This window comes from Carex rostrata, chromosome 5 (genome assembly GCF_964058835.1).
Source record: "Carex rostrata chromosome 5, lpCarRost1.2, whole genome shotgun sequence".
In the NCBI taxonomy this organism is placed as follows: Eukaryota; Viridiplantae; Streptophyta; class Magnoliopsida; order Poales; family Cyperaceae; genus Carex; species Carex rostrata.
Window position 1 is genome coordinate 4835912 of NC_135922.1, and position 109120 is coordinate 4945031.

Here is a 109120-nt window from a genome sequence, read left to right on the forward strand (position 1 = left end):
GTTAATTTCTTTCTTTTGTTCTTTAGTTTAATTATCAAAATTTTGCAAAACAGATATAAATGAGTGTGAATTGGATTATCTATGCTACGGCGATTGTGTAAACACGATCGGGAGCTACATCTGTACTTGTCGACAGGGGACTGAAGGCGATGCCCTTATGAAGAATGGTTGTCACAAAAAGGACAATTTCACATTAGTACTTAAAATAATTACTGGTAAGCTCTTTTAGTTTTATTCACTGACTTAATCTTAGAAATAATTTAGACGAAATGTTTTTACCAAATTACTTTCCATTACGACTAGTGATGTATCAGTACATGGTTTCACATTTGGTACATGATTTCACTTTCTGTCATATATGACCCCCATTACAATCTGTATATCTGCATAAATTTATTATCATGGATGCAATCTATATAAATTCAGCTAGTTGTGAATATGAATTTTCTTTCAATGGGGTACAACAAGATTAAAAAAAGAGGCAAAGTTTGTATTGAAACTGACGGACCTTATGCTGAAAATTTGCAGGTGCAAGTGTTGGTGTTTTCTTAGTTGGATTTGCCAGTTTCTGGCTGTATCTAGGAATGAAAAAGAGGAGGCTCATCAGGACAAGACAACAGTTTTTTGAGCAGAATGGAGGCGTTCTACTACGACAGCAGATGAGTTATTTCAAAACCACCACATTTAAAATTTATACAAAAGAAGAGCTTGAGAAGGCAACCAACAAGTTCTCAGAAGAACGGGTGCTGGGACGTGGGGGCCATGGAATTGTCTACAAAGGCATTTTGGATGACGGCACTGTTGCGGCAATAAAAAAGTCAAAATTAACGGAAGAACAGGAGACCAAAGAGTTTGCAAAAGAGATGCTGATCCTGGCACAAATCAACCACAAAAATGTGGTGAAGCTCTTGGGTTGTTGTTTGGAGGTTGAAGTCCCGATCCTCGTTTATGAATACATATCTAATGGAACTCTTTATCACTACATCCACAAAAATAATATCAATGCTCCTATACCTTTGCATGAACGACTCAGAATTGCCGCTGAGTCAGCAGATGCGCTTGCGTACATGCACTCCTCTGCTTCACCCCCTATTCTTCACGGCGACGTGAAAACTGCTAATATTTTGCTCGATGATAATTTTGTAGCAAAAGTTTCTGATTTTGGCTCATCAAAACTTGCGCCTAATGACGAAGCCGAAATTGCTACCTTGGTGCAGGGGACCTGTGGTTACTTGGATCCTGAATATTTGTTAACTTGTCAGCTGACTGACAAAAGTGATGTCTATAGCTTTGCGGTTATTATATTAGAGCTTCTTACAAGAAAGAAAGCTCTTTATTTTGAAGGACCAGAGGAGAATAGGAGTTTGGCATCAAGTTTTCGTGTGGCCAAGAAGGAGGGGAGGTTCATTGAAATTTTGGATGGTCAAGTAAGAGATGAAATGAAACAAGAGGTGCTTGAAGAAATTGGAGATTTAGTCGTGCATTGTTTGAACATGAACAGGGAAGAAAGACCTACAATGAGAGAAGTTGCTGACACTTTAGAAAAGGCGAGAAGATTACAAAAGCAATCATCAAATGAAGAGAACCATATAGAGGAGACTGAGAGTTTGCTTGTCGACGAGCTACCTTTGATATGGAATCAGGGAGGCGACAACTTTAATTAGTTCCGGTAATTAATTATTAGAATGAAGACTAATTTCTAATTCTTCGATTTGTTTCATATAGGTTATTTATATTTGAATGCTGCCTCTGTACTCAATTTTATAATTCTATTAATCTCTGGTAATCTATAAATGATACAACTTTACTACATATGAAGGGCTACCAGGTTTTCTGGTATGTTATGTTGGCAATACTAGATTTATAGAATAATTTTGATTGTTCATCTTGATTTCAAAATAATGGAGTTGGAAAAAAAAAAAATACTGTTTCTGCCTAGTATCATTTGAAGTCAAATTTTATATGGCTTTTATATTGCACATTTTCACTCTCTTTTTTTAAACTCTTGTAGTCTGATTTTAGTATTGAACTTATACAGAATTTATGTACCCTCGTTTAATTAGCATACGAATCCCATTTACTCTGATTTTAATGGAGAAAAGGAGAGAGACTTTAATTTGTTTTATAAGATATACTTTAGATTTGTGTGTTATATATATAGTAGGGTCTATATTTACTTTTTAGTAAACTTGTGCTGTTGTCTATGAGGAATTTAGATGGCCACCTTATCCGACAAATAAAACCCATTCCATAGGTAGTATTAAGTGAAGTTAATGTAATACTAAGAAATTTATTTTAAGCACCAATAAGTGTTGCCTGTATAATTGAATTAGAGAAGCTTATTTATAGTGTCATGTTATTTGTTATTAATTATAGTAAATAATAAGGATTTTTAAACTAGTACATTAATTTTATAAGTTTCTAAAAAAAAAAAGAATTTTCAAATTCGTGGTACTTTTATAACTTTCAATACTTTTCATAATTGAATTAAATGTATTTTGTTGAATTAAAAATTACAGGAAAAAAGTAAAATAAATTTATTTTAATCATAACTTAAATAACAAATTCTAACTTAAGCAATTACTTCAAAACGAAAACTAAATTTTCCGTATATACCCTATCTCCTGCCTATTCATTTTCGCAGACCAAATTTAAAATTGTGGTTGCAAAAATAGGAAAGAATATAAAAATAGTACAATGAAGCCTTGCCATAATTAATACAACTCAATTTAGGAGAGAAAAACGGAAATTAGAAAATAAATTCCGCTCTAAATATAAATAAGAAGGTCAGAGATTTTTAGGACAGAAAAAAATTCCGCTGAGTCTCTGCACAGCATCTCTGTTGACTGCTAGCTGCTGCTTCTTGTTGGACTGCGGTAGGTTAGAAACCCTAACTTATTTGTTTTGTGGTTTCCAAAATTACAAATTAGGAATTAGAACGTTAGATTGAAAGTTAGATCTTAGCACGCTAATTGATTGGTAGATTATATATGTGTTTGTTAGATCTGAATTTTTAGGTGTTCGAACTCTAATTGATTGGTAGATTGAATTTTTTTTCGTCTTAGAATCCTAATTGATTGAGAATTCAATTAGGCAATTCAGATTAAATCCATTATATCTGATTGCACATAAATACTTTAATTATGATTAATTAGTTCCTTCAATCCTTCAATTAGGATATACAAATTAAGAATATGAGAATGAATATGATATTTTTTTTATTAGGTAAAAAAAATATTTTTTTGTAAAATTATGTTTGATTTACAATCATTAGCTAATGAGTTTTGAATCTGATTAGCAATTTGAATCCGTTTTGTTATTTTTTTTCCCGGAAATCCTGGATCCGCCCTAGATCTCTCCGTTATTATCCTATATGTATTTTCTGACAAAATATCTTATTTTCTACTTTGGTACGTAAATGGTAATTAAAGTTAGTGTATACATGATAACTAATGTATGTCGTCCTTTTAATTGGAACAAAATTATATTACGGGCATTTTTTTTTCTTATTTGGGAATTCTAGTTGACAAAGTTGGGAAGTTGGATCGCGGTTGTACTTTTAATACTTAGGATATGTAACTTCTTTTTATAATTCTGATAGATTCATCTTAATTCTTGAAATTTGATAAACAATTAACTCTCCGTACGTGTTTGAATAACTGATTTTGTGTGAAGGTGAAAGATCGATGATGAATATGAAGGCACATGGTAGTGAGGACAATGACAACATTGGTAGGATCTCTAATTTGCCTGATGATGTTCTCATACATATCCTATCTTTTCTTAGTACAAGAAATGCTGTGCAGAGATGCATCTTGTCAAAAGGATGGTTAAACATGTGGACTTCTCTGCCGGATCTAAAATTTGACATTAAAGAGTTTGGATTTCCTGAGATTATTGATGATGAAGTGGATGTAGAATTATTTGTGACCAAATTCAAACTACTTGTGAAAAGTGTGTTGGAGAAACGACAGACATCCCGTGTTAACAGATTCGAACTTTATTTGGATTCTGTGATTTTTTGGCCTTGCAAAGCTGTTGCCGATTATATTGGTGATGTGATGATGTTGGCGCCTCGAGAGTGCTCAATTAAATTGCGTTCAAGGGAAAAGTTGAATTTAAACACCGATCTCATTTTCACTTGTGCATCACTAATATATCTCGAGCTATGTCTCTCCATAAAAGTATTGAATTTTGTAGCTATAAAACTCAATTCAGTAAACCTACCTTGCCTTAAAACCCTTCAACTTCATGGTATTTCAATGAGAGATGACTCTTTAAAGAAGCTTTTGTTAGGGTGTTCTGTGCTTGAAGAATTAGTGTTAGAAAATTTTAACATCGGCATCGTTGAAATATGTTCCAATACTTTGAAGAATTTGGTGATTGGTAGTTATTGTTACGTAATGAGATTGCATATTTCCACACCAAATCTCCTATATTTGCATATTAATGTCATTTCTATGAGGGGAAATGTGTTGCTAAATATGCCATCACTAGTTGATGCTTCCATTCATATTCCTGGTTGGCATGATAAGAATAAGTATGTTACTAGGGGACTCAAGCTTATTCACGGCCTTTCAAATGTCAAAAGCTTACATCTTTATTTGAGTTGCTCTGAGGGAAAGGTACTTTCTCTTTGCAATTAATTTGAAACAAAAATCTCCAATGCTTCATTTTTTTGCAAATACTCTTTGTTCTGATTTTTGATACTTCAGAATTAAACAAAACTTCACTTTATCAACTCCAACCATCGAATTTATAAGAATTTAAATCCTACTTTGTTATATGCACTCCAATGTTTATCCAAGCTTGCATGGTAACCTAATTGTTTATTAGGGAATTTATTACCAACTTGCGAGGGCTTTTTACATGCAAAATAATAGCATTGTTTCAAATTGATTGGTTCTAAAGTTGTATGCCATAAATACACAATGATTAATGTTTTCAATTGTGATATTCAGATATTCAGAATCCAAAATTCTCATTTATAATTAGCTTTTGTGATTTTCCTTTTTTCCTTTTCTCTACAACATAGTTTTAATTTTACTTTTATGGAAAATAGGTAAAGAAGAAGGATTTTACTAGTTGCCCAGTCTTCCACCACTTAAAGTACTTGGAAATTGTGAGTTGGGGTTTGTATATTGGCTTTGATCTTGCATCATTTTTCCTCCATTCACCTAAACTACAGGTGCTTACCTTCACCAACATTCATGTAATCTCTCTCTCTCTCTCTCTTTCTCTGTCTTGGTAGTGCTACTAGTACATACTATATTTCCGTGCCTCAATTAAGAGATGCACACAAAAGGTAATTAATGATATGTTAAAAAAAATCAAAATTTATCGAAAAAAACAAGCTTCGAGTATTTATGGTCAATAGATAATTTTTTTTTTTGAAGTTTAGTGGGAAGTCAATAGATAATTATATAAATGGACTAGATTAGGAAGTTAACAATATAACAAAGAACGGTTAATATCAGGTGTTATTCATAGTAATATCCTCAATTAAGCCCTTCTTGAAGGATATATGATCAATGCAACATATATAACTTGTTTTATTATATATTACAGAAAGAACGTGCCACGGAAATTTTAGATGAGGAGACAACTCTTGAGGGAGCAAGAGATGTATTAGTCCAGCGGGAGTTCCTGCAAACAGTTAGACTTGTAGGATTTAAAAATGATAATGGATTTGTTGATCTCCTAATCGACAAGTTGTTTGCTAATGTTAAGGTCATTGGTGGTATTTTTATTGAAGATCTAGAAGGTGGTTATTATTAATGGTAACTTGGGGGAGATTTCATATATGAGTCAGTTGTATTAATATCATCTAATATGTAATATGTAATATTGCCACGATCCATAAATTTTGTGGATCCAATTTAGTTTTGTAATTCTTGGAAGAGCTACCATATTTTAGTCAAAGTAAAATGTAGAAGGCCCTTAGTAAATTTTGTGGATGACAAGAATCTTTAGGAAATCCATTATTCTTCTTCTCTCCAGCACGAACCGTTAATAATGCTTATTTATAAAATTATAAATAAAATTAAATAAAATTAAATAAGGAATCACTAATAATATTAATGGTTCGTGAATATAAACTAACCACTAATTGTATTAGATATTCATACTGAATATTGATTTGGGCCATACTATTTGTACAATATTTCAAAGCGATTGTTAGCAGGCTTTTTAATATTAATTGTTAGGCGCCTATATATGGAAACAATGATGAAATTTTGGGTCCTTAATGGGCATCGCTTGTGAGAATAAAGCCCGGCCCAGCTGTATTTTTTTTCTTTTTTCTGCACATAGAAATAAAAAACACCAAAAGTTAAAAATAATAATTACAATAATAATTATTTTTTCTAAGTATAAGACTTTGGAAAATTAAATATTCAGGTTAGTTATCAGTTATTGCCAATATTTATGGGCTCCATTTTGGTGCTGGGCCCAAGGCATATTTATGGGCTCCAATATAGAGAGCTGTACTTAATTTTGGGCTTTTATAGTTAAAGGTGACTACATGGCCCAGTTAAACTGTAAAACATCTGTTAATTAATATGTTACATACAGGCAATCAAGCATTCATTCGTTTTTCTTTCTTTTTTTTAATTTTAAAAAAAGACATAGCCGCTAGGCCCGTTTCATTGATAGAAACTTTTTTTAAATTACAAGTTTCAAACCACCAGATCAATGTATGAGTTAAACTATCTAGTTCGAGCAACAAAACAGAACAAGTTTTAAGAGTGACAAACATCCAGACAAACAAAAGCACTAAAATATGCTATAATTGAACATCTTAGCATATATATGGCACATAGTCAAGTAGTTCTAACGTTTTCTGCACAAAACCTTGCCTACATGATCCAAACTGAAAATTTTAATGTCAAAATGTTCTCACTATGATGTACATAATCATTACCGAATTAATATATCTAACCAGCCCAGTCCAGCCCAACTCAAGTAGTGTGTGTATAATAAAAACAACTTGAGGAAATCTTTTTTATTACATATAAACTCAAAGGACCTTTTTTTATCGTTATTATTTGAATTATAGTTTAAACCATTTAATATTGTCCGAAATTTATTAAATTTGAAGTACAATTTAAGTCTGTAGTTGATAATTTATATCGGATTGTTAGTATCTGTACAGATACACCGGGTACAAAAAATTTTCGCCGAGTAAAGAGATCAAAATTAATTGTTTTGCTTAAATTTATTTAGCTTCTCAATTTTTTTACACAATTGTATTTTTTTTTTGTACTTAACACATAAAAATGAGGACAATTGAGTAGATACGATGGATATCAAATTTACTTTTAGTTTTAATGGGTTTTAAGATTGTTGGATATTTTTCAAAATCCATACGATCAAATATTAGAGCTGAGAGCATGGATATTAAAACAGATCAGAAGGTCCTGAAGCCTATCAAACTTAAAGTAAGCATGATAAGCATTAGACTTTGTGATTCATGCCAAGTTAAAAATAATGGTCCAGATCTAATATTTTTAAAAGATTCTCTATTACGGTACCGGAAAAAATATGAATTCCCTAGCAATTGGATAGTGAAATATACACCTAACAAAACACAGTATTTATGAGAACATATCTACAATAGTTAATCTTAAAACCTACTAACAATCGCTCGACCTGAAATTAATCTTGTATAATTAGTTTCATTAATTTAGTGATTAGATAATATTAACGAACCGTTAATATTATTATCAATTCGTTAACTTATTTATTCTCCACATGGCACACTTTCGACAGCCCATGACTCATTATTTTTAAAATAACATTATTAACAGTTCATGCTGTCGATATTTTTTTTCTGGTGAGAAAATTTATTTTTTGAATCTTGATTATTGTGTATAATCAATACAGATTCAAAACTCGAGATTAGCTGAAATTTATGGATCAAGAACCCCAAATTTTTCCTTTACTAAAAATGGAAAAATAATAATATATTGTATCTGTTTTGTTATTAATTTTGATATTTTTTCTGGTGCACCAACTGATCTTGAAACTTTTGTAGTTATCACTCTAAACTTTTCAAAATCTGATCTTATTACCCTCTTGTTTGGAAATTCAGATTTTGACACGTTCGCAGACCAGGTCTATGATCCAAATTTTTTTTGTTATGTGCAGAAAGAGAACATAATAGGAAAAAAAAAACATCAAAGTGGTGTGCATACTAGGTATGTGCACACATCAAAATTGATGCGCAGACTCAATCTACGCACGTTTTAAGTTTTGAAAATTTCCTAAGTATGCACACAAATCAAAATTGATGCGCAAACTCAGTCTACGCATGTGTTAAGTTTTGAATTTTTCCTCAAAAGGTGGTAAGATATGAATTTTTAAAGCTTAGGGTGGTAACTAAAAAAAATTGGGCAACTGATCTAATATATGTCATTGTCGCCAATTGGGCTGAAATCTTATAAATTCTTAACAGGCCCAATTCGTACAAGGGACTAGTCGTACAGCTGTCTTGAACAGTACACTTTAATTATTTGAACAGGCCTAATACTTTCCACGACAATCATGCACTGAACAGTACACTCTAATTATTTGAACAGGATAAAAATCTTAAATTAAAGATTATACAGCTGTGTTGCAGAGAGAAAATAGTTTCGATCGTGATTGCATTTGTGACCGACAAAAAAATGAATGGAGGAAAATGAGGAAAGGTGGCACAGACAGGAATCGAAATTATTTTGTCATTAAATCCTGTATTTTTCTAAGTCGTGTATTTCATTCATGTTCTCCATAAAATGAAAATTATATTATATATTAACATGCATTTGTGTCATCACCTTATAAATTTTAACTCGAAAATTGTCTGGATGATATCATTGGATTAAAAAGATTAATTATACCGTAATATATACACAAAAGGTCTCATAATATAACCTCCAACCTTTATTCAAAACAAAAGATCTCGTGATATTAAATTGATTTTTTCACAATGAATTATGTTTTCTTTATATCTTTCAAAATATTAATGTTAATAATATTTCTTTGTTTACAAAAATATAATTTTTCTAATGAAACTGAGTATAATTTCATTAAAGAAATCATAATTTTCAGAAGACAGATATCTTACTTAAAAAATTGCATGTATTTGCTACATATCAAATACACAAGAATTTATAGAAAAAAAACTTGTTATAAAAGTTCTAACTCAGTCTGCTACTCTATAGCTGATTTTTGTCCCCTCTGAAACTTTGTAATTTGTAAAATATATCAGCAGAACAATTATCTAACTTCAAACATTAATTATTAGTTTCATAATTTGACAGAAAAAAACATGTCAGGTAGCATTTGTCCTTTTCCAGCAACAAGGTATCTGTATGCATGTCTTGTGAAGGGTAGATCTGCACCTATTGATGCCAAGTTCCCAACTACAAGAATAGTAGTTAAGATAGAAATGGTCGACCGTAATTATGTTACATCAAGCTATTTTGAATTCAGATCCGGTGCAATACAAGTAGAATGAGATCTGAGTCGTCAGTTTTAAATTGCACGAATCTCAAAATGGAGTCTCTATATCTACATAGGCACCGAATTCCAATCGTTCAGTTGGGAGTTCATTGGAGCTTATCAATTGTATTATACTACTTTTACCTTATCAATTATGCTTATCAATTATATATGCTGAGAGTGAGCAATTAATAATGATATTGACAGTGTTGTTTGGTTTTCATTCAGCGTACAAGTTATATATTTTTTTTTTTCATTTTCTACGGAAATATGATTCAGATTATTTGTATTTGTACGGAAATATAAGTGCTTTTACTATATTGTAATTATGTATTAAAAATTATGTCTATCAGAAATTGAATTAAAACTTGAATTTGATGCACTAGTACAAAAAACCCCTTCACCGACCCTTAATCACTGATTGTTTTAAGCAAAGCATCAGTGTTGCTTATACTACACTGACTCTTTTATTAAATAACAGTCAGTGTTGCAGTTCAACACTGACGCTCAAAAAACAGTCAGTGTTGAACACTAACACTAACGGTTTTTTAAAAAACAGTCAGTGTTGAACACCAACACGGACGGTTTTTCAAGCGTCAATGTTAAGTACCAACACTGACGCTTGAAAAACCGTCGGTGTTGGTGTTCAACACTGACGGTTTTTCAAAACCGTCGGTGTTGGTGTTCAACACTGACGGTTTTTCAAAACCGTCGGTGTTGGTGTTCAACACTGACGGTTTTTCAAAACCGTCAGTATTGGTCTTCAACTCTGACTGTTTTTGCAAAACCGTCGGTGTTGATAGTAACACTGACTCTTTCTGTACAACCGTCGGTGATTTTCAATCAGCGCCACTATGATTTTTATTTCCCGGGTTTGAAACTCAAAATTTCGATCTGCTGCAAAGCATTTCCCTTCAAATTTTGATTTCCATTCTAAAAACTGCGAAGCATATCTCCTTCTAAACCCTCCTCTCACCTCCCTAAACCGCTAAGTCCCAAATTTTCTCTGCCGCTAGCTCTCCTCCGCACCGCTCACGCACCCTGCCGCTAGCTATCTCCTCCGTGCCGCTAGGGTTCCGTACTGCTGGCTCTCTCCTCCGAGCCGCTAGGGTTCCCTGCCGCGCCACTAGCTTCCTCCGCCGCGCATGGAGCAACTGGAGAGCATCTGACGCCGAACCGTTGGGACAGATCAGCGCATTCTGGAGATTTGGCTGCTGAATTGATTTGCAAGATTTTGGTAACCATTTTGAATGATTCTTGTTTCTCTAGTTTCATCAGCATATATGGAATCGATGTATGTATTCAATTTAGTCAATTAATAGGTAATTTTGTTGTTTCACCGAAACAATCTCATGACTCATCCCCATTTTATTTTTTTGTGTTCTTCTTTTGGTGTTTGACAGGATTGAAACTGGTAAATTCTGCAGAAATACTTATAATGTGACTGGTATATGCAATAGGAGCTCATGCCCTCTTGCAAATAGGAGCTCATACCTGACTTGTAAATTTATGATACAAATTTATGATTTTGACTTTATAATTTTACTATTTTTCAGGGGTTTAGAATATGGCCAATGTTGCTAGTGCACAAAATTAAGCAAAGGCTAAGCAAAGTTGCTAGTCAGGTATGGAAAATTTTCCTTTCTCCTATATTACTTGATATTTTCATTATAATTTATTATCAAATTTTTGTGTAATTATCATTCATACTATCTACTTTTTTTATTTTCCCCTGCTAGATAGAGGGTAAAACTGTAAAATTAACACGAGACATGTAGTATACATAACTTTGAATGATACTATAAGTGATCCTATAGGAGGTATTATATCAGTAAATTTTAAATTTTTTTCATTTTGCAGTGTTTATATATTTGACATTTTACTTATTTATGATAGCATACCAGAATCATGTGGCATACTAGCTAGTTGTTTCTACCGTTTTAACACATTCGGCTTTCATCGATTGAAGGTACTGTTTGGTTCTTTAAAATTAGTTTTAATAGATTAGGTAAATTTAAAATTAGTTTTAATAGAAAAGTTAATAGATTGGGTAAATTTGTGTGTTTCTGAACTTTAGAAGGGTAAATATGATATTATGAATTTTAGAGGGGGAAATACGTAATTTCAAAGTTGTTATGAATCTTGGAGGTGCATATGTAGATTTTTTTTAGGGGTATGCCTGGATATTTTTTTTTTGGTTTGCTTACTTTCGTTAGTATTATATAGGTGGTACTGAAGGAAATGATTCTTATGCAGGTACTTGAGCTGTTCCCTTCATCTAGGGGCTTAGAGCTCATCTGGTCATTAGTGGTAAAAATTGGCCAATCTCTTTACCGTGAGGCTCCTGGAACTGACCCATTTAGAAGTATCCAACTTTTTTACAACTTTTTTATATTACAACTAATTTTAAGAAGTATCCAACTTTTTTACTTTTCTATTACAACTAATTTTATAGTTTCATATGATCTTATAATGACTTTTGGTCAATTTAGATTATGAAGTTTGTTATTCATACCTTCTCTAATTGTAGGGACACAATTTAATTGATCACTAGAGGAGATAGAGGCAAGCAAAGTCCGACCACCGCTTTGATACCGATCGACTCTTGTCAAGCGATAATTGGAGCAATTTTGGGTAATTAGACTTCTCGTGTCCTTGCTCAGTCCAGTCAACTATAAGAATTGTATATTTTTCTTGGACAACTTCTAACCTATTTACAAGAAATACAATGTTGTTAATTTTATGGGTTATGTAAATTTTGCTATAGTGTGGTTTTTTGTGAATGAATATGTTATGTTGTTAAATTGTCTTGCCTTTTATTTATGCTGTCTACATTATTTGCATGATATTCTATTTAATGTCAATGAATGTCGAATAGTTATATGGCTAACAAAATATGGAGGTTAGCCTCGATACAAGCGGAACCATACCAAAATTTTTATCCCAACACCGACTGTTTTTAGGACCTACACTGACGCTTTTTTAAGCGTCACTGTTGAACATCAACACTGACGCTTAAAAAAGCGTCAGTGTTGAACACCAACACCGACGCTTAAAAAAGCGTCAGTGTTGAACACCAACACCGACGCTTAAAAAAGCGTCAGTGTTGAACACCAACACCGACGCTTTTTTAAGCGTCGGTAAAAGGTAACCTTCACTGGCGCCGGCTTTACTGACGTCGCTATAACAGTCGGTGTAGGGGTATTTTAACAGTCGGTGAAGGGGCTTTTTGTACTAGTGACGGATATTGTGTGACTAAAATATATGCTTGCAGACTTAAAATAAATTAAATTGGCTTGTTTTATTAAGTTGAATAAAATATACATTCTAGAGTTGAAAAACTGATCACCACAAAAAATTTAATATTTACAAGTTGGAAAACGTGACAAGGCTATTTTTTTAAATAAAAAGAAAGATAAGCACTTGTACGGAAAAAAATAAGATACAAAGAAAAATACGACTAACGAATTATTTCTCATTAAATTTGTTAGGCCTCAAACTTAATAAAAATTGACTAATTCAATGATTAATGGGTACATTTAGACCATCCACCTTTCCAAACTAACAGGAGTACAAAACAAAACAACTAAACATAACCGTTTAATTTTCCCATGGATCCTCTTCTCTTCTCCATTGGAATCATAGGTTACATCTCTCTCTGTCTCTCTCTTTTGTAGGTCACTATTATACAAGTAAATAACCTCTTTTCTCTATCTATATAATGCAGGAAATGTTATCTCAGTTCTTATGTTTGCCTCACCTATGTAAGCTAAACTCAAACTGTATTCTGTCTGATAATATATCATATTGTATATGATTTTCTTTTTGTTTAAAGAAGAAAGCAAAATAATATATATAGCATCATTAGAGCTTCTGTAGTAAGTAATATGATATATATCAAAATTATGTGGCAGTAAAACCTTTTGGAGGATTACTACGAGCAAATCAACCGAAGATTTCGAGCCGACGCCATATGCCGTGACCCTTTTGAGTTCATTGCTTTGGGTCTACTATGGTGTTACAAAACCCGATGCTTATCTCGTTGCAACGGTTAATGGTGTAGGTGTTGTGCTAGAGGCTATTTATGTGGTTCTGTTTCTTGTATTCGCCAAACCTTCTCAAAGAGTAAGCTAATTATTTCTAGTTATATAGTACCTTTTTTGCTATTTCAATATATGCCTTTTGCTGATGTTTCTTTTACTATATATGCTTTATTGGAGCGCAATATATATAGATATTTACAAATAACAATCTTGTCGAAACTATGTAATGTCCTATATAGTTTGAACTTTCTTATAGAAAACAGAGATATATTGAAGTCTCTACCTATAATTTCCCCCTATTTTTATAGTACATCCACATAAATATCACTAATTAATTAATACTTCACATATATATTTTAAATCTGTTCTCTCTTTTTGTTGGTGTTTCACTTTGTTGTGTATCAAAACGCTTCCCTTTTCCTTTTTTTTTTTTTGATATAAAATTTTAAAATTCAGGTAAGGACGGCTCTTTTGGTGTTGATATTAGATGTGGGAGTGTTTGGAGCAGTTTTCTTGGTCACAAGGTTTGCTATTGAAGATGAAAGCTTGAAGATAGTTGCAATTGGAACAATAGGTGCATTCCTTAATGTAATCATGTATGGCTCCCCTCTTGCTGTTGTGGTACGTTTCTCTGCCTATTTTTTTTTTTTAATTTGATAATTTAGTCTTTTATATTATATCTAAGCTATTAATTAATTATTTAATGTTTGTTTACATCCAATATATATATATTTATTGATTTGATCATATATTTTCCTTAATTAATGGGTACCCACTATCTTTGTTGAATTGGCTATAGCATCTTTAATTTGATAGACAAAGTTTTTATATAGTCTTTCATATCCTAGCTAGCTATTAATTATTTGGTGTTGTTAATTTGTATATCCACTATATATCCACTTCAAAATCAACATTGAAAACCGAAATTAATTAATGCAAATTAAGATAAACACAATATATGATATTAATTCAATGTCTAGCTGTGCGTGAGTGCACATACATTTGTATGGCTGTGCTTCTTCAACGTATTGCAACTACCCAACTGTCAATTTATTCCCCACGTGATTTGGCTTCTAAATAATCGCCTTAATTTATTAATTAAAAAATAAGTACATAATTAGCAAAAGAGTTTCCTTGATTGTAAATATAGTGGGCTTGATTAATTAATTATATATGGTTTATTAAGAGGCACTGAATTCTAAAAGAATTTTCTCATTCAAAGATTATTACAAGAAGTAATCATGCATTTACGCAAGAGAGAACAAGATATCTGGCAATCCAACTTGGAAAACTAGCTACCCATGGATTACTTGGTCAAAGTAAATAATGTTGCCAAGTTATCATGAAATTAATGCCAAGACGAGTGTTCCAATAACTCATCATACTTCAATTTTATATCTTTATTTTCAAAGTTCAAGCTGTCGATCGGAACAACTTAAAATGATATTCATATTAAAACATTATTGGAGATGAAATTTGATAATTTTTTTGAGATTTTTTACTATTTTTTAATATAAATACAAAATCATTGTTTCTGGACCGTTAAAAAAACAGTGATTTTCTACCAATCTGAAAAAATAGTAAAAAATTTCTAAAAATTATAAAATTTCAACCCCAACCTATTTTAGTATGGGTATTATGTTGAGCAGTATGGATCAACAGTTTGAATTTTTAAAATAAAAATATAAAATATGAGATATGATGAGATATAAAAAGTATGAGATATTAGAACTCTCATTTATCCCAATATGAAATTAATTACTTTTATAGTCTTAAAATTAACTGAGACTCTAGGCATCTATATATTGGTAGATAATGCATGTCCATATTCTACAATTAGGGAGAAAATAATAATAAAAAACTTTAAGATAGTTACAATTAGTACAACAGGTACGCATGCCTTAATTTAATCATGTATAATTATATCCATGTATGTTTCTTTGCAAGCGGCAGTATGTTTATTTTATTTTATTTGAATTTGATGAAGTCTTTCTTATAACTATATCCAAGTTAATAATTATTTAGTATTTTTTAATTAGGTTATAGCATACTTTGCTGACTTAATGGGTATCCACTATGTACATATTTTGTTTAATTTGACATACAAAATATTTGATTTTATAACCTATATATGCACAGTTGAAAAACCAAATTCAACTTTTTTATGTAATTAATTAAACTATACATACTTTATTCAACAGTGATATGAAAGAACATGACTAAATTAAACTATATATCCAATAAAGAAAACAAGCCCAGAACAGAACATAAATTAAATTAATTATGCTCTTTGAAATAAGAAGAAGAAAAAAAATGAAATGAGACTGTTTTTGAGTTTCATCATGGTATGCAACCAAGTTTTTTTTAAAAGAAAAAAAAAAACAATGCTACGGTGTTCAAAATCAAATTTAAAACCGAAATTAATTAATACAAGAAAAACACAATATATTAATATATGATATTAATTCAATGACTAGCTGTGTGTGTGTGCACACACATTTGTAAGGCTGTGCTTCTTCGTTGTGCAACTACCTAACTGTTTCTTTATTCCCCACGTGATTTGAATGTACGCCCCTTTAAATATTGAAGGGGTGCAATAATAAACGGACGATCCGGATTAATTTCAGCTGATCAAAATCAATCTGGTGCTTATAAATTATAGGTGGTATGTTTTGAGATTCGTATCATATTAAAAGAACGCTTCGAATCTATTTATTGCACCTCACCATGTGATTTGGCTCCATATAATTGAATTATTTAAACAAACGCCTTAATTGATTAAAAAATAGCAGAGAATTAGCAAAACAGTTTCAAGTTTGTCCGTTCTAGTGTTATGAAAACCAGATCGGACCGGTCAGTCGAACTGAAAAAAACCGGATCCAAAATATAATTCGTTTAGACTTTAAAATATTATTTCGCCTGCTGAACCGGTTTTTATAAATAACTTTTTTTTTATACAAAAAATTGTCAACTCGTTTTTGTAGAAAAAACGGTTTTTAAACTAATTGGTTAAGTTTTCTGTGGAGTGCACTTTTTGTGCATTAAATAAGATTGTGATAGCATGATAGGGATTGGCTAACCAGGTGACCACAAATCAATAAACAGATAAATATACAGTTCAAGTTATGTTGTCTTATGATTTTTTTTTTAAATTTGTATTACGAAATTTACACATAAGACCTAAAATATATAAATATTTTAAAAATATAATTATACATAATATCAATAATTGTGTTCAAATTTTCTAAATAAAACAAATTTATAATTATTGAAGAATATTCTCTTGATAGTTATGAAATAAAACAAATAAAATTAGTTGTTATATTTTTCTGCCATAAAAAATATTAAGACAAAAATATACAATTCTTTAATAAAATAAGTATTTTCATTTTATTTTGATGTTAAATTTCAAAATATAACTATAAGTTTTGTCTTATATTGCATTATTAAATATGTGTGCAAATTTTTATGATATGATGTTATATAAATTTCACAAATGATTTATAAAAAAAATATGATTAATGTATAACAATACTCAAATTCAAAGGTTTAAATAACATTTATCGCGTCATAGATGAACAATAGAAAAAATGACGTTATTGCCATATTGCAATTGACCTTATTTTAATAAATTAGCAATTGAACGGTTTGATCCGGCGATCCAATCAGTAAATTGTTAACCTTACACTTTATTGAGTTAATGTCTGGTTCAGTTCTAATAACATTATTTCATTCAAAAAAATTTATTTTTCCCTGATTGTAAATGTAACTTTCAGGAAGTATTGATCGATGGACTTAATTAACTATGGTTAATTAAGAGGCACTAAATGCTAAAAGAATATTCTCAATTCATGATTATATATCATAGAAAATAATCATTTACGCAAGAGGGAACAACTAGAGGTGCTACTTTTACCCGATTACCCGGATCCGATCCGGAACCGAACCGGATCCGACCCGGAACCGACCCAAATCCGATTAATTTGGATAGGGTATGGTTTAAAAAATATAACTGATTAAATTATGAGTATCGGTACAAAATTAATAATTTAATATCTGACCCGGATCCGAACCGGAACCGATACTGTAATGGGTAGGATATGGGTATCATTTAATTATCCGACCCATAACCGAACCCGACCCGATACCCGTATAAATACTCGATAAAATATATATTAATAACTCTGCATCAAGTTTTTGTGTTAGATAATATATTTCAGCTGAGCTATAGTTTGATAAAACTTAACCAAATTTATGCTACTATTTTATACTACCCTTTAATTACAGCCTTAACTAGCCCTTTAATTAAGCCCTTTATTTTCTGTGCTATATTATACACATGTGACACATGACACATGAATGTCAAATTTATTCTTTCATAACCAGCTTATTTTGTACCTTTTTTTCTTCTATTACATTCAATTCATAGATTTTTTTTTAATTATAGAAAAGGAAATCGTCATCTCTAATATTTTACTTTCTAAAAATTATATCTCTTCTTCAATATTTTTATTTTCAAAAGTTATTTCTCTCCATCCTCCTGAATTCAAAAGCTATTAACAAAAAACTGAATTCAATATTTTTTGTTACACCATGAGTACTCCAAACAACCAACAATCAAATTCTGAAAATACTATCCAAATTTCACAAAATATTATTGAAGACTCTAATGAGAAAAAAAGAAAAAAAATATGTAGTATGGAAGGAGTTTATTATTTTTATTTTGCTATATAGCATGATATATTTTATTATTTATGAAATGATCAATAGTATTATTTTTATTTTGCAGTAGTTCTTAATTTATATTGTAATGATTTATTATATGAGATGTTTAAGAAATTATAATTATATTTAAATGTAAATAATTTCTCGAATGATTTGGAGTTGTGACCTATACCCGCTCTGGATCTGGAACCGCCCCGTATCCGAACCGGACCCAATAATCCACAAACAAGTTACGGGTATCTATCTACCCGGAATCGAAAAACTGGACCCGAAATATCTACGGGTAGATAGGTATCCGGATCCGGACCCGACCCGATTTGAAACAAATAAGTATAGGGATCGAAATTTGGACCTTAACACTTTTAGGATACAAGTCCAAATATAATAGTACCCGGACCCGACCCGACCCAATAGCACCTCTAGGAACAACACACATCTGGCAAACCAACTTGGAAAGCTACCCATGGATTACTTGGTCAAAGTAGTTAATGTTGCCAAGTTTTCATAAAATTTATGTTCCCAAATATGAAATATACCAAATTAATAAGAAATTACTTCTTATATTCCAATTATGGAAAAAATAATAAACTAAAATTAAAAACAAAATTGGTTGCTTTGAACATAGTCACAAAAATATATGATCATTTGATTGTTATTTTTAAAAGTGTTGAACAATTTATTTTAAGAAAAATACTATTATTGCAAATACTGAACTGGATCTTTTTAATATTTTCTATTTCTTTTAAACATCATTGCACTTCCATACCATCGGTAAACATGTTTTAAGAATTTTGTGTGTGTGTGTATAAGTGATCAACAAAACAAAAAAAATATTAAAAAAATAGCCAAGTATTTACAAGAACAATATTTTTATGTGGAGTGCGTATAATTAATTTCATATTAAAAACGCACAATCATCTAATCATTTTTCATTATTATATATTAAAAGCAACTAAATTACTGTTAAAAGACAACTAGTTAATTAAGTATTTAATTATATGTGCATTATATATGTTAAAATAATCTAGGTATTAAATTGAAATTTGACAATATATACACGTTGACAATGACTAGCGCCTATGCTGAAAATGAATCTTGTTATGTAAATATGATTGCTTGTACGCAAGCTGATCCAAATTTCAACGGTATAAGCTAAGGATAAACATATTTAAGATAGAGGTTACAGAATAGAAAATTAAAATTCAATGGCCGTTTATTACTTATTAGAACTTATAAGCAACAGATGGATAGTATTTCTTTAGTCGTTGCGTATGCATCTATCTTTCTTTATTATATATACTTAATTGGTTACAAGGAAATATATATCTTTGTTGCGTCCGTACTATCCTTAATTCCCTATCAAGGCTTCTATTTAAAATTTGTGCATATTTTTAAATATAGAAAATTCTATCTTCTATTTAACTTATATAGGAAATTCTACCTTTTATTTACTTATATAGAAAATTTTAGCTTCTATTTAACTTATATAGAAAATTCTAGCTTCTATGCAGCCGTGCTTTTCATTAACCAACTATAATAGAGCATAATTGACAGATTTGATTGTCGCTTATTCCTTCATATATATAACAGAGTTGGGAAGTAAATAAGTTGTTTTACTTTTCACTCTTATCCCTATTTATAAAGTTCAAATAGTTAATATATATGAACTTCACAGCATGATCGATCTTCATATTGATATGTGCTTGGAAACCATATTTTCCATTTGTTTGGAAAAAGTTTACTATTTCTTAAAAATGTCGAAAATCATTGTTTTGATGATTTTTATTTTTTATTTAATGAAAAAAATTCACAAAAACAATCATTTTCAAATATTCTAAGAAATTAATTATCAAAAAAATTTCAAAAAATGTAAAATTTGGTCTCAAACAATACGTTAATATGAATATAAAAGGTTCGAATCAACAATTTGAATTTTGAAAATAAAGATATGAACGGAAAGTAAAATAGCATCTTTAATTTCCAAAACATGATAACCCAACTCTATATGTATTTGAAATTTTTTATTGTTGAGTTTAATTCCCTTTTCATAGATGACAAATAAACTTCTAAAATTGATTCAAATTTGAGGCAAATCCTGTCAAAATGATAAATAACACATTTATAATTGTATGAATAGTATTTTTAAGATATCACATTGATGTGCAACAAAAAAATTTAATTTATGTTAGAATTATTCTTTAAATATAACTTAGCATATTCCTCTGTACATCATTATCTTTCGACAAATTAAAAAGAAATTCATAATTCATTCCCTTAAATGAATTAGATATTATTGAATAACAATTTAGTGACTAGCAATCAGGTAATTAATCAACTGTTTATTCTGGTTTTAATTATCTTCAAAACCAACAATTTAATTGTAACAAAATGCTTTATGATAAAAAGAAATACTTAATTTATTGGATTACATATCTAGTAATGAACCATCATCAGTTAATTACCTCACTTTTATAATGTATTAGAGTAATTATATAGTGCTAAACCAATACTAATTATGATGATTTATGTACCATTTGATTAAATTTGCAGAGAACAGTGATAAGGACAAACAGTGTGGAGTTCATGCCCTTCCTTCTCTCTTTATTTCTCTTCTTGAATGGTGGCATTTGGACTGCATATGCTATTCTTGCCAGAGATGTTTTCCTTGGTGTAAGTACTAACATCTTTTGGCATTAAATCCTGCTGATATGATTAAACTATAAACAAGATAAATTACATTAATTTACATCCAACAATTATTATAATTGTGGCCAACCATGTTAGAATTGAACAGTATATTTTGGTTCCAGAATTCATTAATTAGTAATGTCCATAGCAAGTTTAAAACTATATGCTATATATATAGAGTTATATATAGTTGATGTATAGTATTTCTGATCAGGTTGCACCAGCTTTATATCAGTCCTATCTAAATGACCTAACAAAATTTTAAGTTTACTTTTCCATAGTAAGGGGCTATATTTGATACACTTAATTCAAAATTGTATATTTTCATTCCTAATTAAACTAACAATAAATTTTATGACTGTAGATTCCAAACGGAATAGGCTTCTTCTTAGGATTCTTTCAACTGGTGATTTACATGATGTACATGAATAGTACAGCATCTAGAAATTTGGACGAGATAATTCAAGAAAATCAACAGTATTTAATTCAGGCCAATTATGAAAGTGAAGAAATAGAAGCATCTAACAAAGTTTGATAAGAGGAAAAGATTCAGTTGCAATGTATATATACATGCAATCATGTATTTATTTAATTGTAGAGTCGTTTCATTAATTATTTTGTTCATGATTGAGCTTAATTTTTCTTTTAATTCACATATGATGTAAACATTGATCAGTATCAATATGAGATGGAATAAAATATGCACTTGTTCTTTTTTTCTTATTCTAATGGATTTATAGAAAGAATGAATTTTATTTTATAAGAGTGTAAGAAGGGGCGGACACATGATTTTTGTTAGGTGGGGGGGGGGGGGGGGGGGAGAGATATTGTAACTTACGCTTTTCAATACTCTGACTTGGAATATAATTCCCTAAACTATAATTCTAATTACCAATCATAATTCAAGAAATATATTTCCATTTTAACTCTAAATTTAATCCGAATTACAAATCAAACATCGGGAGGGGGGGGGGGGGATTTTAGGGGACAACAAAAACACAATTGGTTTTAAATAATATCACAAACTCTATTACAGACGTACAAGCTTTTAGAAGTTCTAAAAACCACCTAAGTACTTATTTTGTAATAAAGGAATTTAATACATTAAAAGTCAGTACATTTAGAAACCATTAAAAATTCTATAAAATGATGAAATATTCGCATAAAACCAAGCTAAAAAAAATTGAATTCCAGCAGCAGTAATGACAACATTGGATGGGTTTAATTGGGTTATTTCGAATGATGCCATAATTAATTCAAACCCCTGGATTTGGGCTTGGGCTATATTAACTTATTATTAGTACCTCCATTTACTTTTTGTTTGGGCTATAACCTATTATTATTTCCTCCATTTACAATTGATCACATTTGGGCTTGGGCTATATTAACCCCCGACCCAGTCAGATATACTATGAGGTAACAAAAATATTTGAGTTTAGATCCGGACGTCCGATCAGAATCCGTTCAAGGTGGAATGCACAGGGTCCTTTCAATATTTGTTCGAAAGAAGATCGAACGGTCCGGATCTAAACTCAAAATTTATGTTACCTTAGGTGATATGAACTCCACCCACCACCAAACAAGTATGATTTCGTGTATTGTAATGTGAGTCCCACAAATTTACAGCTCAAATTACTTCTAATGGGACCTAACTAGATTTCCCTTCAAGATTCTTCTCGGGTTAAAAAAATAATTTGAATACACTAATTAATATTTTTTTTTACGGTACAGAATGAGATCCGAATTCCCTCGAATTCACATCCTCTGAGATATCTCATATTTTGCGTGACTTTTTGGAAAATCTCAACCGGTCAAAGACGTTCTACAGGAATCTCAAAACTCAAACAATACTGGGCCCCCGCGCTATCCCCGAATAGACACCGGACACGTAGGTCACGCAAAATATGAGATATCTCAGGGGATGAGCACTCAATTCCCTCTCCCCTGCCTCCTGAATTCAGATCCCCTAAAGTAACTCAAAATTTTGAATTTGGATCCATACCGTCCAATATGTTTTTGCCCGAATTTTAAAGGTGTCTTTTGCATGTCACCTCTAGCCCGATTAATTCAAATTTTGATCAGACGGTCCGGATGCAAACTCAATATCATCGTAGGTTGTATAGGTATCGGATTTACTTTTGATTTCAATGAGCTCTAACATGGTTTGATTTGCATTAAAATTTATGTCCACGTTTGTCAACTGTTAGTTATATGAAGAGTTAGTGTTGAATAGATGAACACCAACTGTTTACTATATTGAACAGATAGTGATATTCTAAATATAATATAAGGTGCTCCTTAGTTTTGTTCTCCTAGTTGTCTTTCTATGTATATGAATTACAATTGTTTCTCTCTTTTAAAATGACCATTAAATAGAGACCTCCATTAATAATCAAGACAACACATTACCTATCAGACGAATAAAATTTACGCAAGTACAAATTAGATTATATATGCATGTACTACAAATAATGTGAAAAAAATTCAAAAAAATACATTCAATTTTTTTATATTTTCTATGGCCAAATCATATCTATAATTGTCAATTTTATATAATTTCATCATTATTTGTCCCTTTTGGATTTGCTCCCCATTTAGATTTGCAGTCCAAGAGGATATAACTGATTTTACAATCATAGTTGCATAATTTGATGTTGATGTGACATATCCATATGTCAATATCAATGAATTTTTTTTTTTTTTGACATTAATATGAATGTACGAATTGTTCCTAGATCACGGATTAGATGACACGTAACACGTTCCATTATTACATTGAAGGGTCAACGATGGTCATTGGTCAACACTACTGCAAAAAACACATTTACTATGCCGGATGTCCTTTGGCACAGGTGGTATTTGTAATCAGGGGAAGCACTGTAATTATTTGGAACTTTTTATCAACTGTTGGGTCTAACTAACCGATGGCGTTGATAGCCCCCCTCCTTTGTCATCGGTTCATTTTGTCCAACAGTTGATAAAGGCATACACAACACCATCGGTTGAGATAACCAACAGATGGTGTTGATGGGTCCACATTTGCCAACTGTTGGTTATATGAGCAGTTAGTGTTGAATAGATCAACACCAACTGTTTACTATATTGAACAGATGGTGATGTTCTAAATATAATATAAGGTGCTCCTTAGTTTTGTTCTCCTAGCTGCCTTTCTATGTATGTGAATTACAATTGCTTCTCTGTTCTAAAATGACCATTAAATGGAGACCTCCTTTAATAATCAAGACAATACATCACTTATCAAACAACTAAAATTTACATAAGTACAAATTAGATTATGCATGTACTATAAATAATATGAAAAAACTTCAAAAAAATACATTCAATTTTTGTATATTTTCTATGGCCAAATCATACCTATAATTGTCAATTTTATATAATTTCATCATTATTTGCCCCTTCAACGTGTGTCAATATTTGTGAACCGTTAATTTTGACATGAGCAATTGACTGTCGGTCTGCGATAAAATGATTCAAAATTTGTTTTAAAATGATCATAGAAAAACATTGAACATAACCAACATAAAATTTCTAAGGTTTGATTTGTCTGAGTTTTTATCCAACGTGAAATGTTTATAACCCTTCGATGTTTCAATATTCCATCAACTGGATGGATAGTTAAATGAATATAAAATTTGATCAAACTTTGTTTCAATAAAATGAATGTGGTGCTCTTTGATTTGAACGGTTCAGATTGACCAACGGATAACATATTTATGTGAGTCTTCATTAACTCACACAACTAGAGTTCATGTTGCATGTTAATGCATATAGACATAGTGACAAATGAATAGTTCAGGTTCGGTTCGGCGAGGTCAAAAATTCGTAATTCGGGTATAATTCAGATATAATTTGGGAATGATTCAGTACAAGTATATAACCAGGAAGTAAAAAAAAAGCACCCAAATTTAAATTGCTATACAAAATTTATGTAATTGCTAGCCACAAAAGATCTTGATATCCTCTCAAATATTTCTGACAAGGCCACGTGAGGAGAGAAGCTTGATGTCCATGCGTTTTTTCCCACACGGTTCTGCCAGGCCATGTGAGGAGAAGTTTTTTGAGTAAAAAATAGCTTCGGTTGAGATGAATTTTTACGGAAAAAAACGCGAATAATTCGTAAAATTCGCGTTTTATTCAGTCAAAGGTTCGATCAACGTTTAATACAGTGTTCGGTTTGGTAATCTCAGAAAAACGAATTATTCGCGAATTAAACGCGAATAAAACGCGTACCTTGTCACTATGCAATAGATATGAGTTCTAAACTCTAGTTTTGTGATTTAATGAAGGCGCATAGAAATATATGGTCCATCGGTCGAAACTGTTTTCACTTACGACTTTAAATTTAAGGACGATGATAACAGTCCCCGCACCCTCCACCCCGCAAAAAACCCCGCAGAAAAGGACAAAAATAACATGGGGGAACCGTCCAATCATTAATGAGCGTTTAAAAAACTGCGGGTATTTAACTTGAAGCATTAAAGTATTTACCTTGAATTTGTCAGGTATTAAACCCTATGCAATAATCTCTATTTATGAAAGAATAAATCAATCCATTAATTGTCCCCGCACAAAATTTCCTTTTTTTTTTAATCATCCCCGCACAGTTGGGGACCATTAAACATGGGGGGACCACTCAATCATTAATGAACGTTTAAAAAACTGTTAGTATTTAACTTTAAGCATCGAAGTATTTAACTTGAATTTGTCAGGTATTAAACCCTATGCAATGATCTCTATTTATGAAAGAATAAATCAATCCATTAATTGTCCCCGCACAAAATTTTCTTTTTTTTTGAATCGTCCCCGCACAACTGGAGACCATTAAATAAACAATCCCCTCACCCAATGATAAATACTCTGAAACATAATGATAAATATTTTATGTTACATGTGTAAATACTTGACATTATATGGATAAATACTTTATGTTACATGGATAAATATTTCTCAGGCATACTTTCAACTTTCAGTAAAACATCAATCGTAAATACTCTCATGCATAATGATAAATACTTTATGTTACATGGATAAATATTTTGTATTGCATAGATAAATACTTCTTAGACATAATTGCAACTTACAGTAAAACATCAATGATAAATACTTTCAGACATAATGATAAATACTCTATGTTACATGGATAAATACTCTATGTTACAAGAGTAAATACTTCTCAGAAATAATGATAAATACTTTTTTGAACATCAATTAACAGATAAACATTTATTAACAGTGATTGTTATTAGATAACAGTATAATTAATGCGCAGATTGTTTTTAAAGCAATAATTAACGCGGGAATTGTTATTAGAGGAATGCATAATTAATGCGGGGATGGGAGTGGGGGGTTCTTATAATTAGTGGGGGGATAAAAGGAAACTTTTAGGAAAATTAGTGGGGGGATATATGGCATTTAAGGAAGAGAGAGAGTGCGGGGAAAATGGGGGGATGGGAGTGGGGGGTTTGTTATAATTATTCTAAATTTAATTGGAGGAAGAGTAAGTGTTTTATCCGACAACATATGTCCGTATTACATCTATATATACTAGTATGATCATGATGCACAGTGCAATTTAATTCCAGATTTGAAACTAAAATATTCTATTTTTTCTTACCAGTTTTAATTGTTTTGAACAGTATAGCTTCTTTCCATTTGAAAAACAACTTAATTGTTGTTTGGAAACCAAGGTTCTAACCTGTAACTTGTTAGTGCATATAAACAAAAAATATTCAAAGATGAATTCAATTTGTTGATTGTCAGCCAACATCTAATTCAATTTGTCAAGTAGTTTCATGGGATGGGAAGTATATATACTCAGTTATTGCTAAAGCTGTATCAATTCTAGATGCCTGATTCTTACTATGTTAGTAAGAATTATATTTCAGATCCTCAACATATAACCAATTTCTAAAGTGCACAAAAAAAAACAAAAACTGTTAAAATTAACTAATAAACACTGGTCCTTAAAATTTAAGTTTGTTTGATACAGATTATTAAACACTCCGTAGGTACTGAACCTGAACTCAAAACATTTAATGAAGTAAATAGGAGTTATCTGTTTAGTTTTTTTTTTTTTTTGTATATAGAATGATTTATTATTTTTGAAGGTTTTGCAGTCTCTCATTGCTTATTGATTCCTCCAGTGCTTTTGATTGGGATTTGGGATCTTTAGTGGCATAGGACTTGGAGGTTTTGTGTATTGGGTGGAGTTTGGTTAATGACCTTTGGTCAGTGTTTGAGGTATTCCTCGCTCGAGGGTCCAATTCACGTGAAATCGATTCTCACAGATTTGTAGCAGCAAGCTCTGCGGTTTTCGTATGGCATGCGCCGCTCGGTTCGAGATACAGCGTAATTTATGATCGAATTTATAAACTGGTCGATCTTTTTTTAAACTTAATTTACACTACATTTGATTTATGTACCTCGTTGAAATGTAGTTAACATATTTGCAATTTCAAGTTTATTTTTACTTTAAGCGTGTTATCATTATCCTCAAATATGCGGGTTAATGACTTTCATAGAAATATAATATTGTCTCGTATAATAAAAGTTAAAAGAACAAATTCCATTAATAAGTTGGTTGGGATTGTGAAATTGTAGGATTTTTTTTTTCATTGGTTGAGAGTAATATATATTGATTTTTTGTTGTAATTCTATGAGACCAATTGAATGTGAAAATCTGTACAAGCCTTCGTCTAAAGAATACATTTAGAATATGTTGGAGTATCAAGACAATAAATTCCAATTTGTAGGACTTGATTATAATTTTGTTCCCATGAAATAAAGAAAACATAAAAAACACTTGAATGATAAAAAATAAGTTACATTTATTCAACTCATGGTTTTTCCTAGATGTAATGTTCTTGGATATCGCTAACAAAAGGTATAGCTTATTAATTTTCCAGTTAAACAATTAAAAATAACTGGTTCATTAATTGAACGTGACAAAATCAAATACTTTCAAAATTTGCTCCATATTTGCTTAAGATCGAATTTAGATAAACAAATTTGGATAATTTATGTATCCAAATTCGGATATTTTTTAAATAAGAATAAAAAATTTGAATTTGGATACCTTTGCGGATCCGTGAAAGGATTTTTTGTGGATGAGAGAGGAAGAAAGAAGGAGAAGGGAAAACAGATGGGGGGGGCAGTTTCTTTCTCAGGAAGGAAGGGAGAAAAGAAAGAAATAAAAGAGGTGGAAAGAAAAATAGAATAGAAAATGATTTAAGTGTAGGATGGGGCCATCGATCTGTCATAGAATTAGAAAGAGAGGTGGAAAGGGTAAAGCTGGGGTTGTGTGGCCATCTGTGTGTTGGGTATTTTTATTCTGTATAACAATTTCATTTCTTTATAAATGAAAAGTTTCAATTCCAATTGAACTTTATGCCATACATTTTTCAACTTATTATATGAATTATTCGACAATACTAATTAGCGCCGAGAAGTTCTTAAAAATTCATTCAAGACCTTCATGTTTTGAAGTGTATCAATATTCATTTGTAAGAACTAAAACAGCCATGTGTTTTTCATGTTTTTCACAGAAATTGCATAATTGCCGGTGCATAGAATTTCATATATTATCTATACCAGAATAACAAAGGCCAAGACTTGGTATCTCAAACTAATTTCAACAACTCACCACATATCTTTAATTACCAAAAATAGACACTTAGTAGTTAGTACCTCTCCGCAGCTAATTTGAACTAATTTCATTAATTTTAAATGTTTTAGAGGGGGAATACGTAATTTCTCATTGCTTATACCAATCAAGGGGGAAAAATGACACGGATGCTATCCAGACAACAACTGCTGCTATCTCTTTTACTTTCTCTTTTTTTATGATTTGCTTTAAGTAAATAGATTCCTTATCCGTCTTTATGCTTTGCTCAAAGGTGTGGCCAAATTGGACTTTAATTAGTGGAAAATGAAACTACATTCCACCAAAATCGTGAATGTGCTTTGCTTTGCTTGCACTGATTATTATCTCCTTTCCCTATAGCTCCCTTCTACTGTTTTCAAGTGCTTTCTCAGTTTCTCTTGATCTATTGCCCTTGTAATAATTTCGTCTTTCAAACATGAATAAATTAACAGTAGCAATTATGCAATGGCAACCGTGCTGATCTCGGACCTCATGATACAATGCATGTATAGGAATCGTCCTTAATTTCTGAGCGAATGAATGTGAACAATGTATCATATAAATTCTATTTTTTTATTTTAACAAGACAAATCATTATCCTTTAATAATTCTAAATTTGGGAGCATATGAAAGAATATTAAAAAACTAGGAAGAAAAGCCAAGAATTTTTTTTAAAAACCATAAGTAAAAAAAATATTTTTATGAAACCAACATGATTACCATTTTTTTTTTAACAAAAATCATAAGAACTGAAATGCCATTTCGGTCCGACCTTTTTTTTTTCGAGACCGAAATGCCATTTCTGTCCCTAATGATTTCACAGCTTTTCAAAAAAAATTGATGTAGTCGTTGGTGTAATACCTTGGACCGAGATGCCATTTCAGTCGAATGTTTTTTTACATAAAACCGAATTGGCATTTCAGTTCTGCTCGGACTAAAATGGAGACATTTGCAGATTTTTAATTTGTGGTCGTTGGTCTGGAAAGCTGTGAAAGCATTAGGGACTGAAATGCTATTTCGGTCTCCAAAAAAAAATGTCGGACCGAAATGGCATTTAAGTTCTTATAATTTTTGTAAAAAAAAAAGAAAAAAGTAATTATGTTGGTTTCATAAAAAAAAAATTAATTATGGTTTATAAGAAAAATTACGAAACCAATTAAAGGCCTCCCCAAGTTATTGCCTTTCCCAGTAATTAGCGCAGCATGTTACCGGCCAGAAGTTATAAATTAAACAAATATTACACACTCTAAAATATTCGCCATGATACAACATGTGGTAAGGTCAATATATATAGCCCGTTATTGATATTCATACTGCACTATTCCCCCAAAAAAAACTATCCTTTGTGATAGAGCTGTAAGAGATATTCAAGCTAAACGTACGTGATAGTAATGGCTATGCCATCCTCCCAGAGTAGAAGATCTGAAAGTGAAATGGTACCCGAATTACGTCTAGTTATGCCTGTTGATCTTTTCAGAGCAGTAATGAAAGGCGACAGAGAAGTGTTAACACGACGTCTTGGACTACAGGCGGAAGAACAAACAGAAATCCAGGTAATACTTCAGAAACTATTGCTTGCTTATATGGTGTTGTAATCTACCAACCTAAAAAGGATGCACTCTGGGAAACGCATGTTGGCCCTTTGAAATAATACTAAAAAATATTAAATTTTGTTTTTATTTTAATTTATTTACATTATTATTCTTATTAATTGTCATTGTTGTTGTTGTTGTTTTCATTATTATGATTAATTACTATTGTCATTAACGTTGTTATTCTTCTTATTGTTATTATAATTTTTATCAGAATTTTTCCAGTGTTTATCCAAATATTTAAGTACATATTTTCTTAACATTCGTTTGTTTACTCAAGTTAATTTGAACTTAAGATATGTAATATTTTTTCTTTATGGTAACTTTTAATCGGGTAGCTTGTGATATAATTTTTTTCTTATAAAATGGATAGGCAATTTAAAACTATCCTTAGAAATTTATTTTCATTTTAAGCAACTACAATTATTCTAGATTTAAAATTAACTTGAGCACACTTAAGTTACTCTTTTTTTGAAAAAAAAGTGGAAAAGAAACCCATCAAATTCATTAAAATCAAAATATTGTTCATATTAGATACCGAACAACTGATACCCAATCAATTTTACAACTACTTGTGAACTTTTAAAATGTAACTATAGGCTATAGAATTAAAAGTTCCATCAGAAATTTAGAGAGAACAATTTTAACCAAACGAACAACCTATTCCAAGCTTCACACCCAAGCATTTGCATTGTTTCCGCTTTCATCTCTATTTTATCGGTTAGTACCAGTGCTGACGGCTCCTTCACATCATACAAGATAAGAATTATGCTACAGGCAAATTTTAGTAAATAGTTAGCAAGGGCCATAATAGATGGCAGTGGGTCTAGAAGATCATGTACATTACGATGCTTGTAAAACACTTCTTCTTATAATATACTTGCCAGTTAATCATCCAAAAAAAAAAAAAAAAATCATCCCCTTTAATTTTACACAAAAAATAAATGTCAATGTAAAGATTAGGAACTTATATGTAGATCTTAATGGAAACAATACTTGGGTCTTAATGGTTTAACTGAAGGGAACAATATTAGTTAAAATCTGTACGCACCCGTTTTAATATTTGTGCAGATATAACGCACACGTATCTTAATGAGGAGGACTGGGAACCCATCCGACCGATACAATATTAATTGTAATTTATAAACCACTACAATCATCAACACCACCAAGCCTGCTGCTATTGCTAATTAATATTATTATCATTTATATTAATGGTATCGTTATTGTTATTATTATTTTTTTGTTAGGGAGAATTTCATGTATACGTACCCGGCCCTCAAAAACTTCAAATTACGTATTCCTCCCTCTATTAAAAACTCACAGATTTTCTCATTTTATTGTCTTTTACATTAAAACTCATTCTAAATTTATGAAATATCCATTTTACCCTTTATTAAGAGCATAAAATGCTCATCAGACTCAAATTTAAATATGAATGATTCATCTACCATCCGATCTGCTTTAAGATCTGTGAATGCTAGATGATCATGAATCTCGAAGCGAGCACACACAGATATTTAAGCACAAATGTTATAGCGAACACATACAAATATTGAAGTGACGCACATAGATCTTAATACGATGCGTACATATCAGACAATAGAGGAACCCTTCGCATTCAAATTTGAGTCCGACTGGCATTTTAATGTTTTAAGAAAGGGTAAAAATGGTATTTTATAAATTTAGAATGAGTTTTAATGTAAAAGAAATAAATTGAGTAAATTTGTGAGTTTTGAAGTTCGAGGGGAAATACGTAATTTTCGAAGTTTTTGAGAGATATATGTGAAAATTCCCCATTATTGTTATTATTATTATTTGGGTGAGGAATTAACACATATTCTGGTTATAATTAAGCATATTATTTTTTATCTTGTTCAGCATTGGAATGGGTGAATACTTGTTCCATTGTTTTGTTAGCGAAATTTTACAAATTATTCTACCTTAAAAATATTTCAAACAAAATATTCTTATGGGCCCACATTTCTCTCTCTTTCTCTCCCTCTCTACCCCTACCTGATGTTTACTCTCCTCATATTTTGGCTTGTTTCTTTCACCTTCTCTGTCCATCTCTTCTCCTCTAACCTCACAATCTGATAACCGATTCGCCCCTTTAAGCACATGTTCACTCTCTTACCTCTTAACTCCTCTAAGGACTGGTAATTTTATTTTATGTATTGTATCAGTTTATAATTGGTTTATGCTATTTGGTTTTTGTTTGCACGTAATCTAGTTTTTCCCTTGTAAGGGCACGAAGCACAAACTGTGACAAAAAGGTACAAAGTTGGTGAAGTAGCAATTTTCTAGTACAAGTAATTACAAATATAGGCAATAAAATTAATTGTGGTTATTAGGCTATTTAATCTAGTCACTCAGTGTCACCATTCAAAATTGAGAAATAATATATCTTTTCTTACTTTTCTCTTGGAAGTCACCTGTAAAGATGGAAATTTAAGATTTGCATGTACTAGTTAATGGAATAATATTTCTAATTATTTTCAATTTTAAGTTCCAAATTAAATTAGGTTATTTTATGCAGACCAGTTTCTCAATTTTTTTTATTGAACGAAAAGACTAATATTTATGATTTAAACATATTGAAAATAGTCGAATCATAATTTCATTGAAGGGCACGCACAACAATTGAACTTGCCTCTCTTTTAACGTTGACTGTTTTGATTTTCATAAATAGTGTTTCTAACTAATTAATAACCCCGTCACATTGTATTATGTTTCTAACTAATGACTCCGTACTATAGCATATATATATACACACACACTCTCTATACTTTGCAAATTATTAAAGTGGGTGTTTTAATTTGCGCTCATATCTTAGTTTCAAAGTTCAAAACGTTGATCCGAACCATTCATGCTGATATTCATATTAAATTGTGCTTGGAGACCAAATTTTTATTTTTTGGAAATTTTTTCTTTTTTTGTAGAATTTTTTAAAATCACTGTTTTTGATGGTCCAGAATTTTCTGAAAAACACTGATTTTGAAAAATTCTAAAAAAATAGTAAAAAATTTCCAAAAAATATAAAATTTGGTCTTCAAGCACAATTTAATATGGATATTAACTTGAATGGTTCGAATCGACATTTTAAACTTTGAAACTAGAGTTATGAGCGCAAATTAAAACACCCACTTTAATTTGCAAAGCATGGTAGCCCTACTCAATTTCTCTCTCTCTCTCTCTCTCTCTCTATATATATATATATATATATATATATATATAGGGTCCGGCTAATTTGCTGTCGGTAGCATTTCTGCCGGCAGTGCTGCCGCGTTTTATTTATTTTGTGATGTCCAAATAACAAATCCAAACCGTTAGATGTTTAATCTATACTATAATATACTTGGAGACCAAATTTTACATTTTTTGGAATTTTTTTACAATTTATTAAGCTGGTTTGAAAACCGTTGTTTTCAATGCTGCAGAAATTTACTGAAAACAGCGGTTTTCAAACAAGCTTAATAAATAGTAAAAAAATTCCAAAAAATATAAAATTTGGTCTGCAAGTAGATTATAGTATAGATTAAACATCTAACGGTTTGGATTTATTGTTTGGATATCACAAAATAAATAAAACGCGGTAGCACTGCCAACAGAAATGCTGCCGGCAGCAAATTAGCCACAGCCTATATATATATATATATATGCATGTCCAAAAATTATGATTTTTTATGTCTATTTTCCATAAATTTCAAATATGTTCAATTTGAATGTAATGAAATTTTACATTGTCTAATCAGGTGACAATAGATGACTCTCATTCTGCTGCAGAAGAAATAAACATAGAAAACCATACTGTCCATTCTGAGCTCCGAAGTACAACGCGTATTGGAGACACAATTCTTCACCTACTTATTACTGAGGGGCACAATGAGCTAGCTTTGATGGTTTTTCAAAGAGATAAGTCTCTGTTGAAAGCACGGAACAACATGTTAGAGACCCCCTTATACTGTGCTGCAAAGTTCGGTAATAAGAAGGTCATCCACAACCTCATTCAAAGTGATCGTATCGCCGTGAAAGATGCTCTCCAAGAAAGAAATAAAAATGGAGACACAACCTTGCATATTGCTGCAAGACATGGTCGTAAAGCTATCGGCTGCATGCTGATGAACTTGGATCAAGAAGCTGCATACAAAGTGAACGACAAAATGGAATCTCCATTGTACATGGCTATAACCGAAGGACATACTGATATGGTATTGACCATGTTAGAAGTTGACCCAACTCTGGCATGCACTCCATTTTCGGATGGAATGTTTCCCATTCATCAATCTGCAAAGATGGGCAACGAAGACCTGGTAAAGGATTTCTTTGAAAATTACCCTAATGATGTGGAGTTGAGGGATTGTCTTGGGAGAAATCTTTTTCACATTGCTGCAGAAGAGAATGATTTAGATGTGTTTTCATGTGCATTTGAAGACGCCAGATTCAGAGAAAAGATAGAAAGAATGATTACTGAAAAGAATTGTGAAGGAGATACACCATTTCACATTGCAGCAATAGAGGGATACAGGGAAATTATGAGAGCTATTTGGGAATACTATCAAGCTGCAGAAACAGTCCGAAACAAACATGGCTGGACACCATTCGAACTTTCCACCGAGCAAGTAGTAAACACTATTGAGGTGTGTCTAAATTAAAGAAAACATAAAAAAAAAATATTTGCTGTTAATTTTAGTTTTGTGTGTTGCTAATGCTAATGCTACCAACTACTGAACTACCAACGTGACTTAATGCTCGTAGTATAGGCAAAGTCCATATATACTTTTGATCAGAGGCTTAATGAATAATAAATATTTGTATAAATTTGTCTGAGAATATATTATGCTGCCAATGTAGTACAACCCGAATATTTATTTTAATCTAGTACACCATTTTTCACCAAAAAATATTTGAATTGATATAAACCGTTAGATTAATCATTACCAAAAGAATAAAACATTTTTTTACTTTACTGATAAAAAACCTATTCAATTTTTCACTCTGAGAGTCCAAACTATGTGTTATTTACTATATGTGAAGATTAAAAATTATTACTTTAATGCCTGCACCGATAAATTTTGTTTATGTTCTTTACATTCCTTCTATGATTTTAGTGACTATATAGAACTTCTAAAGTTTTTGAGTGTATTGGAGGATCGATGACCCAATACCACAAATATATAGATTTTCCATTTGCACTTTTGCTAATATTAGAATTTGCAAATATGAACTTTATATAGCTGTTGTCTTTTCCAGAATATTGATGATGATGATATTAGCGAGTACGTTAAGGCTGAAGGTAATAAATTTACTCGAAGGTGGTTTGAGGGTGTAATGGTACCACTGTTGGACAGCAAAGATGGATGGGAGAGAACTCAAGTCATTGGACTGGGCTCCGTACTTATCACAACTGTAGCATTTGCTGCAGCTTTCACAGTCCCCGGAGGTTATAATGAAGACCATGGTACACCAATTCTAGGGAGAAGATATGTGTTCCGGGCATTTATTCTAGCGAACACCTTAGCATTTATACAAGGGTCCATAAGTTTATTTTCGCTTCTTTTCACAGTTTTGAACGAAAAATTTGCCAGTGCCATCCAATTTGCAACATTTTTATTTGAGTTGGCGTTGAGTTGTTTGATTGTGACATTTGGATTGGGGTCCTATGTGATGCTTGCTCCAGTTTGCTACCCAATCGCCGTCCTCGTCCTTGTTATCACTCTTCTTTTTGGATCTCCTGCTAGAATATTTATTATTGCCACCACACAACCCTTTTTTAATGCTCCTTCTGCTGGGGCACTTGCGACTCAATCGATGGCAGCAATGGTCATGTGTTTCTTGATCATCTTCTGCCTGGCCTTCATGTAACTCTACATACATTTTCAGTGCGATTATCTATCCACGTTGATCTTATTGTAATAAATAATTAATATAATAACATATTTTTTTCTTATGTTATTTTATTTAAGATATTACGGAGCATTTTTTCTAGCTATGTACTTAATTGGTTAGTTGGACTTGCTCATAATTGTAGTTTCTTTTTCTTAATTTTTTACTCCTATAACGAATAGGAACTTAATTTGTCCTCGACGAACCAGATTCTTACAGAATTTTATTTAATTATAATTTGATCGTTGCTATTATAAAAGAAAACATATGCAGAATAAGATCTGTAATTATGAACTTAATTGCGCAGCGACTTTGGATTGTACGGCCTTCGTTTTTTACGAATAGCTGAGTTGAAAAAAAGACTCTCCTGTGAGGATTAATTAATAAGAAGATGGTTTAACCATACATGCATGTGGGAAGAGGGTTAATAATTGTTTGGCATAGGCCTGACTAATCTATCCACCCTCAGCTGATTAATTAATTAATTTAGCGCCAAAAACAACTACCTTATTGCATATTATTTGATTAAATTCTTAACTAATTAGTGTGCTCTTTAATTAAGAGGATGTAATTCCCTCTGTTATATTATATTCAATAAATATGTGTATGGAAGATTTTTATGGCCATTTCTATTACGAAAGAAATCGTAGTATTACTATGATATTTTTTAATTATTCTACTAGAATAGTCAAAAAGTTAAACAAAAATAGAATAATAATTATTTTATCTAAGTAGGACGTTGGAAAATTAAATATTCAGGTAGTTATCACTTATCACCGATATTTATGGGCTCCATTTCCGTGCTGGGCCCAAGGCTAAATAGTCTTCTGTATTGGCCGAAAGAAATGGATATTTTAAAAGCAGTAAAAAACATTCATACAAATTGCATTGCTTCATATAATTGAACATCTTAGCATATGACACAGTCAAGTAGTTCTAACGTTTTCTGCACAAAATCTTGCCTACGTGTTCCAAATTGAAAATTTGAATTTCAAAATGTTCTCACTATGATGTACATAATCTTTACCCAATTAATATATATAACCAGCCCAGTCCAGTCCAGCCCAACTCAAGTAGTGTGTGTATAATAAAAACAACTCGAGGAAAACTTTTTTATTATATATAAACTCAAAGGAACTTTTTCTATCGTTATTATTTGAATTATAGTTTAAACCATTTAATATTGTTCGAAATTTATTAATTTTGAAGTACAATTTAAGTCTGTATTTGATAATTTATATCGGTTTGTTAGTATATCTGTACAGATACACTAGGTACAAAAAAATTCCGCCGAGTAAAGAGATCAAAATTAATTGTTTTGCTTAAATTTATTTTGCTTCTCATATTTTTTTACACAATTGTATTTTTTTTAACTTAACACATAAAAATGAGGACAATTGAGGGTACGATGGATATATATCATATTTACTTTTAGTTTTAATGGGTTTTAAGACTGTCTGATATGTTTCAAAATCCGTACAATCAAATATTAGAGCTGAGAGCACGGATATTAAAGCAGATCAAACGGTCCTGAAGCCTATCAAACTTAAAGTAAGCATGATGAGCATTAGACATACTCCGCAAACGTCGAAAATGAATAGGTTCTGTAATACATTGGGCGGCCATTTTTATTAATACCCCAAAAAAAAAATGTTTTTACCAAAATAACCTGAAATTTTTTTTTTTTTTAAATCTAACCAGACCGCCAGGATCACTGGCGGTCCACTTCCATACCAGACCGCCAGGGATCTGGGCGGTCCACTATGGACCAGACCGCCAGTGATCCTGGCGGTCCACTATGCTGCATATAAACCCTCTCTCCAGCACACAGTATCATATTAAACCACAGAGAAGAAAAATTTTGGCGATTTTGAAGCGATTTTAGGCGATTTAGAGGCGATTGCTACAGGTATTTTATTTTTTATTTAATTATTTTCTGTTTAATTTTTAATTAATAATTATTATACCCGCAGTCTGTAAATACTATAAATTAGTCTTTAATTAATGTTATAATTAACTTTTAAATTAAAAAAAAAATGAATCTATTATACTGTAATTCTTATGAAATTATTTTTTAAATGTAGTTTGTTAAGGAAAAAATGCTGGTTGCACTGTACGTGGGCGGTAAGCTAACTAAGGGTGTAGATGGCGTGTATTACTCGAAAGATGCCTCATTCGGCTTGCAGGTTAATGAAAGAACCACATTTATTGAACTTAAGCAACTAGTATACGAAAAGACTGGTATAAACCCCAACCGGTACGACTTAGAATTGGCTACCCGAATTGACACACAACGGGCTGGGGCGGGTAGACCTTACTTTGTGAGTTTTCCTATAACAGATGAGGAGTTGTGGAAGGCTGTGTACCAACAATGTGAGTCTAGGGGGGTCGCGATGATAGACTTATATTCCAGGAGGGTTCCCCAGGCCGGAGCTAGATCTTTTAGTGCGGCTGGGGCTGGACCTTCTAGGGCTCCCCCTGCTGGACCTTCAGGTTATGACAATTCGGCTTATGACAGCCAGGGGTACCACCACTCCCCTCATGACAACCAGGGGTACCACCACTCCCCTCATGACAACCAGGGGTACCACAGTCCCTGTTATGACAACCCGGGGTACCATAACTCCCGTGAGTTTACTGAAGTTGTACCCCCACCACCACCACCCAGACATGCACCCATAATCCCTACATTTCTAGCTATACCAGAGTCAGTACCGATACAGTTATCCGTTAATCGAAATGATACTAATATTGATGTTGATGCTATTGATGCCATACCGGAAAGAGAAATGGAAACTGGAGATGAATACCAAGGAATTTGGGAATCTGATGACTTATCAGATGGTGATGCAAATGTACCAGGTTTGTCCAGGGAAGAAAAATTCCCAATCAGGGGTCGGGGGAATAGGCATCCTGTCGCCACATTCAACGATACCACAGCTTTTGAAGAGGCTGACATTAGTTTCTTTGGTCCTCGTGTTGTATACAATCGTGAACTTGCCCCAGGGCAAGTCTATACCAACATAGATGAACTTGTAAAGAAAATCCATGAGACTCATGTTCACGGCAACTGGGAATGTATATTAGAAAAAAGAGAATAAAAAAGATTGGTTGTGATATGCAAAAATGCCCCTCGTTGCGAGTTTCGCCTTTATGCAACCCCTGCGGGTTCGGGGGAAGCATGGATAATTAAAAAGTGTGAACCACCTCATACATGCAAGTCTGCGTCCACAAGGACAGACCATTCAAACCTAACAGCATCACTAATTGCCGATGCAATTGAGGAAGACATTAAGTTGGACCCATCGATGAGAATCAAGGCGGTGGCTATGGCCGTCAGACACAAATACATACATGTAATCCCAAAATATAACAGGTTGTGGAGAGGTCGTGAACTTGCGATTTGCAGAATATTCGGTAGTTGGAAGGATTCATACGACTATCTGGCACCATTGCTCCAGGCTATGACAAGTACAAATCCCGGCACTGTATTTCAGCGGTGGCATAGCCCCATTTATGACAAGAATGGAGTACTAATAGAGGAAGTTCAACAATTCAAGGGCATAGCATGGGCTTTTGGTCCTTGTATCCAAGCTGTGCCATTCATCAGACCCGTTATCAGCATTGACGCATGCTTCATGTCTGGCCGTTACGAGGGGAGGCTACTGATAGCATGTGCATATGATGCTGAGAACCAGCTGTTGCCTTTGGCGTTTGCAATTGTTCAGAAAGAGGATGGTGAGAACTGGGGATTCTTTATGCAGTTTTTAAGAAGACGGGTGGTTGGGCCAACAAAGTTTTTCTCTGTAATATCAGACCAGCACAAAGGAATAAAATATATTTTTGATCGTGAAGAATACGGTTGGTCAACACACACTGGCGAGTGTGTGCACAGGTTGTGTATGCAACACGTTGCGAAGAACCTTAGCAAGGCAACCGGACACGATACATGGGTCCTAGCAACATTCAGACGTAATTGCAAAAAAAAGAAGCCGAGAAGTGTGGAAGTGATGAGTAGAGAATTTGCAAAGGTATGTGTTTATTAATTGTTTACATGTCTTATTGTACTTTGTGGACATATTTTTATTTTAATTGTTTACTTATATTATTTTATTTCCTTATTTATATGTAGTATATGCCGAAAGCAAATCTCTACTTAATGAAGGTGGGCAAAAATAATCCCAGAGATGTCCAAGAGCCACCAGCATACGAGAAAATATATCAAGCACGTGATGGAGGTTACTGTTGGGGAATTATGACCACCAACGGTTCTGAATCGCTGAATGCAGTTTTCAAGGAGAGCCGGACGTTGCCTGTGGCTGCAGTTGTAGAAGACACTTTCTACAAGTTAAATACCTGGTTTCAGGAACGGCGTGCTAAGGCTGCAGAATTAATAAGGATGAACCAGTCATTTTCAACAAGGGTGGAGGAGAAACTCAAAAAACACAGGAACAAAGGTGCAACTATGACCGTGATCCTGATGGGTAATGATAGTACAGAATTCGAAGTGCACAATCCAAATGAGTACGTTCCTTCCAGCCGTAGACCAGATGGCACTATGGAGTTTGTGAAGAGGGCTTTCAAGTACGTAGTGCAATTCCGAGAGGCAAGAGAGGTGACCTGTACATGCCAAGGACCCCAACTAGCTGGAATACCTTGTAGTCACGTGATGGCAGTATGCCGAGTGAGAAACTTCTGCGAGGATCACTATGTCGCTGACATGTATCGTACCGATTACCTTGCTTCTACTTGGGGTGGATCTTTCCATTCTTATCCCAACCAGCATAAGTGGCCTGCGTATGTCGGTGATAGAATACTCCCTTCAGAAGGATGGATAAGGAAGGGGAGGAGGAGACACAAACGTGCTATAATGACCATGGACGAGATGGGTGGTAGGAGGCCATCGGGAAATCAGGCTCGCCGTTCCGTTTCTAACAGGCGCAGGGCAAGTATGTAGCATTTTTTAGAATTAATTTATGATTTTATTATATTAATAACTGAATTCTGTTGTTATGTTCAGATGCCATAAACGAACACAATGAAAGAGAAAATGCGAGAGTTGTTGCTGAAGCAACTGGTAGACCACAACCACCTCTTGCGACCCAATCATCTAGTAGCCAAGGGTCTACAAGTACTGCCGCACCTGCAGTTGGCACCAGAAAATCTTCTCGTCTATTGGGTTTATTCCGACGTCGTGAGAGATGAACTTATTATTTTGCTTGGGTGAACTTATTCTGTTTGGTTTGAACTAAGTTATGAATATTGGTGAACTTCAGTTGTATAATTGAACTTTAATTGTATTCGTGAACTTTACTTGCTAGACTATGTTAGACTACTTTAGAACTACACTTATATTATATAGCATATTCAATAATTAATTCAGAGATAAATGATAAATTGTCTGACAAGATGATAAAATACATTAAGAAACATCTCACAACGGAAAAACTAAATTGACGAATTTAAAATCCTATTTCTTAGCAGTCGGCTTCTTACCAACTGACTTCTTAGGAGCCGAATTCTTAACAGCAGTATTCTTAGCCGCCGGCTTCTGATTCGTGACACCCGACGATGTGCTCGCCTTACTAGTATGAGTAAATGGAACTCTTTTCAGACCATATCCATATGGATTTTCGACAAAGTCATCGTCTGAAAGGGGTGGATTTTCAATGGGATATTTGACACCAACTCTTTTCAAAAGAAGTATTGCATCACAGTGACATTTGGCAGCATGAGTACCTCTTTCGCTATTGTCCATCCTGTTCAACAGAACCACAAACATAGACTAATTGTACAGTCAACATACACTAATTAAAAAATAATTAGAAAGGAATGAAAAAAATTACCTGAAAGAAAATCGTCTGAAATCGCCCAAACAATCGCTTGCGCTCTCTCTTTCTCCTTCTTTGCAGTGTGTGCTGGAGAGAGAAAATGCTGATTTTATAGGACAGCTAGTGGACCGCCAGAGACACCAGCGGTCTGGTCCCTAGCAGCTGTTTTGGTGAACTTCAGTTGTATCGTTGAACTTTAATTGTATTCGTGAACTTTACTTGTTAGACTATGTTAGACTATATTTATAAGTGATGTCATAACTCTTTATAACTTTGATGTAATTTGATTTGATTTGTCAGTTTGATTTGATTTGTCAAAAAAAAATAGCAGACTGTTTCAATTAACAGTTGATTAGTTATAATTTGACGAAACAGATACGTTGTAATTTCAGAAGACCGTTTGATGTAAAGCAGAAAAAACATAAAAACCAACATGAAATATAAAATAAAACTGCAATCATAATAATACTACAGTCCAAAATACATCATAAAAAAACTGCAATCATAATAAATACATCATAAAAAAACTGCAATCATCTCCTATGCTTCTTCCCCGAGGGACTGAACCTAGCAGCTGCTTTGCCTTTGAGCTCCCTGTCCGGCTGCACACGCCTCGGTATCTGCTGGGAGTGAGGACTCACATCTCCTAAGTCCTCCTCTCCACCCTGACTCTCATCACCAGTGAGGTCAACCTCCCCCGGGCCCTGTGTATACATGTACGGCGTACCTGTATCAGCTCCCCAGGGATCAAATGGAATGGCTGACCCGGCATCGGTGGTCTGCGTACGCATCTCCCATGGATCCTCAGCCCAGCTAGGTGCATAGGTGGCAGGAGGCGGTGCGCCAAATAATGCAGATACAAATCCATCTGTGGTCTGAGATGCACTCCCACCAACCTCATAGTCGTGCTGCATCGTATCTCTGTATCTTGGTCTCGAAGAGGCAATCACCTCGTCATCTGTATCCTCCTCGGGAAGGTCGTTTGTGCTAAAACCGAGAGGGTCTTGCCGAGCAGGTACTCTATCCTAAATTTAAATAAGGTCAGATCTGTTATATACAAAAAACTCTACTATAAAATATAGAAAGCTGACATACCGGGCCAATCTCCACCGGAACTCCATATTTATTATAGTAAGCGTCCCATCCTTGGGTATTCAGAATCCACTCGTGGAATGCCCAACCTGAGTCATCAGCTGCATAATTGAAAGTTAACTTAATTAGAACCGAGAATTCGAGGAAAATGAAATGATTATGTGTGTCCTACTTTTAATATTAAATTGTAATCACCTGCAGGAGGTGGAGGCATCTCGAAGGCGTAGATAGGGACTGGTGGCTGATCCGGATTTCGCCTGGTAGTCTTGATCGCCTCCCGCCAATTGATGTTCTCTCCAGCATCGCGCATCATGCCAATGAGGCGGCCTTCCCAACCGCCTACCTCCACGACTGGTGCCGTGTGCTCGAGCATTTGGCATCCTATGGCTCGCCAAGTATCCCTCGCCATGCAGACCAAGCTGTGTCCAACCCCTCTCACAGCTGCCAGTAACTGCACACAACATATTATCATGATTATGACAACAATAAGTAATTAAAATTTGCAATTTTTAATTAAAGTATATTTCAGTTGTACTTACCGCGCGAGCATGGATCGGACCCCAAGGCAAGAAACTCCTAGATTAATCCTCCATCAGTCTACGTCGAAGGGTGTCGCCGTAATGGCCTGTAAGGTAGACTGACGGCATGCCGTGTCTCTGGTACCAGACCTCATATCTCAAACGTCAGGGACCTACAGGCAATGACTCAGGAGATGGCGGACTCCATAAGTGTTGCTCCGGATGTCCAGCCCAGTCGTACTCCAAGCTGATACGCTGCCTCCAGTCGACTTTGGGCTTGCAGTGAGTCGTTCTGCAAGTACAATTAATTAGAAAGTCCAGAAACGAAATTAAAATGACAATAGTAAAGTTATAACGATATTTTTTCCTTTGTCGACAGTACTTACTTGTGGAACATGTCCGTCTCATCCTGACCAATCAGCGGGTACTCCGGGATGAAGGCATCCAAGTCGAACTGTCGGGACACCCGATCGGGATAATGGTACTCCACTATCCAGTAACAAACTAACGGTTCCTGATAAAACCAGAGTGGTCTCTGCTCCAATGTCAACCGGCTCAGAAGATCGCTACGATAAAATGCACGATACGGGAACCAATCGATGTTACAATGTCGGAGCATCTGGAGCTGACCCCGGACATAAGAAACCCCCTTGCCCGTCTCCTGGTAGTCGTGATCCCTGCCCCATATAGCAGCATATGCGGGGCATCTGTCTGGGTCTGGAACTCTCCAACGGGGAGGTGGATGTGGTATATCTGGCCGACATATGGGCAGATGTGACCACGACCAATGCTGGAGTAGAAGAAGTGGCCCTTGAATCTGCTTGTTCTTCACCTGAAATTTTAACTGTAAATAAGAACTCGGTATGAATTTTCAACTTTAAAGTAACAACAAAATTAGTACAGACTTACCAAGAAAGCGTGACACAGGGATCTGTATAAGTGGGCGAGAACGGCTCCACCCCAGTTCCACCTCTTAGGCTTATCAAGGTCCCTCAACAATGAGAGAAACATAATCGGGACCGCATCACCGCTAGAGTCCACGAACATGACGGCACCGCACAGATCCAGCATAAAAGCCCTATATACCTGCAACATGAAACAATCAATATAAAACATTGAAATTATTGAGATTAAGAATATGAACAATATTAACAATATTGAAAAGCGTAATGGTACCTCCTGACCGCCTCAACATCGTCTGTCTCGGGGAATATCTGATTCTGATTCTGGAAGAAGTGAGCCCGGAGTGACTTCAGAGAAATACAGTAAGCAGAAGACCGGGCCTCTTCCTCCTCCCCCTTCTTCTTGTTGAACTTCTTCTGTAGCTGATTCGGATGACACCCTAACAACTCCGATATCATCCTCTGCAGGTCTGGATGGTCTGAGACGCCACCTATGGGCTTGTCATCGATAGGCAATCCTCACAATGCGCTCACATCACCGAGGGTGACTGTCATCTCCCCAGGCGGGAGATGAAATGTATGCGTCTCAGGTCGCCATCTCTCCACTAGACCGTGCATCAGATACGGATTGATATTACTCTGTGGCATCATGGCAATCTGATACAACCCAAGCTGCAAGAGGCATTGGGTCATCAACGGATGGGGAACAAACGGAATCTCAGACCTGCGGTGCCTCACCGTAAGTAAGCCATCGTCCTGTATTTATTATAAATTTATGAGACTCAAATCGTGTTATTTTTTTAGTAATATGTACATTACGCATAATAATCACGTACCTCAAGAGATGTCAATGAGACACGGTGCTTAACATGATGGGTCCACAGAAGAGGACTGAAGGTGTCAGGATCGTGGCAGCGATAACTAGGCTCGGCCTCAGACGACTGACCCGCTCCAGTCGGATGCTCAAATCCTGCTCCATCTCCAGCCATATCCTCATCAGACGACGGACCCGCTCCAGGCGTAGGCCGTGGTCCCCACCGTCTAGATTTAGGCATACTACATTTACAAAAAAAAAATTAAACAGTTCAAAAAATAAAATATTATGTATATGTGTATGTGTATGCCAAAAGATAAAATATTTGATATATTTACGAAGTGATGTCGTAAATTTTTATAACTTTGATTTTTTTTATTTTTATTTTTTTGGTGAACTATATGTATAATATACACATACACATACACTTATTTCTAGCATATTCAAAAATAATGCAGCCCATGTTCAACCTAAATACCAGGAATTTAAAATTCATAAAATCCATATACATTACTAAATAATACAGTACCGTCGAGTCCATAGAATAAGGTAACATAAAATTCATACAGCAACAACCAGTTCAAATAGCAATTATACAAACCGTTACAGTTAAAACATAAAATACTACAACAACATACAATTGGGGTCTAAGCCTTACGAGATGAGGAGCTTGCTCCCTTTTTTTTCTCAGCCCGACGGACGCACGCAGGACACTCCCACGTAGTGAGACGAGCGTCATTCAGCAGATCTGCATGCGGGTCCATGCAATTGGGATGAACAGCTTTGCCACATTTATAACAGAAGAACATATCCACCATATCTCCCTTCAGCTCACATAAGCAGCACTGTCCCCATCCAGGTGGAGGGACCCTGTCCACCCAGCCTTCCATCAGCATTTTTCTAATTGATGGATCAAGAGTGCTCAGAAATTCTTCATTATTTTTGGGTGAAAACAATCTTTCCAAATTCCGCATCGCGTAGGCTTCAGCTGTCCAAAAATTATTAATGAGTGCTCTTTTTGCTTCGCGTTCGGTTTCAGTTCTTCCTCTATTTTTTCCAACTTTGGGTGCCATTATAACTAGAGTTTCAAGTGACAGCAATTGATTAGGAAGGCTAATTATGTGCGTAATTAAATACTAACTGTACAGTAATATTTTAAAAATAATTAAAAGAAATATTTAAAAAATAATTAACTAAATAACATACTTACAATTTTTAAATTTTTAAATTCAAACAACAAGGTTGCATAATATAAAAAAAATTATGATTTTCCTAAGAATATTCGGAACCATTATATTAAATGATATAATATATTAATATTTGTATTTAAGTGGTCAATCCAAGTTACAAATAGTAGGGTCCTCATATCAGATATATAAGGCTTAAAATTACAAGTATAACCAAGTACAAGTGCATAAATAGAATAATAGATACATAAATAGTTATTTAATAACTAGGAGAAGCTTCCATAAACATACAATTTAACAGAGTTACGACTTATAATTCCTAATCAATTCTTAAAAATTATCAATTTTGTTCTTAAAAATTCTTAAAAATTATCAATTTTGTTCTTAAAACCCTAAACTATCAATTTTAGTTTTTAACCATAAACCCTAACCCTACATTTTTATTAATAACCCAAAATTGAACCAATTCGACAAATTCGACCATAATTTTACAATTCTAAAGCCGATATCCAATTAATTTTATTCAAATATAGCCCAACAACAAAGTCATGGCCCCAATTGCATACAAATTCAACCAACAACAATCTTACGAACTAAACCAATTAATTTACAGATTCAACCGATTAATTTACAAAACCAACCAATTAACACAATTCATTTACAAATTTAACCAATTAACCCTAACCCTAAACCCTAATCGGGTCGCCTTCCGGGAAAATCAACAACCCGGGAAGGTCACAAGCAATTCGGAACAACCAATTCATAACGAGTTTTGATTTAGATAATTACCTGAGAGAGCTTGAACACACAACGAGTCAGCGGGTTGCGGTCGGTTTCGAGATCCTTCGCTTCGCCTCCAAACCTTCCCAAAATCACCAAATCACGATCAATGTACCACAAAGACACCACTACGAGAGAGAGAGGGGCAAAAATAGTCAAAATGGGTTAGCGAGAGAGAGGGAGAGAGAGGCAGAAAGAGAGAGAGAGGGAGAGAGAGAGGCAGAAGAGAGAGAGAGGGAGAGAGAGGGGCAGAAGAGAGAGAGAGGAGCACCTGGGAGAAGGCGGGCGGCGGCAACGGCGGCGCTGGGCGGGGCTGGGTGGGCGCGGATCGCCTTCTTTTTTTTTTTTCTCTTTCTGGTGCGCTAAACAGAGAAGGAGAAGGGGTGTTAACGGGTCCGGATTAATGCATAGTGGACCGCCAGGATCACTGGCGGTCTGGTCCATAGTGGACCGCCCAGATCCCTGGCGGTCTGGTATGGAAGTGGACCGCCAGTGATCCTGGCGGTCTGGTTAGATTTAAAAAAAAAAAAAATTTCAGGTTATTTTGGTAAAAACGTTTTTTTTTTGGGGTATTAATAAAAATGGCCGTACATTGGGCGTCATTTAGGACCCAAAGTTTCATCACTATTTTCTTCCTTAGGCGTGGGACAAGTATTCTCTCCAATATTGTAAAAGATTCCCTTCACTTCACGGCTTGAGATTAACTCTCAGCTACTTTGAGATTCGAGCTAGCATGTACACAGGGACAGTATTATTAGACTTTGTGATTCATGCCAAGTTAAAAATAATGGTCCAGATCTAATATTTTTAAAAGATTCTCTATTACGGTACCGGAAAGAATATGAATTCCCTAGCAATTGGATAGTGAAATATACAACTAACAAAACACAGTATTTATGAGAACATATCTACAATAGTTAATCTTAAAACCTACTAACAATCGCTCGACCTGAAATTAATCTTTTATAATTAGTTTCATTAATTTAGTGATTAGATAATATTAACGAACTGTTAATATTATTATCAATTCGTTAACTTATTTATTCTCCACATGGCACACTTTCGAGAACACATGATTCATTATTTTTAAAATAACATTATTAACGGTTCATGCTGTAGATATTCTTTTTTCTGGTGAGAAAATCATCTTTCTAATCTTAATAATTGTGAATAATCAATACAAATTCAAAACTCGAGATTAGCTGAAATTTATGAATCAATAACCCCAACTTTTTCCTTTACTAAAAATGGAAAAATAATAATACCTTGTATCTGTTGTTATTAATTTTGATATTTTTCTGGTGCATCAACTGATCCTGAAACTTTTGTAGTTACCACTCTAAACTTTTAAAATTCTGATCTTATTACCCGTTTGTTTGGAGATTCAGATTTTGACACGTCCACAAACCTGGTCTGTGAACCAAAATTTAATTTGTTATTATGTGCAGAAAGAAAATATAATAGAAAAAAAAAACACCAAAGTGGTGTGCATATGGGTATGCCCACACATCAAAATTGATGCGCAGACTCAGTCTACGCACGTGTTAAGTTTTGAATTTTTTCTAAAACGGTGGTAAGATATGAATTTTTAAAGCTTAGAGTGGTAACTAGAAAAAAAATTCAGCAACTGATCTAAGATATGTCGTTGTCCTCAATTGGGCTTAAATCTTAAAAATTCTTAACAGGCCCAATTCCTACAAGGAAATAGTTGTACAGCTGTGTTGAACAGTACACTTTAATTATTTGAACAGGCCTAATACTTTCCACGACAATCATGCATTGAACAGTACACTTTAATTATTTGAACAGGATAAAAATCTTAATGAATGGAGGAAATAGTTTCGATCGTGATTGCATTTGTGACCGACAAAATGAATGGAGGAAAATGAGGAAATGTGGGATAGACAGGAATCGAAGTTATTTTTTCATTAATGTTCTCCATAAAATGAAAATTATATTATATATTAACATGCATTTGTGTCATCACCTTATAAAATTTCACTCGAAAATTGTCTGGATGATATCATTGGATTAAAAAGATTAATTATACCGTAATATATACACAAAAGGTCTCATAATATAACCACCAACCTTTATTCAAAACAAAAGATCTCATGATATTAAATTGATTTTTTCACAATGAATTATGTTTTCGTTATATCTTTCAAAATATTAAAGTTAATAATATTCCTTTGTTTACAAAGATATAATTTTTATAATGAAACTGAGTATAATTTCATTAAAGAAATCATAATACTCAGAAGACAGATATCTTACTTAAAATATTGCATGTATTTGCTACATATCAAATACATAAGCTGAATTTATAAAAAAAAAACGTGTTATAAAAGTTCTAAGTCAGTCTGCTACTCTATAGCTGATTTTTGTCCCCTCTGAAACTTTGTAATTTGTAAAATATATCAGCAGAACAATTATCTAACTTCAAACATTAATTATTAGTTTCATAATTTGACAGAAAAAAACATGTCGGGTAGCATGTCCTTTTCCAGCAACAAGGTATCTGTATGCATGTCTTGTGAAGGGTAGATCTGCACCTATTGATGCCAAGTTCCCAACTACAAGAATAGTAGTTAAGCTAGAAATGGTCGACCGTAATTATATATGTTACATCAACCTATTTTGAATTCAGATCCGGTGCAATACAAGTAGAATGAGTTCCGTGCAATATGAGTAGAATGAGATCTGAGTCGTCAGTTTTAAATTGCACGAATCTCAAAATGAAGTCTCTATATCTACATAGGCACCGAATTCCAATCGTTCAGTTGGGAGTTCATTGGAGCTTATCAATTGTATTATACTACTTTTACCTTATCAATTATGCTTATCAATTATATATGCTGAGAGTGAGCAATTAATAATGATATTGACAGTGTTGTTTGGTTTTCATTCAGCGTACAAGTTATATATTTTTTTTTTCATTTTCTACGGAAATATGAGTCAGATTATCTGTATTTGTACGGAAATATAAGTGCTTTTACTATATTGTAATTATGTATTAAAAATTATGTCTATCAGAAATTGAATTAAAACTTGAATTTGACGGATATTGTGTGACTAAAATATATGCTTGTAGACTTAAAATAAATTAAATTGGCTTGTTTTATTAAGTTGAATAAAATATACATTCTAGAGTTGAAAAACTGATCACCACAAAAAATTTAATATTTATAAGTTGGAAAACGTGACAAGGCTATTTTTTAAATAAAAAGAAAGATAAGCACTTGTACGGAAAAAATAAGATAGAAAGAAAAATACGACTAACGAATTATTTATCATTAAATTTGTTAGGCCTCAAACTTAATAAAAATTGACTAATTCAATGATTAATGGGTACATTTAGACCATCCACCTTTCCAAACTAACAGGAGTACAAAACAAAACAACTAAACATAACCGTTTAATTTTCCCATGGATCCTCTTCTCTTCTCCATTGGAATCATAGGTTACATCTCTCTCTCTCTCTCTCTTGTAGGTCACCATTATACAACTAAATAACCTTTTTTCTCTATCTATATAATGCAGGAAATGTTATCTCAGTTCTTATGTTTGCCTCACCTATGTAAGCTAAACTCAAACTGTATTCTGTCTGATAATATATCATATATTGTATATGATTTTATTTTTGTTTAAAGAAGAAAGCAAAACAATATATATAGCATCATTAGAGCTTCTGTAGTAAGTAATATGATATATATCAAAATTATGTGGCAGTAAAACCTTTTGGAGGATTACTTGGAGCAAATCAACCGAAGATTTCGAGCCGACGCCATATGCCGTGACCCTTTTGAGTTCATTGATTTGGGTCTACTATGGTGTTACAAAACCCGATGCTTATCTCGTTACAACGGTTAATGGTGTTGGTGTTATGCTCGAGGCTATTTATGTGGTTCTGTTTCTTGTATTCGCCAAACCTTCTCAAAGAGTAAGCTAATTATTTCTAGTTATATAGTACCTTTTTTGCTATTTCAATATATGCCTTTTGCTGATGTTTCTTTAACTATATTTGTATAATATATGCTTTATTGGAGCGCAATATATATACTTACAAATAACAATCTTGTCGAAACTATGTGATATCCTATATAGTTTGAACTTTCTTATAGAAAACAGAGATATATTGAAATCTCTACCTATAATTTCCCCCTATTTTTATAGTACATCCACATAAATATCACTAATTAATTAATACTTCACATATATATTTTAAATCTGTTCTCTCTTTTTGTTGGTGTTTCACTTTGTTGTGTATCAAAATGCTTCACTTTTGCTTTTTTTTTTTTTTAATATAAAATTTTAAAATTCAGGTAAGGACGGCTCTTTTGGTGTTGATATTAGATGTGGGAGTGTTTGGAGCAGTTTTCTTGGTCACAAGGTTTGCTATTGAGGATGAAAGCTTGAAGATAGTTACAATTGGAACATTAGGTGCATTCCTTAATGTAATTATGTATGGCTCCCCTCTTGCTGTTGTGGTACGTTTCTCTGCATATTTTTTTTTTATTTTAATTTGATAATTTAGTCTTTTATATTATATCTAAGCTATTAATTAATTATTTAATGTTTATTTAGATCCAATATATATATATTTATTGATTTGATCACATATATATTTTCCTGAATTAATGGGTATCCACTATCTTTGTTGAACTGGCTATAGCATCTTTAATTTGATATACAAAGTTTTTATATAGTCTTTCATATCCTAGCTAGCTATTAATTATTTGGTGTTGTTAATTTGTATATCCACTATATATCCACTTCAAAATCAACATTGAAAACTGAAATTAATTAATGCAAATTAAGATAAACACAATATATGATATTAATTCAATGACTAGCTGTGCGTGTGTGCACATACATTTTATATGGCTGTGCTTCTTCAACGTATTGCAACTACTCAACTGTCAATTTATTCCCCACGTGATTTGGCTTCTAAAGAATCGCCTTAATTAATTGATTAAAAAATAACTACATAATTAGCAAAAGAGTTTCCTTGATTGTAAATATAGTGGGCTTGAGTAATTAATTATATATGGTTTATTAAGAGGCACTGAATTCTAAAAGAATTTTCTCATTCAAAGATTATTACAAGAAGTAATATTTATTCATGCATTTACGCAAGAGAGAACAACATATCTGGCAATCCAACTTGGAAAACTAGCGACCCATGGATTACTTGGTCAATGTAAATAATGTTGCCAAGTTATCATGAAATTAATGTTCCTAAATATCCCCAACAGGAGAGTTTTAATACATTATGTTTTCATGACTCATTATACCTTAAATTTATATCTTCATTTTCAAAGTTTAAATTGTCGATCGGAATCACTTAACATGATATCCATATTAAAATATGATTGGAGATGAAATTTTATAACTTTTAGAGATTTGAATGTATGTCTTCAATATGCAACTACCTACCTGTCTCTTTATTGCCCACGTGATTTGAATGTATGCCTTCAGATATTGAAGGGGTGCGATAATAAACGGATGGTCCGGATTAATTTCAGTGGGTCCAAATCAATCGGTTGCTTATAAATTATAGGTGGTATGTTTTGAGATTCGTACCATATTTCAGTGGGTCCAAATCTATTTATTGCACCTCACCACGTAATTTGGCTCCATATATATAATTGACTTATTTAAACAAACGCCTTAATTGATTAAAAAATAGCAGAGAATTAGCAAAACAGTTTCAAGTTTGTCCGTTCTAGTATTATGAAAACCAGATCGGACCGGTCTGTCGAACTGAAAAAATCCGGATCCAAAATATAATTCGTTCAGACTTTAAAATATTATTTCGCCTACTGAACCGGTTTTTATAAATAACTTTTTTTTATATATAAAAATTTGCCAACTCGTTTTTGTAGAAAAACGGTTTTTAAACTAAAATTGTGATAGCATGATAGGGATTGGCTAACCAGGTGACCACAAATCAATAAACAGATAAAATATTTTAAATATTTTAAACAGATAAAATATTTTAAATATTGTCTTATGATTTTTTTTTTAATTTGTATTACGAAATTTACACGTAAGACCTAAAATATTTTAAATATTTAAAAATATAATTATACATAATATAAATAATTGTGTCCAAAATTCAAAAAATTTATAAATTTTTATTAAGGACATTATTTATAATTATTGCAGAAAATTCTCTTGATAGTTATGAAATAAAATGAAAAGATTAGTCGTTATATTTTTCTCCCATAAAAAATATTCAGACAAAAATATATAATTCTTTAATAAAATAAGTATTTTCATTTTATTTTGATGTTACATTTTAAAATATAACCATAAGTTTTGTCTTATATTGGATTATTAAATATTTGTGCAAATTTTTACAATATGATGCCGTATAAATTTCACTAGTGATTTATAAAAAAAATGATTAATGTATAACAATACTCAAATTCAAAGGTTTAAATAGCATTTATCGCGTCATAGCAGTACAACCAAAAAAATGATGTTATCGCCATGTTGTAATTGACCTCATTTTAATAAATTAACAATTGAACTGATTGATCCGGCGGTCCAATCAGTAAATTGTTAACCTTAAACTTTACCGAATTAATGTCTGGTTCATTTCTCATAACATTATTTCGTTCAAAATTTTTTATTTTTCCCAAATTGTAAATGTAACTTTCAAGACTTCAGGAAGTATTGCTAAAAGAATATTCTCAATTTATGATTATATATCATAGAAAATAATCATTAACGCAAGAGGGAACAGCACACATCTAGCAAACCAATTACGCAACTTGGAAAGCTACCCATGGATTACTTGGTCAAAGTAGTTAATGTTGCCAAGTTTTCATGAAATTTACGTTCCCAAATATGAAATATACCAATTTAATATGAAATTACTTCTTAATTATGTTCCAATTTTGAAAACAATAATAAACTAAAATTAAAAACAAAATTAGTAGCTTTGAACATAGTCACAAAAATATATGATCATTTGATTCTTATTTTTAAAAGTGTTGAACAATTTATTTTAAAAAAAATACTATTATTGTAGATACTGAACTGTTTTTTTTTTAATATTTTTTCTTTTAAACATCATTGCACTTCCATACCATCGGTAAACATGTTTTAAGAATTGTGTGTGTATATAGAGGAGGGATACGATTACTATAATTTTGAGTTACCACAAAGTTATCATAACCATTTTCTACATTTTCAAAGTCTAAATCATCGATCCAAACCGTTCAACATGATCTCTAGAATAAAATGTGCTTCCTGATAAAATTTTACATTTTTTTTAATTATTTTTACTATTTATTAAGATGGGTACAAAATTAAATGGTCTGAATTTGACTGTTTTTTGTAAAATACTTAATAAATAGAAAAATAACTCAAAAAAATGTAAAATTTCAATAGTAGAGATCATGTTGAACGGTTTGGATCGACAATTTGAACTTGGAAAATGTATAAAATGGTTGTGGTAATCAGATCCCTCCTCATATATATATATATATATATATATATATAATGGCTAAGCTCAAAACGTTTTTCCTGGCCCAGGAATAAACGACTCGGTTTTTTAATTTTCAAAGTCCAAACAGTTGATCGAAACCATTAGATGTTTAATCTATATTAAAATGTGCTTGGATACCAAATTTTATATTTTTTGAAAATTTTCTACATGGTTTGAAAATCACTGTTTTTATTAAAATTCTAGACCATTAAAAAACATCGACTTTCAAACCATCTTAATAAATAGTAAAAAAAATTCCAAAAAATGTAAAATTTGGTCTCCAAGTACATTTTAATATAGATTAAACATCTAACGGTTTGGATCGACTGTTTGGACTTTGAAAATTGAAAAACCGAGTCGTTTGTTCCTGGAACTAGAAAAAAACGTTTTGAGCTTAGTCATTCTCTCTCTATATATATTAAAAAAACAAAAACAAAAACAATATTAAAAAAATAGCCAAGTATTCACAAGAATAATATTTTTATTAGGAGTACGCATAACTAATTTCATATTAAAAACGCACTATCAGCGAATCATTTTTCATTATTATATATTAAAAGCAACTAACTTACTGTTAAAAGACAACTAGTTAAGTATTTAATTATATGTGCATTATATATTTTAAAATAGTACAGGTATTAAATGCTTCCAAAATATAATATTAAGGTGCATGTACACCTAAGAATGGACCCAACTATACATAGAGTCAACTAATTGAAATCTGACAATATATACACGTTGACATTGAGTAGCGCCTATGCTGAAAATTAATCTTGTTATGTAAATATGATTGCTTGTACGCAAGCTGATCCAAATTTCAACGGTATAAGCTAAGGATAAACATATTTAAGATAGAGGTTACAGAATAGAAAATTAAAATTCAATGGCTGTTTATTACTTGAATAATCATTTGAGAACCCACACCTCCGTCCCCGCTCTGTACCCACATATTTTCCAACTCAGTCAACCTTCTAATTTGACCATTCTAACTAACGACTTTCTAAAATAGATTCTCTCTCTCTTCCACCACCTCCATTAGCAATACTTGATTGGATATATATCTACATTACTTATAACATATATTAATACTTTCCATCTGTAACATATAAAATATTGAACTGATAAATAATTTTCATTTTATTGTTCAATATCATAATAGATATTGATCTAAATGTGTATTTTTTTTAGATGATTTATGCATACAAGATAAATAATTTTCATTTTATGATAACTGTATAGTTATAAACACTTTTTGAGATTGCTACGAGCACAGCGTAATATAGATATAAATACTTTCAATACTTAGATATTAATACTTTCAGTCCCCACATGCAGTTATGGTTCCCCCATGCCATTTGAGTGGTTCCTAATGCGGGTACGGCATCAGAAATTTCAAAAAAAAAGTGCGGGTACGATTATTTTCAGTCCTCACAAGTAATCATGGCAGTTTAGGTGCAGGTACGACGTCAGAAATTTCAAAAAAAGGTGCGGGTACGATTATTTAAAAATAATTAATTTATCGTTTACATTGTTTACTATATAGATATAAATACTTGTGTTCTTTGGACTACATACTTCAAGATTTGCCTATTAATATTAAAAAAAAAAGTTACAGATCTGAAATCGTTGCGGTGCGGGTACGATTATTTTCAGTCCTCATAAGTAATTATGGCAGTTTAGGTGCGGTTACGACGTCAGAATTTTCAAAAAAAGATGCGGGTACGATTATTTAAAAATAATTAATTTATCGTTTACATTGTTTACTATATAGATATAAATACTTGTATTCTTTGGACTACATACTTCAAGATTTGCCTATTAATATTAAAAAAAAAGTTGCAGATCTGAAACGGTTGCAGTCCCCACAAGCAGTTATGACAGTTTAGGTGCGGGTACTGTGCGGGTACGCAAGTGTGGGTACTCATATCAGCTTCCTTATTACTTATTAGAACTTATAAGCAACAGATGGATAGTATTTCTTTAGTCGTTGCGTATGCATCTATATTTCTTTATTATATATACTTAATTGGTTACAAGGAAATATTTTTGTTGCGTACTTACTATCCTTAATTCGATCCCTATCAAGGCTTCTATTTAAAATTTCTGCATATTTTTAAATATAGAAAATTCTAGCTTCTATTTCACTTATATAGGAAATTCTATCTTTTATTCAAATTATATAGAAAATTCTAGCTTCTATTTAACTTATATAGAAAATTCTAGATTCTATGCAGCCGTGCTTTTCATTAATCAAATATAATAAAACATAATTGACAGATTTGATTGTCGCTTATTCCTTGATATATATAACAGAGTTGGGAAGTAAATAAGTTGTTTTACTTTTCACTCTTATCTCTATATATAAAGTTCAAATAGTTAATAAGAACTTCACAACATGATCTTCATATTGATATGTGCTTGGAAACCATATTTTTCATTTGTTTGGAAAAAGTTTATTATTTTTTAAAAATGTTGAAAATCATTGTTTTTATGATTTTTTTTATTTAATGAAAAAAATTCACAAAAACAATCATTTTGAAATATTCTAAGAAATTAATTAGCAAAAATTTTCCAAAAAATGTAAAATTTGGTCTCCAACAATGTTACACCCCAGATTTTTACCATCCGGAGCGTGATTATATAAGCATCTTCACACCTTTCCTTGGCCCGTCAACCTACGTCACCAACAGAAATGAAAACAAAATAACAAAACGAAGTCAGCTACAAAGCTTAGTAACCGGTTATTTAACGACGCGCTTCTCTATAATAGGCGTAATTTAACAACCATTCAAATAGGCCGGATTAATCCACACAAATTCACATCAAATTATGCACGCATATTTAACCAGCAATAGCACGTCGGTCTAGGTTATCCATAAAACATTGTTGTAAAATAAATACTAATAAATATTTCATTTCCTTCTTTTATTTAAAAATATATAATTCTCTTTTATTTTTCAATAAAGACGTATATAATATTTTCATTATTACAAAAAAAATATTTTATCAAAAGACCCACATTTTTCTTTATTAAAAAAAATTGTAAGCATAAATAATAGTGACTCAATTTTTCAAGATGTTACAAACAATACGATTAATATGAATATAAAAGGTTTGAATCAACAACTTGCATTTCATAAATGAAGATATGAGCAGAAAGTAAAATAACATCTTTAATTTCCAAAACATGATAACCCAACACTATATGTATTTGAAATTTCTTATTGTTGAGTTTAATTACTTTTTCATGGATGACAAATAAACTTCTAAAATTGATTCAAATTTGAAGCAAATCCTATCAAATGAAATGATAAAGAACACAGTTATAATTTTATGAATAGTATTTTTAAGATATCACATTAATGTGCAACAAAAAATTTAATTTATGTTAGAATTATTCTTTAAATATAACTTAGCATATTCCTCTGTACATCATTATCTTTCGAGAAATTAAAAAAGAAATTCATAATTCATTCCCTTAAATAAATTAGATATTATTGAATAACAATTTAGTGACTAGCAATCGGGTAATTAATCAACTGTTTTTTCTGGTCTTAATTATCTTCAAAACCAACAATTTAATTGTAACAAAATGCTTTATGATAAAAAGAAATGCTTAATTTATTGGATTACATATCTAGTAATGAACCATCATCAGTTAATTAGCTCACTTTTATAATGTATTAGAGTAATTATATAGTGCTAAACCAATACTAATTATGATGATTTATCTAACATTTGATTAAATATGCAGAGAACAGTGATAAGTACAAACAGTGTGGAGTTCATGCCCTTCCTTCTTTCTTTATTTCTCTTCTTGAATGGTGGCATCTGGACTGCATATGCTATTCTTGCCAGAGATGTTTTCCTTGGTGTAAGTACTAACATCTTTTGGCATTAAATCCTGCTCATATGATTAAACTATAAATAGGATAAATTACATTAATTTACATCCTACAATTATATTAATTGTGGCCAACCATGTTAGAATTGAAGTATATATACCAGTAGATTTGTTCTTTACCCAACATATAATTAGTAATGTCGATAGTAAGGTTTAAACTATATGCTATATGAGGAGGGTTCAAATGCACCCAAATTTTTGTGCATCCAAATGCACCCTATCTTTTAAATCTTTTTTCTCCGTTTTCAAAGTCCAAATAGTCAATCTGAACCGTTAGATGCGATCTATATATTAAGATGTGCTTGGAGACCAAATTTTACATTTTTTGGAATTTTTTTACTATTTATTAAACAACTTTGAAAATTGCTGATCCAATGGTCTAGAAAATGTAAAATCAGCGATTTTCAAAGTGGCTTAATAAATAGTAAAAAAATTCCAAAAAATATAAAATTTGGTCTCCAAGCACATCTTAATATATAGATCGCATCTAATGGTTCGGATTGACTATTCGGACTTTGAAAACGGAGAAAAATAATTTGAAAGATAGGATGCATTTGGGTGCACAAAAATTTGGGTGCATTTGAACCCTCCTCATGCTATATATAGTTGATGTATATTATTTCTAATCAGATTGCACCAACTTTATATCAGTCCTATCTAAATGACCTAATTAACCAAATTTTAAGTTTACTTTTCCAAAGTAAGGGGCTATATTTGATACACTTAATTAAAAATTGTATATTTTCATTTCTAATTGAGCTACCAATAAATTTTATGACTGTAGATTCCAAACGGAATAGGCTTCTTCTTAGGATTCATTCAACTGGTGATTTACATGATGTACATGAATAGTACAGCATCTAGAAATTTGGACGAGATAATTCAAGAAAATCAACAGTATTTAATTCAGGCCAATTATATATATGACAGTGAAGAAATAGAAGCATCTAACAAAGTTTGATAAGAGGAAAAGATTCAGTTGGAATGTATATATACATGCAATCATATATTTATTTATTTGTACATTCGTTTCATTAATTATTTTGTTCATGATTGAGCTTAATTTTTCTTTTAATTCACATATGATTAAACATTGATCAGTATCAATATGAGATGGAATAAAACATGCACTTTGTTCTTTTTTTCTTATTCGATCTAATGGATTTATAGAAAGAACGAATTTTATTTTATAAGAGTGTAAGAAGGGGCGGACCCAGGATTTTTCTTAGGTGTGTGTGTTTGTGGGGAGGGGGGAGATATCGTAACTTATGCTTTTCAATACTCTGACTTGGAATATGATTCCCTAAACTATAATTCTAATTACCAATCATAATTCAAGAAATATATTTTCATTTTAACTCTAAATTTAACCCGAATTACAAATCAAACATCTAGGGGGGGATTTTAGGGGACAAAAAAACACAATTGGTTTTAAATAAGAGGAGGGTTAAAATACACCAACCGTTTATACCCCAACAAGATCCCATCATCTATACCGCACATCTAATTTTAAATCAGCGGTCCAGATATCACCCGCTTCAGACCTTACAACTTTCCTAAAGTGCGCTTTGACCTCTTCCTCTCCTCTCCAGTTTGCTATCGCTTGAACTTCTCTTCCCCACTGAACAAAACTCGCACGCCAACATAACTTGCTCTTCTTCCGGCGCGCTTATCTTTTCCTCTCCTCTCCATCCACCCACTTCGCTCTTTCTTGACCATGAATGAAACTCACTCTCTTCGTAGCAGCGAACACGGGGTGGCTCACAACCTTATATTTTCAAATCAAGCTTTAGGACCAATTGGTGTTCCCTAAAATTTCATTGACCAAATTGGTATTTCAGAAAATTTTACAAACTGCCCAAATTTAACTTTTTTTATTTCTCAAACATCAGGAATTATAGCAATAAGATTAATAAGCAAAATACTTGAAATTCACAAATGTTGGTAAGAACAAATAAGAATTACATTAGTGAGGGCAGTAATACTGTATTTTGACCCAGCATATTCAGTACCACCTGGGAGTTGGCCACGATCAATAGTGGAAATAGATGAAATGCTAATCATTGCTCCTTCCAATTTAGCATAAATGGTCAGTCATGAGTTTTCACTGGTTGGCTGGAGAGACAGACGGAGGGAGGCGCCAATTTCGCTGATGGAGAGCAGAGAGTTCCTTTGCGCGTGTGTTTCGTTCAATGAAGAAGAGAGGAGCTACCGATAGTAAACTGGAGAGGAGAAGAAGAGGTCAAATCACACTTTTGGAAATTGAAAGATCTAAAGCGGGTGATATCTGGACCGCTGATCCAAAATTAGATGTGCGGTTTAGATGATGGGATTCTCTTGGGGTATAAACGGTTGGTGTATTTTAACTCTCAATAATATCACAAACTCTATTACAGACGTGGAAGCTTTTTGAAGTTCTAAAAACCACCTAAGTACTTACTTATTTTGTAATAAAGAAATTTAATACATTAAAAGTCAGTACATTTAGAAATCATTAAAAATTCTATAAACTGATGAAATATTCGCATAAAAGTTATTTACAAATGAAAGAAATTATGAACAATTCAAGATAAAAAAAAATTAATTCCAGCAGCAGTAAAGACAACATTGGATGGGTTTAATTGGGTTATTTCGAATGATGCCATAATTAATTCAAACCCCTGGATTTGGGCTTGGGCTATATTAACCTATTATTATTTCCTCCATTTACAATTGATCACATTTGGGCTTGGGCTATATTAACCCCCGACCCAGTAAGATAAACTATGATATAACAAAAATATTTGAGTTTAGATCCGGACGTCCGATCAGAATCCGTTCAAGGTGGAATGCACAGAGTCCCTTCAATATTCGTTCCAAAGCAGATCGAACGGTCTGGATCTAAACTCAAAATTTATGTTACCTTAGGTGATATGAACTCCACCCACCACCAAACAAGTATGCTCTCATGTATTGTAAAGTGAGTCTCACAATTTTACAGTTCAGATTACTTCTAATCGGACCTAACTTAATCAGGTGCCTATGGAATATGCAGAGATTTCCCTTTAAGATTCGTGTCAGGTTAAAAAAATAATCTGAATACACTAATTAATATAATTTTTCTTACGGTACAGAAAGGGATCCGAATTCCCTCTCCCCCGCCTCCTGAATTCAGGTCCCCTAAAGTAACTCAAAATTTTGAATTTGGATCCATACCGTCCAATATGTTTTTGCCCGAATTTTAAAGGGGTCTTTTGCATCTCACCTCTAGCCGGATTAATTTGAATTTTAATTGGACGGTCCGGATGCAAACTCAATATCATCGAGTTTAGGATAAACCTTTTCCAGTTAATTCTCACAAAATACATATCGATGTACTGCTGCTACAGTGGAAAAATCCTACTGTGATCAAGTCACTTTTTCACGTCATGTCGTGTCGTAACCAAAATGTCAAAAGTAATTACGCCACATCACATTGTGACTCGTGAATAATTGCTTTTTATGTATCGAGCCATGTTTTTTTTTGCTAACAACTAATCACGGCACGTGAATAATCGCTGTATTGAACACTGGAGTGACGATACGTAATCAACATGCGTACCGTGCTGTTTCGTGACAGAGCCGAATCCGGTGTACACAATACTCCTAGAAAATTTAAATTCAATAATCATTAATGATAGGACTCACAAAGTACTTGAATAGTGTTACAATCACAACTGATAACAATCAAAATGAAACACACTGACGAGGCATAACTACCTAAAAGTATAAGGTTCTTAGAAGGCACGATCCCTCTGATCTTCCTCATCGGATATATCATCCCTATCGAAATAGAATACCCCCAACACCAATTCTTCATTTCCATCCAAGTTGAGGGTAGTATACACACGTTACATAGTATATAACAGCTGATTACACAATATTATTAGTTAAATACAAAAAAAATAAAACAAAGAGTCTGTTCTATCATCTACCACCAGATAAACAAGTGAAAGATGTAATCGTAGAGGGGTGTGACATAACATAAGAATCTAATCCTTCATTCTGAAGCATTGCAAGCGTACTGTAGTTCATATATATTGCCGATAAGTCTGGTATGGGTGCATCGCCTTCCATATATTGCACAACTTGTCGCATGCTCGGCCTGGCACTAGGTAGTGGATGTGAGCAGAGCAAACCTAGTTTTAGCACCATATCTACCTCTTCTACTGTATAACATTCGCCTAATCTCGGATCCACAATATCGGCTAACGATCCAAATTTCCAAATTTCTAACACCCAATCGACTAGAATTGTTGGCTCCCCTTGTGCACCGGGGTGTAATGGTCTCTTACCACAAACAACCTCTAGTAGGAATGCACCAAAGGCAAACACATCAGTAAGAGTTGTTGCCTTGCCAGTTCTGGCAAGCTCTGGGGCAATATATCCCATTGTACCTGCCAAATGGGTGGTTTGAGGGTCGGTATCACGATCGTATAGTCTTGCAAGGCCAAAGTCACCTAATCTAGCATTTAAATCAGAGTCTATTAAAACATTGCTTGCCTTAATGTCTCGGTGGATGACAACTTGCTCCCATTCCTCGTGGAGGTATAAAATACCTAATCCTACTCCTTTGATAATATTGATTCGTTGGATCCAATTAAGGGTCGGATTTTCTTGATCATACAAATACTTGTCAAGACTCCTATTTGGCATGTAATCATATACCAAAAGGAGCTCCCCTTTACTCCGGCAATAACCCAATAATTGAACAAGGTTTCTATGCCGGAGCCGGCCAATGCTCACAACCTCTGCAATAAATTGCTTGATACCTTGGTTGGATTCGTGTATGACTCGCTTGACTGCAACTTCCATTTTGGACACAGGTAAAACCCCCTTGTAAACCCTCCCAAATCCACCACTTCCAAGCAACTCTTTTTCCTTAAATCCATTGGTTGCTCGATACAAATCTTTGTATGAGAAGCGATGTGGACCAAACTCAACTTCCCAATCTTCAAGCAGATCTGTGTACCTGAACCGCCTCCTCACATATAGTAAAAGGAAAACAACTAAAATAATGAAGGCCACTGAAGCAAAAGGCATCACTATCTCTAAGACTTTTGATCGGCCATGTGGGAGCTTTGGTAACTTTGATAGGTCAAGGGAAGGTGCTGGTCCATTTAATTTGAAGCTCCATCCAAGAATGTAGTGAGAGCTACGGATAGAGCCAGTGGAAGAAGAAAAACCAACGTACATAGAATCGCCTAAAACTGTTGAGAGATTAAAATGATAAACGAGTAGAGGTGTTTTTGGTTGGGACATTCCAATGGGAGATAGCGAAACACTAATTCGGGTATCATTGCTCCAATATTCAACCCATACTTGCATCGCTTTACCACTTATAAGGCTCAATTCATGAAAAGATTCTGAATTATCATAATATCCAGCAGAAGAAGATAGGCTTGAAATCAAACTATTTATATCAATACCGACATGGTTATCATTCACATCATTGAACTCAGAGGTATACATAGTGTCCAGCTCAACCGCGAAAATATGATTGGTGGCATTGCCAACGTTTTTATTATTAAGGAGACCCAAGTAATGGCTTGGCAAGGCGGCAGAGAGATTCTTCGAGGGGGATATGAAGAAGGCAATCCCATGGCCGCTGATGTCAGCGTACTTCGAAATAATTGCAAATACAAATGAGGTTGAGAAGGAAGAGGCGGTCCTGCCAAAGCGAATTGGAGAGGGATGGAAGGCATGACCTTTCATTCGATACGTGTCGTTAGTTAACCTCAAAAGGCCATTCGACTCGATGTAGGCTACATCATCTAGGGTTAGATTTGCGTTGGCGAATCCATTGAATGTAAATTCCGCTTCTTGGCTGACTGAGAATGTGATTTTTAAGAGGAGAAAAGCCAAAGCAAAGCTTTTAATCATAGGCATGGCTAAAGAAACAAATTATTTGATTAGAAGATGAGAAGCTCACTTCGGCGTATTTCTTTTCCAGCAAGTTGTTGTGGGTTTTGAGGATATAAAGTGAGCGGAAATTATGTATTCATGTGAGAGATAAGGCACCAAGCAAAATCGTCTCCTTGTACAATTCAGCGTACATAAAGTCGTAATTAAACAATTGACTGGGGGACAAATTTCTGGTTAAGTACTTGTTGTTGTGTAAATATTAACATTCACAATAAAATATGCATATGACTAAGCTTTATAATTTGCTTGAAATTTGTTACGTTGAGTATGTTCTTATGCTCGATTAAAATTTGACTTAGAAGTAATTAAGGTAAGAGATAACAAGGAGACACCGAAAACATTGCAACATTAAACTTGTCATGAATTAATGGCCAATTATTGAGTGAGATTATGATACTTTATAATGTGCAGAATCAGTTCGTGCTATGGATCTATATCTCCAATAATTAATCTAAATTGCTTAATATGATCTCCAGATGAAAATGTATGTGCAGAGATCAAATTTTACATTTTTTTAAGAATTTTTTACTATTTTATATAGGTAGAAAATTACTACTTGTGTATGGTTCATAATTCTTTCATCAGGTAATTTTTTACTTATCTAAAAAAAAGTAGTAAAATATTTTAAGAAAATATAAAATTTTGTCTTCATGCACATTTTTATATGAAAAGTATGTCAAGAGATTGTATTGACTATTTAAAATTTGAAAATAAATCCAAACTGTTCAAACCCATCTATTTAAAATTTTAATTGAGATTGTATTATTGTCTTCATGTACTAGTTAAATTTTAATTGAAAACTATGTCAAGAGATTGTATTGTCTTCATGTACTATTTAAAATTTTCCAAATCCTATTTCAAACGGTGAATCCAAACTATTCAAACCCATCAATTTCATTAGTTGTGTATTACATGCAAAATTTATAATTTTTCGAATTTATTTAATATCTAGTCAAGCGGTCAAATGTGCGAGTTTTTAAGTTAATTTTAATGCATTAATTTTTCAACATTTTTGACTGCTTGATTTGTTACTAAAATAACTAGAAAATATAAAAAAAGTTGCATGTAAATGCATGACTCATAAAATAAATCGGTTTAAACAGTTTGAATTAGTAGTTTGAAATCTATCCAATCAATTTTGTTGTTGGTGTCATATGACACCGATGTCATACTAGCCGAACTCTATAATACAGACTTACCTACGTAATACGAAGTATTGTAGCCTCACCCACCAATTATAAATTAAAGAAATTTCGCATGCTAATTGTTTGAAGTTGCAAAAGTCAAGATAAAAACATATGATCAAATATTAAAATAAAAGGTTATATACGAATAATCAAAGTCGTCCAAAGGTCAAAACATCTTGATTATTTTGGTAAAGTCGCTTTCTAGTGATTTGAACAGGGCCACATGAACGCTCTAATCTCCTCAACTTTTTGATCACCAGATTTATCACAAATTTTAGAGTGAGGCTATGGTACTATGCATATTACGATTTGGCACCGTGCTACGGCTCTATATTTGAGTTTTTAAATCCTAACGGTCAATCCGAACCGTTCATCTTGTTCTCTATATTAATATGTGTTTGGAGATCAAATTTTACATTTTTTGAAATTTTTTTACTATTTTTTTAGATATTTAGAAAATCACTTGATCTGAAAATTCTGGACCATCCAAAAACAGTGATTTTCAATAAATTTAAAAAAAATAGTAAAAAAATTTCAAAAAATGTAAAATTTTGTCTCCAAACACATATTAATATGGAGAACAAGATGAACGGTTCGGATCGACCGTTAGGATTTGAAAACTAGAATATAGAGCCATAGCACGGTGCCAAATCGTAATATGCATAGTACCATAGACTCACTCCAAATTTTATTGTACTGGAGAACGGAGTAGGTTATATGGGTATCGGATTTACATTTGATTTCAACGAGCTCTAACATGGTTTGATTTGCATTAAAATTTAGATGCACGGAAACTGAGCAAATACACAGATTTTAAAGTAAAACGCACACATATTAATGCAAATTAGACGGTATTTGAATTCATTGAATCAAAATAAATCCGATGTGTATCAGACCTACTCTTTATTGCACTGATGCCTGTTACATACTTACATGGGTACTGCTTTAATTTGTGTTAATGTTGTCTCCCCTTTTAGAATTTTTCATTTTGAGAATTTTTGGGGAGTAGGTTAACTCAGATTTGGGAACCCAAATATATTTGAATCTATTTGTTCCCCTTTGAGATTTTCAGTCCAAGAGCATATAACTGATTTTCCAATAATAGATGCATAATTTGAGTGGAGGTCTTTTGTGATGTTGATGTGACATATCCAGATGTCCAATATCAATGAATTTGTTCCTAGATCACTGATTAGATGGCATGTAACACGTTCCATTCTTATATTGAAAGGTCTTTTGTGATGTTGATGTGACATATCCAGATGTCCAATATCAATGAATTTGTTCCTAGATCACTGATTAGATGGCATGTAACACGTTCCATTCTTATATTGAAAGGTCTTTTGTGATGTTGATGTGACATATCCAGATGTCCAATATCAATGAATTTGTTCCTAGATCACTGATTAGATGGCATGTAACACGTTCCATTCTTATATTGAAAGGTCTTTTGTGATATTTATAATAATGAAACGTGATCTCCATTTCAGGAGAATTACATGCCCCAAAAAGTATAGTGTGGATTCTATGTTCACTCCTTACATAAATCTTGCCTTGGTGTATGAATATTATCATTTGGAGCATGAGTGTCTCTGACGACAGTACAGCTCAAATTCCACTGCACTTGTGCAGTTCTTTTTTAGTGAGATATTGAATAATAAAATGAGAATTTAAACAAAGAAGAGAAAAATCACAAGATGGAAAAGATCAGAAAACATTTCATATATTAATCAAAGTCTGAAAAAAAAAAGATGACATGTCATCTCTTGTTATAATACATACATCACATAATAAATAACTTAAAAAAGTTAAAAGTCTAGCTTAAAAACTAACACCACATAATGAACTTAAAAATTTGAACCAATTGACTTTTGGAAATTCTAACTTAATTAAAATGATATAGAAAATATAAAAAGTTAAACCTAAAAATTAGTAATATAAAAAAGTCAATAGAAAACACAATATAATTCAATATTGCAATTAATCATTATAGGAAATGATGAACCAGCAGTGTGACCCTCTCTTGAGCCTTGTACCTAGTCTTTCAAGAAGATTGAAAAAACAATTAACCCGTACCATGTCTGAATTTGAGTTCAAGATGAAATTTTTGTTTTGGTCAGTCTCTCCACAAATCTTGCCTTGATACATGAATATTATCATTTGGGGCATGAGTCACTACAACAAAGTAGTCACTTTTTGCGAGGAAAAAAACGCATTTATGACGGTCGTCCGTCGCCAAAAAAAAGCTGAACAATGAGGATGGTCCGTCGCAAAAATTCACCTTTTTATCCTCGCGAAAAGTGTCTCATTCTTGTTGTGAGTGTCTCTCTTCTCGTAGTTGGGTTCTACCTTTTTCTTCTTTCAAAGTGAGGATGCATAGTTAGCTAACAAGTATTGCAAACTGATCATAAGGAGGAAAAGAAGATTTGTAAATTATATCCTACTGAAGACAAGGTTTAGAGCTATGAAAAATATATGTTATATGTTTGTTTTGTGCTTGCTTATGATATGATGGACTGTTTATCATATAGTGCCTGTTAAAATATATTAAAAATTTACTTGAATAATTGTCACAGATTAATACAGCTTACATGTGGTTTATTGGCAGTTGTGCTAAATTAGGAATTGTCAAGAATGGAAGAAAATAACATTGATGGAGAAGATTAATTTTCAAGCAGAAAAATAGCAAAACGAAAAAGCAACAATAATAGATTTTATTGGATTTAGAGCAATGTAGCTAATGCAGCTAATGGGTCATTAACTTTAATTGAAATTTCTCTTCCCCTCCTATTCTAAACTCGTATGAAATTATATTGTGTTAATTTCATATGGAATAAAATATTGTATAAATGGAATAAAAATGTAACAATAATGCTTCGATGTCAGCATTAGGCCAACATTTTGCTTTTGACGGCTTCTTTGTTGTTGGACTCAGAATTATAATAATAATAACTACATTACAAACTGAAAAAAGTGTCTATTACAACAACAAAAATAGCTATTAATTACATATAATAAAAAATACCCAAAATATCCTTGACGAATCTTTTTTTTTTTTTTTGGGATATTAATATGGCAATTGCCACCTTTCATTGATAAAAAATTTAGTTACAACCCACTCTTAAAAATTATATAACATGAGTGATAACAACTACCAGTATTTGAGACTCCTGTATCCTAATTGCTATTTTGTGGAACGAAACCTAAGGTACCAGCGAGGTCGTTCGCATACAATTATTGAGCATAATCCTTTGCACCAATTAGACTCGATACCAGCATTAAGAATTAGAATAACATTAAAAAAAGTGATCATCATAACGCACCAACAATCCACACCAATAAACATTATTATAACATAACACACCAATAACATCATTCTTGGAAAAATCTCGTCGGTGATGACTTGTTGAGTCAATTAGGGAGTCTTCACATTTTTCTTCTTATTCTCCTTTTTCTCATCTGACATCTCAACCTTCTCTTTTTCCTTCTTATCTTTTTTCTTTTCACATTCTTTTTCCACTATCTCCCAACATGATCCTTGAAAACATAAACAATTAATTTATTTAGAAATCTCAAAATACATTCATCTAACAATTTGACTAATTGACCTATTTTTGGAGGCGTCTAATTGTCCACACCCTTTTGTCCACCATTTGTCCACAACTTTGACTTGCGCGAATACTGTAAAATTACTTCTACATGCTGTATAATTATACAATATATCACATAAAATATATCACTTAATCACAAAACATCCAGCAACTATTTGAAGTGGTCCCATGATAGTTAGAAAAAGATTGCAACTTGCACAACATGACAAAATAAATGTACTTTCAAACTGTACTTTCAGAAATTACAGTTATAAGAAGTTATTTACAGTTAGAGTTAGTTATTAGCAGTTATTAGCGTCCGCACTGGATTGAATCTTGTATACTGTAAAATTAAATCTTGTATACTGTAAAATTGAATATTGTATACTGTAAAATTGAATCTTGTATACTGTAAAATTGAATCTTGTATACTGTAAAATTTTCAATTGAATCTTGTATACTGTAAAATTGAATCTTCTACACAGTAAAATTTACAATTGAATCTTGTATACTGTAAAATTGAATCAACAGAACTGTAAAATTGAATCTTGTATACAGTAGAATTTTCAATTGAATATTGTTCGGATGAGTAAGAAGTCTTTCTATCATCTTTTTCTTCCAGATTTTCACAAGATGAATACTGTAAAATTAAAAGATGAATACTGTAAAATTACAAGATAAATACTGTAAAATTAACAAATCAATACTCCATATCGCCTTTCTATCATCTCTTTCCTCCAGATTTTCACAAGATGAATACTATAAAATGACAAGATGAATACTGTAAAATTAACAAATCAATACTCCATATCGCCTTTCTATCATCTATTTCCTCCAGATTTTCACAAGATGAATACTATAAAATGACAAGATGAATACTGTAAAATTAACGGGGCAATACTGTAAAATTAATAGATTAATACTCCATATCGCCTCTCTATCATCTATTTCCTTCAGATTTTCACAAGATGAATACTGTAAAATGACAGATGAATACTGTAAAATTAACGGGGCAATACAGTAAAATTAACAGATCAATACTCCATATCTCATCTCTATCATCTCTTTCCTTCAGATTTCATTTGAAATGCTAGATCTGTTACTGCATACAACAAAAACAACAAATTCAACAGAAATAACTTACTAGATTTGAATTTTGCCGTGCTCTTCAACAAAAATAACTTCTATTCGATCGCGCTCCACGATCAATCGGTCCAATCCTTTTTCAGATACAACTTACTGACTTTCAGAAAGATTTAAGATATCGATCGATTTAAGATATCGGAAGAATAAGAATAAGAGATCGGAGAAACAACTTCCAATATCTTACTGACTTTCAGAAAGATTTAAGATATCGATCGATTTAAGATATTGGAAGAATAAGAATAAGAGATTTCAGAAACAACTTCCGCTAGCTGAATCGCGATTTGAGGTATTGCGATCGCCTGATCTAAAAACTGATGAGAGAATAGAGAAATTGAAGGTTCCTCCTACGAGCCTGATCGAAATCATGTTTCTTCTTACGGGAACGGAGCTCGTCGTTCTCAACGAGCCTGTCCCGGACAAAATGCATGTTGGATGTGAAGCTTCCTCCTAAGAAGCCAAACTGATCGGAAGAGGGGGCACATTGATGTGAAGTTTCCTTCAGCAAAACCAAACCTATATGGAGCGGAGGCAGTAGTTGGAGGAGCCTTGGGATTCATCAGAGGAACGTCGGAGGAGGTGGAGTACCTGAGAGTTCGGTGGGAGGAGAAACCGGCTGAGGATGCAAGGTGATGAGATTGCAAGAAGAGGAGGTATTGGAGGGGAGAGAGGAGAGAGGAGTGGTGGGAAGAGGAGTGAGAGGAGGTTTGAGAATTTAACCGAGTTGATCTGAGTCATCTGAGTACCGAGAGATCTGGAGAAGAGATGGCGGCGGAGAAAATATTTGGAAAAGAGATTTAACGATTTGAGTTTTGAACGGTTAAAGTCAGTCGGAAGTTGGATAAGGGTCTGTGGACAGACGGTGGACAAATGCCAGTGGACAAGAACCTTTTCTCATTTAATATTATTTTTCCAAAAATATTAATTCGACAAATACATAATTTTACGTTTTTTAGGGGTATACATGAAATTCCACCAAGGATGTTGTTCAATTATAGTACAAACTGGAAGCACCACAAAATACTATTATTTTTAACATCCTTATTGATTTGTTTACGAACTTGATTCCATCGATCAAAGTAATTTTTTTTTTTTTTTTTGGAGACTGAAGCTTTTTTTTCTCATTGCCAAGAACTGCTGCTTTCTCTTTTACATTCTCTCCTTTGTATGCTTTGATTTAAGTAAATATATGCGTTCTCTTTTTCTTTATGGTCTGCTCAAAGATGTGGTCAAATTGGACTTTAATTAGTGGAAAATGACATGTCATATATTAATCAAAATCTGAAAAAAAAAAAAGATGACATGTCATCTCTTGTTATAATACATACATCACATAATAAATAACTTTCAAAAGTTAAAAATCTAGCTTAAAAACTAACACGAACTTAAAAATTTGAACCAATTGACTTTTGGAAATTCTAACTTAATTAAAATGATATAGAAAATATAAATAGTTAAACCTAAAAATTAGTAATATAAAAAAGTCAATAGAAAACACAATATAATTCAATATTGCAATTAATCATTATAGGAAATGATGAACCAGCAGTGTGACCCTCTCTTAAGCCTTGTACCTAGTCCTTCAAGAAGATTGAAAAAACAATTAACCCGTACCATGTCTGAATTTGAGTTCAAGATGAAATTTTTGTTTTGGTCAGTCTCTCCACAAATCTTGCCTTGATACATGAATATTATCATTTGGGGAATGAGTCACTACAACAAAGTAGACACTTTTTGCGAGGGAAAAAGCGCATTTATGACGGTCGTCCGTCGCAAAAAAAAAGCTGAACAATGAGAATGGTCCGTCACAAAAAGTAACTTTTTTATCCTTGCAAAAAGTAACTTTTTTATCCTTGCAAAAAATGTCTCATTCTTGTTGTGAGTGTCTCTCTTCTCGTAGTTGGGTTCTACCTTTTTCTTCTTTCAAAGTGAGGATGCATAGTTAGCTAACAAGTATTGCAAACTGATCATAAGGAGGAAAAGAAGATTTGTAAATTATATCCTACTGAAGACAAGGTTTAGAGCTATGAAAAATATATGTTATATGTTTGTTTTGTGCTTGCTTATGATATGATGGACTGTTTATCATATAGTGCCTGTTAAAATATATTAAAAATTTACTTGAATAATTGTCACAGATTAATACAGCTTAAATGTGGTTTATTGGCAGTTGTGCTAAATTAGGAATTGTCAAGAATGGAAGAAAATAACATTGATGGAGAAGATTAATTTTCAAGCAGAAAAATAGCAAAACGAAAAAGCAACAATAATAGATTTTATTGGATTTAGAGCAATGTAGCTAATGCAGCTAATGGGTCATTAACTTTAATTGAAATTTCTCTTCCCCTCCTATTCTAAACTCGTATGAAATTATATTGTGTTAATTTCATATGGAATAAAATATTGTATAAATGGAATAAAAATGTAACAATAATGCTTCGATGTCAGCATTAGGCCAACATTTTGCTTTTGATGGCTTCTTTGTTGTTGGACTCAGAATTATGATAATAATAACTACATTACAAACTGAAAAAAGTGTCTATTACAACAACAAAAATAGCTATTAATTACATATAATAAAAAATACCCAAAATATCCTTGACGAATCTTTTTTTTTTTTTGGGATATTAATATGGCAATTGCCACCTTTCATTGATAAAAAATTTAGTTACAACCCACTCTTAAAAATTATATAACAATGAGTGATAACAACTACCAGTATTTGAGACTATCCTGTATCCTAATTGCTATTTTGTGGAACGAAACCTAAGGTACCAGCGAGGTCGTTCGCATACAATTATTGAGCATAATCCTTTCACTACAACAAAGTAGACACTTTTTGCGAGAGAAAAAATGCTTTTACGACGGTCGTTCGTCGCTAAAAGTACCGTCGCAAAAAGAAAAAGCTGAACAATGAGAGTAGTCCGTCGCAAAAAGTCACTTTTTTATCCTCGCGAAAAGTGTCTCATTCTTGTTGTGTTTGCACCAATTAGACTCGATACCAGCATTAAGAATTAGAATAACATTAAAAAAAGTGATCATCATAACGCACCAACAATCCACACCAATAAACATTATTATAACATAACACACCACTAACATCATTCTTTGAAAAATCTTGTCAGTGATGACTTGTTAAGTAAATTAGGGAGTCTTCACATTTTTCTTCTTATTCTCCTTTTTCTCATCTGACATCTCAACCTTCTCTTTTTCCTTCTTATCTTTTTTTCTTTTCACATCCTTTTTTCACTATCTCCCAACGTGATCCTTGAAAACATAAACAATTAATTTATTTAGAAATCTCAAAATACATTCATTTAACAATTTGACTAATTGACCTATTTAATATTATTTTTCCAAAAATATTAATTCGACAAATACATAATATTACGTTTTTTAGGGGTATACATGAAATTCCACCAAGGATGTTGTTCAATTATAGTACAAACTGGAAGCACCACAAAATACTATTATTCTTAACATCCTTATTGATTTGTTTACGAACTTTATTCCATCGATCAAAGTAATTTTTTTTTTTTTTTTTGGAGACTGAAGCTTTTTTTTCTCATTGCCAAGAACTGCTGCTTTCTCTTTTACATTCTCTCCTTTTTATGCTTTGATTTAAGTAAATATATGCGTTCTCTTTTTCTTTATGGTCTGCTCAAAGATGTGGTCAAATTGGACTTTAATTAGTGGAATGTGAAACTACATTCCACGAAAATCGGGAATGTGCTTTGCTTTGCTTGCACTGATTATTATATCCTTTCCCTATAGCTCACTTCTACTGTTTTCAAGTGCTTTCTCAGTTTCTCTTGATCTATTGCCCTTGTAATAATTTCCACTTTCAAACTTGAATAAATTAACAGTAGCAATATAATTTCCTCTCAGTTTAGGTCATCCAGTCTTCATGTTTTGGCGCCTCCTTTGGGCCAGCCAGAAGCTCCTCATCAGGGGAAATAAAATAGGCCAGGTACCAATTGACCTATTTCCATATCCACAATCTTGATTTCTATGTGCTTTATTGGATGCCCCACTGTTCCTTTAACCTTCAAAATTAACAAAATGTCATAGTAATTTGCTGAAGTTCAACTGAAGCAACTTTCAGAAAATTCTTTTTTGCTCCATTTTTAATAGTCTGTAACATATTAAAAAAACCACTAGTGAAGGGTGAAAATGAAATTTAGATATATATTTTACATTACAATCATGCCTTCTAATAGCAACAACAGGGGAAGTCTCTGTCAAACCATACCCATTTTGTATTTTGACTCCAATTGCCTGAAACAACAACAGATTCAAGTTCAACAATATGATTCTAGAAATAAACAAAATAAAAGAAAAAAAAATAAAAGATACTCAATAAACAGCTAATCAAGAGTTTCAACCTCAAAAAATTAATCAATGTGCATAGGTAGACTTCCACCTCCACTACTACCAGCCTGCATTTTTTATAGAGAAGTTTCACATATATTATCATTTTTCAAATGCTACATTTCAAGTACAGTACTTTGGGTATCTATCTTAAAAGATATATACATCTAAAAGCTCTTTGAGGCATGAAATATGTAAACGTAACTCTGTGATATCAAAGAATTATGATGAAAGAGCAAACCTTCGATATACCAACTGCAGAGTTACTTTTAGTGTAGAGCAGCGTTTTTGCGAGAAAATGCAAAGGAAAAAGAATGGTAGCTACAAATCATGCTCGCATCCAATCGAGGATGCAAATAAACAACGGAGGTTGCCTTGGATTCTTAGAAAGTGCTTTTCCCTTTGTAATATTTCCAGAAAAGATAGAAACGAAAACGAGAGAGATAGAGAGAAGAAAAAGTCAGACACTAGTTGTAACTTATAAGGTCATGCATGATCTAAAGAACTCGAAAACAAAATAAATTTTTACAAACCTTGTAAATTCTCCTAGCCTCTGTATAAAGCAAGCTAATGTTAATTAGCATAACTGCAACTAATTTTTAATTTAGATCCTGACAACAAGGATTTTTTTAATATTTGTACCAGAACAGATCAGACAGTCCGGAGACGAATTCATCAACATCTTGCCTTCTGACGGTCGGTGTCAGTTTCGTAATTAAATTCAAAAGTTAACAAAAAATTGGAGATGCAAATAGATAAAATAGATTGACTGTTGGGTCGGCCCAAATAATTGGTAAGGCCTAGTTGGGCTGGGTTGTCTAGATAATGAAAAGATAATTCCTAGGAAGAACAGTTCGGCTCGGCCCAAATAGCCTATTTGCCTTATTGGATTCAGAAGGCAAACACTTTCGTGCCAAGAAGGTGGCTCCACCACGTCATGAAAAAATTATATTTTTATCTACGTACGGTTTTGGGTAAAGTTCATGAGAATTTGTTTTGGTGTGACAATAATCATGAAACTTTTATCTATGGTTTTGGGTACAAATACATGAAATTTTGTTTTGGTGTAACAATAATATTTTATTCGTAGAATCGTAGGAAATGTTTCTTGTTCTTATGAAATTAATCTTCCCCAATAGAAAGACTAAGGTCAAGATACTAGCTACTATAGCGGTATAGATGAGAAAACTTTGGCTGATGTATTATAAACCGAGAGGGGAATGCAAATCTAAATTGAGTAACGAAAACTAGTACATGCGGGTTACTACAACAGAAAAACACTGATACTGATATGTCCCAAGGAAGGGTACAGGTAAAGTGAAGTGTGGTATGAATTAAAGACTTCTTATTCACAACGAAAGCAATTTTTAGAAACTGTCTGGACTAAAGTGTGATTTTCTCTATTGATATAATAACCATGATTTTCAAATTTGGGTTTGCTGCAATTAAGTTTCTGGATACTAACCGTGGTTTCAGTTTAAAGCTGAGCATGTAACTACTGATGCAACACACTCTTATTTAATGCAATATAGATTGACAGCTTTTGTCATTATTAAAAAACACAACAGTGATTTTTATATGAGGAGGGTTCCAATTCCTCATGCCATTCATACCTCATAATATCTCATATTTTATATCTTTATTTTCAAAGTCTAAATTGTCGATCCGAACCGTTCAACATGATGCCCATGCTATAATATGATTGAGGATGAAATTTCATAATTTTTGGAATTTTTTTACTATTTTTTAAGATGGGTATAAAATCACTGTTTTTTTAACGGTCCAAAAACAGTGATTTTGTACCCATCTTAATAAATAGTAAAATTTTTTTGAAAAATATAAAATTTTATCCCCAGATATATTTTAGTATCAATAACATGTTTAATGGTTTGGATCAACAATTTAGACTTTGAAAACAAAACTATAAAATATGAGGTATGATGAGATATGAAAAACATGAGGTATTGAAACCCTCCTCTTTTTATATTTTCCAATACGTAAAAAAGACAATTGATTATGATATACTCCATTTCATATTTTAATTGAATTAAGCAAGAAATTTTCTATAATTTAGCACCTTGATCACATTTACAAGAAAATAAACAGATATATAAAAGTAGTAAAAGTTATTTCATACAAAATATATTTTATATCACACGAAAATCTTGTTTTTCATATAAATTAAAATTTCAAATTCTGAAAGGATCTCAAAATCATATACAAAAAATTCACCCATTTGCAATATCTATCCAGCCCAACCCAAACAAGATCTCAAAATAATACTGCCTTGATTTTTTTATTAGGCCCACCTTGCAACTAGAAATTGAAATATTTTTCTATCATAAAGAGTGTAAAATTATAAACAAATAGGACAAAAATGTAAAACTGGCGCAACAATATCCATAATGAAATGAAAGGTATAAATTTAAAATTTGGTTGGGCTTCCTTGTTTTGCAATAAAAGGATGAGATACTGATGGAAAATACAAAATCTATTTTTTTTTTTTTATATCAGGCTCTTCTGATCTAAAATGCATGGATTGGGATATCTTATCATTGAATCTCATCTCTTTTGTCATACCATCTTCATTTTATGATTATGAAGATCTCTTTATCAGGATTCAATGTTTGTTTTCAAAATTAGCTGAGGGATATAAGGTGAAAAGGGGCAAAGTACTTCCTACAAATTATAATGTTTTACTTTTTCCCTTAAAAAATTGTAATTATTGCAAGAATTAATATTATTTGTCTCTTCATAAAATGAAATTACATCAACTTATCTATTTAGCCTCTTCAATTTCAATTTTCTGACTATATCCTTGGTTTTAAATCAAACTAATATATTATGGAGAGCAAAAGAAACACTAAACAAAAATAAATTACACATAACATCATATATATTAAATTTTAACCCATTAACTTCGGCATCTATTTATTTAAATATTTATTGCGGAAAAAAGTTGGAATTTTTTCCATGAAATATCATGCCATCAAAAGTAACAAATTCTTAATTTTATAACTTTGAAAAAAATATAATACGTTTAATCCATTCGAGTCCTCGCATTGCTTCAACAAAATTTATCGTATAGTTTAGTTGATGCAATTTCTTAATAATGAGGCTATGATATTTTATAATAATAAGTTGGTTCTTGTTATAAATCTGTAATTTTGTTTTTAAAGTTTTTAAAATTTAAACAGTAGATTCAAACCACAAAACATGATATGTATATGAAAATTTACTTGGAGTCAATATTTTTCAAACTTTTTATAAATTTTGTATATAGGTAAAAAATTACTATTTTAGGTCAAGTGTTTCTACCAATATAAAGCAATAGTAAAAATATTCTAAAAAATATAAAATTGTCTCCAAATACATTTTTTATGAAGCTCATGTTAAGTAGTTCGAATAAACTGGTTAGAATTTGAAAACGGAATATGAGTCCATAATACGGGTCAATCTGCACATTGCAAAGTATCATAATCTTAGTCGTTTCTTCTAGTTGAAAAGTTAAGACGTGTTTTTTAATATTTAAAAAAAATATATAAGTTGTATTTCATAGACCATCCAATCAATATTAAAATGAGAAGATATAAATATAATATTCTCCGTATAATAAAAGTTAAAAGAAAAATTCCAGTAATAAGTCTGTTGGGATTGTTAAATTATAGGATTTTTCTTTTATTTGTTGAAAGAACAAACATATTGATTTTTTGCTGTATTTCTTTGAGACCAATTGAATGTGAAAATTTGTACAAGTCTCGGTCAAAAGAACACATTTAGAATATGTTGGAGTATCAATACAATATATTCCAATTTTTAATTTCAGAAAATCAAATCGAATAAAGATCAGATGCAATCTGGAAGAAGTAGGACTTGATTATAATTTTGTTTCCAAGAAATAAAGAAAACATAAAAAATACTTCAATGATAAAAAATAAGTTACAATTAGTCATGGGTTTTCCTAGATGCATGTACTGTTCTAGGATACCGCTAACAAAAGGTAAAGCTTATTTTCCAGTTAAACAATTAAAAATTACTGGTTAACGAATTGAACGTCAGAAAACCAATAATTTTCAAAGTTTGCTCAATATTTCTCTTAAGATCGGAATTTAGATGAACCAATTCGGATAATATCTGCACCCGAATTTGGATATTTTTGAATAAGATGGAAAATTTTGAATTCTGATAACTTCGCGGATCCTTTAAAGGTTTTTTCTAGAGAGAGAAAGAAAGGAGAGCTGATTGGTGGTGGGGGCTGGGGGCAGTTTCTTTCACAGGTAGGAAGGAAGAAAAAAAAGAAATGAAAGAGGTGGAAAGAGAAATAAAAGAGAAAAGTGTTCAAGTTGAGGGTGGGGCTAATCTGTCATACAATTAGAAAGAGAGGTGGAGAGCGTAAGACTGGGGCTGTGTGATCGTCTGTGTGTCGGGTATTTTTTTCTGTATAACAATTTCATTTCCTTGTAAATGATAAGTTTCAATTGAACTTTATGCTTTGTATAATATAGTTTTTGGAACTTTTTAATTTTAGTTACGATTTGTTGGGATTCAAATTGCCATCTCAATTTATTTTATTGATAATTTTTTTTTGTTAAATTTTTTTATTTATAGTAAATAAAAAAATCATTCAAAAAGTTCGGGATATAATATAGTAAAATATAAGTAGAACTAGGGTGCTTAAGTGCATCAAGTTCTTTTGTGAATTCAACTCTAAAGTTTATCGGATTAGATCCAAACAATCAATCCTAACCATTAAAACTCATGTATTTTACGAGTGATGCATCTACGTGTAAAATTTTTAAATTTTGGAATTAGGTTTGTATTGAGTCAAGTGGTAAAGGTACACTCAAATAATGAATTCATTAAAATTAATTTATAAACCTTTTAATTTTGACCTCTTGACTTTATATTAAATTAATTTGAAAGTTTAAAATTTTTGCAGATAGACGCATCACTGATAAGGTAGATTGATTTCAATGGTTCGGAATTGTCGTTTAAAGCTAACTCGACTAGTTTTAGAGTTGAGTTCACAAAAGGACTTGATGAACTTAAGATCACCCAAGTTCTATTCGTAAAATATTGTAAAAAAATTTGTTGAATTTTTTGGGTTTATAGTAAAACGTACCAATTTAAGTTCAAGTACTCGCAAGAGATCCTGTATGTTTTGGAATCCCACTACTAATTAGAGAAAGGTTGATACTGGACGATTGGGGATTGAAAAAGGAATAATCATAACAAATTACACATCAAAGTATTAATATCTTATTTTTCAAATATTACTATATTATCTTCAAAGTATTTACATGGGACGATTGACGTGGAGACGAGTGTGGAACTGAAGCTTCAATGTAATTTTAATTCTATTTAACTAAAGATAGGCTATAGTTTTAATTGTATTTAACAAAATATATTATTTTTTAACATCCTTACTAATTTGTTTACTAACTTATTCCATCGATCAAAATAATTTTTTTTTTTTTTGGAGACTCAAGCTTTTTTTTTTTCTCATTGCTTCACACCTCTATACAATAAAGATAGCCAACAACTGCTGCATTCTCTTTTTCTTTCACTCCTTCTTATGCTTTGCTTTAAGTAAATATATTCGTTCTCTTTGTTTTTGTGCTTTGCTCAAAGATGTGGCCAAATTGGTCTTTAATTAGAGGAAAGTGAAAACTATATTCCACCATAATCGGACATGTGCTTTGCTTTGCTTGCACTGATTATTATCTCCTTTCCCTATAGTTCCTTTCTACTGTTCTTAAACTTGAATAAATTAACAGTAGCAATTAAGCAATGGCAACAGCCTGGATTGATGCCGGGAATGAAAATCTATATATGTTGATGTTAACGACAAAAATAAGAGCAAATGTTAAACTTTAGAATTATCACCCCAATGACAATAATTCACATTAATTCACATTACTTTATATGGTAGAGGACTCAAATTATTGAGTTATAAATTACTTGGTAATTTTCTAAAATTAACTTATCTTGACTGACAACATGTGGTACGTATGTACTGACATTTAATCATTGAAGGTTGTTCCTCCAATAGTTTATATATCAAAATTTTGTATTTAATTTAATGAGACCAACCAATTATAGGGATGAGGTTATCCAGGGATCAATAGAGAAGCACAAAACCTGTATATATATTTAGAAGGAGAATTATCAGCTGATCCCAATTTATTGTGTATATTTGGTTTAAGCCCCCATTTTATTGTGTAATATTGGAACTACTGCGGATCAGACGGCCTGAATTGTTTCTGTATTAACTCTAAATTTGAGTTATTGATATCGATATGATCCCATCCGATTCGCTAATTAAGGAAAACAAAAATTACTTGAGTTCTAATAGAACTATTATGAATTTTTTTTTTTTGAAAAATAGTGGAGTGATCTACCGATTTAAATTAAGAAATCACAATGTACCCTGACCTGGTACCTAAAATAGATACCAAAATCAAATATAATCATGCATCAGTTGATTACATGCATACACACAAAAACATGCATACCCAAAACAGTAAATAGAAACAACATAAAAAGACACAAACATAATACAACTACAGTATTACGAAAAAGCAAACTATATATGCTTCTAATGATCAGTACCAATCTCTTCCCAGCAAGCTTCTAAATAGCGTTTATAGCGGTGTAGCGGGGAGACAAAAAAAAAAGCTTTAGCGAATAGCGGAGCTATAGCGAAAGCTATTATAAATAGCGTTTTTTTATTTCAAAAATTATATTTTATATTTCTACTAATAGTAAAAAGAGTGATGCTTCTATGGACATAAGGGCCTATTTGTAAAATGAATATATTTTTATTTTCAAAGTTCAGACAGCCGATCCGAACCGTTCATCTTGTTCTCCATATTAATATATCTTTGGAGACCAAATTTCACATTTTTCTGAATTTATTTACTATTTATTAAGATGGGTATAAAAAATATCAAATTCAGACCATTGAATTTTGTACCCATCTTAATAAATAGTAAAAAAAATCAGAAAAATGTAAAATTTGGTCTCCAAACACATATTAATATGGAGAACAAGATGAACGGTTCGGATCGACTGTTTGAACTTTAAAAATAAAAATATGTTCATTTTACAAATAGGTCCTAGTAAAAATGTCTCATCAAGAAAAAAAATATCAAATTAATTAAGAAGTTCTAATATTATTCATATTAAACCAATACAAAGTTCAAATTGTCATTCAAAATATCACTAATTCAAAAACTATCGATATATTTTATATTCAAAATATACCACTACCATATATTAATGCATGATACAAAATTTAATTGATATAGCGGTATAGCCCGCACATGTTCCATTGTATTGATATAGCTTAATAAAGTAAAAAAAAAACCAATCTAGATATTAAGGCCCATTAAAATTGCAAAATCATGTTTTCAGAAAAAAAAAATTGCAAAATCATAAACCATGTATCATGTTCCATTGTATTGATATTGATATAGCGGTATAGCCCGCACATGTTCCATTGTATTGATATTGCCGCTACGCGCTATAGCGGACCGCTATTACCGCTATAGCGGTCGTAGCTTGATTAGCGCAGTTTTAGCCCGTAGCTTAGCTTTCTGGGTCCAAAACTGCTATAGCGGCGCTATAGCTTTGCTATAGCTAGCTATTTAGAAGCTTGCTTCCCAGTTAAATAAATTACCCTCATTCCCCTCTTCTTCAAACATTGGATTTGAGCGGTTCCCAGTTTCAAAAACCGAAGTACGAATTTTCACGCTTGAATCCATCTCTGCCATGACTAACAACAGGTCCATTACTTGAGCTGTGTCGTGGCCTCCTTACCCACCTGCAAAAGTAGATATGTAAAAAAGAGGGGTCCTAACTATTGTTAAGATAATTACGTATATTTCTCCTTTTTAAATGAAATTCATAAAATTATTATACTTTTCAAATATATAGGAATCGTCCTTTCTGAGCGAATGAAGGTGAACAATGTATCATATAAATTCTAATTTTTTTAGCAAGACAACTCATTACCCTTTAAAAATTATAAATTTGGGAGTATATGAAAGAATATAAAAAAAAAAATTAGGTAGAGAAACAAGATTTTTTTTTTTTAAAATATCCATGATTAAAAAAATTATTTTTATGAAACCAATAAGATTATTTTTTTTTGCAAAAATCATAAGAACTAAAATGCCATTTCAATCTGACATTTTTTTTTGTATCATTTCAGTCTCCAAAAAAAAAATGTCAGATCGAAATGGTATTTCAGTTCTTATGGTTTTTGCAAAAAATGTCAGATCAAAATGGCATTTCAATCTCTAATGATTTCACAGGTTTTAACAAAAAATGGTTTAGTCATTGGTGTAATACCTTGTACCAAAATGCCATTTCAATCCAATGTTTCTTTACCCAGGACCGAATTGGCATTTCGGTCCCATATAATTATTTTAAGGGTTTTGTTCTAAATACCCTTCTTCTGCCTCCAACTCTCAGCCATCATTTTTTTTTTCTTTCAACTGAAAACAAAGGGAGAAAGAAGAGAGAGTCTGTCAGTGTCTCGCTAAAAAAAAAATAACATGGGACCAAATTGGCATTTTAGTCAGGAGACATTTGCGGATTTTCTGTGGCCGCTAGTCTGAAAAGCTATGAAATTATTAGAAACTGAAATGTCATTTCGGTCCCAAAAAAAATAGCGAACTGAAATGACATTTTAGTTATGATATTTGTAAAAGAAGAAAAATAATCATGTTGGTTTTATAAAAAAAATTAATTATGGTTTATAAAAAAAATTCAGAAACCAAAGGCCTCCCCAAGTTATGGCCTATCCCATGCAGTAATTAGCGCAGCATGTTACCGGTCAGAAGTTATAAACTAAACAAATAATACACACTCTAAAATATTCGCCATGATACAACATGTGGTAAGGTATATATAGCCCGTAATTGATTTTCATACTGCACTATTCCCCCAAAAAAACTTTCCTTCTTTGTGATAGAGCTGTAAGAGCAATTCAAGCTAAACGCGCGTGATAGTAATGGCTATGCCACCCTCCCAGAGTATAAGATCTGAAAGTGAAATGGTGCCCGAATTACGTCCAGTTATGCCTGTTGATCTTTTTAGAGCAGTAATGAAAGGCGACAGAGAAGTGTTAACACGACGTCTTGGACTACAGGCGGTAGAACAAACAGAAACCCGGGTAATATTTCAGAAACTATTGCTTGCTTATATTGTGTCTGTAATCTACCAACCTAAACAAGGATGCACACTGGGAAACGCAGGTTAATTGGCCCTGTGAAGTAATAATAAAAAATATTAAATTTAGTTGTTATTTTATTTTATTTACATTATTATTCTTATTAATTGTCATTGTTGTTTTTGTTGTTTTCATTATTATGATTATTATTGCCATTAACGTTGTTATTGTTCTTATTGTTATTATAATTTTTATCAGAATTTTTCTAGTGTTTATCCCATCAGAAATTGTAGAGAACAATTTTTAACCAAACGAACAACCTATCCCAAGTTGTTTGAGACTTTGAGTATACGACGTAGAAGCTTTATCAACTTCAATCTTCAGCCAAATCTTGTTCATACGCAAGCATTTGCATTGTTTCCTCTTCCATCTCTATTTTATCGGTAACTATATACCAGTGCTAACGGCTCCTTCACATCATACAAGATAAGAGTGAGTTTAAAAAATGAATATCATCCCCATTAATTTTACAAAAAAAGAAATGTCAATGTACAGTATCCGTGAGGGTAGGTGACTATCTGCAAGGGTGTACAATTAGAAAGGTATTTTTTCTATTAGCGATGGGAACATCTGTGATGGTATACCGACAGTATCCCTTATGGATAATGTCTCATTCTTGTAGTTCTTAATAGTTTAACTGAAGGGAACAATATCTGGGTCTGATGTCTATCGAATTCAAATTTGAGTCTGATGGGTTCCAAATCCATTTGATCCATATTAATTAAGATCTGTACGCATCGACTTTAATATTTGTGCAGATGTAACGCACACAGATCTTAATGCGAAGGAATGGGAACCCATCGGATACCATATTCATTGAAAGTTATAATCATCAATAACACCATCACCACTGCTACTATTGCTAATATTGTTGTCATTTATATTATGAGTGATGCTTCTGTGCATACAAGGACCTATTTGTAAAATGAACATATTTTTATTTTCAAAGTTCAAACAGTCGATCCGAACCGTTCATCTTGTTCTCCATATTAATATGTGCTTGGAGACCAAATTTTACATTTTTCTGAATTTTTTTACTATTTATTAAGATGGGTACAAAATTCAATGGTCTAAATTTGATATTTTTTGTACCCATCTTAATAAATAGTAAAAAAATTCAGAAAAATGTAAAATTTGGTCTCCAAGCACATATTAATATGGAGAACAAGTTGAATGGTTCGGATCGACTTTTTGAACTTTGAAAATAAAAATATGTTCATTTTACAAATAGGTCCTTGTATGCACAGAAGCATTTGCCTTATATTATTGGTATCGTTATTATTATTGTTGTTATTATTGTTAGGGAGAGTTTCATGTATACCCCTCAAAAACTTCAAATTACATATTTTCCTTCTAAACTTTAAAAACTCAAATATTTTCCCATTTTATTGTCTTTTATTTTTAAACTCAAATTTGAATATGAAGGGTTCCTCTAATATCTGAACTGCTTTAAAATCTGTGCGCGCTAAATCATCACAAATCTTGAAGTCAACACGCACTGAAATTGAAATGACATACAAAACCTAAATACAATGCGTGCGTATCGTAATTTCTTTATGATATGTGCGAGTTAGATCAACACAAAGATATTGAAGCGACACACATAGATCTTAATGCAATGCGCACATATCAGACGCTAGAGGAATCCTTTGGATTAAAATTTGAGTATGACGGGTATTTTATAAATTTAGAATGAGTTTTAATGTTAAAGACCTAAGATGGGTAAATTTGTGAGTTTTGAAGTTTAGAGGGAAAAATACATAATTTTAAAGTTTAGAAGGAGAATATGTAATTTTGAAGATTTTGAGGGGTATACGTGAAATTCCCTCTTATTATTATTGTTATTATTATTTAGGTGAGGAATGAACACATATTCAAGTTATAATTAAACAAGTTATTTTTTATCTTGTTCTGTATTGGAATGGGTGAATACTAGTTCCGTCGTTTTGTTAGGGATATTTACAAATTGGCTTATCTTAAATAAATTTCAAACAAAATGATCCTTCTCCAAAATTATTAACAAAATGACCCCGTCTCCCCCTCCCTACCCCTACCTCATGTTTACTTCCATCAGATTTTGTCTCTTTTCCTTCACCTTCCATGTCGGTCTCATTCCTTCTAAACTCAAAATCAGATAACCGATTCACACCTCTAAGCACATGTTCACTCTCTTTCCTCTTAGCCCCTCTAAGCACTGGTTGCCACTTGGCAATGGATGACAAGCGCAATAATTAGTAATTTTATTTTTATGTATTGTATCAGTTTCTAATTGGTTTATGCTATTTGGTTTTTGTGTGCGCGTAATCTAGTTTTTCCCTTGTAAGGGCACCAAGCACCAACTGTGACAGAAAGGTACAAAGAGGGTTAAGTAGCAATTTTCTAGTATACTATATATTAACACAACATGTAATTACAAATATAGGCAATAAAATTGTGGTTATCACGCTATTTAATATAGTCACTCAGTGTCACCATTCAAAATTGAGAAATGATATATCTTTTCTTACTTTTCTCTTGGAAGTCACCTGTAAGGATGCAAATTTAAGATTTGCATGAAATTTGCATGCACGAGTTAACTGAATTATATTTCTAATTATTTTCAATTTTAAGTTCCAAATTAAATTACGTTATTTTATGCAGACCCGTTTCTCATTATTTTTTATTCAACCAAAAGACTAATATTTATGATTTAAACATATTGAAAAATAGTCCAATCATAATTTCATTGAAGGGCACAACAATTGAACCTGGCTCTTTTAAGGTTGACTGTTTTGATTTTCATAAATAGTGTTTCTAACTAATTAATAACCCCGTGACATTGTATTATGTTTCTAACTAATTACTCCGTACTAATGCATATATATATGAGGAGGGATCAAGTTACAACATTTTTTGAGTTACAACAAATTACAACAAGCATTATTTATATTTTCAAAGTCCAAATCGTCAATCCAAATTGTCAGATGTGATCTCTACAATAAAATGTGCTTGGAGACCAAATTTTACATTTTTTGGAATTTTTTTACAATTTATTAAGGTGGGTACAAAAACTAGTCAAATTTATACCATTGAATTTTGTACCCATCTTAATAAATAGTAAAAAAATTCCAAAAAATGTAAAATTTGGTCTCCAAGCACATTTTATTGTAGAGATCACATCTAACGGTTTGGATCGATGATTTGGACTTTGAAAATGTAAATAATGCTTGTTGTAACTTGTTGTAACTCAAAAAATGTTGTAACTTGATCCCTCCTCTATATATATATATATTCATGTCCAAAAATTATGATTTTTTATGTCTATTTTCCATGAATTTCAAATATGTCCAATTTGATTGTAATGAAATTTTACATTGTCTAATCAGGTGACAATAGATGACTCTCATTCTGCTCCTGAAGAAATAAACACAGATAAAAAGACTGTCCAATCCGAGCTCCAATGTGCAACGCGTATTGGAGACACAATTCTTCACCTACTTATTATTGAGGGGCACAACGAGCTAGCTTTGATGGTTTTTAAAAGAGACATGTCTCTGCTGAAAGCACGGAACAACATGTCAGAGACCCCACTATACTGTGCTGCAAAGGTCGGTAATGAGAAGGTCATCGAGAACCTCATTCAAAGTGATCGTCTCATCGTGAAAGATGCTCTCCAAGAAGGAAATAAAAATGGGGACACAGCATTGCATATTGCTGCAAGACATGGTCATAAAGATATCGGCCGCATGCTGATGAACTTGGATCAAGAAGCTGCATACAAAGTGAACGACAAAATGGAATCACCATTGTACATGGCCATAATCGAACGATATAGTCAAGTGGTACAGACCATGTTAGAAGTTGACCCTAGTCTGGCATGCACTCCATTTTCGGATGGAATGTTTCCCATTCATCACTCCGCAAGGATGGGCAACCAATACCTGGTAAAAGAATTCTTTGAAACTTACCCTAATGATGTCGAGTTGCGGGATTCTCTTGGGAGAAATCTTTTTCACATTGCTGCAGAAGAGAATAATTTAATAGTGTTTTCATGTGTATTTGAAGACGCCAGTTTCAGAGAAAAGATAGAAAGAATGATTACTACAACGAATTATGAAGGAGATACACCATTTCACATTGCAGCAAGAAAGGGACACAGGGAAATTATGAGAGCTATTTGGGAATACTATCAAGATGCAGATACAGTCACAAACAAAAAAGGCTGGACACCATTCGAAGTTTCCACCTTCCAAGTAGTAGAAACTATTGAGGTATGTCTAAATTAAAGAAAACATAAAAAAAAATATTTCCTGTTAATTTTAGTTTTGTGTGTTGCTAATGCTAATGCTACCAACTACTGAACTACCAACGTGACTTAATGCTCGTAGTATAGGCAAAGTCTCTATATACTTTTGATCAGAGGCATAATGAATAATTAAAATATTTGTATAAATTTGTCTGAGAATATATTATGCTGCCAAAGTAGTACAACCCGAATATTTATTTTAATCTAATACACCATTTTTCACCAAAAAATATTTTAATTGATATAAACCGTTAGATTAACCATTACCAAAAGAATAAAACATTTTTTTACTTTACTAATAAAAAAACCTATTCATTTTTTTACTCTACGAGTCCAAACTATGTGTTCTTTACTATATCTGACGATTAAAAATTATTACTTTAATGCCTGCACCCATAAACTTAGTATAAGTTCTTTACATTCCTTCTATGATTTTAGTGACTAGATGGATCTTCTGAAGTTTTTGAGTGTATTGGAGGATCGATGACCCAATACCACAAATATATAGATTTTCCATTTGCAATTTTTCTAATAGTAGAATTCGCAAATATGAACTTTACATAGCTGTTGTCTTTTCCAGAATATTTATGATGACGATATTAGCAAGTACGTTAAGACTGAAGGTAATAAATTTACTCGAAGGTGGTTTGAGGATGTAATGGTACCACTGTTGGACAGCGAAGATAGATGGGAGAGAACTCAAGTTGTTGGACTCGGCTCCGTACTTATCACAACTGTAACATTTGCTGCTGCTTTCACAATTCCCGGAGGTTATAATGAAGACCATGGTACACCAATTCTAGGGAGGAAATATATGTTCCGGGCATTTATTCTGGCGAACACCTTAGCATTTATACAAGGATCCATAAGCTTATTTTCGCTTCTTATGACAGCTATCAACGATGATTATAACAGCGCCATCCCATTAGCAACAATTTCATTTCTGTTGGCGTTGAGTAGTATGATTGTGTCATTTGGATTGGGATTGTACGTGACACTTACTCCAGTTTGCCACCCTATTGCTGTCCTCATCCTTGTTATCAGTCTGTTTTTTGGATCTCCTCCCGGAGGTCATAGTATTGCTTTCATACAAACCACTTTAATACGTCGTTCTAATCGTCGTGCAATGAATTATCAAGGCTATGTATCATTTGTCGTGTCTTTCTTGATCATCTTCTTCCTGGCCTTCTTGTAACTTTAAATACAATTTCAGAGAGATTCTCTATCCATGTCGTTGATTTTATTGTACTAAATAATTAATATAATAACATTTTTTTCCTTATTTTATTTTATTAAAGATATTACGGAACATTTTTTCTAACTTAATTGGTTAGTTGGACTTGCTCATAATTGTTTATCCTTTTTCTTAATTTTTTACTCCTATAACGAGTATGCACTTAATTTGTCCTTACGAACCGGATTCCTACAGAATTTTATTTTTTAATTAAAATACATTGGAAACTTAATTTTTTTTTCCGATTAGGATATAATCGTCTTATATTTATTTATAATGTGATCGTTGCAATTATAAAAGAAAACATATGCAGAATAGGTCCAGTAATTATGAACTTAATTACGCATCGACGGCCTTCGTTTTTTACGAATAGCTGAGTCGAAAAAAAACTTCTCCTGTGAAGATTAATTAATGAGAACATGGTCTAACGAAATATGCATGGGAGGAGGGTTAATATTTTTTTTGGCACAGGCCTGACTAATCTATCAACCAGGAGCTGATTAATTAATTAATTTAGCGCCAAAAACAACTGGCTTATTGCATATTATTTGATTAAATTCTTAACTAATTAGTCATGTGCTCTTTAAAAGGAATGTAATTTCGTCTGTTATATTATTTTCAATAAATATGTGTATTGAACATACGTAATGATGACATTTTTTTTTAATATGGTAAATCAATAAGCAAATTTTAATTAATTAACATAATTATGGCCATTTTTATTACGAAACAAATCGTAGTATTACAATGATGTTTTTGAATTTTTCTTCTAGAATAGTACAAAAGTTAAAAATAATAATTACAATAATAATTATTTTTTCTAAGTACGACGTTGGAAAATTACAATATTCAGGTTAGTTATCAGTTATGACCAATATTTATGGGCTCCGTTTTCATGCTGGGCCCAAGGCTAAGGTACATATATAGAGAGCTGTACTTAATTTTGGGCTTTTCAAGTTAAAGGTGACTACATGGCCCAGTTAAAATGTAAAACATATACAGTGTGAAACAAATCTGTTAATTAATATGTTACATGCAGGCAATTTTTTTTTTTTTTAATTTTAAAACGCATAGGTCCGTTTCATTGATAGAAACTGTTTTTAAATTACAAGCTTCAAACCATCAGACCAATGTACGTTGGCTGATATCAACAAAACATTCTCCTAATGAGTTAAACTATCTAGTTCGAGCAACAAAACAGAAAAAGTGAAAAGCACTAAAATATGCTATAATAGAAGTGAAAAGCTGCATCAGAGAGAGTCTTCTGTACTGACCGACTTTATCAGCACCTGTTCTGGCTCTGGCTCTGGCTCCTGTTACTAGAGAAGAATGAAGGATGTATCTTCTGGCAACCAAGCCTGCTGACCAGCATCATTGTTGTTAAAAATAATGGAGTAATAGAATCGATCTCAGTCATTGATCATCATTGATCGAGTGGTTCAAATTAATTAAAAAAGACCAACGGTACAGTAAGAGTAGGTAGAGTACCAACGGTACAATAAATAGAACCATTAGAATTCTTCTATAAATAGAGACTAGGACCATTGTAAAAATAACTTCATTTTCAATAAATATAATCTCCTCAGAAATTACAAAATCAACATGGTATCAGAGCTTTAAGCTCAATTATGATAACCTGATAAAATATCCAACCTGTTGGTTATGTGTTGTCATCATCTTTTGAAAATTTGATATGTCACGATACTACAAGCGAAAGATCTAGTCATCGCATGGAAATGTACGTGGTCACATGAGTCACGTATAATTAGGACCATTAGATTTAATCAAATAATGAATCTTGAATAAATTAACATAAATTATGATCAAATCATCACGCCAGTCATGTTTGGTCACGACAGTTTGGGCATGACGTGACTCATGTGGCGTGACCATTTGCGTGCCGTGACCACCTCTTAACGTTTTAGTCACAGCACAGTATGACACGTAAATAATTAACTTGATCACGAAATGATACAACACGTAAGAAATTAACTCGATCACGGCACGGTACGGCACGACACGGCACGACACAAAACCAAAGTCACGGCGTGTTAGTCACAACACAACACGTTTTTTTCCACTCTACTGAGGCCGTATACTCATCAATTTAAGTAGTTTTTTCATATTAAACTCTCTGACATGTTTTTATCATCGGCTTGTAGAAATTTTGCAAATTATACCCACTGTTTATTTTAAGACATTTCACAATTATCATACTCCCTTTAAGTTTCTCATTTTGGAATAATAATATTTAGTTCATTGTTGTCTAATTAGGAATGAGTCGACGATAGGTAAATATAATTTTTGTAATGGATAAAGCATGTGGTTTTGTTTTATTAACAACGTTTTAGTTATGCACATATTCTTGGATATATGCAACCAGATAAATCTTTTTCATCATTTTTATATTTCTTTAAAATAAATTTTACTGTCACTAAAAAAAAAAATCTTAATACACAACTAGGACATAAATTATATTTTTATAACTATGAATGAAAGTTAATTATTATACAAATTTTATAAAATTATAGTTTATACATATTTTTTGTTAATTAAAGGATTTAGATAATATAAAAGGTTTTGGGAGGTGCTTGTCTTCGATTGCTTCTATTGTATAATATTTTGGGATGTATAGCTATTAATTTTTCCTTGGTACCAAATTTCACAGCTACATTTTTATTAGATATTACCATTATATCATTATTTATAATAAAATTAAATTATTTGAATAATTTCTAAATTAAGAACAACAAAACTGCAAAATTTGCAATTACAATTATTTGATATTCTCCAATATCGAATAGAAGACAATTGAATAAATTATACTCCATATCATGTTTATAATATTAATAAGAAAGTTTCATATTTTGCAACCCAATGGGTATATAAGGAAAGAAATAGATATTTCAAAAGAATTAAATTATTTTTCATACAAAATACATTTTGTATCACACAAATTGCATTGCTTGAATTGAACATCTTAGCATTTGACGGATAGGGGTGTCAATGATACCCTTTTAACCATTTAACCTACCCATATCGTATTCGGTAAGGCGATTATGGGTAAGTTTATTTTTCATTAGTTTATCGGGTATGGGTAAGGATTTTTTTCGTTAGCTAAATGGATGAGGGTAAGGATAAAAGCCTATTTCGTACCCGCCGTTAGTGATGCTAAAATGTTATAATAATGTTTGAGTAATAATTAGTGATGCTAAAATTTATTTGCGAAATATTTCATATAATTAGTGGACTATAAAAAATATTAAATATATTACTTTTATTTGCACATTTTGTTATTTAGTTAAATAATAAAATTTATCCGAAGAGATTGTGTTTTTGAATTCTCTTGCTTTATAAAAAAAAAATTGCTAGGATTGATTGTACATTTTTTTATGAGTAATGTGATTGTATATGTGTGAAATTAATGATTTTTGATATTTTATTTGTAATATATAATAAAACAAATTATTATATTAGTATTATTCATTATTCACTCGCTACCGGTTCGTTACCTGATAATTTTAACAGATAAGAGTAGGATGGATTAAGATCAATTCTTAATGGGTACAATTTTTTTTCAAAAAAACCTATAGATTAATTCGAACAAATATGTCAAATATTTCAATTATCAATGAAATAATTAAGAGAGAAGCCAATAATCAATTTTATTAACATGATATATCCATTTTTTAATGGTTAACTATCTGAGTTTTGAATTTACAATATGATATCTAATTCATTAGGGAGGAGCCAATTGCAACGAAAAACAAAAATAATGAAAACAAAATACATCTCACTATTTTATTTCATTTATTATTTGCTTGACAACCATTATAAAGAAAACAACATACATGAAATTAAAAATTAATAATTAAGAATCAATGGCACTTCCTTATGCACTCTGCCTGTGTAGCATAACAAGGTTCTGATTTATATCCACCACAACAATAACACCGTCCAATATCATCACAATGGCACTTGATACAGAGTGCTGGAATATTGATTTTGCTTGCGTTTCTTTCTCTTCTTGCATCTATCATTTCCTTACCACAAAGTCCTTGCAAATGCACATTCCGACCTATATATCAATTCAAAATAAAAAGCTAAATGCATGTGAGAATTAATGTCATATATATATATATACTTCAATAGGAGGATTGAGGTTATAAAAAAGAGATATTAGTAGAGGATTAGAAATCATTTTAACTCGGTTTACTTTGGAAGGTTCAAGTTGCATTGGCTAGCTACTAGGGGTGCTTTAACTGAGAAATTCATATAAAAAAACAACGATATATATTCAAAGGAGTTCAAATTCTACAACAAACATTACCTTTAGTCATTGAAAGGAGACAAGTAATGAGAAAAAGAAAAACTAAAATGTGCAACTTAGTGTTCATCTTGAATTTGAGAAGAACCCTATAGTTGTTCAGGAAGAGGAAGGGAACGTTTTTATGCTGATATATATTTAGCGTCAGATTCAGAGAATATATAGGAAATATATTGTGTTTAATGCTATATTTATTAAAAATTAATACTATAATCAAATATTTTAGGAAATTATATCTAAATAATATCTCATATTAATTATGACATAATAATACATTGTTTCTCGACAGAATCCTTCCCTTTTTGAAAAAATATTTGCCTCATTATTTGCTAATAACAACTTCAGAATTACAAAAAAATATTTTTTTAAGAATTGAGAGTCTCTCATATTGTGAACTGTTTCATTTTTTCTTTAAATACTAGATCCACTCAATATCATAAATTACGAGTGCAAGGTTGTGCAATTTGGACAGAGGTGTAAATGGTCGGATACGAATCGGATAGTGATAATGTATTCTTATAAGTTTTAATTTTTTTGATACATATACGAATATAGATAGTCTTAGATATGGATACGGACCAGATAATAAATGAATAAGAATATGGATTCAAATATCGGACCGATACGAATACGGATACAAATATAATTTGGATAATTAAAAATAAATTACTAACTTACATTCTACCAATGTTTTTTTGGCAGGACTCTAAGTTCCTACAAAAATAACAATAACCTGAATTGAGAGGAGTTGAGATGCTACAACATTACCTTCAATTATACAAAAGAAGCAAATAATGACATAAAATAAAGCCAGAATATGTAGCTTGGTGTTCATCATGTTTTCACTAAGGACCTTAAATTTAATTGGAGGAAGAGTAAGGCTGTGCTCCACAAACTGAGAGTAAAACCTTATTGAAGGGAAGGAAAGGGAGGAGACAGGGTGGAAGCTCCCCTTCAAACAGTAATCTGTACACCTCAATTTGGGAGATAACAATTTCGTCAAAACTGAACACGGAGCTCACCTCCGAACAGTGTTTTCTCCCCTCCGCTCCCTCTCCGATTCTCTCCTTCTGGAGCAAGTAAACTCACCCGGTCAGATCCGATCTGGTGTGCATTCACCTCCGCACAGTGATTTCGCCCTTCCCCTCCCTCCGTGTACCCCCGTCTGGAGCACGCCCTATGTGTTTTATCTGACAACATATGTCCGTATTACATCTATATATACTAGTATGGTCATGATATACAGGGCAACTTAATTCCAAATTTCAAACTAAAATAGTCTATTTTTACTTACCAGTTTTAATTGTTTTGAACAATATAGCTTCTTTCTATTTGAAAGACAACTTAGTTGTTGTTTGGAAACCAAGGCTCTAGCCTGTAATTTGTTAGTGCACTTAAACAAAAAATATTCAAAGATGAATTCAATTTGTTGATTGTCAACCAACATCTAATTATAGTTGATTGTCAACCAACATCTAATTGTTGATTGTCAATTAACCAACATCTAATGTAGTAAATAGGAGTTCTCTATTTAGTTTTTTTGTTGTATATATATAGCATGATTTGTTATTTTTGAAGGTTTTGCAGTCTCTTCTTGCTTATTGATTCCTTCGGTGCTTTTGATTGGGATTTGGGATCTTTTGTGGCATAGGACTTGGAGGTTTAGTGTATTGGGTGGAGTTTGGTTGACGACCTTTGGTCAGTGTGGAAGGTATTCCTCCTCACTTGAGGGTCCAATTCACGTGAAATCGATTCTCACAGTTTTGTACCAGCAAGCTCTACAGTTTTCTAATGGCATGCTCCGCACGGTTCAAGATACAGCACTGCAACTTTGATGTAATTAGGTCAGATTATGAACGAATAATTTATGGTTGAATTTATGAAATGGTCAGTTTTTAACCTTTACACTACATTTGATTTATATGTACCTCATTCAACTGTATATTTGCAATTTCAAGTCTTTTTTTTTTAACTTTAATTGCATTATCATTATCGTCAAATATGCGTGTTAATAACCTTGATATAAATATAATATGTCTCGTATAATAAAAGTTAAAATAGCAAATTCCAGTAATATGTGTGTTGGGATTGTTAAATTATAGGTTCTTTTTTCATTGGTTGAAAGAACAAATTATATTGATTTCTTGTTGTATTTCTTTGAGACCAATTAAATGTGAAAATTTGTACATGTCTCGGTCAAAATAACACATTTAGAATATGTTGGAGTTTCAATACAATTAATATATTCCAATTTTTAATTTCAGAAAATTAAATCGGATTAAGATCAGATAATCTGGATCAAGTAGGACTTCATTATAACTTTGTTCCCAAGAAATAAAGAAAACATAAAAAACACTTAAATAATAAAAAAATAAGTTACATTATTTATTCAACTCAGGATTTTTCCTAGATGTAATGTTCTAGAATACCGCTAACAAAAGGTATATATAGCTTATTTTCCAGTTAAACAATTAAAAATTACTAGTTAATGAATTGAACATCATAAAACAAAATACTTTCAAAATTTGCTCCATAGTCGCTTAAGATCCGAATTTAGATAAACCGATTCGAATAATTTCTGCACCCGAATTTGGATATTTTTTGAATAAGAAGGGAAAATTTGAATTCTAATATCTTCACTATCCATTAAAGGTTTTTTCGTGGGAGAGAGGAAGAAAGGGGAAGGGAAAACAGATTGGTGGTGTTGGTGGTGTTTCACAGAAAGGAAGGAAGAAAAAAAAAAGAGATGGAAATAGAAAAGGGTTTAAGTGGAGGGTGGGGCCTATCTGTCAAAGAATTAGAAAGAGAGATAGAGATGGAGATGGTAAGGCTGGAGTTGCATGGCCGTCTGTGTGTCAGGTATTTTTTATTCTGTATAACAATTTCATTTCCTTATAAATGAAAAGTTTCAATTCCAATTGAACTTTATGCTTTGTATAATATAGTTTTTTATACTTTTTAATTTTAGGTACAGTTTGTTTGGATTCAAATTTCCATCTCAATTTATTTTATTAGATAAAATTTAAAATTTTGTTGAATTTTATGGTTTATAATATGTAAAAAAATTGGGCAAAACTAGGGTGTGATGTGCTCACTTCTTGGTTGATCAGCACACCTCCAAAATGTTATTGGATTGACTACGAACTATAAATCCAAACCGTTGAAATTAATGTACTTCAAAAGTGATGCATGTACATGTAATTTTTTTAAAGTTTTGAATTCATTTAAAACATTCTCAAACGGTCAAAACAATGAACATTTTATAAGTTATTTTTTAAATAGTTTTATGTTTTCATTTTTTATCATTTCTTGACTACTTGACCATGTACTAAATGAATTCACTTTAAAAAGATTTGCATGTAAATGCATTACTCACGAAATACATGGATTTCAACGGTTTAGATTCGCAGTTCGTAGTCAATCTGATAGTCTTTTGGGAGTGTGGTCACCACTTGATGGGCACATCACACCCTATTTTTTGGATATAATATAGTAAAATATTGTAAAAAAATTTGTTGAATTTTTTGGGTTTAATACTTTTTCAAAAAAAATGAAACATTAGGAAATTATGTTTGTACTAAAATCCATACTCATTTTTCAAACAAGACCTTTTTCTTTGAATTATTTGATACATTCCTTTGAAATAAGTACACAAAATACATTCATCTAGACAATTGCTAAAACCCAAACGGGTATGACCCGTTTTACCCGACCCGTACCCATTACCCGAGGTACCCGTACCCGTGCCCGGGTATAGGCGGGTAAACGGGTACACGGGTACGGGTTTGAGACGGACCGGACTCAAGGATTCGGAAAAAAAATCCGCCCAACCCGTACCCGTCTTACCCGTACCCGAAACCTGCCTACCCGCACCCGTTTTACCCGTACCCGCACCCGTTTACCCGACCAACTTTACCCGTTTACCCGTGTACCTTTACCCGTTTACCCGTGTACCTTTAAATTCAAAATTATTTTGCCGTCAAAAAAAATAGTATTAAAAACAGAAAAAAAAATAAAAAACAGAAAAAACAATATTAAAAAACGAAAAAAACCAAAAAAAAAATAAAATACCCGTACCCTACCCGCCCTACCCGACTACCCGTACCCGTTACCCAAGACGGGCACGGGTTTGAAACGGGTAGGGTACACTCTTTTAAAAACCTACCCGACCTACCCGTACCCGTCTACCCGACTACCCGTCCTACCCGACTACCCGACCCGGGTATACCCGAGGTACCCGTACCCTACTCGTTAGCAAACCACTACATTCATCCCTGTTACATGCTATACATGTTGGCCTCCTCTTTTATCCTCGTGACCAACGCCTATGGTGGTATTCTCTTCTCCCTAAATATTCTATCGTTTTGCTGCCTCCACAGATCATGTCTTTAATTTTCAAAATAGACACTTTGTACCTCTCCGCAGCTAATTTGAACTAATATCATTAATTTTGAATGTCTTCGAGGGGGAATACATAAATTTGGAATACATAATTTCTAAATTTAGAGAGAGGAATAAGTAGCAACACACTTTTATAGAACTAAAGCTAGGCTATAGTTTTAATTGTACATACTTAACAAAATATTTTTACTATTTTTTTTTATCATCCTTATTAATTTGCTTACGAAAGTCATTATATGTCCTTAAAATGATAAACATTCACATACTAATAAAATAAATTATGATTAAATCAAGCTAAAAAAAATGAATTCCAGCATCAGATATGACAAAATGGGATGGGTTTGATTGAGTTATTTCGAATGATTCAATAATTAATTCAACCGGACTGGAAAAATTGGTCTGACAAATAATTTTTCTGAGTTGCCATTTTGGATTTGGGCTTGGGCTATATTAACTTATTATTATTTACTCCACATACAATTGGTCACATTTGGGCTTGGGCTATATGAGGTAACAACTATATTTGAGTTTAGATCCGGACCATCTGATCAGAATCCTTCTCCACCGAACAAGTATGCTCTCATGTATTGTAAAGTGATGGTCCACAATTTTACGGTTCAGATTTACTTCCAGCCAGATCTAACTTAATCAGGTGCCTATTGAATATGCAGAGGTTCCCTTTAAGATTTGTATCAGGTTAAAAGAAAGGTGTAAATGCACTAATTCCAATATATTCTTTTTTTACGGTACCGAATGGTATCCGAATTCCCTCATCCCCACCTCCCAAATTCAGATCCCCTAAAGTAACTCAAATTTGAATTTGAATCCGAATCATCCGATATGTTTTTGCACAAATATTAAAGGGGTCCTTTGCATTTCACCACGAACCGGATTGACTCGAATTTTGATTGGTCGGTCCCGATGCAAACTCAAAATCTTCATATTTAGGAGAACCCTTTTTTAGTTAATTTTCGCAAAATACATATCGGTGCACTGCATTAGAGTGGAAAAATCATATCGCAATCAACATATTTTTTCACATGCCGTGTCGTGTCGCGACCAAAATATCGTGAGTGATCACGTCACGTGAGTCTTGTTGTGACCTAGTGTTATGACTAAACGTGTCATGCTCAAACGTGCTAGAACAATACGTATTGTAACCGATCATGTTAGTCATGTTTGATAACATTTGACTTTTTTTCGTAAGTTTAATTTGTTTATTGAAAAACAATTCATTGAAGTTAAAGAAAAAGCGTGAAACGATTCTTTGAAATATTAAAATGAAGAATTAATGTTAGAAAAAAAATGCCGAAACTAATTGTGTGCTTATCTGCGTCGTACTGTGTTTGTTTTTGCTAAAGACTAATCGATCACAGCATGCGAATGATCACAGTATATGATACATGGATCACTGCACGTAACTGACATACGTGTCATGCTATTTCATGACGAAGTTAGCCCCGATGTGTAATTTTTTCCACTCTAACTGCCATGCATTTTTCAGTTATTCAGTTATTTGGCTAGGTCGCTAAGATCACGGATTAATTAGATGACACGTTACATTATTATAATGAACTGTCAACGTTCCTTGGACCAATTCAAGGGTGTTGGACCGACTCAACCCTTTATTTTTTTAATGAGTGAGAATTGGTTTAGCGATCAATATATATACGCGTTTATAATGGGGAACTATTCTTCTATTAATAATAAAGTAATCTCAAGGAAATTGTCCTTCCCTGATAACTTAAAAAGAACTTTTCAAATTAATTGCAAGCCATGTCAAGTCAATCTAACTCTTAGATCATGCTACTATATATATAAACACAAATCTCAATAGTTTTGATAACCCCCTATATACATAATGGATTTAAAGAGCAATGCTGGAGCAAATGACAGTGAGGAACTTGAACCACAATCAAAATCTCGGGAACCTAACGACAATCGATTTTGCCGTAAATTTGGCTATCTCCTGTCAATTGTCATCGTTTTTCTACAATACAATCATGCAATCTCGATGTATAGTTCAAGGCGCATCCTGTTGAGCTCCGCATTCGTGACCACTAGCTATGCCAGTCTGATGGTAGTGTTTTCATATCTCAGAAAGCATGAAAATCTGACAGCTGATGCCCCAACAGGTGTGGTGTGGGTGCTATGTTCTCTTCTTACATGTACCTTCACATGGAGAATTAATTCGCAAATCTTGCCTTGGTGTATGAATATTATTATTTGGGGCATGAGTGTCTCTCTTCTTGTAGTTGGGTTATACTTTTTATTGTTATTTCAAAGTGAGGATGCACAGTTAGCTAACAAGGAGGAAAAGAAGATTTGCAAATTATCTCCTGGTGACAAGGTTTAGCACCAATGAAAAATTGATATGTTATTTGTGTTTTTTGTGTGCTTTGCTTATGATATGATGGACTGTTTACAATATAGTGCCTGTTAATTTCTTGATTTTTTAACATATATAAATTAATAGTATGCATCAATTTAAGAGTCCGGGATCAACTTGTCACCAATTGAAGGTTTCATAGAACAATTATTAATATTAAAGATTTACTTGAATTGAATGGTTGTCACAGGTTAATAGTTTGAATGCGGTTTGGCAGTGGTCATAAATTAGTAATTAGGAAGTTAATTTTCAATTTGTTTTAATGTGTTTGTTTTTTCAAATGATCACATTTTCTTCATTTCATTATTTATGTTTTTTTTTTTAAGAAATTCCGAAAACCCAATTCATTTTGTGTTGTAGTTTTTGAACATTTCTCATCTTTCTAAACTATGTGCATAGAATATATATTGTGTTATTTTGAATTACATTTTTGTTAATTTTGACATTAAAACTTAGTTTTTATATTTTATAGCAGCTTGTTATTATTTATATATTGATGTTTTTCTTGTTAAGTAAATTTTCTGGGTACATGACAAATTATTTATTGTTGACGGATTGTTGCAGCTTGAATGTCAAATCCTATTAATGTTGTTTTAAAGTTTTCACCTTAAATATTTACAAATAATTGTTTAGTCGGAGTGAACTCTCCAATTTGATGTCTTCACATCTTTTTCACAACTCTTCACACTATCTATATGCAAAATCACATCCTCACCATGCTATATAAGACTATTGGCATAAGTTAATTTATAATGATATCCTTTCATCTCCAATTATTTTTTTAATATTTGTGCAACTCCTAAGTGTATAATCTAAAATAATTATATGTTAACTCACTTTATATAATATCAATTATGTCAAAACCTAATTATCCAATTTGAGAAGCAAAGTTCATCTCAATAAGATTTTGGAGTAAACTAATTTCACAAATTTTGAAAGTCGGTTTTGGTAACCTGCTATGAGATTTTTAAGACCCGAATATAGAGTCGTTGGGCGGAAAATAATGAAAAATGATTGTGTCTCTTTCACAAATGACGTATGAACTTTGAGCGTGAATTTGAATTATTTTTTACTAAAGACACATTTCACAGATAAGAACTTTAATTTAAAAAATATATATATGACCTCTTTCAAGCAAATTCCTTATCCACATGCAGTTTTAAATGTTACAGGTTCAATTATGGATATGTTAATGGCATGGAAGTTGGATAGTAAGATTTTCACGGTTATTTTAGAAAATTGTTCGGTGAATAATAGTGCGGTTAGACTTTTAAATAACAAATTTTGGAACAAGACCATTTATGAAGTAAAATACATGTAAATGAGATGTGTGACACACATCTTAAATATAATGGTACAAGACGGAATAAAGATTATTCAACTATATTTGTTTACAATTAGAGATTAAATACAGAATATAGTTTTGAATGACTCAAAAAGTTCCAATGTTTAATGAGATTCTAAAAAATCTTAATTTGTCAAAATTCGCTTATTCTATATTTTTAAACATTTTATAATGACTCCAAACTTCAAATGTATAATGGAAAATACAAGTTCCAAATCATTGTCATAATTAATCAATAATAGGGAACCCATATATTATATTAATGAAGTATCAAAATACGGTTTTCATTTGTGAATTTGATCAGAAATGTACTTATTTTCCATAATGAATCTAATATAGATATATTCTATATGGGCTTTATATTGGAATTTCTAGGTATCATACAACCAACACATGGGCCTTCATTTTTTAGCCCAAGATTGTAATTCTACGATCTATACAACTACCAGCCCACATATATTGTGCTTTGTTTTTCTATTTTTTTTTTTAATTGGGATTTGTATAGTATAATCACAGCTGGATAAAGTCCTAAAAACTCCGTAAACGACAACTAAAATATGAACACCAAATCAATAAATAAATTGACAAATAAAAGAATTATGCATGACTTAAAAGTAGAAACCAAAATTTCACATGTATTTCTATGGAGTTCAATTTTTCTTTTTCTTTTCATTTTCCATAAATAAATTGACAAATAAAAGAATTATGCATGGCAAATAAAATATGAACAACAAATCTATGTCGCCATATTTTTCATAAAAAAAGGGCAACTAAATTTTTTTTTTTTCCTTTTTGAAAAAGAAGAAGAGCTATATAGAAATTTTGATATATGAAAACAAGAGTCTGACTAGTATGACATCAATATCATTTCAGTCTAAATAATACCAACTCCAAATTTATTGAATTGATTTCAAACTGTAAATCCAAACCTTTTAGACCTATATATTTCAATAATTGTGCGTTTACATGCAAAATATGTAATTTTTTGAATTTATTTCGTATGAAGTCAAGTGATCAAATAGAAAGAAATAGCCGTGTGCATACACATATTAATCAAATCATGATTTTTTTTTTCTCTGAAAAAACAATTACATGCATATATGATTGTTCTACTTGTTCTTATAAATTGATCAGTGTTCTTTCATATTATACATATTATTCATAGAAACTCGTTCTTCTTATAGTTGTTTGGATTACACGAATCCACATCCTCTGTGTTAACATACTGTTTGAGTTAATTTTTTTGGCCGTACGATCAAAATTCAATCCAACCCATGCTTAAATTGCACGGGACCCTTTAATATTAGTGCGGATTTGAATCGGACGGTTCATATCTTAACTCAAAATTTGCGTTAACTCAGATAATACATATTCGGATTACACAAGGCAGGACTATAGTAAAAAAAATGCAAATAAAAAAATTACACTCTTAATTATTAATTTTTTATTTGTGATGAATGAAAAAATCTGCAAATAGTTTACAATTAATGGACAGAGCAGAATGGATAGACGTTTGACGGATTTTGTGTGACAAGTCATAATTAATAAGCATGATTTAGAAACAAGTTAAAGAAGCATCGTGTCTAGGGTTTGTAATAAAAATATTTTTTTTAAACAAAGTTTCTATTATGTAACATATTCTTGAATGTATAAAGAAAAAATATATTAATTTGTAATTCTCTTTTTCATGTTCATTAACAATAAATTTAATATCAGTAAATTAAAAAAAATTAATACATAACGAACAAACAAATTATGTTATTACGATTAAACATAAAAATTAATTATTACATAAATTGTATAACTTATAATATTTTTTAACAAATTCTCATACTCTTTAAGCATATTATACAAATAAAGAGGATAAAAATTTCAATGAAAAAACTCTAAAATATCTGAGTTCACACCCAATTCACAATCTTTCAGCTTCTAAAAACCCTAAAATATCACACAAAATCGCAACTATTTATACAGAGTTTAAAAAAAAAAAAGAATTCAATTTTACCGTACTTCAGGCGACAAACCTACTAAAGAAAGCCTAAAAGATTTGATAGATCATTTAAAAAAAAAGCCTAGAATATTAAAAACAACCCATTTAGGACGATTATGATTAATATAAAAAATAAATTACCGACAAATAATCCGAGCACTGACCTCCACCTTTTGTGTCAGCTTCTGTGCCTGGATCGACAGAGAATTATACTGTTATATTATTTAATTATATATTATTTTTATATTATTTTTTTATTTTAGAAATAAAAAGTTGAATGACAATTATTTTAAAATCAATTACAATAACAATTATTTGATATCCCCCAATATCTAATATAAGTACATAACACAATTGAATAAAATATACTTCATATTATGCGTTTATGATATTAACCAAGAATTTTTATTTTATTTTGCATCTTTATCATATGGAAAGAAATGGATATTTGAAAAGAAATAAAAGTTATTTCATGCAAAATTCATTTTGTATCACACATATTGCATTACTTTGTTTAGACATCTCAGCGTATTACACGTATTCAAGTAATTTTACAGTCTTTTATACAATATCTCATTTGTCATACAAATTGAAATTTTGAATTTCAGAATGATGATCTCACCATATATAAAATATATAATCTTTACCCACTTAATATGTTTAGCTAGCCCAGCCAAACTCAATTAGTATGTGTATAACAAAAACAACTTAAAAGAAAACTTTTTTTATTACATACAACTCAAAAGGAGCATTTTTAGGGTTATTTCTTCAATTATTGTTTATAACATTTAATATTGAGTTTGGCTAGTATAACATCAGTGTCATTTCAACCTATATAACACTAACTCTAAAACCTGTCAAATCGACTTCAAACGAAAAATCCAAACCGTTCAAATCGATCGACTTCATTAGTTGTGCGTTTACATGCAAAATTTATAACCTTTTGAATTTATTTAGTATTAAGTCAAGCGGTCAAATATGTGAGTTTTTAAGTTAATTTTAATACATTAATTTTTCAATATTTTTACCGCTTGATTTGATATTAAAATAACTCAAAAAGATAAAAATTTGGTATGTAAACGCATCACACATAATGTAAATTGGTTTGAACGGTTTAGATTAGTCGTTTGAAGTTGATTTGATAGGTTTTAGAGTTGGTATTATATAGACTAAAATAACACTGATGTTATACTAGCCAAACTTTTTAATATCGTCTGAAAAGAAGTTGCACATAAGAACTGGTAGCGAGTGATCCAAAATGAATACGTTTTATTATATAACGGGACGGGCTTAATTAACTCTCATATTCGAAGCCCATTAAAGACACAAAACTTCATCCCCAATTCCTTTGGCGCCTAATAATAATTGATTATTGACTTATTAGTTGCTTGGGACTTGGGGGTAATATCATTAATTTACTGTCATTTGATTTTTATTTTTAAGGTGTTGTTGTTCAGCAACATCTCTTCTAAACAAGGTTCTAAGCGTCGTGTCTCTTCTAATCAAGATTTTTTTTTTTTTTAGTAAAGATTGGAAGTCCAACCATCAGACTATTTAATAACTTTTTTAATATAACAAATGATTTATTTTCTCCAAATTTCGAACCCATGGCTTCTCACATAAAGACTATATGTCTTTGCCACTAGACCAAAGACTAATTATTTCTTCTCATCAAGAGTTGGTCATATCTCTTAATAGTATTACTTAATGTGTCTCACACTATAGCTTTATATCTAATTGTTAATTTGTAGGTACGGAGATTTATTAAATTTTGTAAATTAATAAGGTAAAACAAAGGTTAAAGCAATTTGGAGTCAGAAACCTTAGAAAGCAAACAACCAAGTTAGTCGTGGCGCACACTTCAATTTGAGGGGTAAAATGGTCAATAGTAAACCAGTTTTGGAATCAGTAATACTCGTTTATTGCAATAATATTGACATTTTATAACTTCATCCTATGCCATCCCTTCTGTTGTGATCATTGTAACCATAATTAATGTACTATATATCGATCTGAGAACATTTTTTTTTAATCCTTTGCTTGTTTTGGTCAAATCAAAATTGGTCAAATGAGCTTGACACACTTGTTAGAACAAAAAGCTAACAATGCATCATTAATCTATTAAAATTTGCAGATGCTCTCTCTACAAGAGAAGGGCAAAATTGGAAATTTCAACGATTTGGGAATAGCCTACAAGATTGACCAAGTCAAATACGAGAAAGAGGAAGATGTATCACTGAGTTCTTGGACCCACTTCAAAGAGAGTAGATAATTTCTCTCTGGATTATCAAAACAAAAAGATGTATATAAGATTTTTATAATCATAGACAATGATAAATACTTCACACAATTAATGATAACTACTTGTCATAAATAATGATAAATATTTTTTTGAATTATGCTCTTAAACTTATCAACAAGTAATATTTAATCAAATTAAAGTATCATCATGTCAGAGACAATCATAAATATTTCTTAGACATTAAAATAAATACTTGTGAGAAACAATGATAAATATTTTTTTGAACATTAATAAACAGATAAACATATATTAGCGGGGATTGTTATTAGAGGAAAGTATAATTAATGCGGGATTGTTATTTAAGGACAACATAATTAATACGGGGATTGTTATTAAAAGAACAACATAATTAATGCGGAGATTATTATTTAAGAACAACATAATTAATACGGAAATTATTTTTAATTAAAGGACAACATAATTAATGTGGGAATTGTTATTAAAGGATAATACAATTAAATTATTGGTAGAATAAATGAAAGATAAATAACAGTTAAGGAAGTTAATATTGAGAAAAAGAGCGTAGAGATAAATGGGAGGATAGGGGTGAATTATTTTTTATAATTATTCTTAAAAGAATGGTTAAAGGATCAATTCGTTTTGTTTGGGACCTTTCGTTCATAATGCAACCCTGTTTTTTCGTATCCAATAGATTTCCTGTAACAACTCATTTGACATATACTACATAATTGAATCTACAAAATTATGTTGTGTATTAAAGTCAACACTGATCCATTTGATATTCGAGGAGCTAGCTGTCACACATGATGCCATGTTTCCCGATAACTACTTCATGACTCACGAGTTGTCACAGGCTTGTTGATAATATTTATAAATAAAACCGTAATGTACATTTTAGTGTACTTTTGTTTTGCCTTTCGGATCTGTGTATTCTTCCCTGTAGTGCCTTTATGCATTTCAGTTTACCTTTTTATTTTTGCGTACGTTCCAAAAATTCATCAACGATTTGAAGCCAATTTGTTTCTTGGAGTTGAACTCATCAACGATTTGGTGTTGGTATTTTGATTTCACAATTTATTTTTGAATGGAATCAAAGATAATTTAAAGGAAAATAAAAAAAAAGAATGAAAATTTTGTGTTCTCTTATTTCTATACAGCTCGCTACACACAGAGACTAAGAATATGTAGCTGAGGATCTGTATTTTGACCGACCACTTGCCTATACAAATCTCACAAGTTTACAAATTAGACCCATCGTCCTCTGAAGAAAGAGCCAAAGAGACAAAGATAGGCGTCCTCTCTAGCTTCTTTGGTACTCATCTCTACATTTTTTTTCTCTAATTCTGAGCATCTTTTTTTCCTTTTCATACTAATTTTCAAAACTTCAGTGTAAATATGCAGACTAGATTTTATCAATCGTTGAGTCGGGAGATTTGTTAGTAAGATTTAGTTGTCGGTATATTTGTGTAGATCATTTTAAGACTGAATACCTAGTGATATGATTTCTAGTCTAGGTATTAGGCAGTGCCTCGTTAATTTGTAACAATTTGTATATATATATATCCTGGTTTTTTTTTTTTTTTGTGAATAAAGTATATATCTTGGATTAACATTACGTTTCAATCTTTGACTATCTCAAGGGCTTAAATCTTGTATCACTGGGAGCTCCTTCAGAGCCTATGTTGCATACATGGCGTGCTTGTTAAAATTAGAAGCAGATGTCGGAGTATTGCGAGCAAAAGATATCTCTTAATACCGACTGAGCTTATAATTTAGGAGGAGAAGGTGATGACACATTATCAAAGAAGTGCCTACAGAGTATATGGAGACTTCAAGAGCCGCTACTGTTCCAATCCATGGATAACCATCTCCGTCATTGCCGGCATCTTATTGTTTATCCTTACTTTTATTCAAACCTTATATGGTATGCTTAGCTACTACAAACAATGATTGCACTAAGCAAAGTATACACCTATATTTTTACATCATCTTGTATCCTTCTCTACTACAAACAATGATTGCACTAAGCTATGTATGCACCTATATTTTTACATCATCTTGTATCCTTTTGTTTTATTTCATAATATCATGTATGGAATTTAAATTATGGGCGGGTGGTTTATCATACATCACTCATGAATTACATGGATTTCAATAGTTTTGTCGTTCAAGTCAATCCGACAACTTTTTGCAGGTGTGCGCCGCATGCTCACTAACCCCTTTTGGTCAGCACATCACACTAGTTTTGCTCTTCAATTCGCTCTGTTGTTTATCTTTATTTAATGTAATTCATTTATCATTGTTTATGGGCCTATGTGCGACAATGTGTGATTTTTACCTCTGCTCTCGCTATACAACATTATTTCACCTAACAAACGACTTATTGAACTATACAAGTATGTATGGATACATCTTTCTTTATTAAAATTGAAATTTTTTATGAGTGTTTCTCCAAAAGTTCTAATTTCTGATATTATTTAGTTTACTCGCATGCCAAATAAAACAAAGTAGAAAAAATAGAAAGTGATAGAGAGAGAGAAACTGGTGACCCAACCAGTTCATTTCCAAATAGTCGATCCAAACCGTTCAACATAATGGATATATTAAAATGTGCTTGCAGATCAAATTTTACATTTTTGTGAATTTTTTTTACTATTTATTAAGTATTTAACAAAATTTCTATATTCAAACCATTGAATTTTTGAACTCAACTTAATATATAATAAATATATATATATATATATATATATATATATATATATATATATATGTAAAATTTGATCAGCAACCACAATTTAATATATC

The 109120-nt window shown here is 32.1% G+C and overlaps 5 protein-coding genes, 2 long non-coding RNA genes and 1 pseudogene across 12 annotated transcripts in view; 6 read left to right on the forward strand and 2 right to left on the reverse strand.

Annotated features, from left to right (window-relative positions):
- The window catches only part of LOC144554748 (wall-associated receptor kinase 4-like), a 3447-nt gene extending 1564 nt beyond the window's left edge, over nucleotides 1–1883 (forward strand). Inside the window, exons 2-3 of the mRNA XM_078303069.1 lie at nucleotides 54–215; nucleotides 529–1883. Of these exons, the coding sequence (XP_078159195.1) occupies nucleotides 54–215; nucleotides 529–1664 (1298 nt within the window). The 3' untranslated portion in view covers nucleotides 1665–1883. The remainder of the gene's footprint in view (nucleotides 1–53; nucleotides 216–528) is intronic.
- A 1803-nt stretch (nucleotides 1884–3686) lies between these two features.
- On the forward strand, nucleotides 3687–5778 carry LOC144553739 (F-box/LRR-repeat protein At4g14103-like). The gene is made up of 3 exons (XM_078301943.1): nucleotides 3687–4625; nucleotides 5063–5212; nucleotides 5569–5778. Exons 1-3 carry the CDS (start codon nucleotides 3687–3689, stop codon nucleotides 5776–5778), a joined length of 1299 nt encoding a protein of 432 aa, XP_078158069.1.
- Nucleotides 5779–10371: 4593 nt separating this feature from the next.
- LOC144554710 (uncharacterized) lies at nucleotides 10372–12287 on the forward strand. Of its 2 annotated transcripts, XR_013511715.1 has the most exons (5): nucleotides 10372–10720; nucleotides 11040–11108; nucleotides 11380–11452; nucleotides 11740–11848; nucleotides 12014–12287. It is a non-coding gene; the product is annotated as an uncharacterized LOC144554710 (long non-coding RNA). The 2 variants fall into 2 exon arrangements; XR_013511716.1 differs by lacking the exon at nucleotides 11740–11848.
- A 728-nt stretch (nucleotides 12288–13015) lies between these two features.
- LOC144554355 (bidirectional sugar transporter SWEET16-like) lies at nucleotides 13016–21697 on the forward strand. The gene is made up of 6 exons (XM_078302682.1): nucleotides 13016–13128; nucleotides 13211–13247; nucleotides 13398–13608; nucleotides 13983–14147; nucleotides 20802–20921; nucleotides 21304–21697. The coding sequence occupies exons 1-6, from the start codon at nucleotides 13095–13097 to the stop codon at nucleotides 21472–21474; spliced, it is 738 nt and encodes a 245-aa protein (XP_078158808.1). The 5' UTR covers nucleotides 13016–13094; the 3' UTR covers nucleotides 21475–21697.
- An 8181-nt stretch (nucleotides 21698–29878) lies between these two features.
- LOC144554353 (protein ACCELERATED CELL DEATH 6-like) lies at nucleotides 29879–89648 on the forward strand. Of its 3 annotated transcripts, none has more exons than XM_078302679.1 (3): nucleotides 29879–30155; nucleotides 33950–34834; nucleotides 35448–36177. In XM_078302679.1, the coding sequence occupies exons 1-3, from the start codon at nucleotides 29994–29996 to the stop codon at nucleotides 36057–36059; spliced, it is 1659 nt and encodes a 552-aa protein (XP_078158805.1). In that variant the 5' UTR covers nucleotides 29879–29993; the 3' UTR covers nucleotides 36060–36177. The 3 variants fall into 3 exon arrangements, with proteins under 3 accessions (XP_078158805.1, XP_078158803.1, XP_078158804.1); XM_078302677.1 differs by lacking the exons at nucleotides 33950–34834; nucleotides 35448–36177 and adding exons at nucleotides 87447–88331; nucleotides 88947–89648 and having other exon boundaries at nucleotides 29895–30155; XM_078302678.1 differs by lacking the exons at nucleotides 29879–30155; nucleotides 33950–34834; nucleotides 35448–36177 and adding exons at nucleotides 83796–84024; nucleotides 87447–88331; nucleotides 88947–89648.
- On the forward strand, nucleotides 50598–59735 carry LOC144554354 (bidirectional sugar transporter SWEET16-like). Its single transcript, XM_078302681.1, has 6 exons — nucleotides 50598–50667; nucleotides 50748–50784; nucleotides 50937–51147; nucleotides 51530–51694; nucleotides 58460–58579; nucleotides 59394–59735. The coding sequence occupies exons 1-6, from the start codon at nucleotides 50634–50636 to the stop codon at nucleotides 59568–59570; spliced, it is 744 nt and encodes a 247-aa protein (XP_078158807.1). The 5' UTR covers nucleotides 50598–50633; the 3' UTR covers nucleotides 59571–59735.
- On the reverse strand, nucleotides 62275–64627 carry LOC144554806 (L-type lectin-domain containing receptor kinase SIT2 pseudogene; annotated as a pseudogene).
- On the reverse strand, nucleotides 74466–75444 carry LOC144554639 (uncharacterized). Of its 3 annotated transcripts, XR_013511679.1 has the most exons (5): nucleotides 75377–75444; nucleotides 75085–75243; nucleotides 74858–74911; nucleotides 74670–74750; nucleotides 74476–74518 (listed from the first exon to the last, which is right to left on the reverse strand). It is a non-coding gene; the product is annotated as an uncharacterized LOC144554639 (long non-coding RNA). The 3 variants fall into 3 exon arrangements; XR_013511678.1 differs by having other exon boundaries at nucleotides 74472–74518; nucleotides 74858–75243; XR_013511677.1 differs by having other exon boundaries at nucleotides 74466–74911.
- Nucleotides 89649–109120: the final 19472 nt, after the last annotated feature.

What these genes read in the sequence shown, in the direction of transcription:
- LOC144553739 (XM_078301943.1), top strand. Translation starts at nt 3,687, where the DNA reads ATGATGAATATGAAGGCACATGGTAGTGAGGACAATGACAACATTGGT. An exon ending in TGAGTTGCTCTGAGGGAAAG is followed by an intron (nt 4,626 to 5,062) that starts GTACTTTCTCTT and finishes TATGGAAAATAG; the next exon opens with GTAAAGAAGAAGGATTTTAC. An exon ending in TTACCTTCACCAACATTCAT is followed by an intron (nt 5,213 to 5,568) that starts GTAATCTCTCTC and finishes TATATATTACAG; the next exon opens with AAAGAACGTGCCACGGAAAT.
- LOC144554353 (XM_078302677.1), top strand. Translation starts at nt 29,994, where the DNA reads ATGGCTATGCCATCCTCCCAGAGTAGAAGATCTGAAAGTGAAATGGTA. An exon ending in AAGAACAAACAGAAATCCAG is followed by an intron (nt 30,156 to 87,446) that starts GTAATACTTCAG and finishes TTGTCTAATCAG; the next exon opens with GTGACAATAGATGACTCTCA. An exon ending in AAGTAGTAGAAACTATTGAG is followed by an intron (nt 88,332 to 88,946) that starts GTATGTCTAAAT and finishes TGTCTTTTCCAG; the next exon opens with AATATTTATGATGACGATAT.
- LOC144554354 (XM_078302681.1), top strand. Translation starts at nt 50,634, where the DNA reads ATGGATCCTCTTCTCTTCTCCATTGGAATCATAG. An exon ending in TCGCCAAACCTTCTCAAAGA is followed by an intron (nt 51,148 to 51,529) that starts GTAAGCTAATTA and finishes TTTAAAATTCAG; the next exon opens with GTAAGGACGGCTCTTTTGGT. An exon ending in CCAGAGATGTTTTCCTTGGT is followed by an intron (nt 58,580 to 59,393) that starts GTAAGTACTAAC and finishes TTATGACTGTAG; the next exon opens with ATTCCAAACGGAATAGGCTT.
- LOC144554355 (XM_078302682.1), top strand. Translation starts at nt 13,095, where the DNA reads ATGGATCCTCTTCTCTTCTCCATTGGAATCATAG. An exon ending in GCTCCCCTCTTGCTGTTGTG is followed by an intron (nt 14,148 to 20,801) that starts GTACGTTTCTCT and finishes TTAAATTTGCAG; the next exon opens with AGAACAGTGATAAGGACAAA. An exon ending in CCAGAGATGTTTTCCTTGGT is followed by an intron (nt 20,922 to 21,303) that starts GTAAGTACTAAC and finishes TTATGACTGTAG; the next exon opens with ATTCCAAACGGAATAGGCTT.